This window comes from Dendrobates tinctorius, unplaced genomic scaffold (assembly GCF_039654945.1).
Source record: "Dendrobates tinctorius isolate UK_male_01 unplaced genomic scaffold, ASM3965494v1 ptg000135l, whole genome shotgun sequence".
Taxonomy (NCBI): Eukaryota; Metazoa; Chordata; class Amphibia; order Anura; family Dendrobatidae; genus Dendrobates; species Dendrobates tinctorius.
The window spans coordinates 2,883,422-3,001,196 of record NW_027361803.1 but is presented as its reverse complement, the minus strand read 5'-3'; the positions used below and the strand labels follow the sequence as shown (position 1 = coordinate 3,001,196).

General features: G+C 46.8%; 3 protein-coding genes across 12 annotated transcripts; all 3 read left to right on the top strand.

Annotated features, from left to right (window-relative positions):
• The first annotated feature begins 18,266 nt into the window (after positions 1-18,266).
• On the top strand, positions 18,267-37,278 carry POLI (DNA polymerase iota). 5 transcript variants are annotated; one of them, XM_073543866.1, is made up of 10 exons: positions 18,267-18,485; positions 18,851-18,961; positions 21,398-21,562; positions 21,715-21,861; positions 22,461-22,691; positions 32,801-32,979; positions 34,021-34,112; positions 34,769-34,902; positions 35,339-35,553; positions 36,529-37,278. In XM_073543866.1, the coding sequence occupies exons 1-10, from the start codon at positions 18,416-18,418 to the stop codon at positions 37,198-37,200; spliced, it is 2,016 nt and encodes a 671-aa protein (XP_073399967.1). In that variant the 5' UTR covers positions 18,267-18,415; the 3' UTR covers positions 37,201-37,278. The 5 variants fall into 5 exon arrangements, with proteins under 5 accessions (XP_073399967.1, XP_073399966.1, XP_073399969.1 ...); XM_073543865.1 differs by having other exon boundaries at positions 22,455-22,691; XM_073543868.1 differs by having other exon boundaries at positions 22,455-22,691; positions 36,536-36,691.
• An 8,009-nt stretch (positions 37,279-45,287) lies between these two features.
• Positions 45,288-66,981, top strand: STARD6 (StAR related lipid transfer domain containing 6). 3 transcript variants are annotated; one of them, XM_073543863.1, is made up of 8 exons: positions 45,288-45,410; positions 48,539-48,614; positions 48,742-48,832; positions 50,280-50,329; positions 50,874-51,000; positions 54,678-54,795; positions 60,900-60,993; positions 63,460-66,981. In XM_073543863.1, the coding sequence occupies exons 3-8, from the start codon at positions 48,743-48,745 to the stop codon at positions 63,605-63,607; spliced, it is 627 nt and encodes a 208-aa protein (XP_073399964.1). In that variant the 5' UTR covers positions 45,288-45,410; positions 48,539-48,614; position 48,742; the 3' UTR covers positions 63,608-66,981. The 3 variants fall into 3 exon arrangements, with proteins under 3 accessions (XP_073399964.1, XP_073399962.1, XP_073399963.1); XM_073543861.1 differs by having other exon boundaries at positions 48,739-48,832; XM_073543862.1 differs by having other exon boundaries at positions 45,294-45,410; positions 48,542-48,614; positions 48,739-48,832.
• Positions 66,982-78,927: 11,946 nt separating this feature from the next.
• On the top strand, positions 78,928-98,680 carry CUNH18orf54 (chromosome unknown C18orf54 homolog). Of its 4 annotated transcripts, none has more exons than XM_073543857.1 (8): positions 78,928-79,152; positions 80,149-80,411; positions 80,556-81,263; positions 81,368-81,512; positions 83,222-83,333; positions 89,002-89,133; positions 92,460-92,533; positions 97,748-97,969. In XM_073543857.1, exons 2-8 carry the CDS (start codon positions 80,171-80,173, stop codon positions 97,833-97,835), a joined length of 1,500 nt encoding a protein of 499 aa, XP_073399958.1. In that variant the 5' UTR covers positions 78,928-79,152; positions 80,149-80,170; the 3' UTR covers positions 97,836-97,969. The 4 variants fall into 4 exon arrangements, with proteins under 4 accessions (XP_073399958.1, XP_073399961.1, XP_073399960.1 ...); XM_073543859.1 differs by lacking the exon at positions 78,928-79,152 and adding an exon at positions 79,497-79,518 and having other exon boundaries at positions 97,748-98,680; XM_073543858.1 differs by lacking the exon at positions 78,928-79,152 and adding an exon at positions 79,811-79,949 and having other exon boundaries at positions 97,748-98,680.
• Positions 98,681-117,775: the final 19,095 nt, after the last annotated feature.

Here is a 117,775-nt window from a genome sequence, read left to right as displayed (position 1 = left end):
ACTCCAGCAATCAAGAATAAGAGAACTCTGGAGAAAAGACAGAAAATGAGGGATCCTTAGGATAAGCCATCAACGAGGGTGGGACATCTGTTACCCCCACAAGCCAGGATGCAGTCAGATGCTCCCCGCATACAGAGCCAGCTCCGCACACTCTTAGGTATTGAGGCCTCCCATTCACTTCAACAGTAGCAGAACCCTATGGATCGATCATCGGTACACGAGTCCTGACAACCCCTATACATTTGCAGGGAGCTGCATGAATTGGAATACATCCAGCGCCCCCTAGTGGCGGATTCGCATGGATTTTTTTTTATATATAATTTTATCTCTAGCTGTGTTTTTAGAAAAATGGATCTTCCTCCACCATAAAGAGGGTTTTGAAGATAAATCACCATCCTCATAGAACATCAGAAACATCAGCTATTAACCCTTCTAACACTCAAATACACAGACAGAGGAGGGTCTCTGTGCAAGGACAATATATGGCCCTTTTCAGCCCAAGAGGTCCTCATGAAGCACCATTCCGTTTGCTTTGGAGGTAGTAGTGACCCCCTTACCTCTTGGACCCCTGTAACTAAACAGGTTGCCCCAATGATATGTCCGCCCCTGGTCTAATCATTACTAAGGCCACAAGTCGTCCTTATGTTGGTGTTGGACTCATGGCACCGCACGTTTGCTTGATGTTCCCGGCACGGTGTTTCTGGTGACTTCACATCTATTCAGCGATTATCCCATTATTATTCCTAATCCTTGCAAGACATAACCTGTACATCATGGCTTCCCATGTGTAGCCGGCAGCTCCGAGTCCCGAGCCACAGGCATCTCCAGGAGCAGGACCAGACATGCCACCCGTACTTCTCATGTGGGATCCACTCCTCACACAAGAGAGGTGGCGAATGCTTCGATGTTGGCGTCTATTGCTCCACTGGTGTAAATGGCTCGGGTCATGGGGATCTGCAATTCTGCCATGAAGGTCACAGGATTCGAGGCAGCATCACTAGGTTGTCCGTACATATCAGAAGGACGTTCACCCCATCCACCATCTAATGTGTTTGAGGATGTTCGGACTCCTCCACAATGATAGATGTTGGCGAGAGAAGGATTAGACAGATTTCAAGACTCCCTATCCCAAACTTCTTCCATTTAAGGATTATGGAGGCCACTATGCTCTTAGGAACCTTGAGTACTGCAGAAATTCTTTTGTAACCTTGGCCTGATCTCTGCCTTGACACAATTCTGTCTCTGAGCTCCTTGGCCAGTTCCTTTGGTCTCATGATTCTCATTTGCTCTGACATGCACTGTGAGCAATGAAACAAAGAGTGAAAAATTTAAAGGGGTCTGAATACTTTCAGTACCCTCTGTACTTTGTATCAATGCTTCAATATCTCTGCTTGCTGTAATTAAAAAAACCTTCATAGTCACGGGTACGACACGTTCTTTCCATCACCTCTTGGCTGTGGCGTCACACAAGGCAGTAGACGCATTTACCATTCGGGAAAGTCTAAGAAAACTCTAAGGAAGTTGTCCGAGCCGCCGTCTCAGCTGTTACTTATCACTGAATTTTCCAAGGATTTCGAAAAATCTAAAGCGCCTAAATTTGAAATGACATAAAAGAAGGATTCAATGAGAAGCCGCCATATACAGTGCCAGCCCCATCACTGCCCGCTGTATATGACCTGACCTCTACTTTACAAAAAGTTTCTCAAAGTTAGAACTATTTTTAATTGACCATAAAGTCGGTACAATTGGCCGAAACCTTCGCTCGGAGAGGAGATATTCCGGATGTGCAGAGTCTGGAAAATTCTAATGATCTCATATAAAAAAAAAGAATCATCTCTGGGTTTATTGCAGGTGTCGTAAACGCTTAACCCTTTCTCTACCAGATACCAATATTCAGCTCCAATATCTTTCGCTTCTTCTACCTTTCTCTTTCTCTTCTCTAATGAGAATGTCGCTAGATCTTCCTTTGTAACCATTTTCTAGCAGTTCTCTGAATGCGGCGTTCTGTATAACCCCCTCCCACACCACTGATTGGCAGTTTTCTGTGAGCACTGTGCATAGGCAGAAAGCTGCCAATCAGTGAACAGACAGGAGGACCCCATGAGATAAGACACCTAGCCCTGCACTGATAATCTCCTGCTGATAAAATACTGATCTTCATGAAACATCAACAAGCAGTTCAGTAAGTGACACATCGCTGGAATCAGGGTCACTGTTCTCAGATTAGGTGGCAAAAACCTTGCACAAATTCCCATTGATTATGGACTGTTTGGTTTCCCATTGATCTCAGTGGTGACTATATAATATTGTATTTCGGAAGGGCAAAAGTGGTGGATGCACTTCCCAGGGCAGTGACAGTGAGTTTCAAACAATCCCTAGACATTTTTCCTGGGCACCAATTGGTCCCTGAAGCTGGCCATGTAAAGAGAAGGACTACAATCTGCGGAATTATCAATAATGATTGAATAGCATATTACTAGTATTTCCCCTCTGCAGGATCCATCTCTAATATTCTACTGGAGACCCGTTGCTATGATGTCTCCTATACACAGCACACAGACATGAGGGGCTCCTGTCTCCTGTCTTGATGTATCACGTGTTCAGAAGTAGAAGCAACATGGAGGACATTATACACCAGTATTGAGCAGTGTAGATGTGAATCCAGCACTGGTGTGAGAAACACTAGAAAGCTGCAGCATGAAGGACATTATATAGCAGTACTGAATAGTGTAATAATAATAATAATAATAATAATTTTATTTATATAACAAATTTTGAAGCATTTTACAATTAAGCGTGGACATGTACAGACAATAAACACAGTAACATATAGATCAGTTACAGGAGAAGTGAGGGACCTACTCACAAGCTTACAATCTATGATGTAAGTGTAGATGTGTAAATGTGAATCCAGCATTGGTGTGTGAAACACTAGGGAGCAACAGAACAACAGAGGACATTATACAGCAGTACTGAGCAGTATAGATGTGAATCCAACACTGGTGTGCCAAACACTAAAAAGCAGAAGGTTGAAGGACATTATACAGCAGTACTGAACAGTGTAGCTGGGAATCCAACTCAGAGGTGAGATAAACACTTAGTTTCATAGTTTTTAAGGTTGAAGGTGGACTGAAGTTCATCGAGTTCAGCCTATAGTTAAGCATGATAATCCAGAGGAAGGCAACACTATGGGACAGACACTAATAGCTCCATATTAGGGGAAAATTTTCTTCCCGACTCCACATACGGCACTCAGACTAGCTCGCTGGATCAAAGTCTCATCACACAATCTAGAGCCCATAACTTGTCATTTTATATTTTTCAAGAAAGGCATCCAGGCTTACTACAAAGTTGCATCTGTGTGTTACTTTCTCTCGCTTTCCGCTCCACCTCTCTACTCTGTTGACTGCAATCGACAACTGTAATGCGATCCCTCAGTGAGCTAACAGTCCATCTTGTCTTTTAGCAAGTTTTCTTCAGAGTAAATGAAGAAGTCCAGGAGGCGTGGAGAAGGCAAGGAAGTGGCTCATAAGTGGAGAAAGAAGCATAATTAATTAATACTGTACAGTTGTGTTTAATCGCTTTTAATATATGCAGAATTCGTTGAACCTACAGTACAGTGAACATTTAACCCTTTGAGTGTAGTATGCTTTCGTTCCAGCAGCCTATAAATGATATCTGATGATGATACGCACAGGATTGTTAATTATGTCCTGGAATTACAGCTTGGACGGGAGGTGAAATTTTGATTTTTTTTTTTTGTAATGACGCCACAGTATTCCCAGGGTGGTATAGGGGGCTATGTCCTGCATCTTTCCAACATTCCTCCTTTTAATAGTGATGTGATGGCAGCTCAGAAAGTCAAAGCGAGGAAACCCCACTGCTGTGGGGGTCTCCACCGGGAGAAGCCTGGCTCCGAATCCCGGCACACCCAACAGCCGATTGCAGATGGTATTGGCAGCCTTCATAGAGATGGTGTTTTCGGGTGGTGGGATCAGGGGTGAATCAGGGTGGGATCTAGTAGCTCGAAAACTTGTTGACATCTAAAAAAAAAAAGAAAAAAGTTTGAAAAGAAATGTAATCTAAGGGTTAAGTTGACTCCTTTTACTGGTGACAAGAGGGAAAGAGTTAACACCAAATTACCAAATCACATGCTCGCATTCTGTCACACTTCCCGTAAACCTTCCCTGCTCTTGACCGCCAGAACTATCTCTTTGGCCTCCAGCCCTCCATGACTCACTCTGCAGTTATGGAATATCACGCAAAACTTTTTTTTACACCTTTTATAAAAAAAAACAATTTCCCGTGGCTATAAAATCCTCTCGGCTCCGACCGAAGCAGGAAATGAAGAGTTAACTGTGTCGGAGTTTGCAGTTCTTTCCTATGGCACAACTTGTTCTGCCAGATCGGAGGTCAGGGCGGTGCGTCCTCGGCATTAGTCATGGCGGATGCCATTTCTTTTTTCTTTCTATGGCTGATACAGTGATTCTTCAAAAACTTTACACTGTGTGAGTGACTTAGCGCCCCCCACTGACAGAACAACCAGCACCCTCCTCCCCAGGGCGGCCCCTGCTATCTGGGGTCTCCATTGCAGGGGGGCTTCCGTACATGGTCGTATGGTGACTGTATGTGGTATATGTGTATATGGCAGCTTTGTCTGTGCATTATCTTCCTCTGTTACTTGGGACTGACAGGATATTATTTTAGAGCTGCCCACTCATGGGTGTGCCGTACGGATCAGGGTCAGAGAGTGGGCCGAAACTAAAAAGGTGGCACACAGATGGAGACTATGAGACTGATTCCAGGAAGTGAGGGCGGGGCTTTATCTTTCTACAGGAAGTGAGGGCGGGGCTTTATCTTTCTACAGGAAGTGAGGGCGGGGCTTTATCTTTCTACAGGAAGTGAGGGTGGGGCTTTATCTTTCTACAGGAAGTGAGGGTGGGGCTTTATCTTTCTACAGGAAGTGAGGGCGGGGCTTTATCTTTCTACAGGAAGTGAGGGCGGGGCTTTATCTTTCTACAGGAAATGAGGGCAGGGCTTTATCTTTCTACAGGAAGTGAGGGCGGGGCTTTATCTTTCTACAGGAAGTGAGGGTGGGGCTTTATCTTTCTACAGGAAGTGAGGGCGGGGCTTTATCTTGCCACAGGAAGTGAGGGTGGGGCTTTATCTTGTTACAGGAAGTGAGGGTGGGCTTTATCTTGCCACAGGAAGTGAGGGTGGGCTTTATCTTGCTACAGGAAGTGAGGGCGGGTCTTTTTAATTCTGCAGAAAGTGAGGGCGGAGCTTTTTCTCCCTATAGGAAGTGAGGGCGGGGCTTATTCTCCCTATAGGAAGTGAGGGCGGGTTTTGTTTCTTTCAGGTAGTGGGGACGGATCTTTGTCCCTCTGTTTCTGTTCTCCTGTCTTTCAAACAGCAGACAGACCTAACACAGCTCTCAGTTCAGGGCAGTGTCATGCCCACCGTGTCTGGTATACCGCATGACTCCTGGGGCAGTGTGCACGCGCACTGAACCGTCATACCCGCCATGTCTGTTATGCTGCAAGATCCCTGGAGCAGTGTGCACATGCACCTCGTGACTGTTGTGCTGCAAGATGCCTGGCGCAGTGTGCATGCGTACCTCACCTCATGGCTGCCTGCCGTTGCTGTGTGCGCGCCCGTCTCTGCTCTATCTGCTGTGATCGTCACTATGGTCCAGCAGAATCTGATCCAGCAATCCTTCCTATGGTCCTGGACTCCCTGATCATGTGACCCTCTCTATGTCCGGCGGTGTCTGATCCAGCAATCCTCTCAATGGTCCTGGAGGCCCTGATCATGTGACCCTCTCTATGGTCCAGCAGAATCTAATCTAGCTAGCCTCTCTATGATCCTGGAGGATCTGAACCGGAAGTCCTCTCCTGGTCCTGACTTGGAAATGCAGGTGCTAAAGCCCTATATCAGACCGCCCCTTCCTATGGTCGGGCCAGAGTATCGTGTTGCTTCCCTGCATGGCTGTTTGGTCTGCTTGGTTGTTCCCTGTATTCTGTGCCCCTGCACTCTGCCCTGTTGTGCCTCTCTGCACACGCTCTGTGCTTGTATTCTGCCTCTTGTCCCGTGCCATGTCTTGTGTTGTCTTTTATGCCATGTGTTGTCCTTGCTATGTTTTGCCTTGTAGTACTTCCTATGTTCCCTGCCTTTGCCTGTTTCGCCATGTCTTGCCTTTGGTATTCTTAGCCTTGTAGTACTTCCACGTTTTCTGTCTTTGTCTAGTTTTCCTTACTCTGTCTTCTGGTGCTCTTTTGCACATTCCTTGTCTAGTGTCAAGGTTCTGCCTTGACCCGGCTCTGGGCTTCGGCCTACGCTCCGCTGCTAGACTCTGTCCTATGGTGCTCTCTAGCACATTTCCTGGCTAGTCTCAAAGTTCTCCCTTGACCCGGCTCTGGGCTTCGGCCTACGCTCCGCTGCTAGCCCTTTACTCTCTGACCCCGCTCTGTGCTTCTGCCTACGTTCCACTCCTTGTTCTGTACCATGCCTAGCTTTTGCCTTGTTTCTTGCCTTGCCTTGATTCTTCACGTGCCCTTTGCACGTGCCCTGCCTTCCCTCGCCCACCAGTTTGTGCCTCAGCCGTGCTCGTGGCCAGTGACTAAGCTGTGTCCGCCTGTTGTGCTTCAGCCGTGCTCGCCTCAGTGTTGCCCGCCGGTCTGAGCCTCAGCCCAACCAGCTAGCCAGTGCCCCAGATGTGCTCTGTGCTTCCTTGCACCCACACTGACCCCGCACTGTGCTTTGCGTGCCCACTTAGCACGCACAGGCCCTAGCCTGCTCCTTGGCATACCTCCCCGTGCTTCTGTAAAAGTAGGTGCAGGTCTTGCCATGTACCCTATCGTGCTCTCTAGCACGCACAGGCCCTAGCCTATACCCTGTCGTGCCCTCTTGCACGCACAGGCCCTAGCTTGTACCCTGTCATGCCCTCTTGCACGCACAGGCCTTAGCCTGAACCCTGGTGTGCCTCCTAGCACGCGCAGACCCTTGCCTTAGCCTGAACCCTGGTGTGCCTCCTAGCACGCGCAGACCCTTGCCTTAGCCTGAACCCTGGCGTGTCTCCTAGCACGCATAGGCCCCTGACTTGAACCTGACCCTGGCGTGCCCCTCTGCACACGCAGGACTATGCCTTGAACCCTGACCATGGCGTGTCCCCTAAACACTTACCATGCCTACTGTGTTGAACCCTGCCTTGCACCTTGCCTTGGACCCTGCCGTGTCCCTAGCACGCACCCTGCCTTGCACCTTGCCTTGGACCCTGGTGTGCCCTAGCACGCACCCTGCCTTGAACCTGGAACTCTGCCTTGGACCTTGGCGTGTCTCCTAACATGCACCTTGCCTGAACCCTGGTTTGCCTGCCGGATGCCCGGAACCTGCCGATCACTGCCAGAGATCGTAAGCCTGACGACTGCGGCCTGATGTCCGGAGCTGATGTCCGCAGCCTGATGCCCTGATCCTGTCGATCGTTGCCAGCTGTCCGGAGTCCGATGCCATCGAGCTTTGCTTGTACCTAGGCGTGCCATCTAGCACGTACCATGCCATGGACCTTGGCGTGCCACGCACGCACCTTGCTGTGATTTCCTGCTATCACGTTTTGCACCTGTTGTTACCCTGAGTTCGCCTTAATGAAGATACCTTGAACCCACGCCTTGTCTTGTTTCCTGCACGCCCCATGTCGTCAGACACTCGTGTCTTCCTTGAGCTGGCCGCCTGGTTCCAGCAGTTGTGGTGGCTCACCCCCTTGGTCTTGGCCCTGACACTCCCTGTATAGGGGGTGGTTCCTCACAAGGTCAGCTCGCCCTCGGTGGGTGGGTGCCACGACCAAGAGGGTCCACTCTAAAGAAAATGACTCAGCGAAAGCTGACTTCGTCACACGCAGGCTAGGCAGTGGGCAAGAGTAGGAGCAGTGCATGCTGGGAAACGAGGTAAAATAAGTTGTAAGTCCCAGCAACTATATGCTGGCAGAATGCTAATAGAGGAACGCTCCAGTAAACCATAGCGGATTACAGAGTGTGATAATTGGGGCAGTTCCTGGACATATTAGACTGGTATGTTCACCAAAAACTGTTTTCCCTTATTGTGGAAGAGGAGGAGGGGAGACTATGCCTGTCCACAGGTTTTGTGACTTCCAAAAGAATAAGCGAATCTGCAGCCCGTCGAGGCGACATCTCTCACCCCATCGGAAACATCCACAGTAACATTTCTGCCACGGACTTGGAAAACTTGGGATCACTTAGTATAACCACCCCTCAGAATGGGAGCTTGGGGGAAATTCTGGGGACTTTTGGGTCGGTCTATATTCCCGGGGACAGGGGTTATGTGTCCCAAAATTTTTGGGGTGATCTGTTATTAAACATAGAAAAGGAGTTAAGTAAATAATTCCTAGTAATAGATGATTACACACCGGGATCAGGGCGGTGCCATGTAGGGGAGAATATCTGTGATGGAGACACGATTTGGATAATTGGGTTCCTGGGAATTATGGAACTCGTGTAGCAGGAAAATTCACTCCGAGAACACGATTAGTCACAAGAGGCAAGAGCAGACGTCTCCACACATGACAGCACTGTGGGGGTGGGAGCTCCACCCGAGACGCCGTCAACACTACACTCTGTGGTTGGTGTACAGTGATTGGGAGGCATGATTTCAGAATACACAGCCATTTGTATTATAACATACAGTATGTACTGGTATATACAGGAGGCTTTTCCCCCTCATTTGACAACATAATTCTATCTGCATGCTGTTACCACCAGGGGGCACTCCCTGCGTACAAATTTATACAGCCACCACTAGGGGGAGCTCACTACATATTTATGTAGACACCACTAGGGGGAGCTCACTACATATTAATATACACACCACTAGGGGGAGCTCACTACATATTTATGTAGACACCACTAGGGGGAGCTCACTACATATTTATATAGACACCACTGGGGGGAGCTCACTACATATTTGTATAGACACAACTAGGGGGAGCTCACTACATATTGATATAGAGACCACTAGGGGCTGCTCACTACATATTTATGTAGACACCAATAGGGGGAGCTCACTAGATATTTATGTAGACACCACTAGGGGGAGCTCACTACATATTTATATACACACCACTAGGGGGAGCTCACTACATATTTATGTAGACACCACTAGGGGGAGCTCACTACATATTTATATAGACACCACTGGGGGGAGCTCACTACATATTTGTATAGACACAACTAGGGGGAGGTCACTACATATTGATATAGAGACCACTAGGGGCTGCTCACTACATATTTATGTAGACACCAATAGGGGGAGCTCACTAGATATTTATGTAGACACCACTAGGGGGAGCTCACTACATATTTAGATAGACACCACTAGGGGGAGCTCACCACATATTTATATAGACACCACTAGGGGAAGCTTACTACATATTTATATAGACACCACCAGGGGGTGCTCACTACATATTTATGTAGACACCACTAGGGGGAGCTCACTACATTTTTATATAGACACTACTAGGGGATGCTCACTACATATTTATATAGACACCACTAGGGAGAGCTCACTACATATTTATATAGACACCACTATGGGGCACTCACTACATATTTATATAGACACCACTAGGGGGAGGTCACTACATATTTATATAGATACCACTAGGGGAGCTCACTACATATTTATATAGACACCACTTCGGGATGCTCACTACATATTTATATAGACATCACTAGGGGGAGCTCACTACATATTAATGTAGACCTCACTAGGGGGAGCTCACTATAGTTATATACACAGCACTAGGGGAAGCTCACTACATATTTATATAGACATCACTATGGGGTGCTCACTACATATGTATGTAGACCCCACTAGGGGGAGCTCACTATATAGTTATATACACAACACTAGGGGGAGCTCACTACATATTTATACAGACACCACTAGGGGATGCTCACAACAAATTTATATAGACACCACTAGGGGGCACTCACTATATATTTACATAGATACCACTAGGGGGAGCTCACCATATTTATATAGACACCACTAGGGGAAGCTCACTACATATTTGTATAGACACCACTAGGGGATGCTCACTACATATTTATATAGCCACCACTAGGGGATGCTCACTACATATTTATATAGACACCACAAGGGGGAGCTCACTACATATTTATATAGATACCACTAGGGGGAGCTCACTACATATTTATATAGATACCACTAGGGGGAGGTCACTACATATTTATATAGATACCACAAGGGGATGCTCACTGCATATTTATATAGACACCACTAGGGGATGCTCACTACATATTTATATAGACACCACTAGGGGGAGCTCACTACATATTTATATAGCTACCTCTAGGGGGAGCTCACTGCATATTTATATAGACACCACTAGGGGATGCTCACTACATATTTATATAGACACCACTAGGGGGAGCTCACTACATATTTATATAGATACCACTAGGGGGAGCTCACTACATATTTATATAGATACCACTAGGGGGTGCTCACTACATATTTATTTAGACACCACTACAGCGAGCTCACTACATATATATATATATATATATATATATATATACACCACTAGGGGATGCTCACTACATATTTATATAGACACCACTAGGGGGTGCTCACTACTTATTTATATAGATACCACTAGGGGGTGCTCAATACATATTTATATAGACACAACAAGGGGTAGGTCACTACATATTTATATAGATACCACTAGGGGGAGGTCACTGCATATTTATATAGATACCACTAGGGGGAGCTCACTACATATTTATATAGATACCACTAGGGGATGCTCACTACATATTTATATAGATACCACTGGGGGTGCTCACTACATATTTATATAGACACCACTAGGGCGAGCTCACTACATATTTATATAGACACCACAAGGGGGAGGTCACTACATATTTATATAGACACCACAAGGGGGAGGTCACTACATATTTATATAGATACCACAAGGGGGTGCTCACTACATATTTATATAGACACCACTAGGAGAAGCTCACTCCATGTTTATATAGATACCACTAGAGGGAGCTCACTACTTATTTATATAGACACCACTAGCGGGAGGTCACTACATATTTATATAGATACCACTAGGGGGAGCTCACTACATATTTATATAAATATCACTAGGGGATGCTCACTACATATTTATATAGACACCACAAGGGCGAGCTCACTACATATTTATATAGACACCACTAGGGGGAGCTCACTACATATTTGTGTAGACACCACTAGGGGGAGCTCACTATATAGTCATACACAGCACTAGGGGGAGCTCACTATATATTTATATAGACACCACTAGGGGGTGCTCACTACATATTTATATAGACACCACTAGGGGGAGCTCACTACATATTTATATAGACACCACTAGGGGGAGCTGACTACATATTTATATAGACACCACTAGGGGGAGGTCACTACATATTTATATAGACACCCCTAGGGGGAGCTCACTACATATTTATATAGGCACCCCTAGGGGGAGCTCACTACATATTTATATAGACACCACTAGGGGATACTCACTACATATTTATATAGACACCACTAGGGGGTGCTCATTACATATTTCTATAGATACCACTAGGGGGTTCTCACTACATATTTATATAGACACAACAAGGGGTAGGTCACTACATATTTATATAGATACCACTAGGGGGAGCTCAATACATATTTATATAGACACCACTAGGGAGAGCTCACTACATATTTATATAGACACCACTATGGGGCGCTCACTACATATTTATATAGACACCACTAGGGGATGCTCACTACATATTTATATAGACACCATTAGGGGGAGCTCACTACATATTTATATAGATACCACTAGGTGGAGCTCACTGCATATTTATATAGACACCACTAGGGCGAGCTCACTACATATTTATATAGACACCACTAGGGGGAAGTCACTACATATTTATATAGATACCACTAGGGGGAGCTCACTCCATGTTTATATAGAAACCACTAGGGGGAGCTCACTACTTATTTATATAGACACCACTAGGGGGGGGTCACTACATATTTATATATATACCACTAGGGGGAGATCACTACATATTTATATAAATATCACTAGGGGATGCTCACTACATATTTATATAAACACCACTAGGGCGAGCTCACTACATATTTATATAGACACCATTAGGGGGAGCTCACTACATATTTATATAGACACCACTAGGGGGAGCTCACTACATATTTATATAGACACTACTGGGGGAGGTCACTACATATTTATATAGACACCCCTAGGGGGAGCTCACTACATACTTATATAGACACCACTAGGGGGAGCTCACTACATATTTATGTAGACACCACTAGGGGGAGCTCACTATATAGTCACACACAGCACTAGGGGGAGCTCACTACATATTTATATAGACACCACTAGAGGATGCTCACTACATATTTATATAGACACCACTAGGGGGAGCTCAATACATATTTATATAGACACCACAAGGGGGAGCTCACTACATATTTATGTAGACACCACTAGGGGGAGCTCACTATATAGTTATACACAGCACTAGGGGGAGCTCACTGCATATTTATATAGACACCACTAGGGGGAGCTCACTACATATTTATGTAGACACCACTAGAGCGAGCTCACTGCATATTTATATAGACACCATTAGGAGGAGCTCACTACATATTTATGTAGACACTACTAGGGGGAGCTCACTACATATTTATATAGACACCACTAGGGGGAGCTCACTACATATTTATATAGACACCACTAGGGGGAGCTCACTACATATTTGTATAGACACCACTAGGGGGAGCTCACTACATATTTATATAGAGACCACTAGGGGGTGCTCACTACATATTTATATAGACACCACTAGGGGGAGCTCTATACATATTTATGTATACTCCACTAGGGGGAGCTCACTGTATAGTTATAGACACCACTAGGGGGAGCTCACTACATATTTGTATAGACACCACTAGGGGGAGCTCACTACATATTTATATAGAGACCACTAGGGGGTGCTCACTACATATTTATATAGACACCACTAGGGGGAGCTCTCTACATATTTATGTATACTCCACTAGGGGGAGCTCACTGTATAGTTATATACAGCACTAGGGTGAGCTCACTACATATTTATATACACACCAATAGGGGGTGCTCAATACATATTTATGTAGACACCACTAGGGGGAGCTGACTACATATTTATGTAGACACCACTAGCGGGAGCTCACTATATAGTTATATACACAGCACTAGGGGGAGCTCACTATATAGTTATATACACAGCACTAGGGGGAGCTCACTACATTTTTATATAGACACCACTAGGGGGAGCTCACTACATATTTATATAGACACCACTAGGGGGTGCTCACTACATATTAATGTAGACACCACTAGGGGGAGCTGACTACCTATTTATGTAGACACCATTAGCGGGAGCTCACTACATATTTATATAGACACTACTAGGGGGAGTTCACTATATATTTATATTGACACCAATAGAGGGAGCTCACTACATATTTATATAGACACCACTAGGGGGAGCTCACTACATATTTATATAGACACCACTAGGGGATGCTCACTACATATTTATATAGACACCACTAGGGGGAGGTCACTACATATTTATATAGATACCACTAGGGGGAGCTCACTACATATTTATATAGATACCACTAGGGGAAGCTCACTACATATTTATATAGACACCACTAGGGGATGCTCACTACATATTTATATAGACACCTCTAGGGGAGCTCACTACATATTTATATATATATATATATAGACACCACTAGGGGGAGTTCACTATATATTTATAAAGACACCAATAGAGGGAGCTCACTACATATATATATATATATATATATATATATAGACACCACTAGGGGGAGTTCACTATATATTTATATTGACACCACTAGGGGGAGCTCACTAAATATTTATATAGACACCACTAGGGGATGCTCACTACATATTTATATAGACACCACTAGGGGGAGGTCACTACATATTTATATAGATACCACTAGGGGGAGCTCACTACATATTTATATAGATACCACTAGGGGGAGCTCACTACATATTTATATAGACACCACTAGGGGGAGCTCACTACATATTTATATAGACACCACTAAGGGATGCTCACTACATATTTATATAGACACCACTAGGGGATGCTCACTACATATTTATATAGGCACCACTAGGGGAGGTCACTACATATTTATATAGATACCACTAGGGGGAGCTCACTACTTATTTATATAGATACCACTAGGGGGAGCTCACTACATATTTATATAGACACCACTAGGGGATGCTCACTACATATTTGTATAGACACCACTAAGGGGAGCTCACTACATATTTATATAGACACCACTAGGGGGAGCTCACTACATATATATATATATAGACACCACTAGGGGAGGTCACTACATATTTATATAGACACCACTAGGGGATGCTCACTACATATTTATATAGACATCACTAGGGGGAGCTCACTACATATTTATATAGACACCACTAGGGGATGCTCACTACATATTTATATAGACACCACTAGGGGAGGTCACTACATATTTATATAGATACCACTAGGGGGAGCTCACTCCATCTAATATATAAAGCTATGGGACTATGGGATGGAGGATATGTATGACGGGTATATGGGCACGGGACTATGAGATGAAGGATATGTATGACGGGTATATGGGCACGGGAATATGGGATGGCGGATATGTATGATGGGTATATGCGCACGGGACTATGGGATGGAGGATGTGTGATGGGTATATGGGCACTGGACTATGGGATGGTGGATATGTTTGATGGGTATATGGGCACAGGACTATGGGATGGCGGATATGTATGATGGGTATATGGGCACGGGCCTATGGGATGGAGGATGTGTGATGGGTATATGGGCACTGGACTATGGGATGGCGGATATGTATGACGGGTATATGGGCACTGGACTATGAGATGAAGGATGTATGATGGGTATATGGGCACGGAACTTTGGGATGGAGGATGTGTGATGGCCATATGGGCACTGGACAATGGGATGTCAAATATGTATGATGGGTATATGGGCACTGGACTACGGGATGGAGGATATGTATGACGGGTATATGGGCACGGGACTATGAGATGAAGGATGTATGATGGGTATATGGGCATGGGACTATGAGATGAAGAATGTATGATGGGTATATGGGCACTCGACTATGGGATGGCGAATATGTATGATGGGTATATGGGAACGGGACTATGGGATGGAGGATAGGTATGACGGGTATATGGGCACGGGACTATGAGATGAAGGATGTGTGATGGGCATATGGGCACTCGACTACGGGATGGCAAATATGTATGATGGGTATATGGGCACGGGACTATGGGATGGAGGATATGTATGATGGGTATGTGGGCACAGGACTATGAGATGAAGGATGTATGATGGGTATATGGGCACGGGACTATGGGATGGAGGATGTGTGATGGGCATATGGGCACTGGACTATGAGATGGAGGATATGTATAACGGGTATATGGGCACGGGCCTATGGGATGGAGGATATGTATAATGGGTATATGGGCACGGGACTATGGGATGGAGGATGTGTGATGGGCATATGGGCACTCGACTATAGGATGGAGGATATGTATGATGGGTATATGGGCACGGGACTATGGGATGGAGGATGTGTGATGGGTATATGGGCACGGGACTATAGGATGGAGGATATGTATGATGGTATATGGGCACGGGCCTATGGGATCGTGGATATGTATGATGGGTATATGGGCACGGGACTATGGGATGGAGGATAATTATAATTTGTTATAACCACAGTTAGTTACTATGCCCGAGCAGCGCCGGGCTCTTCAGCTAGTATTTATATAGATACCACTAGGGGGAGCTCATTACATATTAATATAGACACCACTAGGGGGAGTTCACTGCCTATTTATATAGACACCACTAGGGGGAGCTCACTACATATTTATATAGACACCACTAGGGGGAGGTCACTACATATTTATATAGATTCCACTAGGGGGAGCTCACTACATATTTATATAGACACCACTAGGGGGAGCTCACTACATATTTATATAGACACCACTAGGTGGAGGTCACTACATATTTATATAGACACCACTAGGGGGAGCTCACTACATATTTATATAGACACCACTAGGTGGAGGTCACTACATATTTATATAGATACCACTAGGGGGAGCTCACTACATATTTATATAGACACCACTAGGGGGAGCTCACTACATATTTATATAGATACCACTAGGGGGAGCTCATTATATATTTATATAGATACCACTAGAGGGAGCTCACTACATATTTATATAGACACCACTAGGGGGAGTTCACTACATATTTATATAGACACCACTAGGGGGCGCTTACTACATATTTGTATAGATACCACTAGGGGGAGCACACTACATATTTATATAGACACCAATCGGCGTGCTCACTACATATTTATATAGACACCACTAGGGGAAGCTCACTACATATTTGTATAGACACCACTAGGGGGTGCTCACTACATATTTATATAGACACCAATAGGGGGAGCTCACTGCATATTTATATAGACACCACTAGGGGGAGCTCACTACATATTTGTATAGACACCAATAGGGGGTGCTCACTACATATTTATGTAGACACCACTAGGAGGAGCTTTGGTGTCTGGTGATATCAATTTCTAATTATTTACCTCCTATAGCCACCTGAGAGCGCTGATGAGCCAGCGACTGAGAGGAAAGGCTGTGGTGTCCTCCATCTACAACATGGAGGAAGGTATTGGGTCCTAAGTGTAAATTATTGTATTCGGGTCTCATTTTCGGCCCCATTGCCCTCAATGTATAACATCCGGCCCCCTAGTGAATAACATTCAGCCACATTGCCTCCAGTGTATAACATCGGGCCCCCCCCAATGCCATGTGCGTTGACTAATCCGTGACAGATCGGCCGGTGGTGCAGAGCTCACTGATACCAGCGCGGTCCTGTAATAAGAGCCACCGGGGTAACCAGTCCATTCATGACATTTCTTCCTCCTAGATCTTCCCCATCACCTGTGAGTGATGTTATTGAGAAGTGGAAGGAACCGAAGCAACTCAGCCACGAAGTGGAGACCCCGTAATGTTTCATAGTGGGGTCACGGAGTGCTGATGATCATAGGGCAGAAAAGTCACCACCGCTCTGCTGACCCCATAACTGCAGAATCCAGTCCTCCTCTAGTATAACATCAGTACAAACACTGCGCCCCCTCCGGGAGCTTCATGGCCGAGCAGCTGCATGCAGCCGTAAATCACCAAGCACAATGCCCAGCGTCGGATGGAGTGGTATAAAGCCGCCATCACTGGACTCTGGAGGAGATGCGTTCTGTGCAGTGATGGATCACTCTTCTCTATCTGATGGCGGAGTCTGGGTTTGGTGATTCCTGGAGGACGTTACCCCCGGACTGCATTGTGCCCGCTGTACAGATGGTGGAGGGGGATAATGCTAGGGGCTGTTATCAGGGGGCGGCCTCGGCCTCTTAGACCCAGCGAAGTTACCAGTGACCCTTCTGAGGACTGCCGGCATCCAGCGCTCCTGTAATGGCATTATACGGGCAGCAGGGGGCGCACCGGCTCCATGGAGCAGTCATTATTACACGATCTCTTCGTCTATCCCAGCGGATTCTACAAGGGACAGCAATGAGCGCTGGAACAGAAGAAATGACACTTTTATCTCACCGAATGTAAAGAAAGAAAAGGCCGGCGCCACTGTCCGACAGAATATAAACGGTGACGCAGAACAGGTGAGAAAAGAACCAGAAGCGCTGTTGTGTTTTATTTTTGGGTCACTTCAGAAAAACAAAAAAATTAGTTATTGTTCTTGGAAGGAAGAGGAAAAATCTAAAGCAGAAAGTGGAACAGATGAGATAGAGGATGATAATAATAAAGTAATAAGAACAACAGTGATAATAAAAAAAAACAAAATAATAATAAAATCATACAAATAAATAATAATAATAATAAACAGATGACACTAATGATATTCTATGTGCAGAGCGCCATCTCCTGGTATAAGTCGGTACTGCAGTTAGCGCCATCACCTGGTATTAGCCAGCACTGCAGTTACAGCGCCCTCTGGTGGCTGTATGGTGAGTAGCAGGCGGAGGTGACGTGCGCCGCGGTGGTGCAGGCCTGTCCGGTGTCCGCTGCTCCCGCCGGTTTCCTCTCTTTCAGGCCCGGGATATTTGCCGCTTGCCTCCGCAGTGCAGGATGGAGTCACCGCGGGAAGAGGAGGAGGATGAGCCCGAGTGGCAGAGCCGGGAGGCGGCGGCGGGTGCAGGTAAGGGTAATTGGAGCCTGTGTCCGGCTGGTACAGCGCCCCCTGCTGCTCGCACAGGATTCTCGCTGGTTTCCCGGATGACGCGGGCACATTGCAGCAGAACCTCAGCTGTGAGGAGTCTTTCCTCTTCTCTGCGTGTGAATGAGGCAGACTCACCAATGCCGCACACTACAGTTAGGTGCTGTGGACTCTTTTCAGGGTTCTCAGCAGAGACGCGGCCTATACTAAGGAATCTGACTAGAAAGCTTATGACAAGTTGCAGGGAGTCACCGTCTCCTCACCTGCACCCTCCCTCGTTTAACCCTTAGTGGTGATGACGTGCTATAATCTCGGTATCTTGGATTGTGATTAGGCTTTTCTTGCAGCCCCCCGGTCCTCGGCTCCGGCCCCCCGGCTGATCGTGCACCTGGACATGGACTGCTTCTACGCTCAGGTAGAAATGATCCGGAACCCGGCGCTGAGGGAGAGGCCTCTGGGTAATTGTCAGTGATGTGCGACCGTACAGGGTAGTGACTGGCACCGTACGGGGGCCCCTCTGTGACTGGCACCGTACGGGGGCCCCTCTGTGACTGGCACCGTACGGGGGCCCCTCTGTGACTGGCACCGTACGGGGGCCCCTCTGTGACTGGCACCGTACGGGGGCCCCTCTGTGACTGGCACCGTACGGGGGCCCCTCTGTGACTGGCACCGTACGGGGGCCCCTCTGTGACTGGCACCGTACGGGGGCCCCTCTGTGACTGGCACCGTACGGGGGCCCCTCTGTGACTGGCACCGTACGGGGGGCCCCTCTGTGACTGGCACCGTACGGGGGGCCCCTCTGTGACTGGCACCGTACGGGGGGCCCCTCTGTGACTGGCACCGTACGGGGGGCCCCTCTGTGACTGGCACCGTACGGGGGGCCCCTCTGTGACTGGCACCGTACGGGGGGCCCCTCTGTGACTGGCACCGTACGGGGGCCCCTCTGTGACTGGCACCGTACGGGGGCCCCTCTGTGACTGGCACCGTACGGGGGCCCCTCTGTGACTGGCACCGTACGGGGGCCCCTCTGTGACTGGCACCGTACGGGGGGCCCCTCTGTGACTGGCACCGTACGGGGGGCCCCTCTGTGACTGGCACCGTACGGGGGGCCCCTCTGTGACTGGCACCGTACGGGGGGCCCCTCTGTGACTGGCACCGTACGGGGGGCCCCTCTGTGACTGGCACCGTACGGGGGGCCCCTCTGTGACTGGCACCGTACGGGGGGCCCCTCTGTGACTGGCACCGTACGGGGGGCCCCTCTGTGACTGGCACCGTACGGGGGCCCCTCTGTGACTGGCACCGTACGGGGGCCCCTCTGTGACTGGCACCGTACGGGGGCCCCTCTGTGACTGGCACCGTACGGGGGCCCCTCTGTGACTGGCACCGTACGGGGGGCCCCTCTGTGACTGGCACCGTACGGGGGGCCCCTCTGTGACTGGCACCGTACGGGGGGCCCCTCTGTGACTGGCACCGTACGGGGGGCCCCTCTGTGACTGGCGCCGTATGGGGGGCCCCCTGTGACTGGCGCCGTATGGGGGGCCCCCTGTGACTGGCGCCGTATGGGGGGCCCCCTGTGACTGGCGCTGTATGGGGGGCCCCCTGTGACTGGCGCTGTATGGGGGGCGCGCTGTGACTGGCGCTGTATGGGGGGCGCGCTGTGACTGGCGCTGTATGGGGGGCGCGCTGTGACTGGCGCTGTATGGGGGGCGCGCTGTGACTGGCGCTGTATGGGGGGCCCCCTGTGACTGGCGCTGTATGGGGGGCGCGCTGTGACTGGCGCTGTATGGGGGGCGCGCTGTGACTGGCGCTGTATGGGGGGCCCCCTGTGACTGGCGCTGTATGGGGGGCCCCCTGTGACTGGCGCTGTATGGGGGGCCCCCTGTGACTGGCGCTGTATGGGGGGCCCCCTGTGACTGGCGCTGTATGGGGGGCGCGCTGTGACTGGCGCTGTATGGGGGGCGCGCTGTGACTGGCGCTGTATGGGGGGCGCGCTGTGACTGGCGCTGTATGGGGGGCGCGCTGTGACTGGCACTATATGGGGGGCGCGCTGTGACTGGCACTGTATGGGGGGCCCCCTGTGACTGGCACTGTATGAGGGGCCCCCTGTGACTGGCGCTGTATGGGGGGCGCGCTGTGACTGGCACTGTATGAGGGGCCCTCTGTGACTGGCACTGTATGGGGGGCCCCCTGTGACTGGCACTGTATGAGGGGCCCCCTGTGACTGGCGCTGTATGGGGGGCGCGCTGTGACTGGCACTGTATGGGGGGCGCGCTGTGACTGGCACTGTATGGGGGGCGCGCTGTGACTGGCACTGTATGGGGGGCGCGCTGTGACTGGCACTGTATGGGGGGCCCCCTGTGACTGGCACTGTATGGGGGGCCCCCTGTGACTGGCACTGTATGGGGGGCCCCCTGTGATCCCTGTATGTCACTGACCTCTATAGATCCCGCGGATGTGGTGCCCTCTGCTCACTGGCAGCATCATCCGTGTTACCCATAAGGCTATGTGCACACGCTGCGGATTCACCTGCGGGTTTTTCCGCGCAGATCCGAAGGTAAAACCGCAGGTAAAGTGACCTGCGGTTTTCCTGCGGTTTAGTCTGCGGTTTCACACCTCTACTATGTTAAAGGTGTGAAACTGCTGCGGAATCCACACAAACAATTGACATGCTGCGGTTTGTAATGCCATAGGGTTTCATTGTACTGTACTTGGTCAGCGGAACTGCTGCGTTTCCTCAGGGCCAAAACCGCTGTGGAGACGCAGCAGAATCCGCAGCATGTGCACATAGCCTAACAATCAGCGGGTGATCTGGTGGCCCGTACCTCGGGGGGCGTCCAGGTTCCCTCACCGTTCCTCATCCTCATTAACCCTCTGACATCTGGTTTACGTTGCAGGCGTCCAGCAGAAAAACATCATCGTCACTTGTAACTACGTAGCCAGAGAATTCGGTGTCAGCAAATGTATGGCCATCCGAGAAGCGAAGGAGCGATGTCCGCAGCTGGTGCTGGTCAGCGGGGAGGACCTGACGCACTACAGGGAGATGTCCTACAGGGTCACCGGTGAGCGCAGGGTCGGGGGGGCACGGCACAGGGGTGGTGGAGCCCATCATACTTACTCCGGGTGCCAGCTATATAGTACAGCCGGCCGTCCCTCTGTGTCGGAGATGATGAACGCCGGATTCGGTAATGGACGGTCTTTGGTTTCCTGCCAGATCTGTTGGAGGAGTTCAGCCCGCAGGTGGAGCGGCTCGGCTTCGATGAGAACTTCATCGACATCACGGACCTGGTGGATAAGAGGCTGCGAGACCCCCAGGGGGACAGAGCGACGGAGGTGTCGGGTCACGTGTACGATGACCAAGGTGCGTAGAGCTTTAGGTCTTCTCAGTCTTATCCAAGTGAATGGGAGCTGTAATACCGGCCACAGCCACCACTAAACATGGGGCACTGTGCCTGGTGAAGAATGAAGGAGATGCAGCACGTGTTGTGGTGGGTGCCGGGTGTCAGATCCTTAGATCTGTCATTGATAATCCACCTTCAGGCAATTCTTTTTTCTTAATTGCATTTTAAAAGGTATTGGGTTTCATTAATCATTTTGCCCCGTTTGGCTTTCGCAGGTTTTGTTTTCCTACTTTCATATGATCCGGTCATGAATCAGCTGAGAGGAGCTCAGAAAAAGCCGAATTAAAAATGTGAGAAATCCCTTTACAGGCTGTTAGAACGAGCTCTCTGACGGATTCTCAGTTGACTCATTCCGCATCCAGCACAACACAAGAGGCTGCAGAACGCAAACGGTGCAACATTTTTAATAACATCCAATAGCAAAAATGAATTTTAGCCCCAAATGCACGTAGCTACATAAAAAATAGTCAGCGACCCCTTTTTTAAAATTCTGAAAAACACATTAAAAGGGATTTTTTTTTTTTGATTTTTTTTTTAATGAATTTATTCCTAGTTTTAGACCCCAGTGATTGGACTCACCGGCGTTATATCGTGGGCTCTCACGTGGCGGCCGACATCCGGGCGGCCGTGCACAGCAGGCTGGGGATGACGGGCTGTGCCGGGGTGGCGTCTAATAAACTGCTCTCCAAACTCGTCTCTGGGACTTTCAAGCCGAATCAACAAACCGTTCTCCTTCCCGAGAGCCGCGGCCATTTAATCAGCGGCCTCAATCACGTCCATAAGATTCCAGGTGAGTCCACTTATATTCTGCTGTCGATCTCTAGCAGGCCTGTAAGTCTTCCAATCCCGTTGGAGGGCCCCTTTAACCGATAGCGAGGTTCTGATGGGTCGCTTCTTGTCGCCACCATCATACCTGATCAAAGGTTCCCTATGGAGACTAAAGAATAAAGAAAAAGTTTTAAAAAATATATAAAAGTTTGACCCCATACTTTCCCCCCCATCCAAACATAAAACAGTGCAAATGATAAACATATTCGGTTTATTATTCCAATGTAATCCAGATAATACATTTCTCCACCGCCCTGGCGTTAACTCTCTACACTCCATCCATATCGGCCCCTCGTTCCTTTCCTCTCCTCTGTATAACACTCACGGTCTTTTCACCATTGCTAAATTGCAGAGATCCAGGCAGTCCCACCATTCAACATCAGAGACGCTCTCACAAATCACTTAACCATCTGCTCACTCTTTCTATCCTCCTTCTCCTAGCCGCAGGAGACATTGCTCCCAACCCTGGTCCCCCATGTTATAGAAAGTCAACCCCCCCAACTGCTACACTTAGAAACCCCTCTAATCTTATTAATATTCCCTGCATGCCTTCTGTCTCTCTTAATTGTGCCCTTTGGAATTCTCACTCAGTGTGTAACAAACTCTCCTTCATCCATGACTTTTTCCTTTCTAATTCTCTTAACCTCCTGGCTCTTACTGAAACCTGGATCCAGCAGTCAGACACTACCGCTGCTGCTGCTCTTTCATACGGGGGATTACACTTCTCTCATACCCCAAGATCAGACAATAGAGCTGGTGGAGGCGTTGGTCTGCTCCTATCACCAAAATGTACCTTTCAGGTTATCCCTCAACTACTCTCACTAGTCTTCCCTTCTTTTGAGGTCCATGCCGTCAGACTCTACACCCCCTTTTCCATGCGAGTGGCGGTGGTGTATCGTCCTCCCGGCCCCTCCCATCAGTTCCTGGATCATTTTGCCACTTGGCTTCCACATTTTCTCTCCTGTGACATCCCTACCCTCATCATGGGAGATTTCAACATCCCCATTGCTCTTCCCCTCTCCCCATCTGCTACTCACCTTTTATCTCTAACCTCCTCATTTGGCCTTTCGCAGCTTACTAATTCTCCAACGCATGAAGACGGAAACTCCCTCGACTTGGTCTTCTCTCGGCTTTGTGCAGTGGATGATTTTGCAAACTCCCCTCTCCCGCTCTCTGACCACAATCTTCTTTCATTTTCTATCAAGAACTGCCAGGCTGCTCAGGTCACCCCCACTGTCCAGACTTATAGAAACATACAGGCCATTAACACCCAGAAACTTATGAAGAACTTGCAGTCTTCATTGGCCCCCATCTCCTCCCTCTCATGTCCTGATTCTGCATTGAAGCATTACAATGAAACACTTCAAAGTGCCCTGGATGAATTTGCACCTCCTATAAATGGAACACCACAACACAGACGGCGACAACCCTGGCACACGGTGCAAACACGTTTCCTGCAGCGGTGCTCCAGGTGCGCCGAACATCTGTGGAGAAAATCCAATCTACCCGAAGATTTCATCCATTTTAAGTTTATGCATAGAACATACAACACTGCCCTTCACCTCTCCAAACAAACCTATTTCAACACCCTCATCACCTCACTGTCCGATAACCCTAAACGTCTCTTTGACACTTTTCATTCCCTGCTCAACCCAAGAGTACAGGCCCCAACCACGGAGCTCCGAGCCGACGATCTGGCCAATTACTTCAAAGAAAAAATTGACCAGATCCGACAGGAAACTATCTCCCAATCACCTCATACCGTGCACTGTCCTCCCTCCCCCACTGCATCTAGCTCACTCTCTGATTTTGAACCAGTCACAGAAGAAGTAGTAAGCAGGCTCCTTGCATCTTCTCGCCCAACTACTTGCACCAGTGACCCATTTCCGTCACATCTCCTCCAGTCCCTTTCCCAGTGCTGTCACCCCTCACCTAACTAAAATATTTAACCTCTCTCTCTCTTCTGGTATCTTTCCCTCCTCATTTAAGCATGCCATCATACATCCACTACTTAAAAAACCATCCCTCGACCAAAACTGTGCCGCGAACTATAGACCTGTCTCTAATCTTCCCTTCATCTCTAAACTCCTGGAACGCCTGGTCCACTCCCGTCTTATCCGCTATCTCTTTGATAACGCTCTTCTCGACCCTCTCCAATCCGGTTTCTGCTCTTTACACTCTACTGAAACTGCCCTCATTAAAGTCTCTAATGATCTGCTAACAGCTAAATCAAATGGTCATTACTCCATGCTAATTCTCTTGGATCTCTCTGCAGCATTCGACACTGTGGATCATCAGCTCCTCCTCAGTATGCTCCATTCCATTGGCCTCAAGGACACCGTTCTCTCCTGGTTCTCCTCCTATCTCTCCGACCGCTCCTTTACTGTATCTTTTGCTGGTTCCTCCTCCTCTCATCTTCCCCTTACTGTTGGGGTTCCTCAAGGATCAGTCCTAGGCACCCTCCTCTTCTCCTTGTACACTGCCCCTATTGGTCAAAAAATCAGTAGATTTGGTTTCCAGTACCATCTCTATGCTGATGACACCCAATTATACGCTTCTTCTCCTGACATCACGCCAGCCTTTCTAGAAAATACCGGCGATTGTCTAAACGCTGTGTCTAATATCATGTCCTCACTATATCTGAAACTAAACATGTGAAAGACTGAACTGGTGTTTCCTCCCTCTACTAATGTACTGTGATAAAACACTCCGGGATCGCCTTTGCTGGGGTCAAAGGTCACGTGCGTTCCGCATGAAACTCAGGCGCAGAGCTGGGATTCGGGTATAACTGACACTGGGTCAGGTTTACTAACGGTGAAAGCAATGCAAAAGGAAATAAAACATAAAACAAATCCTTGCCTGTCCGGCACTAACTAAACAATGGACAACCTAACTACCAACTGGCGGGCTTCTCCCGTCCAGCCAAACCACAGTTGCAGTGGGCACTGCTTTCACTCACGTGTGTCTCTCACACAGACAGGCTCTCTGTGTTCCCAGGCTGAGACACTCACACAACCACCTGGCATCCTTTTATATCCACCTCCCATTATTCATTAGCAAGCAGGTGCGATACTGACCAGACTAGGCCACATAGGAAAGGAATCTGGGCGAGATATACCTGCCCTCATCCACTATTCCCACATGATTCTCGCATATCCCCCCCCTCTGCTCAGACCACTCCGGTCGAGCAATGACACCCGCCAAACAGTGCACTCGGGACAGGGCATCTGCATTTCCCATCTGTACCCCTGGGCGGTGCTCCACCGTAAAAGTGTAGGCCTGCAGGGCAAGGAACCACCGGGTCACCCGGCTATTCCGTTCCTTGTTCAAGTGCATCCACTTGAGAGGGGCATGGTCAGTGATCAGCCTGAACTTTCGGCCCACCAGGTAATATTTGAGGGCCTCTAGAGCCCACTTAATGGCGAGGCACTCTTTTTCTACGACTGCATACCTTTGCTCGTGTTTATTCAGCTTCTTACTGAGATAGAGGACTGGGTGTTCCACTCCGTCCCTCACTTGTGAGAGTACGGCCCCGATACCGGTATCAGAGGCATCCGTTTGTACCACAAACTCGCTGCGGAAGTCCGGAGTCACCAGTACGGGCTGAGAGCAAAGTGCCCGTTTTAGGCCATGGAAGGCTTCTTCAGCCGCTAAACTCCATTTAATCATGACGGAGTCTTTCCCCTTTGTAAGATCCGTCAGGGGTGTAGCGATGGCTGCAAAATTGGGTATGAACCGGCGATAATAGCCGGCGATCCCCAGGAAGGCTTGCACCTGCTTCTTGTTGACAGGTTGTGGCCAGTCCTGAACCGCCTGAATCTTATCAACCTGGGGTTTAACAACACCCCTCCCAATTACATACCCCAAATACCGGGCTTCTTCTAGCCCGATGTGACATTTCTTGGGGTTCGCGGTTAGACCTGCCTCCCACAGGTCGTCAATCACAGCTTGTACTTTCTGGAGATGAGTCTCCCAGTCCAAGCTGTAAATGACAATGTCATCCAAATAGGCCGAAGCGTACTGCCTATGCGGCCTCAGGACTCGATCCATCAGTCTCTGGAAGGTCGCCGGTGCCCCGTGCAGTCCAAACGACATATACACATACTGAAATAGACCTTCTGGGGTAGCAAATGCCGTCTTTTCTCTGGCAGCCTCCGCCAGAGGGATCTGCCAATACCCCTTTGTTAGGTCTAGGGTCGTAATATACCGGGCTTTTCCTAACTGATCTATTAACTCGTCAACCCGGGGCATAGGGTAGGCATCAAACTTTGAGACCGCATTCAGTTTCCTGAAGTCATTGCAGAACCGGATGGTGCCGTCCGGTTTAGGAATTAGCACAATCGGGCTGGACCAAGCACTGTGCGATTCCTCAATGACACCTAACTCTAACATTGCCTTCACTTCTCGGGAAACGGCTTCACGGCGCGCTTCCGGTAGGGCTTTACGTGAACTGTGACACCAGGTTCCGTTACGATGTCATGTTTCATTAGCGTAGTCTGCCCGGGTTTTTCTGAGAAAAACTTTTGGTTGTGAAGTACAAACTGCCTGACCTCAGTCTTTTGCCGCTCCGAGAGAGTCTCTGCAACCCGTACCTCCGGTACGGTATGCGAGCAGACGGGACGGACCAGCTCCGCTGACAAGGCAGACCGATCCTTCCAGGGTTTTATCAGATTTACATGATAAATCTGTTCAGGTTTCCGTTTACCTGCCTGGTATACTTTGTAGTTTACTTCACCAACTCTTTCCTTAATCTCAAAGGGGCCCTGCCACTTTGCCAGGAACTTACTGTCCACCGTGGGGACCAGGATCAACACCCTATCTCCGGGTGCAAACGTACGGATCTTGGCGCCCCTATCATAGATTCTTTTTTGGGCTCCTTGAGCCTGTATCATGTGTTCTTTGACGATAGGCATAACAGCCGCAATACGGTCCTGCATTTGTGTGACGTGATCTATCACTGTTTTAAATGGAGTGACCTGACCCTCCCAGGTTTCTTTTGCAACGTCTAACAGTCCGCGAAGATGTCGGGCGTACAATAACTCGAAAGGCGAGAATCCCGTGGAAGACTGGGGCACTTCCCTGATGGCAAAAAGCAAATACGGAAGTAAATAGTCCCAGTTCTTCCCATCCTTGTCTATCGCCTTTCTCAGCATCTGCTTCAGAGTTTTATTGAACCGTTCGACCAACCCGTCTGTTTGAGGGTGATACACGGATGTGCGTAACGGTTCGATTTGTAACAATCGGCAGAGCTCCTTCATTACCCTGGACATAAAGGGGGTCCCCTGGTCGGTGAGTATCTGTTTTGGTATACCGACCCGACTAAACACATGCACCAGTTCCTTGGCAATCGTCTTGGTGGCCGTGTTACGCAAAGGGATGGCCTCCGGGTAACGAGTGTCATAATCCAAGATGACCAGGATATGTTGGTGTCCACGTGCAGACCGTGGAAGGGGCCCAACTAAATCCATCCCAATCCTCTCAAACGGGACTTCAATAATAGGTAGGGGTACCAAAGGGCTAAAGAACCGGGGCTTAGGTGCAGAGGCTTGGCAGTCAGGACAAGACTCACAATATACACGAATATCATGATGCATGCCTGGCCAAACAAAACAGTGTAATATCCTTTCGGTGGTTTTCTGGACTCCCAGGTGACCTCCCATCACATGTCCGTGGGCCAGGTCCAGCACCTGCTGCCGGTAGGGTTTTGGCACGACTAATAGTTGCACCGTACCTTCCCCCTTTTTCTCTATCTGATAGAGTAAATCATTCTCCAGAACCATGTAAGGATATGCCAGCCTAGAGCCAGGTTCTATGGGTACCCCATTTATCACTTTTACATTTGTCCTAGCCTGAGAAAGGGTAGGATCCTTTATTTGCTCGCTTTGGAAGTCATCTTTCTGAGCTTCTAAATCCGGCAAACGGGGAGGTGGACGGCTGTCGGCCTCCTCCTCTTCCCCGGTCTCCTCCGTATCACCCGCCATGACTGAAAACGGGAACTGCAGGTCATTTCCCGCAGACTCTTCCCCCGAGTCTTCCGGGGAGACCTCTTCCAGGGGTTCGGGACCCACACGCGCCCTGGGAGAAGAATCATGTACACTATTACCCGAGGGCATCAACTGATTCTCCCACAATTGCCAGAAGTGGGGAAAATCCCGGCCCAGGATAACATCATGCAATAACGCCGGGACGAGTCCCACTTTATGTTGCACAGACTCATAGGAAGTAGTAATGCATATGACCGTGGTGAGGTACGAACAGGTGTCTCCATGCACACACGTTACAGAAAATTTGTCTGATGGTCCAGTCAGGGCTGACACCAGACTGGCCTTCACCAGAGTCACCACACTTCCCGAGTCTAACGATGGCAAAAATGTGGTGGCATTAACAGTTAAATCACACAAATGTTTTTCCACATCCTTTTGACCGGCATTCACACTCACTACCCGTGCAACCATAGACATGCGGTTTTTAGCGTCTGTGACGTCGCACTGCATGGGTTCAGTAGTGACCGGACAGTTCGCAGCAATATGTCCCATCTCTTGGCAGCGGAAACACCTAACGGGCCCCTTGCTTAGACCATAGTTCGTTACTCTCGGCCTCGCATTGCGGGCAGTCCCGTTTTCCTCCCCCACTGTCTTAGGGATTTTTCCATCTCCCCTACTCCCTGGAACAGTCTTACCGGTTCCCCGTGGAGATGATGAAGAACGAGGTGGGGTAGCGTTGTCTCGGAGTCCTTCCGCCACGGAGTAACGTTCAACCAGGTCCACCAGTTGATCTGCCGTCGTAGGATTTCCATGGCTTACCCACTTCCTCAGGGCTGGCGGTAGAGCTCTCAGGTACTTGTCCATGACGACTCTCTGGATTATCTCTGGCGCTGTCAACACCTCGGGTTGTAGCCACTTCTTCGTCACGTGGATCAGGTCGAACATCTGTGACCGCTGTGGTTTATCCGGCTGATAAGTCCATTGATGCACTCTCTGTGCACGGACAGCGGTCGTCACTCCCAGCCGGGCCAAGATTTCGGCTTTCAATTTGTCAAAGTCCTGCGCAGCTTCAGGTTCCAAGTCATAATACGCCTTTTGGGCCTCACCAGAAAGAAACGGGGCAATCAGGCCGGCCCATCGTGCCTTCGGCCATTTTTCTCGCACCGCCGTCCGTTCAAACGTGGTCAGGTATGCCTCGACGTCATCTTCGGTCGTCATCTTCTGCCAGTACCGACTCACGTGAATCACTCTCGACTCGGCTTCCAGGTTAACCTCCTGTAGGCTTGCCAGGCGCTGCGCCACCTGCTGGAGAAGCGAACGATCGGTAGCTGTCATGTCCACCAACTCCTTCAGCTGGGCCATCATCACCCAATTAGCTTCTTGCTGGACGGCGGTGGACTGTACCAGCGCTTTCACCACGTCCTCCATGCTCATGCGTGCAACGTGATGCCCGCGTTCTCCACCACAATGTGGTAAAACACTCCGGGATCGCCTTTGCTGGGGTCAAAGGTCACGTGCGTTCAGCATGAAACTCAGGCGCAGAGCTGGGATTCGGGTATAACTGACACTGGGTCAGGTTTATTAATGGTGAAAGCAATGCAAAAGGAAATAAAACATAAAACAAATCCTTGCCTGTCCGGCACTAACTAAACAATGGACAACCTAACTACCAACTGGTGGGCTTCTCCCGTCCAGCCAAACCACAGTTGCAGTGGGCACTGCTCTCACTCACGTGTGTCTCTCACACAGACAGGCTCTCTGTGTTCCCAGGCTGAGACACTCACACAACCACCTGGCATCCTTTTATATCCACCTCCCATTATTCATTAGCAAGCAGGTGCGATACTGACCAGACTAGGCCACATAGGAAAGGAATCTGGGCGAGATATACCTGCCCTCATCCACTATTCCCACATGATTCTCACAGTACCTATACCCAACATTGCCATTTCCGTGTGTGGCTCCACTATTACTCCCCAGCAACAGGCCCGCTGTCTTGGGGTCATACTTGACTCCGAGCTTTCCTTTGCCCCCCACATTCGATCACTGGCTCGCTCTTGTCATCTGCACCTCAAAAACATTTCTAGAATTCGACCTTTTCTTACTTTTGACTCTGCAAAAACTCTTACTGTTTCTCTTATTCCTTCTCGTCTCGACTATTGTAACTCTCTTCTAATCGGTCTCCCTCTTACCAAACTCTCCCCTCTCCAATCCGTCCTGAATGCTGCAGCCAGGATCATATTTGTCACCAATCGTTACACCGACGCCTCTACCTTGTGCCAGTCATTATACTGGCTACCCATCCACTCCAGAATTCAGTATAAACGTATTACCCTCACCCACAAAGCCCTCCATGGCTCAGCACCACCCTACATCTCCTCCCTTGTTTCAGTATACCACCCTACCCGCGCCCTCCGTTCTGCTGATTTCCTGAGGTTAGCATCCTCAATAATCAGAACCTCCCACTCCCGTCTCCAAGACTATACACGTGCTGCGCCAATTCTTTGGAATGCACTTCCCAGGTCAATACGATTAGGCTGAGTTCACACATAGCGTTTTTTTCGCGTTTCCGCGGCGGTATTAACCGCGCGATTTTGCCGCGAAAACGCGAAAAATAAGCATCCCATGCATTCCTATGGGATTCCGCAATGCTGTGCTAATGCTGCGGTTTTTACCGCGGCGGAATCGCTTTGCGGTAAAAACCGCAGCATGCTCATTAATTTGCGGAATCGCGGCGATCCCGCACCCATAGGAATGCATTGTTCCGCTTACTTCCCGCATGTGGCTGTGCACAACATGCGGAAAGTAAGCAGAACAATTGCGGATGGTACCCACGGTCCGGAGGAGAGGAGACTGTCCTCCGGGCTTTGGGTACCATACCCCTGTAAAAAATAGAATTTAAAAATAAAAAATATTGTTATTCTCACCCTCCGACGTCCCGCGCAGTCTTTCCGCTTCTCTTCACGCTCCCGTTCCCAGTAGTCCTTTGCGAAAATGCCCGCGATGGCGTCCGTTCTCGCGGGATCGCGAAGTCTCGCGGTCATTCGCGCGACGTCATCGCGAATCACCGCGAGAACTGACGTCATCGCGGGCATTTTCGCAAAGGATTACTGGGAACGGATGCGCGGGACGTCGGAGGGTAAGAATAACACTATTTTTTATTTTTTTTTTTACATTTTATCTTTTACTACTGATGCTGCATAGGCGGCCTCAGTAGTAAAAAGTTGGTCACACTCGTCAAACACTATGTTTGACGAGTGTGACCAATCTGTCAGTCAGTTCTCCCAGCGATGCTACAGATCGCTTGGAGAACGCTAGCATTTTGCAAGCTAAATACGCTTGCAAAATGCTAGTTTTTCCGCGGGAAAATCGCGGGAATTTAAAATGCGATTTTCCCGCGGACTGGAATTCCGGAATTCTCGCGGTAATTTCCGTGAGAGTTCCGGTACGTGTGCACTTAGCCTAAGTCCCCAACCCCCACAATTTTAAGCGTGCCCTGAAAACACATTTATTCAGACTGGCCTATCGCCTCAACACATTAACCTAATCTATCCCTATGTGGCACAGCCAAAAGTTTTACCATAACCAGATTTCCCGCCTCATGTTCCCACATGCTTTATGCATCCATTAGCCCTCTGTGTCTGTACTGTTAAACACTTAACATTATGGCTGGTCCATACTATCAGGGCAACTGTCACCACCCACCTTTCGTGTCTACCTCTTTCCTCATAGACTGTAAGCTTGCGAGCAGGGCCCTCATTCCTCTTGGTATTTGTTATAATCTACTGTATGTGATTATTGTTATGCTGTAATGTCTATTGTCTGTACAAGTCCCCTCTGAAATGTAAAGCGCTGCGGAATATGTCGGCGCTATAGAAATAAAATTTATTATTATTATTCTCCGTTGTGACTGAGCGCTGTCGCCCTCTGGTGTTGGTTTTCAGTTACTACAACCAAAGTTGGGCAGCCGTTAAAATGCAGCAGGAAGCGCACTGATGTGTGATGTCATCTCTCATGATGAGTATTATTTTATTCTCCAGGTATGGTCATTGTGTTAGTTTAACACCATTATCTTCATTACATGCAGGAATCGGACATAAAACCACCCAGCGCCTGGAAGCTTTAGGATTAAGCAGCATCATTTCTCTGCAGTCTTGTCCGGTCGCAGTCCTGGAGAAGGAGTTGGGAGCCACACTTGCTCATCGTATCCAGGCGCTCAGCAGAGGAGAGGACAGTTCACCGGTCACATCATCTGGACCTCCGCAGGTAGAGCAATGTGTTGTCTCGATTGGCTGCATACAGTGTAGCCCCCCAATATGGTAATGTGAGGCTAAGTTCACATTTGCGTACCGGGGCTTTGCGGAGGGCTGCGTACTTCCTCCGTTAAGCCCCGCCTACTTCTGCATGCGTCCTGCGTACCTATCTTTAACATTGGGTATGCAGGACATGCGGATGCGTCGTTTTGACGTGCCCGCCGTCCGCATAAGAATGCAATATGTTGCATTTGGCTGCATGTCAAAACGATGCATGCGGACATTGGGGACACAGGCAGAATTTTGCGGAAGTAGGCAGGGCTTAACGGAGGAAGTACGCAGGCCTCTGCAAAGCCCCGGAAATCAAATGTGAAACCAGCCTAAGGGGTGTGTTACATACATAATCTGTTTGTGACTGAGTGGCATCTATTTTTATTCAAACCCTGTAATCTTGAGCCAGCAGCCCCCCCAAAATCCTGAGCCGTTGTCCCCCGCAGTCGTGAGCCGGCGTCCCCCCACCGCAGTCGTGAGCTGTTGTCCCCCGCAGTCATGAGCTGTTGTCCCCCCCCCGCAGTCGTGAGCTGTTGTCCCCCCCGCAGTCGTGAGCCGGCGTCCCCCCCCCCCCCCCCCCCCCCCCGCAGTCGTGAGCCGGCGTCCCCCCCCCCCCCCCCGCAGTCGTGAGCCAGCGTCCCCCCCCCCCGCAGTCGTGAGCCGGCGTCCCCCCCCCCCCCCGCAGTCGTGAGCCGGCGTCCCCCCCCGCAGTCGTGAGCCGGCGTCCCCCCCCCGCAGTCGTGAGCCGGCGTCCCCCCACCGCAGTCGTGAGCCGGCGTCCCCCCACCGCAGTCGTGAGCCGGCGTTCCCCCGCAATCCCGAGCCGGCGTCCCCCACAATCCTGTTACTAGAGTCAAACAAAAATGTTCCCAAGACCCGGATCCAGCGATCTCTTCTTTTTCGTTTTGTCCCGTTGTGCCTGTTTTGTGCTGCATCGTTGACGTCGCTCCATTTTATTTGCCAGTTTATAACTTCTGATCTCTTCCTTCTTCTTCGTTTTAAGTCCCTTAGTGAAGAAGATTCATTCAAGAAATGCTGCTCGGTCTCCGATGTGAAAACTAAACTGGAAGAACTGCTGCGACTCTTACTGCATCGGTGAGTGGATGCGTCAGTGACACCGTCTGCCGGTCACCAGGCTGAATTTACCCTGGCAATATGTCTGCCTCAGTTACAGGGGAAATAAGCAATATTAAAATATTTTAAAACCATGATATGCTCACACCGTTCTGCTAATGTCTGCCCCAGTAACAGGGAAAATTGACAATATTAAAAATGTATTTAAATATTTGTGTGCCCCCACCGTTCTGCAATATTAAAAATATATTTAAATGTTTATATGCGCCTACTGGTCTGCTAATGTGTCTGCCCCAGTTACAGGGGAAATTGGCAATATTAAAAATATATTTGAATGTTGATAGACTCCCACCGGTATTGTATGTGCAAAATAAATAAATAATGAAATTAATTAAAACAATATAAAAATATCAAGGGGGGAAAAAAAATGCTGACCCGCAACTTCTTACCCCGCCCCTGCCAAAAAAAGAAAAAAACATCATGTTTCACAATTAAAAAAGTAATTCTAATAGAAAAGGGAACAAAATTTCAGATTTTAAGATATTAAAAGTAAAAATCAGATAAATGTGAGTTGTTTTTTTTTGTTTTTTTTACATTTCCACCATTATTGTCAAAATAATAAGAAAATTAAACAAAAATTAGGAGCCCATCATTCTATTTAACCGTTTCCTTTCCAGACTGTCTGCAGACGGCAGGAGCGCCCACACCCTGCGACTGACCACTCGCCAGTTTGCGCCACCCAATAGATATTTCAACCGGGAAAGTCGCCAGTGTCCTATTCCAATGACCGTGGCCCAAAACATGAGCAGCGGTAAGAGACAGATCGCCATTAACCCTCTCATCACCAGGACATCTTTTTCCCCTTTTTTATGCTTTTATTTCTCCCTTCGTGTCTTCCAAGAGTCGCGGGGATAGATTTCTTGGTCACAGATAATTATTACCATTTGTGCAGAAATTTTTCCTAATTTTTCCATTTTTTTTTTTTTTCTGTTTTGTGTATACAGCTTAAATTCTGATTTATATGTCTTCATGGCAACAGACAACACTGTATGTAGCCTGACCATGCAGTCATGGGTTCCATTTTCTGCCAGCAAAAAGAAACAAGGAGACAATGCTCTGCATGGAAGCTGCATACACAAAACGGTTGGACTTTTCTAATTAAATCTGTCTCCATCATGGCTTCATTTTCTAACCCACTGATATCCCGCATGTAATTTGTGATATTGTAGTTGACTTCTCTTCTTTAGGATCGGACCATGCCGCTGTCATTCCCCCGCTGATGGAGCTGCTCATGAAACTCTTTGAGAAGATGATTGACGCCAAGTCCCCATTTCACCTCACTCTGCTGAACGTTTGCTTCTCCAATCTCAAGGCTTCTAGGTCCTCGATGTCCTCCAGATGCTCTATCGGATTTTACCTGACTCCGAAAAGGTCATTGATGGGAGACGATAGTGTCAGCCTGGTAAGATATGGACCGGTGACACAAGGGGGGCTGGCAGATCCTCTATGTACTGTACGGGATGCATCCTCTATATACTGTACGGGACACACCCTCTATATACTGCACCACACGGGACACATCCTCTATATACTACACCACACGGGACACATCCTCTATATACTACACCACACGGGACACATCCTCTATATACTGCACCGCACGGGACACATCCTCTATATACTGCACCGCACGGGACACATCCTCTATATACTACACCACACGGGACACATCCTCTATATACTACACCACACGGGACACATCCTCTATATACTACACCACACGGGACACATCCTCTATATACTACACCACACGGGACACATCCTCTATATACTACACCACACGGGACACATCCTCTATATACTGCTCCACACGGGACACATCCTCTATATACTACACCGCACAGGACACAGCCTCTATATACTGCACCGCACGGGAAACATCCTCTATATACTGCACCACACGGGACACATCCTCTATATACTGCACCACACGGGACACATCCTCTATATACTGCACCGCACGGGACACATCCTTTATATACTGCACCACACGGGACACACCCTCTATATACTGCACCACACGGGACACATCCTCTATATACTGCACCGCACGAGACACACCCTCTATATACTGCACCGCACGGGACACACCCTCTATATACTGCACCGCACGGGACACACCCTCTATATACTGCACCGCACGGGACACACCCTCTATATACTGCACCGCACGGGACACACCCTCTATATACTACACCGCACGGGACACATCCTCTATATACTGCTCCGCACGGGACACATCCTCTATATACTACACCGCACGGAACACATCCTCTATACACTACACCACACAGGAGAGCGGACAGATCCATCTTCACTAGTAACTTATTTTTTTTTGTTATGTGAACACATATATATATTTCTTTCATTGTGTCAGTCTCCAGGTCTTGGTACATCTGATCCTGTAGTTTGTGGAAAGCCAACTCCTTCTCCCTTTCCTGCGGCGATGGATGAATCTTCGCTGTCGTTATCTGAAGACATCGACATGGATGTGTTCAGTCAACTCCCTGAGGACATTAAGAAAGAGATTATCCAAAGTCCACGTACAAGAAGTATTCAGAGGAGCCGGTCAACGACGGCCCCCAGGGGGATACAACAGTTCTTTAATGGAAGAAATACGGGGAATCACCTTGTTCCTGCAGGAGACAAGGGGCCTTCTCCACGCACAGTGCTGTCCCTGCTGAAGAAGACTTTAGAAGAAGACTCTGAAGATACCAGCAGGGCTGCCGGCTCGGTCATGGCTGCTTCTCCTAGATGCGACTCTGATTGTCCCCACGGGTCAGATCTAGACGTTGGGTTTTCCTTGGATTGTACAGAACCTGGGGATGTCAGCGTCATGTCGCCGCTTCCTAAAACCATCGACGTGAATGTGTTTTCCCAGCTGCCGTCCGAGCTTCAGAAAGAACTTATGAGTGAGTGGAAGGAGCAAAAACTCACTCCCAAAATCCAGGTCAAGAAGTCTGGAGACAAAGGCAAGACCTCAAAAGGTCAAAGACCGGGCGCCGCGTCCCGACCCAACAACCTGCTGAAGTATTTCAAGCCGAGTTAGATATTATAACCTGTGTATAGCTGTAAATAATGTTTATATGGTGAGGAACAGTCGTTATAAAGGTTTCCATAGAAGAAGGCTGAGTTTCCAATTACTTTGATTTTATGGGGTTGGATTTTCAAGGGGAGATTTGTTCTTGGGTAACACCCAAAAATCATCAGAGTTCACAATGTATAGGGGTTAGCGCTGCGTATAGACCTGAGAATGTCCTGCTCCTCTTCTCAGGCCTAAATTCTGGATGACTTTGGCCACCACTAGGGGGAGCTCAGATCACAGGGACTTATTTATACTGAAAACTGATAGTCATTGTGCTCCCCCTAGTGGTGGTCTAAGAACTGCAATATAACTATTGCGGGGATGCACAACCTGAGGTCTGAGGGCCACATGTGCCCTGCAATGTTATTCCCTGTGGCCTCCAGCACCAATATATTTGGGAATTGTTTCTTTTCAGTTTTCCAAAGTGGACGTGATGGTTCCATGTGTATGTGACTCCATCTTAAAATGAGGGACGTATATAGTTTTCCATAACATTCAAAGTTTAAAATCAAGCTGCTTTTACTCTAGAGAGAGGCACGGAACATACAATGGCATGCAAAAGTATTCACCCCCTTGGCCTTTTTACCTATTTTTGTTACATTTCAACCTGTGGTTAAACATTTTTGTATTCCAATTTGTATATGATGCATCAGCACTGAATAGTCTAAGTTGGTGAAGTAGGAAAAATATAGGCATAAATTAACTTTATAGGATCAAATAGCTAAAAATTTGGCATGTGCATTCGTAGTCACTCCTTTAAGATGAAGCCCCTAAAAATTTCTAGCAAGCAATTCCCTTCATAAGTCACACTTTTAGTGACAGGACATTCCCCTGTGTGCAATCTAAGTGTCACATGTCTGTCAGTATATACACTTTACCTTCTCTGAAAGGACACAGAGCCTGCAACACCATTAACAAGAGGCTCCACTAACCAAACACCATGTAGACCAAGGAGATCTCCAAACACCACCATGAAGAACAAAGAGATCCCCCAACATCACCATGAAGACCAAGGAGATCTCCCAACATCACCATAAAGACCAAGGAGATCTCTCAACATCACCAAGGAGATCTCTCAACATCACCAAGGAGATCTCCCAACATCACCAAGGAGATCTCCCAACATCACCAAGGAGATCTCCCAACATCACCAAGGAGATCTCCCAACATCACCATGAAGACCAAGGAGATCTCCCAACATCACCATAAAGACCAAACAGCACCATGAAGACCAAGGAGATCTTCCAAACAAGTCAAGGACAAAGTTGTTGAGAAACCTGTTTCTGTCAGTGATTTGTGACTGAGACGGAGGTTCTTCTTCCAGCAAGACAATGACCTAAAGCATACTGCTAAAGCAACACTCGAGTGGTTTAAGAGGATGTTTTGGAGTGGCTTAGTCATGGCCCATAACTTAATCCAGTTGAGAATCTGATCAGACTTGAAGATTGCTGTTCACCAGAGGAAACCATCTAACTTGAAGGAGTTGGAGCAGTTTTGCCTTGAATGAGCAAATATCCCAGTGGCCAGATGTGGAAAGCTCATAGAGACTTATCCAAAGCGACTTGCCACTGTAATTTGGGGGGGTGGGGGGGGAATACTAATGTAATCGCATCCTTCATGTTTTAATCCATTCCAGCATTTTCCCAGAAATGTTCTTTTTCAAATCTTGTAATGAAGGGTTTGGTGGACCCTCGCTGTGGCTGAGCAGTTTGGTGCACCCTCCCATCTCCTGTCTCTATGGTCAGAAGCAGCAGCAACTTGGAAGGTATTATGTAACAGAACTGAACTGTGTAGCTGTGAATTCAGCTTCGGGTGAAAAAAAAAAAAAAAAGCACTGGAAAGCAGCAGTCTGTGTATTTCCCACTCTTCTCCAAAGACTTCAAAAGGCATCTGTAATCTGATACCTTATTGAGCCTGTCCGTCTACTCTTAAGCTGTATAGATTTTAACAGTCTCTTAGAAAGAGTGGTAAGTTCGGGATGGGGGGAGAAGTGGTTTAAAAGTGGAGAAAGAAAGAGATTTCTCTGATGAGATGCATTGCAAAGTTTATTATATTTGCTTGCACTATTAATTTGTGCACAATTTATTGAAAAGACAATAACCAAGTAATATTCCTTTGCCCAGCACACCTTTGATTATTGACTATTTGCAAGGATTCTGCTTGCATAGACAACAACATACTCTAAAGGACAAATGAGACATTGCATGATCCAAAATAACGGCGGTCCATCTAAGCTTTGTAGACACTTGCTCCATCATAACTAGTGACTTTCTGACCACTGGGATCTCTGCTTGTCCTGAGAATGGCTATGCTCTGGTCTGGGTAGAAAGGTGATATATACAGTACAGACCAAAAGTTTGGACACACCTCATTCAAAGCGTTTTCTTTATTTTCATGACTATGAAAATTGTAGATTCACTCTGAAGGCATCAAAACTATGAATTCACACATGTGGAATTATATAATTAACAAAAAAGTGTGAAACAACTGAAAATATGTCTTACATTCTAGGTTCTTAAAAGTAGCCACGTTTTGCTTTGATTACTGCTTTGCACACTCTTGGCATTCTCTTGATGAGCTTCAAGAGGTAGTCACTGGAAATGGTCTTCCAGCAGTCTTGAAGGAGTTCCCAGAGATGCTTAGCACTTGTTGGCCCTTTTGCCTTCACTCTGCGGTCCAGCTCACCCCAATCCATCTCGATTGGGTTCAGGTCTGGTGACTGTGGAGGCCAGGTCATCTGGCGTAGTACCCCATCACTCTCCTTCTTGGTCAAATAGCCCTTACACAGCCTGGAGGTGTGTTTGGGGTCATTGTCCTGTTGAAAAATAAATGATGGTCCAACTAAACGCAAACCGGATGGAATAGCATGCCGCTACAAGATGCTGTGGTAGCCATGCTGGTTCAGTATGTCTTCAATTTTGAATAAATCCCCAACAGTACCAGCAAAGCAACCCACACCATCACACCTCCTCCTCCATGCTTCACGGTGGGAACCAGGCATGTAGAGTCCATCCGTTCACCTTTTCTACGTCGCACAAAGACATGGTGGTTGGAACCAAAGATCTCAAATTTGGCCTCATCAGACCAAAGCACAGATTTCCACTGGTCTAATGTCCATTTCTTGTGTTCTTTAGCCCAAACAAGTCTCTTCCGCTTGTTGCCTGTCCTTAGCAGTGGTTTCCTAGCAGCTATTTTACCATGAAGGCCTGCTACACAAAGTCTCCTCTTAACAGTTGTTGTAGAGATGTGTCTGCTGCTAGGACTCTGTGTGGCATTGACCTGGTCTCTAATCTGAGCTGCTGTTAACCTGCGATTTCTGAGGCCGGTGACTCGGATGAACTTATCCTCCGCAGCAAAGGTGACTCTTGGTCTTCCTTTCCTGGGGTGGTCCTCATGTGAGCCAGTTTCTTTGTAGCGCTTGATGATTTTTGCCACTGCACTTGGGGACACTTTCAAAGTTCTCCCAATTTTTCAGACAGACTGACCTTCATTTCTTAAGGTAATGATGGCCGCTCGTTTTTCTTTACTCAGCTGCTTTTTTCTTAAATTCTAACAGTCTATTCTGTAGGACTATCAGCTGTGTATCCACCAGACTTCTGCACAACACAACTGATGGTCCCATCCCCATTTATAAGGCAAGAAATCCCACTTATTAAACCTGACAGGGCACACCTGTGAAGTGAAAACCATTTCCGGTGACTACCTCTTGAAGCTCATCAAGAGAACGCCAAGAGTGTGCAAAGCAGAAATCACAGCAAAAGGTGGCTACTTTGAAGAACCTAGAATATAAGACATATTTTCAGTTTTTTCACACTTTTTTGTTAATTATATAATTCCACATGTGGTAATTCATAGTTTTGATGCCTTCAGAGTGAATCTACAATTTTCATAGTCATGAAAATAAAGAAAACGCTTTGAATGAGAAGGTGTGTCCAAACTTTTGGTCTCTACTGTGTGTATGTATGTATATATATATATATATATATATATATATATATATATAATGTAAAAACCTTTAGTTAGTAACCATTATACTAATTAGTATTTCATAAATCAATAGTGCATGTGGAAATAAGAAATTTTGCAATATATCTTAGCTGACAAATAAGCTTCTTTCTCCTCCCGGATTGACCTTTCATTCTCAAAATTCTCAATTCATGGGAAAACCGATGTGTTGTCAGTGAATACAGACATTCCCATTACTGAAATAGAAGATGACAGTTGGTGCTCATAAAGTTCTATGGAGGAGGGAGGACACATTCTACTGCAAGTTCCATAGAACTTTATGAGCACCAACTGTCATGTCCTAACTCTCTAATGGGAAAGCTTGTATTCACTGAAAACACATTTTACCTGTAAATTGAGAATTCTGATCATGAAAGATCAATCCAGGAGGAGAAAGAAGCAGATTTCTCTTAAAAGATATATTACAAAGTTTCTAATTTGCATAGGCAGTATTGATTTATGAAATAAGAATATGTCACTGGGTTTTGCGGTTTAATCTCAGAGCAGAATAATATAGGGCAAGGGAGCCTGATTGCAGGGAGGTGTCACTTATTAGGCTGTGTGCTGTAGTTTCAATACAATCAGTGTTTTATCAGCAGGAGATGATCATTGCAGGACAAGGTTTCGCGTGCAGACCAGTCTAGCTAATCTGTGTATGACAGCTTGTGGATTTGCTCAGGAATATCCATATACAGTATATGGAATCTCTGGCCATATAATTATTCACTTTTTTGTACTTTATCCTTGTTATATGACTATCATATCTGTTAGGTTGGTTTCACACTTGCATTTTTTAAGCGCTGCGCCTCATGCGCTATCATGTGCATGCGCATTGCTCCTCTATCTTTAACACGGCGGGCACATGGTATAGCGCTTGTACGCGTAGATGTGCGTTTTCGTGCACTGCGTTTTTTCCAGGTGTGCTCCCAGGCGCGCCAGACGTAACATGTTGCATTTTTCTGTGCGCCCAACTGCTGCCAAAAAACGCATGCGCATGGAATGCGCAAGAAAACATTACAGTCTATGGGATCGCACGCGTGCGCTAGGACATGCGCACGCATACGTTTAATAACGCATGCATTTTTAGAATTAACATGGTGACAAACTGGTTAAATCGCATGCGCAAAAAAACAACTAATGCATACAAAACGCGTAATGCTTTTTTTTGTATGCGTTTGGAATGCGCATGAGGCGCAGCCCAAAAAAACGCAAGTGTGAAAGTAGCCTTAGTCACCCTTTTTGTAGTATAATATATTTCTGGTTACAAGTAAGCCAGGCAGCAGCACTCAGTGTCAAGCAGCAGCTGCAAAAGCAAAGAAGATTTTAGGGTGTATAAAAAGAGATAAAATCATAATCCCAATGTATAAATCACTTGTGAAGTCGCATCTTGAGTATGGCATCCAGTTGGAACTTTTGCTTAGAAAAATTACATTTTATTATATGTATCAATACAAGTGTGATCAATACAAAGGACGGGCACATGACTGATTCCTTCCACGGACCTTACAAAGGACCAACGGGCACTCATTACATGCAGAGGAAAGGTGATTCTAGCCGCTAAATAGGTAAGGGTTCTTTACAGTTCGAGCAGTAAGACTAGGAATGGGTTCTTTACAGTTAGAGCAGTCAGAATAGGAAACGGTTCTTTACAGTTAGAGCAGTCAGAATAGGAAAGGATTCTTTACAGTTAGAGCAGTAATACTAGGAAAGGGTTCTTTACAGTTAAAGCAGTAAGAATAGGAAAGGGTTCTTTACAGTTAGGCTGCATGCACACATTTCGTATTTATTCCACAATTAATCCGCAAGTGTGTATCAAAACAATGTTAACCTGCGGGAAAAAAAATTGATGTGCACATGCTGCAGAAAAAAACACGCAGAATCGCAGCGGGGTTTTTTCCGCAGCATGTCAATTCTTTTTGCGGATCTGCAGCGTTTCTGCACCCTTTGACTTGCATTGAGTCTGGCAAATCAGCAGCAAAACTGCAGCTGTAAAAATGATCTGCGGTTTTGCAGCAGATGTAACGCTGTGGACAGGGAAGTGTGTGGGCGATGATTGTGTGCGAGGGCGTCGCATGGATTAGGCGTGCAATAAAAATATGAAAACCGTGTTTTGTTTTATTTCATTAAAATACTTTATTCTTAATATGTGTGTGTTTTTTTAAACCCTTTCTTACTATAAGATTAATAATGGATAAGCGTCTTATTTATGCCTCTCCATTATTAACCAGGCTTAATGTCACCTTACACTAGCAAGGTGACATCAACCCCTTATTAACCCATATGCCACCGCTACACGGCAGTGGGAAGAGAGAGGCTAAGTGCTGGAATTGGCGCATCTTACAGAGCAGCCGTGGGCTGGGGTTTGCAGCCGGGAGGGGGGGCAGGGGTAATATCCATGGCCCCTTCCTAGGCTATGAATATCAACCCGCAGCTGTCTGCATAGCCTTTCTGGCTATTAATTATGGGGGGACCCCACGTCATTTTTTTTGGGAGGGGCCTCCTATTTTAATAGCCGTCCTTTCCTCAACCCTCAATCTGCTAAAATGCTTGTGCATGCCCTCATCATCTCCCGTCTCGACTACTGCAACATCCTTTTCTGTGGCCTCCCTGCTAACACCCTCGCACCTCTCCAGTCCATCCTTAAGTCTGCTGCGTGACTAATTCATCTCTCTCCTCGCTACTCCTCCGCTTCTCCCCTCTGCAAATCACTGGCTTCCATTCCCGCAGCGTATCCAGTTCAAATTACTAATACTGACCTACAAGGCCATCTATAAGGCTACTTTCAGATTTCCGTTTTGAAGAATCAGGCGCGATGCGGCGAAAAATGTAAAAACCGGATCCGGCGCCTGTTGCCACCAGATCCATCTTTTTTCCCATAGACTTACATTATCGCCGTATTGCGCATGATGGCCATGCGGCGTGTCCGGCTTTTGCCGGAAACGGCAAAAAATGCCTGTCCGGCGTCTGCAAAAAAACGTTCCATGCAACGTCTTTTTGACAGCGCCGGACCGCTTTTTTGCAGAGCGCATGCGCGAAGACTCTGTCTCCCTCTCCCGCACCGTATCCGGCAAAAACATGATCCGGTGGGCTGCGGCTTCTATCGGATCAGGTTTGACAACTTTTCGCCGCAGCCCGCCGGATTTAAAAATCTGAAGTCTGAAAGTAGCCTAACCTGTCTCCTCCATATATCTCTGAACTAATCTCCCGATATCTTCCCTCACATAATCTCTGGTCCTCCCAAGACCTCCTTCTCTCCTCCACACTTTTTCGCTCCTCACCCAACCGCCTCCAAGACTTCTCCCGAATAGCCCCTATTCTCTGGAATTCTTTGCCCCAACAAGTTTGACTATCAACCACATTTGGATCCTTCAGACGGAACCTGAAAACCCACCTCTTCAAGAAAGCCTACAGCCTGCAATGACCCCGCTACCTCCTTCTCTCACCACTACCGGTGATATCACCTCAACCAACACCGGAACTGCTGCAACCCCCAACCTACTGTCTCCTTCCCCACCATCCTGTAGAATGTAAGCCCGAAAGGGCAGGGTCCTCTCTCCCCTCTGTATCAGTCTGTCATTGTTAGTTTGTTTACTGTAAGTGATATCTGTAATTTGTATGTAACCCCTTCTCATGTACAGCACCATGGAACCAATGGTGCCATATAAATAAATAATAATAATGAAAAAAACGCATGAAAATCCGCATCAAAAATGCATCAAATCCACATCTGCGTTTTCTGCCAAGAGGTGCAGATTCTGTGCGGAAATTTCTGCAGGCAAATCTGCAACGTGTGCACATATCCTTACAGCAGTCAGACTGCGGAATATTCGACCACAAGATGTAGTAATGACAGATACTATATCAGCTTTTATAAAAAGGCCGGATGCTTGATATTAATAATCTAGAGATAGTGAACGTAGAAAGGTTGGACTCGATGGACCTGTTCCTTTTTTTTTTCCAGCCTATGTAATATTTATGCCCTTAAGCAACATGGCCGCCTCCAGCTTCATAGGTATGAGTCACATGACACAAGGTGGGAGGGGGTATGGCTTCTTCCAGCATTGCATTGGACACGTCTCTTGCAGGGTTATGTCACCGGTGGATAAGGGCAAGATCAAAGTACAGAGGGGAAGGAGGTGACTCTGATGCTGCAGCTTCCTGACACTGGGGTAAGACTTGTCCGGGTGCCAGGGAATTTCAGGCTGGCAAGATTGTGGCTCTTGTGTGTCAGCCGGCAGCGATCACCGCGTCCATTGTCGACTGGTCACCTGGTGCAGATCCTGGAATCATTGGACTCGTCCTTAGAGGAGACGTCCAAGATTCAGATGATTGTACCGAAGTCATTGACAGCAATTGTCGGCTCAGTCCTACAGAAAAATAATGTATGGGAAGCGCAGAAGTTTTATTATTTAATTTGGCATCCGATAATCCAGAGAGTTTCCTTATCCGGCATTTATCTGCAGATCTGCCCGATCCAAAACACTGAGCCGAGAGAAGCGATTGCAAGGTTTCTCCGATTAATGGGGTTTTCTAGCTTTAAGGATAGCACTGATTATCTGGTGACAGTGGTTCCGGTCAGGGGTCGGAGAGATCAGGCCATTATTCAAGGTGATATGGTGGAAGTGGGACAAATGGGCAAGTGGAAGGATGTGGGGGCCGAACTGAGGTGGTGAGACCACTGGATCAGAGCATCTGTATGTGGAAGGTTCTGTGGTGTCTTCCTGGTATACGGCAGGTCTTGTGGGGCCTTCTCGGTATACGGCAGGTCTTGTGGGGCCTTCTCGGTATACGGCAGGTCTTGTGGGGTCTTCCCGGTATACGGCAGGTCTTGTGGGGTCTTCTCGGTATATGTCAGGTCTGGTGGGGCCTTCCCGGTATATGTCAGGTCTTGTGGGGCCTTCTCTGTATACAGCAGGTATTGTGGGGTCTTCCCAATATACGACAGGTCTTGTGGGGCCATCTCGGTACACGGCAGGTCTTGTGGGGCCTTCTCGGTATACGGCAGGTCTTGTGGGGCCTTCTCGGTATACGGCAGGTCTTGTGGGGTCTTCCCGGTATACGGCAGGTCTTGTGGGGTCTTCTCGGTATATGTCAGGTCTGGTGGGGCCTTCCCGGTATATGTCAGGTCTTGTGGGGCCTTCTCTGTATACAGCAGGTCTTGTGGGGTCTTCCCAATATACGACAGGTCTTGTGGGGCCATCTCGGTACACGGCAGGTCTTGTGGGGCCTTCTCGGTATACGGCAGGTCTTGTGGGGTGTTTTGGCGCTGGCTGTGTCATAGTGCCCATGCTAACCTCAGTCCACATCCTAAAGACCCTACCATAAACAGATGAGCTTCAGAACTGAACTATGGAGCAATGGAAGAAGCTGGCCTGGTTTTAGGAATCATGTTTTATATCATAAGAAGTGTTGGGTGTGTATGCGGTCATTACTTGTCTGGGGAAGAGATGGCAGAAGCATTCACTATAGGAAGGAGGCGAGATGGTGGAGACAATGTGATGGGGCAATGTTCTGGGAAACCTCAGGGTCTGGCATCATGTGCCATGTACCACCTACCCAACAATGTGCACAGTGATGACTCTCTCCAAACTCCGATCCATGGAGGCCGGATACCACCGAACACCTCTGGAGTCCCGGGCCTCCATGGCTCAGAGTTGTTTAGGTGGCTTTAATGTTATGGCTGATACATCTTGATCTCTGATCTATGAGATGAACATTGGACTTTAAGCATTGGGGAGAGATTTATGCAGCTGCTGATATACCTGGTATTTATAGGTTTACTATCTCTGAATGTAAAGTGTGTGTCCTTCACTGAAGGCCAAGGGCAGGTACAGACAGGAGAGGCCACCTGGGCACTGATAGGAGAGGACACCTGGGCACCGACAGGAGAGGACAGCTGGGCAACGACAGGAGAGGACACCTGGGCACCAACAGGAGAGGACACCTGGGCACCAACAAGAGAGGGCCGCTGGGCAACGGCAGGAGAGGACACCTGGGCACCGACAGGAGGACATCTGGGCACCAACAGGAGAGGGCCGCTTGGCACCAACAGGAGAAGACACTTGGGTACCAAAAAGAGAGGGCCGCTGGGCAATGACAGGAGAGGACACCTGAGCACCGACAGGAGAGGGCTGCTGGGAACCGACAGAGGACCCCTGGCACTCAGAGTTTATGGGCCTATTAGGCTGTGTGCACACGCTGCTGATTTTGCTGCGGTTCCGCAGCGGTTTTGGCCGCTGCGGACCCGCAGCAGTTTTTGCTGCGGTGTACAGTACCATGATTCCCTATGGGAATCAAAAACCGCAGTGCAGACGGTGCGGAATTTTCCGCGCGGATTATCTGCGGTTTTCAATCCGCAGAAAGAATTGACATGTCAATTCTTTCTGCGGATTCTCCTGCGGTTTGCCATCTCCTCCATTGAGGAGATGAAAAACCGCAGGGCAAAACCGCAGAGCAATCCGCAGGTAAAACCGCAGGTCTTTTGACCTGAGGTTTCACCTGCGGATTTTACAAAATCCGCGCGGATGAATCCGCACCTAATCCGCAGCGTGTGCACACAGCCTTACAGTCCAATAGTTCATCACAATGCACCCTTAAGTAAATGTGTGACAGGAGCTCTGGAGGTGGCCTTCTTGGCTCTCGGGCTCCTGTCCAGCTACACAAGTTGCAAAGGTAGCAAGTCCACCTCTATTGACCACGAACACATGTAGAAAATGGTGTAAAAATGTAGCATCAGGCCTAATTCATCATTGGATTTGTGACTATTTTTTATTCACTGTTTCCTGCTTTAAGGCTGTTTTTGTTTTCTGCCAAATTCTTGTTTTACATTGCTCCCATTTTGAAGTTTTTTTGCTCTCCAGATATTTGCTGTCAATTCATTTTTTGCAACTTTTTTTAAAAAAAAAAATCTCTGAATTTTTAATGTTCTCCCGTCCTTCTCTGGAGTGATTTTTTTTTTCTTTGTATGAAAATTTTTTGCACAAGTCTTAGTCGCATGCTACATTTTAACCAATCCAGCAACTTTTCTTGCTCTAAAAAAGCTGAAAAAATTTTCATTATGTGCAAAATTGATGATCTCGCCATACGTAGAAGAAGTTGGAGCAAAAAAAAAACCCAACAGCGAATATCATAAGACTAAAAAGAAAAGTTACTTTTCGGAAAACTTTTTGTTTATACACAGAAAGGTCATTATTTACATAAAGCAAGAAAACCCCTTTAAGGTCGGTGACACAAATAATACTGTATGTGTGCTATAAAGAATCAAAACCTTAAGCTCCATACCTTTCTCTATTTTCAGCAGTGCACAGTGCAGTGATAAGATTCTGCCTGCAGGGGGAGCTGCTGAGGAGAGGACCAAGAAGTCTCAGGCCAAAGTAAGTGGTGCCTCCAATATATTATTGGATCGTTCCATCCCACTATTTACTTGTGATATCGCAGTGGGCAGAGTTATCTTATGTCCGGGGTCTACAATGATGTGATTATGTCATTGGTTTCCAGAAGGATGGACTACAAGAAGATTACCGATGACGTCTCCCAGAAGATTCAAGCATACAGTCAGGACACGACTGGATGGAAAGAGACCAAATCTGCGGTAACTAGAATTTACAGGATGTGGGCACGGAAACGTCATTTTTTTCTCTTTTGGTTTTCATTCTTTATCTTCCCTGACATTTTGATTTACCTCTCCTCGTCCCTTTCCCCCTCCATTACCTTTATGTTCACCCATTTGTCACTACCACATTTGCCTTTTTTTAAAACCTTTTCTCATTTTCCAGTCTCAGCCTTTGTTTCATGGTTTCCTTTCATTCTCCTCCCTTTCCCATCCTTCCATCATTTCTCTCCATTTATTTCCCTTCCATCCTGTTCTCCTTTCCTTTCTTTCCCATCCTTCCTCTCCAATTTTCCTTTCCATCCTCTCGTCCTTTCTATCCCATCTTTCCCCTCGTTTTCTTTCCTTTGCCTTCTTTTGTCCTTTCTTTCCCATTCTTCTGTCATTTCCTTCTTATTCTTTCAATATTCCTCTCCCTTCCTTACCAATCCTTGACTCATTTCCATTCCTTTTTGTCCTTCCCTTTCCCTTAACTTTACCATTTCCTTTCCTCCCTTCATTTTAAATTCCCAATTGTCCTCCATTTCTTTTTCAACGTTCTGCCACTCCCTTTCTTCCCTGTTCCTTGTTATTTCTTCCCTCCTCCCTTTCCCATCCTTCCATCATTTTTCTCCATTTCTTTCCCTTCCATCCTTTTCTCTTTTCCTTCCTCTCCCTTCTTCATTTCTATCCTTTTGTCATTTCTTTCCCATCTTTCTCTTCTTTTGTCCTTTCTTTCCCATCCTTGAGTCATTTCCTTCCTCTTCTTTCGAGATTCCCCTCCCTTCCTTAACAATCCTTCTCTCATTTCCTTTTTATTCTTCCCTTTAACATTATTTTACCATTTCCTTTCCTCCCTTCCTTTTAACTTCCTCCATTTCTTTCTCAACCTTCTGCCTCTTCCTTTCTTTCCTGTTCCTTCTGTTATCTCTCCCCTCCCTTCTTTCCCATCCTTTAGTCCTTTCCCTCGCCATCTTTCCCATATCCAATTCTCCTGCCATTTCCATTTCGCTATATATATTTCATACTTTTTCTTCTTTTAATTATTTACTTTTGTTTAACTTTTTCTAACCTTTTATCCTTTTCCTTTCCTTCGCTTTCCTTCAGTCATTTCTCTTGCCTTCCAAATTGGTTTGTCATTTCTTTAACTATCCCTTTGCTGTATCCATTTTTTTCTTTCCTTTCATTTTAAGCTTTGCTCTCTTCCCTTTACCATCCTTCCATCAGTTCCTTTGTTTCTTTCATTTCCATTTTTGTCCTTTTCCTTTTTACTTTCCCGTCCATCAAATACCGTGATTTCTTTATCCTTGTGTTATTTTCTCTTGCCGTTCTGTCTTTTCTCTTTCCACCCCTTCCCCTTTTTTATTTGTCCTTCCACTTTCTTCCTCTGTGCATTCTTTTGTCCTTTCCTTTCTTTCATAATAACATATAAATATTATGTCTCTTTCAGAAAAACATTACCGTCTCGTGGAAACCATCCAATGACTATTCGGGAAATATGTAAGTAGCAAAATGCAAAACTACAGAAGAACTGGAATCTCGTTCTACTAATCACATTTCCACATAGTTGTATTTGTGAAGAAAGAATGACTTCCAGAAAAAGCAAATTTTTCAATAGTTGTTGCATTGTTTCTAGAGTCCTGAAAAGCAGAAAAAAGGAAAAATGTTTCCATAAATGTGACAAGCACCAGTGCAATACCACAAACAGTCACCAGGTGGTGTAGAAACACAGATGTGTCTGTGCTTTGTCCCTTTAGGTAGACACTGGCCGGAGTGAGTCAGTCCATTCTGTGCAGATTGGTGGCTTGTAACTGAGTATTCCTTTAAGAGCAAAAATACAGATCACAATCCTCACCCTATACCTATATACCCAGGACAAGTGAAAATGGTTTGCTGCTGCCGTCTTTGGTACACAATACCTGGTGCAAATGTCCCCTCCCCGCTATGCCCCCCGAACACACAGTGATGTCACATAGATGATATGTAGATTTTTCAGTCTCTCTATATTAAATTATTTTGGGGGGTTTTTTCCTGTAAAACACAGATATCGCGGAGAAGCAATAATCGAAGAAACCCCAGAAAAAGTTATTCCTTTTATGTATCTTGCCAAATACCGATCAAAGTGGGACAAAACCCTGAAATCCTACACAATTGTAGAGGAGATCGATGAGGTATTTGCATTTTAAAATAGTCCTCATATTTAATTAATATTTTAAATCATTAAATATTTAAATTAATATTAATTACAATAATTGTTTAAATTTAACAAATAAACGTGTTAATATTTTCTTAAAGCTTAGAATATGCCTTTTTGCTGGTTTTTCAGAATACTTTGTTGTATGTGTACTGTAAGGATTGTACTCACTGAGGGGCGTCATGAGGAGGACAGGAGGCACGCTCCTTTCAAAGTCCATATGGGTTTATTTGCTTCATAACCCCGGAAGCACCAACAAAAAGGAAAACCACCTTTAGAGCGTTACCCTGACCTCACACAGGTCCAGGCAGGATTCTGTTCCCTCTGGCCTGTGCAACACTCAGGCTCGACCTGGAGCCACCTACACGGAAGACTTTTCCCTCTCTGCACACAGACCATGGAGGTCTCCACACCTTCAGTCACAGTCCATGTGCAAAACAACAGCCTCCATTATGTAGGCTGTAACCACACCCACAGGGGAGGTATATGGGTAGTCAGACCCACCCATCTCTCATAGCTACCCACAACCCGGACACAGGTGCACTAAACGACCTCTTAGTGCTCACGTGTACTAAAGTAAAATACTCCGGGTTGCATCACAGCCATCTCTGCGACACATAGCTCCCATCGATTATATGGCCATTAGCCTCCTTACATACCTCCCCCTCTGCCTAAAGCCGTGGGGCTTGGCACCTTCCATTACCATACCATCTGTCAAAATCGGGCCCTGTCAATGAACCCTTTTGAAACAATACCGCATCCGACTCAGTCACCTCCTCTGATAAAGTTGCCCCTTTGTCAGACAACCCCCACTCCCAGCAGTCAGTACGGTACGGCGATTCCCTTGTCCCCATACTTACTGTCTGGTCAGACTGTCACCACGTCCGCTACAGGGTCTCTTGCCTAGGCTACTCAGCACTTAGTTAGAAGAGTCACTACTTCTAACCCTTCGGTGTCCTTTTCCATCAGGCCACCTTCGGTTGTCTCTCTGTTGGTAATTTCTCCTACTGTCTTTATTAACCAGAGACCAGTCATTCCATTTAACTCTACTTTGTTTCAGCTTCAGATGGAGTATTTCCAATCTTTACAGAACCCTTTTGCCTCTCTATACCTTGAGTTGAAAGTGGTCGCCATTTTCTTTCCATTTCCTATAACTGTACCTTAATCTGCAGTCTTTCCCGTCTTAGCTGCTCTACCTCTCGTAGATACGTCCGCCGATATTCCAGAAGTATTTGGGTATTTTTAAGGCTCTCCATTGATCTGACAACGAGAAATGGAGCCATTGCATCTTCACCAGCTACCTGGGCTTCGGCGTCAGCCGGGATCCTCACACTCGCCACACCGGACACATTCACAATTTCTTGCATCGCTTGTCCAAGTCTCCCAATGACTTTCCTCACCAGACTTCTGGGCACTTGAACTATGTCCTCCACCAATTCCAACCGACTTTGAGTGTTCTTTTCATGCTCCAAACGTCGAGCAGATTTCTCTTTCCTCACCAGGATCATGCGTTTGGTGCGAAGACAGTGTAGGTGGTGCATGTCATTCTCAGGATAGCCACCCGCTTCACTGTGACTTCCCTAGTTGACAGGATAATCAACTGTTTAGTCTCTGGTGCCCAGTTCACACTACACACCTCCACCGCCTTTCTAAATCCTTCATGCACCACCTCATTGGCACAAGCTTCCCGCATGTCCTCGGGTACCTCTACTACGCACTTGAAGAGCGAAGTCTCATTCTCTTCATGGACGGACGGCTCCTGCTTTGCCTTGGACATTTCCATCAAGTCAACTGCCACGACCGGGTGACTGTCTTGTTCAACTCTTAGTGCAAACTCTCCCTGAGCTTTTACACTCTTCAAGACCCCTCGTCAAGATGGGCATTTGCAGCTCCGCCTTCTTACCACTCTGGCACTGCCGCTGTAAGTTTGCGACCACCATCTCCTCTTGTAGAAGTCCTCTTAATGCTTCTCTGAGCACATCCATTTCTTCCAAAATGGTCTGGTTCACAGTTTGACATGTTGACAGGTGACCTCTGAGCTCCGAGACTTCCTTCTCCAGCTCATCCACTCAGTGTTCAGCCACTTGCCTCAGGACCTTTTCTCGCTCGACAAAGTCTCTTACCGTCTCTTTAAGCATCTCCACTTCGTGATCCTGTTCCCTTTTGGCTAGCACGTGTTGCGCCATAAATTCTTTAATTATATTTTCAGATGGCGCAGTTTGACCACCCACTCTCTCATTATACAGCAGTAGTGAGCAGTGTAGCTGTGAATATATCTCTGTGGTGAGGAGCACTAGAAAGCAGCAGCATGAAGGACATTATTCAGCAATACTGAGCAGAGTAGCTGTAAACTTGGCACCTGTCTGAGATAAACACTTACTGAAAAGCAGCAACATTGCCTGTGTCTGTCTTTCACTCTACTTCCCATCACCATAGACTTCTACAGTCAGCTGTAATCTAACCACTCAGTGAGCCGATATAGTCTGTCTTCCCTCTGAATATCGTATTTTTGCGGCTTTTTCATTGTGAATAATTAGTTCAAGATGCAGGGGGGAAAAAAAAGAAGTGGCTCGAAAGTGGAGAAAATTGTAAAATATCTTCATCAGAGAAGTTTGCTAAGTTTTATATTCACTTTGTTGGAAGCATTCTAACTCCAATTTTAAAGTATCTGAGATTCAGTTTACGAGCAGTGAGGATCAAAAATTACACAGGAGTGTGATTTCCAAAATTCTCCAAAGAAAATCTAAAGTGTATGTTTATTTATACCTTTCATGAATATAGACATACCGTGCATATATCTGATGTTTCTTACATGATACCAAATAGTAGAATACGTAGCTGTAGAATAAGTAAAGACACTCCCTGCATCTATCCAGCTTAGGCCGGTTTCACATTAGCGCTTTTTAAGCGCACGCACGGCCGGGGGTAGCTCCGCCCCCGAGCCGGCTCTCTGCCCGGCGTGCCCGCCCCTTGCTTGTAGCGCCGCCTCCTAGTGGACAGCGGCGCCTGCGATCGGCGCACCCTATCTTTAGCAGGCCGCAGGCGCAGGCCGTGCGCTAGTTGCGCTTTGACCTGCGCTGCGCACTTTTCGGATTTTGGCGCGCACGGCGCACCGTCAAAAGTGCGCAGCGCAGGTCAAAGCGCAACTAGCGCACGGCCTGCGCACGATCTGCGCACCCTATGCTAAAGATAGGGTGCGCCGATCGCAGGCGCCGCTGTCCACTAGGAGGCGGCGCTACAAGCAAGGGGCGGGCACGCCGGGCAGAGAGCCGGCTCGGGGGCGGAGCTACCCCCGGCCGTGCGTGCGCTTAAAAAGCGCTAATGTGAAACCGGCCTAAGTCACATCCATCAGTAAGTTTTCTAAAAAATTACTGCATTACTTAACATTGTGACAATCTTAGGTCCAACATTTTGAGCTGATAGATATATTATTAGAGCAGCTGCTGCTCCATTTTTCTGTTCCATAAGCCCATATCAAATGCAAACATAACATTTTATCATTAATTCTATCTTCTATCTGCAGGGGACCATCACTAGAGGGAGCTCACGGCATACATTAACTCAACAGGGTCACAGTATACAGCAGGTCCCTAAGCTCCCCCTAGTGGTGGTAGAGGTGGAATCTTTTTCAACTTATTCCTTCTTTTTCCAAAGGACACAGTCATCTGTCACTGCATCACACACAGTTTTGGGAAAGGGATCATCTCACCAAGAGAATTTGTGGATTTAATTCATGTCAGGCGGTACGATGCCGGCGTGATCACCACTAATTGTAAGTATCACTTCGTCTTTTATGTACTTACTAGATGGTAGCCCGATTCTAACGCATCGGGTATTCTAGAATATGTATGTAGTTTATTTATGAAGTTTTAGTAATAATACAATAATGCACCCCCCAATCCTGATATGCATGGTACCCCTCCCCCCCCTATCCTGGTATGCATGGTCCCCTCACCCCCCTATCCTGGTATGCATAGTCCCCTCACCCTCCAATCCTGGAATGCATGGTCCTCTCACCCCCCAATCCTGGTAAGCATAGTCCCCTCACCCTCCAATCCTGGAATGCATGGTCCCCTCACCCTCCAATCCTGGAATGCATGGTCCCCTCACCCCCCAATCCTGGTATGCATGGTTCCCTCACCCCCCCTTTCCTGGCATGAATGGTCCCGTCACCCCCTTTTCCTGGCATGCATGGTCCCCTCACGCCCCAATCCTGATATGCATGGTCCCCTCACCCCCCAATCCTGATATGCATGGTACCTCTTACCCCCCCAATCCTGGTAAGCATGGTCCCCTCACCTCCCTTTTCTGGTAGGCATGGTCCCCTCACACCCCTCTCCTGGTGTGCATGGTCCCCCTCACCCCCTTTTCCTGGTGTGCATGGTCCCCCTCACCTCCCTTTCCTGGTGTGCATGGTCCCCCTCACCCCCCTCTCCTGGTGTGCATGGTCCCCCTCACCCCCTTTTCCTGGTATGCATGGTCCCCCTAACCCCCTTTTCCTGGTGTGCATGGTCCCCCTCACCTCCCTTTCCTGGTGTGCATGGTCCCCCTCACCTCCCTTTCCTGGTGTGCATGGTCCCCCTCACCTCCCTTTCCTGGTGTGCATGGTCCCCCTCACCCCCTTTTCCTGGTGTGCATGGTCCCCCTCACCCCCTTTTCCTGGTGTGCATGGTCCCCCTCACCTCCCTTTCCTGGTGTGCATGGTCCCCCTCACCTCCCTTTCCTGGTGTGCATGGTCCCCCTCACCTCCCTCTCCTGGTGTGCATGGTCCCCCTCACCTCCCTCTCCTGGTATGCATGGTCCCCCTCACCCCCCTCTCCTGGTATGCATGGTCCCCCTCACCCCCCTTTTCTGGTATGCATGGTCACCCTTACCCCCCTATCCTGTATGCATGGTCACCCTCACTCCCCTTTCCTGGTATGCATGGTCACCCTCACCCCCCTTTCCTGGTATGCATGGTCACCCTCACCCCCTATCCTGGTATGCATGGTCACCCTCACCCCTCTATCCTGGTATGCATGGTCACCCTCACCCCCCTATCCTGGTATGCATGGTCACCCTCACCCCCCTATCCTGGTATGCATGGTCACCCTCACTCCCCTTTCCTGGTATGCATGGTCACCCTCACCCCCCTTTCCTGGTATGCATGGTCACCCTCACCCCCCTATCCTGGTATGCATGGTCCCCCTCACCCCCCTATCCTGGTATGCATGGTCCCCTCATCCCCCCCTTTGCTGGTATGCATGGTCCCCCTCCCCCCTTTGCTGGTATGCATGGTCCCCCTCCCCCCCTTTGCTGGTATGCATGGTCCTCCTCATCCCCCTTTCCTGGTATGCATGGTCACCCTCACCCCCCCCTATCCTGGTATGCATGGTCCCCCTCACCCCCCTATCCTGGTATGCATGGTCCCCCTCGCCCCCCTATCCTGGTATGCATGGTCCCCTCATCCCCCCTTTGCTGGTATGCATGGTCCCCCTCCCCCCCTTTGCTGGTATGCATGGTCCCCCTCCCCCCTTTGCTGGTATGCATGGTCCCCCTCCCCCTTTGCTGGTATGCATGATCCTCCTCATCCCCCTTTCCTGGTATGCATGGTCACCCTCACCCCCCCTATCCTGGTATGCATGGTCCCCCTCACCCCCCTATCCTGGTATGCATGGTCCCCCTCACCCCCTTTGCTGGTATGCATGGTCCCCCTCCCCCCCTTTGCTGGTATGCATGGTCGCCTCATCCCCCCTTTGCTGGTATGCATGGTCCCCCTCACCCCCTTTTCCTGGTATGCATGGTCCCCCTCACCCCCCTCTCCTGGTGTGCATGGTCCCCCTCACCCCCTTTTCCTGGTATGCATGGTCCCCCTCACCTCCCTTTCCTGGTATGCATGGTCCCCCTCACCCCCCATCCTGGTATGCATGGTCAACCTCAACCCCTATCCTGGTATGCATGGTCACCCTCACCCCCCTATCCTGGTATGCATGGTCACCCTCACTCCCCTTTCCTGGTATGCATGGTCACCCTCACCCCCCTTTCCTGGTATGCATGGTCACCCTCACCCCCCTATCCTGGTATGCATGGTCCCCCTCACCCCCTTTGCTGGTATGCATGGTCCCCCTCCCCCCCTTTGCTGGTATGCATGGTCCTCCTCATCCCCCTTTCCTGGTATGCATGGTCACCCTCACCCCCCCCTATCCTGGTATGCATGGTCCCCCTCACCCCCCTATCCTGGTATGCATGGTCCCCCTCACCCCCCTATCCTGGTATGCATGGTCCCCTCATCCCCCCTTTGCTGGTATGCATGGTCCCCCTCCCCCCCTTTGCTGGTATGCATGGTCCCCCTCCCCCCTTTGCTGGTATGCATGGTCCCCCTCCCCCTTTGCTGGTATGCATGATCCTCCTCATCCCCCTTTCCTGGTATGCATGGTCACCCTCACCCCCCCTATCCTGGTATGCATGGTCCCCCTCACCCCCCTATCCTGGTATGCATGGTCCCCCTCACCCCCTTTGCTGGTATGCATGGTCCCCCTCACCCCCTTTGCTGGTATGCATGGTCGCCTCATCCCCCCTTTGCTGGTATGCATGGTCCCCCTCACCCCCTTTTCCTGGTATGCATGGTCCCCCTCACCCCCCTCTCCTGGTGTGCATGGTCCCCCTCACCCCCTTTTCCTGGTATGCATGGTCCCCCTCACCTCCCTTTCCTGGTATGCATGGTCCCCCTCACCCCCCATCCTGGTATGCATGGTCAACCTCAACCCCTATCCTGGTATGCATGGTCACCCTCACCCCCCTATCCTGGTATGCATGGTCAACCTCAACCCCTATCCTGGTATGCATGGTCACCCTCACCCCCCTTTCCTGGTATGCATGGTCCCCCTCACCCCCCTCTCCTGGTATGCATGGTCCCCCTCACCCCCTTTTCCTGGTATGCATGGTCCCCCTCACCTCCCTTTCCTGGTATGCATGGTCCCCCTCACCCCCTTTTCCTGGTATGCATGGTCCCCCTCACCTCCCTTTCCTGGTGTGCATGGTCCCCCTCACCCCCCTTTCCTGGTATGCATGGTCCCCCTCACCCCCCCTATCCTGGTATGCATGGTCACCCTCACCCCCCTATCCTGGTATGCATGGTCACCCTCACCCCAATTTCCTGGTATGCATGGTCCCCCTCACCCCCCCATCCTGGTATGCATGGTCCCCCTCCCCCCCTTTGCTGGTATGCATGGTCGCCTCATCCCCCCCTTTGCTGGTATGCATGGTCCCCCTCCCCCCTTTGCTGGTATGCATGGTCCTCCTCATCCCCCTTTACTGTTTTGCATGGTCCTCACCCCCCTTTGCTGGTATGCATGGTCCCCCTCACCCCCCCTTTCCTAGTATGCATGGTCTCTGTTAAAATAAAAAATAGTTATATACTCACCTTCCGACGGCCCGCGATCTCCACTCGCGAGAGTGACGTCATCTCCGGTCTAAGGCGCAATGCATTAATGGGAGCGCGAGGCCGGGCGCATGGAGTGGAGATCGCGGGCCGTCGGAAGGTGAGTATAACCTTTTTTTTATTTTAATTCTTTTTTTTTTTACAGAGCGCTGCGCCCGACCGCTTGCCATTACAAACCGCTGTGCCTGTCGCTGATTGGTCGCGACCAATCAGCGCTGCGGGATTTCAGTTACAGACAGACACGATAAGATGATTATATATAGATTATGTGACTAGGGGGAGTGACAATTTTTTTTCTTTTTTAATTTTTATTTTTACTAAGTTTTGCCAAACAGTGAAAAAAAATCTTTGGGGCGAAAAGAGGGGTTTACTACTTTACAATTTATCTTCTGAGATCTGGTATCCCAGCTTGAACTGTAGGGGAAATCAGCTGGGTCTAGCTTATGTTGGGTCTAGCCTGTGTACCGGGACTCCAGTGATCACGAGATCAGTGACCACCAAAATCAAGTAGTCTTTAGTTTCCTGTGTGAATGATCTCTGTGAATGTTTTTTTTTTTAAAAAACTCCCCTCTTGTCTAAATATTTATCAAAAGTAACCTAGTAAATAGGTATGGTCAAATCCGAACAGTGAAGTTCAGGGTCCATATCGAACACCCCAAAACATCAGGTGTTTCCCATGCTGTCATCTACAAGACAGCACGAGAAATACTGGGCTCTGTTGGGCGGTAATATTATTACCATCAGTCAGAGAGGTGACCAGCGGTAGAAAGTTTAGCGCCAGACACAGGTGTCGGCTGATGAGAGAGTACTACTCCCATAAACCTACGCCTGCTGCTGCTAATAACAACAGCAGGCGCCGCTGATGGGAGTATTCATGCTCCTGCGCTATAAATAAATGTACAAAATGACGTGGGATCTTTTCTATTTTTTAAAACCAGCATGGCAAAACTGACAGCTGCGGGCTGAAACCCTCGGCTGTCAGCTTTATCATGGCTGGTTATCAAGAATAGAGAGATCCCCATGTCATTTTTTAAAATTTAAAAAAACAGCGTGGATCCTCCCATTTTTGACAACCATCCAAACTAAAGCAGATAGTTGGGGGTTGGTATTCTCAGGCTGGTAAGGGGCCATGGATATTAACCCCCCAAGCCTAAAAATAGCAGCCCGCAGCTGCCCAGAAAAGGCACATCTATTAGATGCGCCAATTCTGGCGCGTTCCCTGGCTCTTCCCATTTGCCCTGTGGTAGGGGGCAAGTAGGGTAATATTTGTGGGGTTGATTTCACCTTTCTATTGTCGGGTGACATCAAGCCCCAAGCTTAGTAATGGATAGGAATCTATAAGACACCTATCCATTACTAATCCTACAGTTATATTGTAAATGAAGACACATACAGAATACAGTCTTTTATTTAGAATAAAAATACACAAAGTTTTACTTTTTTATTTAAAAATGACAAATACAGTTATACTCACCTAATGCCCATTGCATTGAAGCCATCATCTCCTGTAAAAAAAACAAATAAAAAAATAACTATATCCCTCACCTGTCCAACGACGTTCTGTCCCACGCTGTAATTCATGTCTGGGGGATAAACAGTTTTCAACCTGGTCGGTGCCAAAATGAGACCGTCCAGGCAGAGAACCCTGAGAAGTGAGCTGTGAGCGCAGCATCAGTGACCAGCGGTGACATCATCGAGGTTACCATGGGTCATTAAGGCTGAGTTACCAGCCGGGTTGAACTAGCTCAGAAAGTTCACAGTGAGTAATTTCTTACGGTGAACTCACTGAGCTGAGCGCTGCCCCATGAGGCTTTTTCTGACTGTGGTAGCGGTGATCTCACTGAGGTCACCGCAGTTCATCAGCACTGCTCACAGTGAAGCGAGCTGGGAATGCAACTTCAATGACCTGCAGTAACCTTGAAGATGTCACCCCTAGTCACTGATGCTGCACTAGCGTCAGTAAGCGTAGGCTAATGGGAGTAGTAGTCGTCCCACCAGCTGATGCCTGTAACCAGAGGTAAACTTTTTACCGCCGGTCACAGTTGCTGGCTCACGCTGTCATCTGACAGCATGAGAACCGCAGCTCTCTGACAGGCATTAATCATCTAACCGCTGATCAGAGCCAGTGTTTGCCGCACTGTCATGCAGATGTTAGCGTGGCAAACCATGGATGTTCAGGCCCCCCCCCATTCATCTGAATGGGGTTCGGATACTGTTCTGATACCTGAATCAAACTTTAACTGTTCGGTCGAACCCAAGGTCCTGAACATCCAGGGGTTCATCCATCACTACCAGTAAAGAAAGAGAGAAGGGGAGGGAGATGCAGTTTCCTTCATTAAAGCAGTCTTTACAGCAGTAACTTGATATTGGGAAGAGTCACAGTCAGAAAAAAACCTAGTGAATGTCATGCACAGTGTCTTATCACTTATATGTATGTATAATTTTACTGTTTGTAGCTATCAGCTTGGAGTATGACAAATGCCCTGTAACTAGCTCCCATGTCCGTGGCTTCAATAATCCATGTGGATACGTTTGTACACCATTACCTGAGTAAGTACATGAGTAATATGAATACTCAGATTATAGTGGTTATTGTTGGCACTTGCATCGGCCTTACCTGTCCAATACCAGCCCTGGGAGATTACGGGGGTTTTAAAGGACCTAAAAAGTCTACAGTGACTGTGTGACTGCAAACTGACCACGTATCCAGCCTATATTACTGGGAGAGACACCCAGAGACCTCACATCCAGCCTATATTACTGGGCAGAAACATCCAGACCTCTCATCCAGCCTATATTACTGGGAGAGACACAGAGATCTCACATCCAGCCTATATTACCGGGAGACACACACACAGCTCACATCCAGCCTATATTACTGGAAAAAAAGAGGATGAATGAACTCATGGAGATCAACATCCAACACTGCGGAGACACCATCACGTTTCTCAACGCAGTGATTCTAGAGCAATGCCCCCATCCCTTATGGGAAATATGTAAAATATGCAAAACACAAGCCGTGGAGACACCATCACGTTTCTCAACGCAAGCGATGACCAGCCAGGTCTTTCCCCGGGAAGGAACAACCACGGGAAGGGCAGTCTCCAATGAAGGAAACCACCTATGCCAAAACATGGTATCCATCCACAGACAGCTGTTTCGGGGTATTGCCCCTCATCAGTGTGGAGTGGGAAACTGGCCAGTAGGAGCAATGCCTAGTAGAAGACTGTGAAAAATGAGGATGAATGAACTCATGGAGATCAACATCCAACACTGCGGAGACACCATCACATGTTTCTCAACGCAGTGATTCTAGAGCACTGCCCCCATCCCTTATGGGAAATATGTAAAAACATGCAATATATTACTGGAAGACACACAAACAGCTCACTTTCAGCCTATATTACTGGGAGAGACACACAGACCTCACATCCAGCCTATATTACTAGGAAACCCACGCAGATCTCACATCCAGCCTATATTACTGGGAGAGACACACACAGCTCACATCCAGCCTATATTACTGAGAGAGACCGCCAGACCTCACATCCAGCCTATATTACCGGGATAGACACACACAGCTCACATCCAGCGTATATTACTGGGAGAGAAATACCAACCTCACATCCAGCCTCTATTACTGTGAAAGACACAAAGGTCACATCCATAAAGTGATAACTATAAGAACCTGGCACTCAACTTCAATGCAAACAGAGGAATATATTATTTAGTCCCCAATGGGTAGTACAGCAAACGTTTCGGTCAGCATTGACCTTCATCAGTTACGCATACGAGTGCTGAGAAGATTCCTAGAGAGAATCATGATGTAGGGACATAGGGATGTCAGCAAATATGAAAGTAATATGTGTTGCGTAGTATAGGGGCTAAGCCTATAGTAGAGAGTCTTGAGTCAAAGAGGTGAGGATCAGAACACCTAAGACGCGGTGTCCACCGCTTGTCCTCTTTCACCTCCAGCCTATATTACTGGGAGAGACACCCAGACCTCACATCCAGCCTATATTACTGGAAGAGACACACAGAGCTCACATCCAGACTATATTACTGAGAGAGACAACCAGACCTCACATCCAGCCTATTACTGGGAGAGACACCCAGACCTCACACCCAGCCTATATTACTGGAGAAATAAACACAGACCTCACATCCAGCCTATATTACTGGGAGACACACAGCTTCCATTCAGCCTATATTACTGGGAGAGACACACACAGCTCCCATTCAGCCTATATTACTGGGAGAGACACACAGACCTCACATCCAGCCTATATTACTGGGAGAGACACACAGACCTCACATCCAGCCTATATTACTGGGAGAGACACACAGGCCTCACATCCAACCTGTATTACTGGGAGAGACACACAGACCTCACATCCAGCCTATATTACTGCATACAATATGTGAAAAGCAATTTTTTCATGTCAAATGTGTCCACAGCCTTTAAGTTGAGCTCTTCCTTAAGGTCAATTCAGAAGGGTAACTTGAAGCTCCTTCACTATATCTGTAGCATAGATCCAGGCCTAGGGCACCAGGCTGAATGAAGAAAGTCTTTGTAGTCTCATCTTCCTTTTGACACCACTAGTGAACAATCTGTTGGCAATTACTAATTAGGACCATGGGGGGGGGGGACACATTGATCAGGGGGTTTGTAAATACCTAGAAACCACCATTAAGGTCACTCAGGACGGGTCGAGTTGCATGATAAACTTCTTTCTGCTGCCACTAGGGGGAGCTCACTGCACATGGTTAATTATAAAGGGTTGAATGAGCTCCTATGCAGTGAGCTCCCCCTAGTGGTGACTGTAGGCAGAATGTTTTCATGTATCAGTGTAACTGGATTAAGGAAGCAGGAGATTTGGTGCTTTGTGTCAGAACAGCTTTATAATCCCCATAAAGAATCTTCTAACTCTTTAACATTTCTTTCTCTAATGTGAAACCTCCTGATGCACGTGGATGTCTTGCTATAGAGTTTTATGACTCATTTCTTTCCTTTAGGAACCCTGCACATTGCACACTGGGGGTGTACATTCAGCCGGAGTTGGGTGGTCTACTGCCGCGATCTTTGGTGGAGTCGGCTATACCCAGCAATGTTGTCAGCCTCATCACCGATGTTCGGGAAGGCCTCAAGACCCTTTTACCATAACGTCAGTGTTATTATAGGATGGAAACTGTCGCTTCTACTTTTAATACCCAGTAATTTGGCTTATGCCACTCGCCTGTTCCCTTCTGCATCAGCAAACCCAACCCCGAACCTCTAGATATTCACCACTTCATACCAAGTGACATGGAAACCTGTTGTACTGATTTATTAAAATAGTATTTTGTAATTAAAGACAATTTCCAATATAAAGCCCCTTTCCTGTGCATTAATGATGTGAAATCTGTTTCTGAATATCTTATTTCCAGCCTGAGATATGAAGACTTGAAGTTTCAGGTCTAAGGCCTGAGGCTGCACCACTGAGACGCTCTGACACTACGTCTTCTTTCAGGTGCTGTGGTCAGGGAACACTTAGCGTGATCCAGTCCCAAATACACCGGTGTTCTTGCTACATGTAGCAGTCATCAAAAAGGGAAGTAATGTAGATATCAGAACTGGAAGACATTGCCTCTCAGTAGTGCAGCCTCAAGCTCAGGGCCTGTGACTTCAATCCATTATATCTCAGCGCAGGAAGAAGATATTAAGAAGAGATTTTCACATTTCTATTGTACAAGAAGAGGTTTTTTTTGTTATACGTTTTATTTTCTTACATTCATAAACAAAACCTGATCGTTGGTTACTCGTCTGGAATTGAGGGCGTTGGTCAGTGTTGTTTATATAGATGGTGGGCCCTTCTGAGATCACAGTGGGTGAGCCGACACAGCAGGACAGGAATGGGCCAACAGCAAAGAGGTGCAGAGGTAGGAGCTTCTCGCTCTTTCTTTCTGACCCTAGTGCTGTCTGTATATAGCACAGTCTGCCATCTGCTGGCGATAGGGCAGTACTTCCCCTGTAATCACCATCTTTCACCAGCAGATGGCAGACCGTGTAATGTGCAACAACCGAAAGGAGCAGAACTACAAGGAGGTGACATTAGAAGGCGCAGCAGACAGTGTCAGACATGAGAAGTTTAGATACAGCAACTCAGCAGATGGTATCACCGATGAAAGGCCTCAGGATCACATCTGGTGGACTAAATACACAGCATCCTATGCGCACACAATAGGGTTAGATACAGCAGCTCAGACAGCTTCACATATCTGGATTAGATACCCTCTGCAGAGTTGTGTATCACACCGCTGGATTAGATACACGGCTCAGCAGACAGTGTCACAAATGAGAAGCGTAAACACCTGGCTCAGTAGAGGCGTAACGATTGGTGGTCACAGAGGATAATACTGGGAGCGGGCCGCCTACTCCAGCTTCACCTGGATATACGTCCTCGGGTGCACATCTAGCTGAAGTGTATTGCATCGTAGGGACTCTCCGGCTCCCTGCACAGCTATACACGCTGCCAGGCCAATCAGTGTGCCACATGACTGTGACCACATCGCATGCTCACCAATGCCAGCTACTGCCACCGGATACAGAAGAGGAAAACGCGCGTCAAGGGACCGGAGGAAGGAGAGTACAATTTTTTTTATTTTTATTTAATGTAGAGTCATAACGTGGAACATATATACCAGAGAGGGGCCCAAGATGGACTAACATGCAGTCATGGCCGAAAGTGTTGACATGTTGGCACCCTTGAAATTGTTCTGGAAAATGAAGTATTTCTCGCAGAAAATTATTGCACTTACACATGTTTTGTTATACACGCTTTCTATAACCATCCACAAGCTTCTTACACCTCTCAGCTGGGATTTCGGACCACTCTTCTTTTGCAAACTGCTCCCGGTCTCTCATATGTGAAGGCGCCTTCTCCCAGCAGCAATTGTAAGATCTCCCCACAGGTGATCAATGGGATTTAGATCCGGACTCATTTCTGCCACTTCAGAACTCTCCATAGCTTTGGTTCCATCCGTTTCTGGGGGGCTGCTTGAACTACACTGCTCAAAAAAAGAAAGGGAACACTTAAACAACAGAATATAACTCCAAGTAGATCAAACTTCTGTGAAATCAAACTGTCCACTTAGGAAGCAACACTGATTGACAATCAATTTCACTTGCTGTTGTGCAAATGGAAAAGACAACAGATGGAAATTATTGGCAATTATCAAGACACCCTCAATAAAGGAGTGGTTCTGCAGGTGGGGACCACAGACCACATCTCAGTACCAATGCTTTCTAGCTGATATTTTGGTCACTTTTGAATGTTGGTTGTGCTTTCACACTCGTAGCATGAGACGGACTCTACAACCCACACAAGTGGCTCAGGTAGTGTAGCTCATCCAGGATGGCACATCAATGCGAGCTGTGGCAAGGTGGTTTGCTGTGTCTGTCAGCATAGTGTCCAGAAGCTGGAAGCGCTACCAGGAGACAGGCCAGTACACCAGGAGAGGTGGAGGGGGCCGTAGGAGGGCAACAACCCAGCAGCAGGACCGCTACCTCTGCCTTTGTGAAAGGAGGAGCACTACCAGAGCCCTGCAAAATGACCTCCAGCAGGCCACAAATGTGCATTTATCTGCACAAACTGTTATAAACCGACTCCATGAGGATGGTCTGAGGGCCCGACGTCCACAGATGGGGGTTGTGCTCACAGCCCAACACCGTGCAGGACGCTTGGCATTTGCCACACACCAGGATTGGCAAATTCGCCACTGGTGCCCTGTGCTCTTCACAGATGAAAGCAGGTTCACACTGAGCACACGTGACAGAGTCTGGAGACGCTGTGGAGAGCGATCTGCTGCCTGCAACATCCTTCAGCATGACCGGTTTTGGCAGTGGGTCAGTAATGGTGTGGAGTGGCATTTCTTTGGAGGGCCGCACAGCCCTCCATGTGCTCGTCAGAGGTAGCCTGACTGCCATTAGGTACCAAGATGAGATCCTTAGACCCCTTGAGAGACCATATGCTGGTGCAGTTGGCCCTGGGTTCCTCCTAATGCAGGACAATGCCAGACCTCATGTGGCTGGAGTGTGTCAGCAGTTCCTGCAAGATGAAGGCATTGAAACTATGGACTGGCCCGCCCGTTCCCCAGACCTGAATCCGATTGAGCACATCTGGGACATCATGTCTCGCTCCATCCACCAACGTCACGCTGCACCACAGACTGTCCAGGAGTTGGCGGATGCTTTAATCCAGGTCTGGGAGTAGATCTCTCAGGAGAACATCCGCTGCCTTATCAGGAGCATGCCCAGGCATTGTAGGGAGGCCACACACACACACACACACTACTGAGCATCATTTCCTTGTCTTAAGACATTTCCACTGAAGTTGGATCAGCCTGTAATTTGGTTTTGTCACTTTCATTTTGAGTATCATTCCAAATCCAGACCTCCATGGGATATTATTTTAATTTTTCAATGATCATTTTTATGTTTTATTGTTCTCAACGCATTCCACTATGTAATGAATAAAGATTTGCAACTGGAATATTTAATTCAGTGATATCTATGATGTGTTGTTTTAGTGTTCCCTTTATTTTTTTGAGCAGTGTATGTTTGGGGTCATTCTTCTGCTGGAAGACCCATGATCTAGGACACAAACCCAGATTTCAGGCACTGGGCACTACATTGTGACCCAAAATCCTTTGGTATTCTTCAGATCTCATGATGCCTTGCACACAGTCAAGACCCCCAGTGCCAGAGGTAGCAAAACCAACCCAAAACATCTTTGAACCTCCAGCATATTTGACTGTAGGTACTGTGTTCTTTTCTTTGTAGGCTTCAGAATGATGTGCTTTACCAAAAAGCTCTATCTTGGTCTCATCTGTCCACATGACGCTATGGAGATTAGCCACAGAGCCATGGGTTGTAAACTTCTTGATTATGTTGTGTGCCATCGAAAAAGGAACATCAAAATCTCTGGAAATGGACTTGTAACCTTGAGATTGTTGATACTGTTCGCCAACTTTGGTTCTCAAGTCTTCAGACAGTTCTCTTCTCCTTTCCATTCTCCATGCTTAGTGTTACACACAATACAAAGATTGAGTCAACTTCTCCCCTTTTTATCTGGTTTCAGGTGTGATTTTGATATTGCCCACACTTGTTACTTGCCAAAAGTGCATTTGAACGAGCATCACATGCTTGAAACAAAGTTGTTTACTGACAATTTTTAAAGTGCCAACAATTTTGTCCCACCCATTTTTGGCATCTTGTGTAAAATTACTGTATTTTTCGGACTATAAGATGCACTTTTTTCCCTCAAAAAATGTGGATGAAAATTGGGGTGGTGCGTCTTATAATCTAGATGTACCTTTCTGGCTGTGGATGGGGAGGTGGGGGAGCGGCAGCGGCAGAGCAATGGGTCACAGGAGGCAGGAGTCGGCAGCTGCGGCTAACTCCCGTGCCCATGGTTTAAGAAAAATGAATATTCACTGCATTCCACGCCCATCGGAGTGGAGAGAAGTGAATATTAATTTCTCTGTAAAGGGAACCTGTCACCGATTTTGGTTGCTATAAGATGCGGCTGCTGCCTTTCAGGGCTTATGTACAGCATGCTATAATGCTGTAGATAAGCCCCCGATCTGACCTGCAAGATAAGAAAAAAAACGGATTACTTACCGGTAATACTCTTTTGTAGAGTCCACGACAGCACCCACTGAGAGAGGGGATCCGCCCCAGGAACAGGAAACCTACAGAGAGATAAATGGGGCGGTCCCCCTCGCTCCCTCATTTTGGGTTACAGAGAACCAAGATGAACCGCCATACGTTTTAGTCAATTTGATAGTTAACCAGTTGACACTTATCTATTACTTGCTATACACACTAAAAGATCCCTTATCTTTGTTTTTTTTTTTTTTGTCCCACCACCAAGGAGAGCCACGTGTGAGTTTCTAAATTAAGGGAGGGAAGTGAACGGGTGCTGTCGTGGACTCTACAAAAGAGTATTACCGGTAAGTAATCCGTTTTTTTTCTCTTCGCCACGACAGCACCCACTGAGAGACTTTCAGACATAGTCACTTGGGAGGGTACACCGTGCTAAGGACCGCTCTAACGAAGGCTAAGTCGTCCAAGAAGGTTAATTCTAGTTTCTAGTGGTTATAAAAACGTAGATGGAGAAGACCAAGTTGCAGCCTTACTTATTAGCTCTATTGGAACGCCTGCTTTCTCTGCCCAGGGGGATGATATGGCTCAAGTAGAATGCGCTTTTACTCCCTGTGGAAGGTCTTCTCCCTTTGCCAAATATGCCATCGTGATTGCATCTCTGATCCACCTGGACAGTGTGCTTCTCGTAACTCTGGACCCCTTCTTGTTACCCTGGAAGGAAATAAAGAGAGACCTACTCTGCCTCCAGGGACTGGTTCTATCTATGTAGGTCAGGACTGCTCTTCTGACATCTAGTGTGTGAAATTTAACTTCTTCTGGTGTCACTGGGTTCACATAGGAGGGAAGGCAGACTTCTTGGGCTCTATGAAATCTAGTAGCACGCTTTGGAAGATATGACGGGTCTTTTTTTAATACCAGTTTGTCATGACTTACTGACAGGAATGGGGGATCTACCGATAGTGCCTGGAGATCACCTACCCTTCTCGCCGAGACTAGAGCTACCAATAGAGCAGTTTTAAATGAAAGGTGTTTTAATGATGCTAGGTGCATAGGTTTGAATGGGGCCTGAGTTAAGGCATCTAAGACCAAGTTGAGGTCCCACGCAGGCACCTGGGGGATGTGGACTGGAGTCGCCATCTGACAAGCTGAAATAAATCGAGTTACCCATCTATTGCCTGCCACATTATGGTTATATAAGGCTCCTAGAGCCGATACATGAACTTTTAGGGTATTAACCGAGAGTTTTAACTCACGGCCCCTCTGCAGGAATTCTAGAATGGCTCTAATGGGCACCTCACTGGAAAGCTTTGTGGTGTGAAAGGTTAAAAATTTCTTCCATATTTTACATAAATTTTTGCTGTTGACTCCTTTCTACTCTCTAGTAGCGTGTTAATAAGATTATTTGAAAACCCTCTTAATCTTAATAGCCGCCTTTCAAATTCCATGCCGCTAGGTGCAAGGATTTGACTCGGGGATGGTGGCAGGGTCCCTGGGAAAGAAGGTCCCGATGTAGAGGGAAAATACATGGGTCGGTTATCGACATCGCTCTCAACCATGAAAACCACGGCCTCTTGGGCCAAAAAGGGGCTATCAGAATTACTCTCACCCCTTCTTCCCTTATCTTCCTGACTACTGTCGGTAGCAATATCATTGGAGGGAAGGCGTAGGCCTGTCGAAATGTCCAGGGTATCTGCAGGGCATCGAGGACGTCTGGACTGTCCTCCCTGTACAGTGAAGCGAACTTTTCTATGCGTCTGTTGGCTCTTGTCGCGAACAGATCTATATCTGGTTTGCCCCATTTGGCAGTTATCATTTTGAAGATGTGTCGGCTGAGAACCCACTCTCCCTGGTGTAAAGTTTGGCGACTGATATAGTCTGCTCTGGAATTGTCTATTCCTCTGATGTGGGTGGCGAATAAGGAGTGGAGATGTATTTCGGCCTTTCTTGTTTCGAGTTCGGACCACCGACCCTGCACCATGTTTTCTCCTAAATGGGCTCCCCATCCCGAGGGGCTAGCGTCCGTGGTAACCACTCTAGAGGGGAAAATCCACCATGGAACGCCTCCTGTTAGGTTGTTAGGGTTTAACCACCACCTTAAAGAGCTAATTACCTCTGGTGACAGGGATATTCTCCCATTCAACCGCCCCTGTAGCCTCTCTGTCTCACGTAAAATGGCCCACTGCTATTTTCTGGAATGGAATTGGGCCCATTGTACCGCTGGAATGCATGATATTAGGGACCCTAATAAGGACATGCCTTCTCGCAAGGTTATCGAGTTCTTATCATATGCCATCCGTACTTTGCTAATTAAGGTTCGTGTTTTTGTTTCTGGTAAAAAACATTTCTCACTTACAGAGTCTACTTGAAGGCCCAGGAACTTCTGACAGGTTACCGGTTGCAGTTTGGACCTTTCCCAGTTGACCAGCCAGCCTAGTGTCTGCAGGGATGAGATTATATTAGCTACTCTTCCTTCGCATTAGGACACCGAATTTCCCACTATAAGCAGGTCGTCCAAGTACGGGACTATTAAAGTGTCCTCTAGCCTTAAGTACGACATCACCTCTAGCATCAGCTTGGTAAAAACGCGGGGTGACATGGATAACCCGAACAGAGGGAGCGAGGGGGACCGCCCCATTTATCTCTCTGTAGGTTTCCTGTTCCTGGAGCGGATCCCCTCACTCAGTGGGTGCTGTCGTGGCAAAGAGAAAATAAGTTTTATTATACTCAGCCAGCTTGGACTGGTGATTACATCCCCCCTCACTGGGAACGCCTCATTAACTCGTACCTAGAAGGGAAGCCTTTCCGGCGACTGTTTGCCCTCGGTGCAGTTCACTCCAGTTCAATTCACTCCAGGGGTCTGCACTGCGGCTATAAGCAAATATCTCCTAGCCGTTATCAGGGACGTAACGCGACGACTGCGATTGGCCCGTGCGGGAGGGCGGCCCGTCGACGATAGCGCCTAGTGCAGCTGAAGGACATTACAGCACAGAGATTCTCCGGCCAACTGCACTGCAAACCGGATAACGGAAGACGGTCAGCTGAACCTGGTGCGATGGCCGGCACAGTTAAGACAACGACGGGCCACAGAAAAGGAAACCGCACGACATAGGAGAGGAGGACGGTAAGAAGAATCAATTCATTGGGGAGCTTAGATACACGGCTCAGCTGGTAGTATCAGCCATGAGAAGCTTAGATACACGGCTCAGCAGACAGTGTCACCCATGAGATGCTTAGATACACGGCTCAGCAGAGAGTGTCACCCATGAGCAGGGCTACCACTAGGAATTTCGGGGTCCCATAATGGTAAAATTTTCGGGCCCCTTGAGACTCCGCCCAGGCTCCACACCAGCCCCGCCTCCACCCCTCAAACTGTCCACAGTCCCACCGCTCTCTCTTGGAAAAACTCCACTTCTCACCAATCACACATTAAGGCTGGTTTCACATTCGCGCTTTTTAAGCGCACGCACGGCCGGGGGTAGCTCCGCCCCCGAGCCGGCTCTCTGCCCGGCGTGCCCGCCCCTTCCTTATAGCGCCGCCTCCTAGCGCACAGCGGCGCCTGCGATCGGCGCACCCTATCTTTAGCATAGGGTGCGCAGATCGTGCGCAGGCCGTGCGCTAGTTGCGCTTTGACCTGCGCTGCGCACTGTTGACGGTGCGCCGTGCGCGCCAAAATCAAACTTCGGATTTTGGCGCGCACGGCGCACCGTCAAAAGTGCGCAGCGCAGGTCAAAGCGCAACTAGCGCACGGCCTGCGCACGATCTGCGCACCCTATGCTAAAGATAGGGTGCGCCGATCGCAGGCGCCGCTGTGCGCTAGGAGGCGGCGCTACAAGGAAGGGGCGGGCACGCCGGGCAGAGAGCCGGCTCGGGGGTGGAGCTACCCCCGGCCGTGCGTGCGCTTAAAAAGCGCGAATGTGAAACCAGCCTAACAGTTCCCATCACCAGATCACACATATAGCCTGCAGCTTTTGCTTTGGCCAAAAGACTTTTTAAGCCGCCACCATAACACGGTAGACCCTTTTGGCCGAGCCCTACTCTACTGTAACCTATTAAATATTTGTTAAAATATGTGATACACTTTAGGTATATTTTTATTTATTTTTCAATTTTTAAAATGACCAATAATATCACATACAAGGGACAAATACCACCGCAACATGACCAGACACCATATTACCACCACATAGTGACCTATAATATCACATACAAGGAACAAATACCACCGCACCATGACCAGACCACATATTACCACCACAGTGACAGAATACTACAATACTGATCATTAATAAAAAAAAACATAATACTATCACCATAAGTGCCATTATACACAGAAGATCTGTACTTAGTATGCAAGGTCTGTGTACAGGTAATACAGTGATCAATGACATTATACACAGGACCTCTGTATATAGTATACAGTGTATAGTGTCCGTGTACAGGTCACACACTGACTCACCAGTGATGTCTCTAGGTGAAGTCCTTCATCTTTGCTTTTCATCTTTCATCTAGCACAGACCGCCATCACTTCTTCCAGCCAGGGCTTGACTGCAGGAAATAACACAGTTATCTAGAGCTCCACTTGCAGAACACATTGCTTAATTTTTTCCTCAACTTCTACAATACACCAGATGAAGAAAAAAAGGCGACAGTGTCGCTCAGCACAATAACAGGACCTTCCCCCCCATTTAAAACAGTATTCTCAAAAAATAAATACATCACTGCAGTAATAATATCCCTTAATTAGCCCCTATGGTAATAATATCCCCTATCCTGACCCCCGTGTGTCTCATTCCTGGCTCCAGCCATATGTTCTCCCATCCCGCCCTCATGAGTATTCATTCTGCTCCCATATGATCTCCATCGTATCCATCCTGCCCCATCTGTCTACATTGTATCCATCCTGCCCTCCCGGGTCTCAAATTCTGCCCCCTCCTGTGTCTCACATTCTGCCCCCGTGTCCATTCTGCCCCCTCCTGTGTCTCACATTCTGCCCCCGTGTCCATTCTGCCCCCTCCTGTGTCTCACATTCTGCCCCCTCCTGTGTCTCACATTCTGCCCCCGTGTCCATTCTGCCCCCTCCTGTGTCTCACATTCTGCCCCCGTGTCCATTCTGCCCCCTCCTGTGTCTCACATTCTGCCCCTGTGTCCATTCTGCCCCCTCCTGTGTCTCACATTCTGCCCCGTGTCCATTCTGCCCCCTCCTGTGTCTCACATTCTGCCCCGTGTCCATTCTGCCCCCGTGTCCATTCTGCCCCCCGTGTCCATTCTGCCCCCGTGTCCATTCTGCCCCCTCCTGTGTCTCACTGTCACATTCTGCCCCCGTGTCTTGCATTTTGCCCCGGGCCCCCCGGATCGCCGCTTTCAATAAAAAAAAAAGTTCCTCTTACCTGACCGCGCTCCTGTGGTGAAGCTCCCTCCACGCAGCTGAAGCGTGCACTCGCCGGCGAATGACAATGGCGTTAGACGCCGACAACATGCGTGCTGCGGCTGACGTCAGCTGCCAGCCTCCGATTGGCTGGCGGCTGTTAACTTTTGATGTGCTGGCCCGGGCCCACACATCGATAACGTTGAACTGCCGCAGCACCGCTAAGGGCCCATTTTAGCCTGCCGTTAGGTGCCCGGTGAGCAGATGAGACAGGGCCCGATGCAGACCCCCTCTGCCCACCGGGCCTCATACGCCAGTCAGGGCAGTAAATCCCTGATGGCAGCACTGCCCATGAGGAGCTAAGAAACACTGCTCAGCAGACAGTATCAGCCATGAAAAGCTTAGATACACAGCTCAGCAGTCAGTATCAGCCATGAGCTTAGATACATGGCTCAGCAGACAGTATCACCCATGAGGAGCTTAGGCTAATTTCACATTAGCATTTTTTTGCGCTTCGTGCGCAATAGAAACGCATGCAAAAAAAAGCATCATGCGTTTTGCATGCGTTTGCGGTTTTTAGGCGTATGCATTTTAACCAGTTTCTAGCCATGTTAACTCTTAAAACGCACACGTGCGCATGGACATGCGCGCGCCTGCGTTCCAATAGACTGTAATGTGTTATTCTGTCGCATTCCGTGCGCATGCGTTTTTTTTACGCTGTTGGACGGACCCAAAAATGCAACAGGGTGCGTCGGGCACGCCTAGGCGCACTACTAAAAAACGTATGTGCACAAAAACGTGTGCAAACGCTAGACCATGCGCCCGCCATGTTAAACATAGGGGTGTATGCGCATGGCCGCGCACGATGCGCGGCGCTAAAAAACGCTAATGTGAAACCAGCCTTAGATACACGGCTCAGCAGTCAGCATCACCCATGAGATGCTTAGATACATGGCTCAGCAGACAATATCACCCATGAGGAGCTTAGATACACGGCTCAGCAGACAATATCACCCATGAGGAGCTTAGATACACGGCTCAGCAGACAATATCACCCATGTGGAGCTTAGGCTGGTTTCACATTAGCGTTTTTTAGCGTAGCGCATCGTGGTCTAGCATTTGCACGCGTTCTATGCTTTTTCGTGCGCATGCGTTTTTTTTGTAGTGTGCGCCTAGGTGCGCCAGACGCAACCTGTTGCATTTTTGGGTCCGTCCAACAGCGTAAAAAAAAGCTTGCACACGGAATGCGCCAAAATAACACATTACAGTCTATGGGAATGCAGGCGTGCGCATGCCTGCATTTAAAAACGCATGCGTTTTAAGAGTTAGCATGGCAAGAAACTGGTTAAAACGCATGCGCCTAAAAAATGCAATCGCATGATGTGTTTTTTGCATGCATTACCATTGCGCATGAAGAGCAGCATTAAAAAAATTCTAATGTGAAACTAGCCTTAGATACATGGTTTAGCAGACAGTATCACCCATGAGCTTAGATACACGGCTCAGCAGTCAGTATCACCCATGAGACGCTTATATACACGGTTCAGCATACAGTATCACCCATGAGAAGCTTAGATACATGGCTCAGCAGACATCACCCATGAGAAGCTTAGATACACGGCTCAGCAGACCGTATCACCCGTGAGACACTTAGATACACGGCTCAGCAGACAGCATCACCCGTGAGACGCTTAGATACACTGTTCAGCAGACAGCATCACCCATGAGAAGCTTAGATACACGGCTCAGCAGACAGCGTCACCCATGAGAAGCTTAGATACACGGCTCAGCAGACAGCATCACCCATGAGAAGCTTAGATACACGGCTCAGCAGACTGTATCATCCGTGAGACGCTTAGATACACGGTTCAGCAGACAGCATCACCCATGAGAAGCTTAGATACATGGTTTAACAGACAGTATCACCCATGAGAAGCTTAGATACACGGCTCAGCAGACAGTATCACCCACGAGAAGCTTAGATACACGGCTCAGCAGACAGCATCACCCTTGAGAAGCTTAGATACACGATTCAGCAGACAGTATCACCCATGAGAAGTTTAGATACACGGCTCAGCAGACAGTATCACCCATGAGAAGTTTAGATACACGGCTCAGCAGTCTGTGTCACCCATGAGAAGCTTAGATACACGGCTCAGCAGTCAGCATCACCTATGAGAAGTTTAGATACACGGCTCAGCAGTCAGCATCACCCATGAGAAGCTTAGATACACGGCTCAGCAGACAGTATCACCCATGAGAAGTTTAGATACACGGCTCAGCAGACAGTATCACCCATGAGAAGCTTAGATACACGCTCAGCAGACAGCATCACCCATGAGAAGCTTAGATACACAGCTCAGCAGTCAGTATCAGCCATGAGCTTAGATACATGGCTCAGCAGTCAGCATCACCCATGAGATGCTTAGATACATGGCTCAGCAGACAATATCACCCATGAGGAGCTTAGATACACGGCTCAGCAGTCAGCATCACCCATGAGAAGCTTAGATACACGGCTCAGCAGACAGTATCACCCATGAGAAGTTTAGATACACGGCTCAGCAGACAGTATCACCCATGAGAAGCTTAGATACACGCTCAGCAGACAGCATCACCCATGAGAAGCTTAGATACACAGCTCAGCAGTCAGTATCAGCCATGAGCTTAGATACATGGCTCAGCAGTCAGCATCACCCATGAGATGCTTAGATACATGGCTCAGCAGACAATATCACCCATGAGGAGCTTAGGCTGGTTTCACATTAGCGTTTTTTAGCGTAGCGCATCGTGGTCTAGCATTTGCACGCGTTCTATGCTTTTTCGTGCGCATGCGGTTTTTTTGTACTGTGCGCCTAGGTGCGCCAGACGCAACCTGTTGCATTTTTGGGTCCGTCCAACAGCGTAAAAAAAAGCTTGCACACGGAATGCGCCAAAATAACACATTACAGTCTATGGGAATGCAGGCGTGCGCATGCCTGCATTTAAAAACGCATGGGTTTTAAGAGTTAACATGGCAAGAAACTGGTTAAAACGCGTGCGCCTAAAAAATGCAATCGCATGATGTGTTTTTTGCATGCATTACCATTGCGCATGAAGAGCAGCATTAAAAAAATTCTAATGTGAAACTAGCCTTAGATACATGGTTTAGCAGACAGTATCACCCATGAGAAGCTTAGATACACGGCTCAGCAGACAGCATCACCCATGAGTTTAGATACACGGCTCAGCAGAGTATCACCCATGAGAAGCTTAGATACATGGCTCAGCAGACAGCATCACCCATGAGAAGCTTAGATACACGGCTCAGCAGACTATCATCCGTGAGACGCTTAGATACACGGCTCAGCAGACTATCATCCGTGAGACGCTTAGATACACGGTTCAGCAGACAGCATCACCCATGAGAAGTTTAGATACACGGCTCAGCAGACAGTATCACCCATGAGAAGTTTAGATACACGGCTCAGCAGTCAGCATCACCCATGAGAAGTTTAGATACACGGCTCAGCAGACAGTATCACCCATGAGAAGTTTAGATACACGGCTCAGCAGACAGTATCACCCATGAGAAGTTTAGATACACGGCTCAGCAGACAGTATCACCCATGAGAAGTTTAGATACACGGCTCAGCAGACAGTATCACCCATGAGAAGTTTAGATACACGGCTCAGCAGACAGTATCACCCATGAGAAGTTTAGATACACGGCTCAGCAGTCAGCATCACCCATGAGAAGCTTAGATACACGGCTCAGCAGACAGTATCACCCATGAGAAGTTTAGATACACGGCTCAGCAGACAGTATCACCCATGAGAAGTTTAGATACACGGCTCAGCAGTCAGCATCACCCATGAGAAGCTTAGATACACGGCTCAGCAGTCAGCATCACCCATGAGAAGCTTAGATACACGGCTCAGCAGACAGAATCACCCATGAGAAGATTAGATACACGGCTCAGCAGTCTGTGTCACCCATGAGGAGCTTAGATACGCAGGACAGCAGACTATCACCCATGAGAAGCTTAGATACACGGCTCAGCAGTCAGCATCACCCATGAGAAGCTTAGATACACGGCTCAGCAGACAGTATCACTCATGAGACGCTTAGATACACGGCTCAGCAGACAGAATCACCCATGAGATTAGATACACGGCTCAGCAGACAGTATCACTCATGAGACGCTTAGATACGCGGCTCAGCAGACAGTATCACTCATGAGACTCTTAGATACAAGGCTCAGCATACAGTATCACCCATGAGACGCTTAGATACACGGCTCAGCAGACAGTATCACTCATGAGCTTAGATACACGGCTCAGCAGACAGTATCACCCATGAGAAGCTTAGATACACGGCTCAGCAGACAGTATCACCCATGTGAAGCTTAGATACACGAAGGCTGAGCTTTGGCTGGCGCACACACCGCTCCAACAGGCTGACCTCCACCACCGAGCTCACTCTGTCTGTCACTGTGAGGCTAAGTGCACACGTACCGGAACTCTCGCGGAAATTACCGCGAGAATTCCGGAATTCCAGTCCGCGGGAAAATCGCATTTTAAATTCCCGCGATTTTCCCGCGGAAAAACTAGCATTTTGCAAGCGTATTTAGCTTGCAAAATGCTAGCGTTTTCCAAGCAATCTGTAGCATCGCTGGGAGAACTGATTGACAGATTGGTCACACTCGTCAAACATAGTGTTTGACGAGTGTGACCAACTTTTTACTACTGAGGCCGCCTATGCAGCATCAGTAGTAAAATCTAGAATGTAAAAAAAAAAAAAAATGGTGTTATTCTTACCCTCCGACGTCCCGCGCATCCGTTCCCAGTAATCCTTTGCGAAAATGCCCGCGATGACGTCAGTTCTCGCGGTAATTCGCGATGACGTCGCGCGAATGACCGCGAGACTTCACGATCCCGCGAGAACGGACGCCATCGCGGGCATTTTCGCAAAGGATTACTGGGAACGGGAGCGTGGAGAGAGGCGGGAAGGCTGCGCGGGACGCCGGAGGGTGAGAATAACAATATTTTTTATTTTAAATTCTATTTTTTACAGGGATATGGTACCCAAAGCCCGGAGGACAGTCTCCTCTCCTCCGGACTGTGGGAACCATCCGCAATTGTTCTGCTTACTTTTCGCATGGTGTGCACAGCCACGTGCGGGAAGTAAGCAGAACAATGCATTCCTATGGGTGCGGGATTGCCGCGATTCCGCAAATTAATGAGCATGCTGCGGTTTTTACCGCGAAGCGATTCCGCTGCGGTAAAAACCGCAGCATTAGTACAGCATTGCGGAATCCCACAGGAATGCATGGGATGCTTATTTTTCGCGGCAAAATCGCGCGGTTAAAACCGCCGCGGAAACGCGAAAAAAACGCCACGTGTGAACTCAGCCTGAGTGTGCGCTGTGCGGGGCCGGGCAGTGTGCAGTCAGTGCACAAAACTGGCACTCAATTCTCTTGTATCCCTCCGCCACGCAGTCGTAGCCGGGACTAACATGCGGAGGAGTATCGCGTTGCCGGGGTGTGCTGCGCCGGCTGCAGCCTGAAGTTGTGAGGTGTCAGTTGAAGCTGGAGGCGCCGCTGTGTGTGATTCTGGTTTAGTGCGGGCGGCGGAGGATGGAGCTGCTGTGCGGGAGAGCGGGACAGACGAGCGGCGGCTGACAGCTCCGCGCTGACTAAGGGCCACATTATCCCAGGTACCGAGGCCCCGGCTGTAACTGACGGCAAACTGGAGGAACTTTCAGAAGCGTTATCAGCTCTACTCTTCTCTGATAGGCTGGTTTGTCCCTGCAGGCGTATCTGATTGGTTTACAGCCTTTCTGCCGTGGATCTTTGATTCTCATTGGTGCTTGTGTGTGTGCTCCTTGATTGGCTTAGTACTTGTTTGTGCGTTGTCATTGGCTGACTGCCATAGTTTCGTGCCCTGTGATTGGTCTTCAGTTCACAGCTGAGATTCTCTCATTGTTAAAGGGCTTTTCCATAAAGACTTTGTATTTCCAGCAGTTCGATCATCCTTCATTCTCTCCAGAGTCCAGACACACATCCTGCAGGAAATCCAGAAAGTAAATCATTTGTGAGATTCTCTAGCTCTGTCTGTTTTATACATTCTCATTGCGGAGTTCAGTCAATACACGCACAAAAATGCATTTAAAGAGTGAAATAAAACATTTAGTTTTTTTCAATTTCACCTCTCCATTGTGGAGATATTAGCAACCAGAGTATTTGGCACCTAAATAGTTAATTTTAAAAAGTCCCAAGTGGGCGTTACCAGAGAGATTTCACTGGGGGGGGCATGCAGTTCTTCTCCTCTATGGCGCTGACCAATCATGAGCAGGCAGCAACACACTGGGAGAAAAAGAACACGCCCCCACAGCTGATGCCCTACCAGGATTGCACCTCTTATATGCTGGATGTGTAACGCAGCTGTCGCCTGCTCTGTGCAGTTCCTGAGCCCTAGACAAATGCGAGCCCCCGATCAGTTTGTCTTTGCAGGGTGCGTGGAAGCTCAGGCAAACATGGGGAGAACATACAGTAGGAGTCTGACCTCTGGAAACCCTACTGACCCCATCGACAGCACTGGGGTAGTGAATGAGGGGGCTCCTGGATGGAGGGGCATGGCCGTCCCCCAGAGATGTGGGCGTTGGGCACTTCCCCAGTTTTCTGACATCTATCCTTATTTTTCCGTATGACAGGCACTGACATGTCCTTGGAGAAATGGCCGGATCCAGCTCTCCTGACTCGTCCATCTCCATTTCCTCGCTCCTGGCCAGCTGTAGCTTGGGGAGTAACAACCGTAGTGACACCGCCCGACCCGCAGTCTCCATACAGTACAAGGACCGGCTGTACGACTCTGCGTCCAGAGCCCTGGAGGACTACATCATGGACTACGAGGCGGCCAGCACCGGAAGGATCACCATCCGCCCGACCTCAACACTCCCAACTCCGACCAGGAGAGGTACGTAAGGCTGCGACGGCGCGGGATGCATCGGAGAACGTACCGGATGGCGGCATTGCCCAGTATTCCCAGTCTGCTCACCAGTCATACTGGGAACACGTGATGCGTCATTCAGGAATACTAAATATATATTTTTTTCTGCAGCACATCCCTCAGTTCGGCACACACGGTCCCTGACGCGGAGCGGATACGTGGCTCGCGATCCCGACCTGCTCAGCCTGACCACGGACGACCTCCTTGAGTTCCCACCCGACGGGTCGCTGCCCTTTTCTCAAGCATCCCAAGATCGTAAACGTAGAAAAAACCTGAAAAAACAACTCGGATTCTCTCCTCACCTGACGGCTCTGGCTTCTCCGTTAACCCCTTTGTCTCTCAGAGCAATGGACGTCTCGGCTCTGGATCTTCGAGACCTCAGACTCCTCCGCTCTCAGGACCTACGAAGGCGGAAAGAAAAAAGCCATCCGGAGCGAGAAACGGAGCGAGAAAACGGCTCCGGACTTTACAATATTGCGAACCCTCAGCTCTATAAGAGCTACCCACGTTGGTTAACCAGCCACAGGTCTGAGCTGGGGGTGTCGGGGATCACCAGTATACCGGACGTTAAGTATCCACTCTGGATACAGGACCACGGACTCCTAGGCGATGTGGATGGTCACTGGATTAAGCACAGAGATGGGCCCATTACTAATCTTCTCAACTACCCCTCTGACGCGCCATCGCAACGTTCACAAATGCCACGTTATGACCAGCGCGGTGACATAATGGTTAATTCCAGCATTTTCACGGAAAGGGTAAAGTCTTCTGCCCCGTGTGATATGGATATAATGCAGCATTTCCATACGCCGGCGAAAAGTAAGCATCACCCCGCCGCTCTTCATGGCAGCAGACGTTTCCTCCTTCCTGCCGCGCTTTTCTGGTCAAACTTTTTCATAATTTGTTTTATTCCTTCACTATAGGTCATCCCGAGGCAATATCGGAACAGACAGGGGGCGCCGCCGTGCACACGGACTTGTCCCAGAAGCCTCCACATCATAACCAAAGTCCCCGAACCGAAGAGGTCCTGGAGGCCGAGCGGTCCTGGGAGAGAGTCCCCTATTCCTAGTAAGATATTCCCACCATCACGTCTAATGTTGTGTTGGTACTGCGCCCGCATCCGGCAACATGGTCTTATTTAAAGGGTCATTTTTATGGTTGTCACCGAGGTCGGATTTTTGCCAAGCCAATATAACAGGCCGCGGGAGTGGAGCAGAGGCCGGAAATAAAAGCCGAGTGCTGTACTTGACATCGACAGTCCTATAGACAATGCGTGGAGTGGGAGCACTCATACCCGACCACCTCTTCAGTCCGATGGGGGCGTTTTAGAGGGATCGGGGAACACTCCCAACAATGGAACCTCAACAGATTTTATAATAATGAGGGATAACCCTTTAATTTACTTCTCAGTTGTCCCCCCCAAGGGTCTGCAGAGTCCACCTTCCATGGAGTAACCTCGAACCTTTGGTGCATGTTAATTGGGGAGAGTGAAACAAGCTGCAGCCAGAAACTTGGGGTATGTTCACACAATGTATTTTTTTTTTATGCATTTTTTGAGCAAATTTGCACTAAAAAAAAGTCAGAAAAATTGCTGGGAAAAACTTTTTGTTAAAGTCCTCCTATTCGGTTGTATTGTAAAACAACTCATAGTTTATATATTCAGATTTTTGAGCATTTTTTTTAACCCCTTCAAGTTTCCAAAAGCCCCAATGGGTTAAATGAAACTCTTTAATAGAAGGCTAAAATAAAATGCACCGAAGTTGCCTTGAGTTTCTTTTTTAACCTTTTTTTTTTTTTTTTTTTTTTTTTTAAGGCTCTTCACCTTAAAAATGCTTTGATTTCATTCATTAATTGCTTAATACACTTTTAAAAGAAAACTTTTTTAGGAGGGGGGAGAATTTCCCCCATCCACTTCCCCCCAAAAAATAACCAAAAAACTTGCGAAAATGGTATAAAGGAAAAAAGAAAAGTTTGAAAAAAACTCCTTAAAATGTTAACAAAAACATTTTGGGGAAAAATAAATCCGCGTTTTGTGAAGTGCCTTTCTGTTTGAAGGCCTTGTGTTTGCCCGCCAGAGAAACGTCATGTGAACATACCCTTACTCTGGTTGAAATCCGGCTTGTTCATCCATCAGTGTACGCGCCAATGTGCGTTTTCCCAGCAAAAGTCTGAAGTTTACACTTGTTGGCTCCACTGATCTCTGCTTTTCCCAGCAGAATTAGCAGCACAATGCTTTTTTTTTTTTTTGCGGCTGATTTTCTAACACCGTACGGACGAAGGTCTGCCAGGAAATTTGCCATAGCAAGTGAACGGGGTTTCTGCAATCCTGCTCACATGCTGCGGAAACGTTTCGCCCATACACAGACAGTGGGGATTCCTGCTTTTCTGTACATGTCCGGTAGCCGTAGCAGCAACATAGGGGACACTATACAAAAGTACTGAGCACAGTGTAGCAGTGAATTCAGTACTGAGAAAGATAAAATACTCAATGGTTGCCCTATTCCATATTGCTAGTCCAACGAGATTGTTTGGTTATTTTGCCATACAAAAGTATATTAACAGCGTTAAATTTATAGGGTAAATAATTCTATATTTTGATTGGACAGCAAACAGTATGGGGGATATAATATGCCAAAATACTGAGCAGTGTAGCTGTGAATCCAAGCACTGAAAGAGATAAAACACTTAATAGGTTTTTTTTTTTTTTTAATATTCGCTTGTACTATTGATTTATGGGAATTTTCGTAAAGCAGTGACCATTTTATTATCATTGTCAGCAAGTCTCCTGTCCATGTCCTGTGTGAAGACGAGGAAAATAAATGGCCCAAAGCTTTAAAATCAAATCTTGTGGAGGATTTCCTTAAAAACTGTGTCCAGCAGGAGAACACGGTAAGTTTCATCTTGTGGTGCTCCCTTTTTTTTTTTTTTTCTTTTTCCCTGTACTTATTCCTCCTAAATTTCTCAGTAATAAGTCTTGCAGTTTGTTCTGGTGTTTAGCTCTTCTGACTGTCCGGAGGAGGCAATTGGATGTTATCTTATCTCGGCTTACAAGCATTGTCACCGAGGTTTGACAAACTACTTCCAGTCAACTCTTAAGGCCCCGTCACACATAGCGACTCACCAGCGATCCCGACAACGATATCAACTTGTCAGGATCGCTGGTGAGTCGCTACATGATCGCTGGTGAGCTGTCAGACAGGCAGCTTCACCAGCGATCAGCACCAGCGACGCCAAGCGCTCGTGTCGCTGTGTACCTTAGTTACCAGCGTGCTGATGCAGGGAGCTGGTAACCAAGGTAAACAGCGGGTTTCTAAGTGCCGCGTGGCACTTAGAAACCCGCTGTTTACCTTGGTTACCAGCCCCTGCATCAGCGCGCTGGTAACTAAGATACACAGAGGGTTTCTAAGCGCCGCACGCTGCTTAGAAACCCGCTGTTTACCTTAGTTACAAGCTGCTGATCGCTGGTCTCCTGCCTGCCACACGCAGCGATGCGTGCTGGCTAGAGGGAGACCAGCGACCAAAAAAAATGTCTAGAGCTTTCAAGAACGATCAGCGATCCCCGGCAGGGGGGCCGGTCACTGATAGATGTCACACACCGCGATCTCGCTGGTGAGATTGCTGTTGCGTTACAAAACTTGTGACTCAGCAGCGATCTCGCTAGCGAGATCGCTGTGTGTGACGGGGGCTTTAAGGCACCCATTCACATTAGATAAAATTCAGCTGATCCCGTCCATATTAGCTGGATCAGCCGACCATCTAGTGTGTATGGAGGGGTCTCTTGACTCTCCCCAGACATATGGTGTTAGGGTCCCGTTACACTTAGCGACGCTCCAGCGATCCCGACAACGATACGACCTGGTAAGGATCGCTGGTACGTCGCTACATGGTCGCTAGTAAGCTGTCAAACAGGCAGATCTCTTCAGCGACGATCTGGCGATCCATATAACGACCACAGCGGTCGTTAGTACCTTGTCACACAGCAGCTATTCTGACAACTCCCGCCTGCGTCCCTGAGTTCTGCGTCGCCAACGAGGTCGCTCGTCGGCATCAAACACACTGATGCACGCTGGCCAGCGGGACGCCAACCATCAAAAAATTGCCTAGGACATTCGGGGACGATTAGCGACATCCAGCGGGGGGCCGGTTGCCGCTATGTGTCACACGTAGCGAGATCACTGCTGAGGTCGCTGTTGCGTCACAGAATCTGTGACGTTTCAGTGACGATCTTGTTATATCAGACGGGGCATTAAGGTTAATAGAAAGATTCGGCCTGTTGACTTTCAGTGGCTGACCCTTTGGTTCTCCGGGAGATAAACCACTGATAGAGGAGTCTGCCGAAGGCATTTATGCCCTAAGTACTTTTCTAATTTGCTTTATTTTATTATTCCCCACATTTTTCCCTATCCTGTTATTCCCGAAATGTATTTTTTTTATTATTTTTTTTTTTTTTAAGTTCTATGATATTTTGTTTGTTTGAGAGGAGTACGAAATGGGACCTAACTTCCCATGCCTGGACCATGACGTCACAGGAGGCTGGGGCTGCACTTGCTTCCCTGCAGTCTTTATCACCCCTCGGAGAACAGGATGTCATAAGGAGCCGGTTCTACAGTCACTTACTACAGTTTCTTTTGTCACTGCCCCCTGAAAATGTCCTGAGTCCTGGGTGTTAATAGAGCCTGTAGGAGAAGTGACCGAGGCGCCAACACTCTGCTTCAGCCCCCATGGGCCACATCTTCTTATTGAGAAAGGAGACTCTCTTCGGGGGGCAGTGATAGATGCAGGGAGAGAGACACCAGCACCCGCCCACAGATTATATCACCTCTCTCAAAACAACTAGTCATCAGAGGGTTGTGAGGCTGTCACTCACATTTCTTCTATCGCTGCCCCCTCAATGTGGTTCTGTTCCATGAGGGCGGAGAAGTGAGTGCAGCCCCAGCCTCCTATGATATCCTGTTTGAGAGTCCTCTCTAGTGAATTGTCACAGGAAGTAAAGTAAAAAAAAAAATCATCTAGGAAACAACATTATAAGGAGAAGTGTGAGGAATTTTATAATAAAGCAAATAACATAAGTGCCTTGGGTGTAATAATATATATTTATAAAGCGCATTTTAGGTATCAGACGAAACCTTTAAGCCTCAATATATATTAGACTAATGTCTGCGGAATCCACGGATATCAATGGTTTGAGCCTACAGTCTCTCTGTTAGCACCATGCCAGAGTTCTGGTCTGGCGTGTCTCTCCACTAAACCGTTCTGCGGTCATTTCTTCCCTTCCCCATGCTCTGCGTGCTTCCAGCCGGTCCTCTAGCCATGTTCTTGGGGCATGCGCGCGTGCACTCCCACCCTCTTAAAGGATCAGCACGTGGATTTACTATTTCCTCCCCATCCAATAGCTGTGGGGCATTAGGTATATATTGCTTCCTCCCCACTGGGGAGGTGCCTGAGCAACCTTCCTGTAAGTTGTGTAAGGTCGCATACAAGTACAAGTCCCGTTTGCTGCACTCTGATGCAAATCCTGCCTGCTGCACTCTAATGCAAATTCTGACTGCTGCTCTCTAGTGCAAATCCTATTTGCTGCACTCTGACACAAACTCTGTCTGCTGCACTCGGATACGAACTTGGTCAGCTGCACTCTCATGCAAGCTCTGCCTGCTGCTCCATCCAGCCTGTCCTTCTGGTTCCAGCTGCTGCGCGACCGTTGGTCTGTCCTGTAGTGCCACCTGGTGTTCATCGGGAGCCAAGTCTAACCTCACCATCAGAGGCTCTAGTGAACAGTCAGATGATCGCTTAGTTATGCCCCTCCAGGCTCTCCGCGGTCCGTGGCACAGTGGTTCCATAAACCACAATCATGACACGCTCAGATATCAGCCGATGCCAGATGTCATGACCACTCTGTCCATTGGCAGATACGGCCTTGGGGGGAGGTTCCTGCTGCAGCCAGTTACTCATTTTTTATTTTTCCCAAAGTTTGGCTCTATTCACCAAAAATGTCAAATCTTCTAAGGGCCAGAAGTGACACTACCCATATCCATGAGATGTGATATTCCTGCTCCGACCCCTTGTTTGGGACCTCCACCAAATATCCAGCCCCTCTCTCTGTTGGTCGTTGCTCAGCCAAGTGTTTTATATACAACCTGCTTTCGTGAGTGGGATCCATGTAATGCTGCATTTCCCCTGTGGTGGCGCTGCAGTGGAATTACAAACTTGTCGTCTGCTTACTTTACATTGCACAGTTGATCTGAGGGGGACCTATAGAATCGTAGAGTTGGAAGGGACCTCCTAGGCCATCTGGTCTAACCCCCTGCTCAAAGCAGGATTCGCTAAATCATCCCAGTCTGATGTCTGTCCAGCCTCTGTTTGAAGACTTCCATTGAAAGAGAACTCACCACTTCTCGTGGCAGCCTGTTCCACTCATTGATCACTCTAACTGTCAAAAAGTTTTTTCTAATATCTAATCTGTGTCTCCTCCCATTCAGTTTCATCCCATTGCTTCTAGTCTTTCCTTGTGCAAATGAGAATAAAGTTGATCCTTCTACAATGTGACAGCCCTTTAGATATTTGTAGACAGCTATTAGTCTCCTCTCAGTCTTCTCTTTTGCAAACTAAACATTCCCAAATCCTGCAACCTTTCCTCATAAGACAGGGTTTGCAGACCGGTCACCATTCTGATCGCTCTTTGCTGAACTTGCTCCAGTTTGTTGATGTATTTTTTTTTTAAATGTGGCGCCCAAATCTGGAAACAATATTCCAGATGAGCTCTGACCAAAGAGGAGTAGAGGGCAATAATGACTTCACGTGATCTAGACTGTATGCTTCTGTTAATACATCCTAGAATTGCATTTGCCTTTTTTGCTGCTGCATCACACTGTTGACTCATATTCAGTCTGTGATCTATTAGTATACCCAAGTCTTTTTCACATGTGCTGTTGCTTAGCCCTATTCCTCCCATTCTGTATATGCTTTTTTCATTTTTATTGCCCAGATGTAGTACTTTGCATTTTTCCCTGTTAAAAACCATTCTGTTAGTTGCTGCCCACTGCTCCAGTTTATATCTTTTTGAATCCTCTCTCTCTCTTCTCTAGTATTAGCTATCCCTCCTAGCGTCATCAGCAAATTTAATCAGTTTACCCTCAATTCCTTCATCTAAATCGTTGATAAATATGTTGAACAATACAGGGCTCAGGACAGAGCCCTGTGGTACTCCACTTGAGACATTCTTCCAACTGGATGTGCAGCCATTTACGACCACTCTTTGGGTCCGATCACTAAGCCAGTTTTGAATCCACCTAACAGTTGTCTTGTCCATTCCATACTTAGTCATTTTTTCAATAAGGATTGTATGAGATACTTTGTCAAATGCTTTGCTGAAGTCAAGATATACTATATCTACAGCATTTCCTTGATCCACCCAATCAGTGATTCCGTCATAGAAGGAAATTAAGTTAGTCTGACATGACTTATTAGTTACAAACCCATGCTGACTCTGTTTAATCACTTCATTCTTATCCAGGTACTGACATACATGTTGTTTAATAATTTGTTCAAAGATCTTTCCTGGTATAGAAGTCAGACTCACCGGCCTATAGTGGCCTGGGTCCACCTTCTTCCCCTTTTTGAAGATAGGAACAACATTTGCTCTTCTCCAGTCTTTTGGGACTTCTCCTGTTCTCTAAGAATTTTCAAAGATTATGGAGAGGGGTTCAAAAATTTCTTCTGCTGTCTCCTTCAGTACTCTGGGGTGTAATTCATCTGGACCTGGAGACTTGAATTCATTTAGGTTAGCTAAGTGTTTCCTCACTATCTTCCTGTTTATAGATATCCTGGATTCTTCTATTCCCTTAATAGGACAGTGAAGAACAGTTGATGTTACATTTCCTTTCTGAGAGAAAACAGATGCAAAATAGGAATTTAAAAGTTCAGCATTCTCAACATCCTGTCTTACCATTTCATCAGTTTCATCCTGTAAAAATCCTATAGCATCTTTGACTTTTCTTTTACTTTTGACATATCCCCAAAATCCTTTATTGCTTTTGACATCTCTTGCAAGCCTCAATTCAATGTCAGCTTTAGATAATCTGATTTTTGCCCTGCAGGTTCTGCAGACAGCATTATATTCTTCTTTAGATATGCCTCCCTCTTTCCAGTTTATAAACATTTCTTTCTTCCTTTTTAGCATGTGCTTAAGTTCTGTGCTCATCCATCCTGGTATCCTAAAATGCTTCCTATTCTTCCTTCTTTTTGGAATTGTTAAATTGTGCTTTGAGAATTTCATTTTTCAAGATTTCCCATCCTTCCTGGACATTTTTGTCTTTAAGGATATCCAGCCATTGGATCCCTCCAATTCTCTTTCTGAATCCCTTAAAATCTGCCTTTCTGAAATCTAACCTTGACGTCTGAGTCTTCACAGGTCTTCCTCCTCTAGTTATCCAAAATTCTAAAATAGAATTATTTCTGGGGGACCCTTCTATTAAAAAGTTATTGTCAAATGCCGACACAAAACCTGTGTGAAAGCTTTCTATATCTCCTAAGTGAAGACTATTTTTCTTTTATCTTCCAGACCAATCCTTTTTCCGGAGGGAATCACCACGGCCCGGTGGAGGCTCTGAAGCACATGCTCTTTAATCTGCAAGCCTTCCAGCAAAATATTAGCCAGGAAAGCGGCTCCGAGCATCTGCAGGAGATCCAGAAAGTGAGCGTCAGTCTCATTGTCTGCAGGAGAGTCCCTGTCACCGGCCCCATTGTGACCTGTGGTGCAAAGCTGGCCATGAACATGAGGGAACAGTCAGCGAAACCATTGTTCAGCAGAAAGATATTACTTCTCACTCCACCCCTTCCCCACCCATACACATGAGTGCTTAGATCGGCCGAGTGTCCACGTGTTCTCAACAGTGAGGGAGAAGTATGGCTGAGTTCACACGTGGCGTTTTTTTCGCGTTTCCGCCGAAGGTTTTAACCACACGATTTTGCCCCGAAAACGCGAAAAATAAGCATCCCATGCATTCCTGTGGGATTCCGCAATGCTGTGCTAATGCTGCGGTTTTTACCGCGGCGGAATCGCTTCGCGGTAAAAAAAACGCAGCATGCTCATTAATTTCGCGGAATCGCGGCGATCCCGCACCCATAGGAATGCATTGTTCTGCTTACTTTCCACATGTGGCTGTGCCCACCATGCGAAAAGTAAGCAGAACATTTGCGGATGGTACCCACGGTCCGGAGGAGAGGAGACTGTCCTCCGGGCTTTGGGTACCATATCCCTGTGAAAAATAGAATTAAAATAAAAAATATTGTTATTCTCACCTTCCGACGTCCCGCGCAGCCTTCCCGCCTCTCTCCATGCTCCCGGTCCCAGTAAGCCTTTGCGAGCGATGACGTCCGTTCTCGCGGGATCGCGAAGTCTCGTGGTCATTCGCGCGACGTTGTGATCCCGCGAGAACGGACGTCATCGCGGTAATTCTCGCAAAGGATTACCGGGAGCGTGGAGAGAGGCGGGAAGGCTGCGCGGGACGTTGGAAGGTGAGAATAACAATATATTTTTTTTTTTTTATTCTTATTATTTTTTACATTCTATCTTTTACTATTGATGCCGCATAGGCGGCTTCAATAGTAAAAAGTTGGTCACACTCGTCAAACATAGTGTTTGACGAGTGTGACCAACCTGTCAATCAGTTCTCCAAGAGATGCTCCCGATCGCTTGGAAAACGCTAGCAATTCTGCAAGCTAATTACACTTGCAAAATGCTAGTTTTTCCGCGGGAAAATCACGGGAATTTAAAATGCGATTTTCCCGCAGAATGGAATTCCGGAATTCTCGCGGTAATTTCCGCAAGAGTTCCGTTACGTGTGAACCCAGTCTAAGACTCCTCTATCTTCCCTAAAATCTCTATCCTCTCCCCCACAACATCATCTGTTGTGGGAAGAGTCAGGAGACCCCCATATATATCAGATGTTCAGCTACTCCCACTAACATTAGCGGCTTCTGACGACTTTCTTTTTTAATCTTTTAACCCCGTTCCGACATTGGACGTAATAGTACACCGATGTAGGACTCCCCTTGTTCAGCGCCGGAGCCCGCACCTTTTCAGACACATGACAGCTGATACGTGCCCGCAACAACCGCGGGTGGAATCGCGATCCACCCGCGGCTGTTAACTAGTTAAATTCCGCTGTCAATTTCTGACAGCGGCATTTAATTCGCGCTTACCGGAAGTGTGTTGCTAACTTCGTCCAGTGATTGCGGGTCACCGATGGGTTCACATGACCGATGAAGCAGAGCTCTATGTTTGTCATAGCCGGATTGCTGTGAATGCGGCCCAGTGGTCGGAGGTCATAGCAAGTGAGCATTTCTGCTACATACAGGTGATCTGATTATTGCCTCTATGTAGTAGATCCGATCGGATTATGACAGCTTGTAGTCTCCCATGGAGACTATTGATGCATGCAAAAAGTAAAAAAAAATAAAAGTCCAAATCACCCCCCTTTTGCCCCATTCAAAACTAAACAATAAAAAAAATCTAATATACACATATTCGGTATCTCCACATTCAGAATCGCTTGATCTTTCAATCTAAAAAAAAATTAACCCGATCGCTAAACGGCGTAATGAGAAAAAAATTTAATATGTCAGAATTACTTTTTTTTTTTGTCGTCACTACATTGCATTAAAATGCCATAACGGGCAATCAAAAGATTGTATCTACACCAAAATGATATCATTAAAAGTGTCAGCTCGCCACGCAAAAAATAAGCCGTCACCCAACCCGAGATCACAAAAAATGGAGACGCTACGGGTCTTGGAAACGACATCATTGTTTTTTTCTAACAAATTTTGGATTTTTTTTCACCACTTAAATAAAAAAGAACCTATATATATGTTTGGCGTCTGTGAACTGGTAATGACCTGGAGAATCATAATGGCAGGGCAGTTTTAGCATTTAGTGAACTCGGTAAAAAAACAAACAAACTGTAGAATTGCACTTTTTGGCAATTTCACCGCACTTGGAATTTTTTTTTCCAGTTTAACAGTATACAATAATTTAAAACCAATGGTGTCGTTCAAAGTACAGCTCGTCCCGCAAAAAAACAAGCCCTCAAATGGCCATATTGACCAAAAAATAAAGAAGTAATGTCTCTGGGAAGAAAAGGAGCAAAAAACGAAAATGGAAATACCTCTGGGTGTAAAGGGGTTAATGACCAGACGTAATTAAATTTATTGATGATTTATTTTCCACTGTAACTGGGGCATCCATAGAATCTTTAGTTGCAGGGGAAAAACCAGCCCATTACAGTGACATAAGTCATTGGCATAGCAAATCTGCTCCATTCTGCTATACGAGAACAGACAAGGCTGTAATATGATCGCTAGGTCCACCTGAAGCTTCATCAGTCATGGCGCTCACTGAGTGCTGTGTAGCCGACAAAATAGAAAACCGAAGCGGGAATAAACCGCTTCTGTATTCTCCCAAGGGTCCTTGACTGTCAGACTTCGGACCTGCTTCTCCTGTTTTCTGCAGCAGGCGCTTTAACCATGCGTCATAAATTTACTACGGTGAGGGGGTTAAAGCCTAAGGCCACAAGTCGTAAATTTTTTGCACTTGGTCATGATGGGATTAATGGACGTGGGTTCTTTAAAGGGTTCTAAATAGTTGAAATATACAATGGTCATCCAGTCCTGTCGATGGTCATTCGAAGGGCTCAGGCAGACGTCCGTGAAATTCTGTCCAAGCATGAACCGGACTGCCCCGGGGGGTCTCCCAACCCGAGCTCAACAGCTTCATAGACTTCTAGGAGGACGTTGAGATCTCGTCAGGAGACCCTGGAGCGGACCGAGTGTCACTGACGTCTGAAGCAGGCCTTAATCTAATAATGAGGAGCTCATTAATGGATCGTTGGCGTTCTTGTCACCGATCGGAATGAGGAAATAGACCTGACGTTATCTCGCACAATTGACCCAAGCAGGTTTATGGCCGCAAGTTATTAATGTCTTTATTAACTTTTTTTTTTTCTTCTATTTAACTAGATTTCTACAGAAGTAGAATCTGAAATCCACAAGGTGGACCAAGAGATATTTCCAGTCAATAAGTCCTTACAGAAGTAAGTTCCTGGTCTCTCGGAGTACTAGACTCATAATTTTGGAGACCGATTTCATTTTTGCACTTTTCCTTTTTTTTTTTTTTTCCCTCTTCTTCCAGGAGCCATATGTTTGTTGTTTTTTTTTGTTTGTTTGTTTTTTTTTTTATCCTTCTGTTGCTCCACCCACATGTAGGCGTTATTTTTGCAGGACAAGTTGTAGTCTTGATTGACTCCTTTCATCTTCCCATATAATGTACTGGAAAAGAGGAAAATTCCGAGTGGTGGAAAAAAAACACAATTCTGACACCTTTTTTTTTTTTTTTTAAAGTTTTGTTTTTACTGTATTCATTGTGTGGTAAAAATTGCTCTTTAGGTCAGAATGAGTACGGCGATGTTTTCGTACAGATATATACAGTCATGGCCAAAAGTGTTTGCACCCTTGAAGTTGTTCCAGAAAACAAAGTACCGTATTTTTCGGACCATAAGATGCACTTTTTTTTTCCTCCAAATTTGGGGTGCGTCTTATGGTCTAAATCTAACATGTGGGGAGGGGGCAGCGGCGGAGTGGGATCGCACTCGCAGGAGGCAGGAAAATGTCGCCACTGCAGGAATCCGACGCTGGGGAGAACCACGTGGTCCCGATGCTTAAAGTGAAGGAATATTCATTAGCCGCTTCCCCGCCCATCAGCAGCGGCTGGGGAGATCGTGTGTCCGGTGGAGGAGGGGGTAGGAGCAGGGTGCCACAGGAGGGATCGCATACCTGACTATGCCGAGTGCTCCCGTATAGGACCTGTGGTGGGGTCATGAAGAAGGTGGGCTGGAGCATCACATGACCGCACAGAGCCCTCCCTCTTCATTATATCGTCAGGTCCTGCAGACACCGTACTAGAATCTGCAAGGTTCCTCTTACAGGACCTGTGGAGAGGCGATAAGAGGGAGGGCTCTGTGCAATCATGTCATGCTCCAGCTCTTCGTCACCTCACCACAGCATGGCTGGCTGCCTGCGTGACCTGCACTGCCTGTACAAGTAAGAATTAATTAAAAGGTTAGTAATTACAACACATAAAAAAGCACTCTGCCACTCTTGTGGTGAACTATAACTCCCAACATGCCATAGGATCTGCAGGACATGCTGGGAGGTAGAGTTCTCCAATGGGATCTTAAAGCAGCACTCCAGTGTTATTTTTCAGTGCTGGAGTGGTGCTTTAAATATAAGCCCTGTGCCCCCATTCTTATAATCACCCTCCAGCGTCTTCGTATAGTACTTTACAGACACCACACTGGTCCCGCAGCACCATCATAATAGCATTTTATTATATATAACACCACATATAATAGTATGCTATTTATGTTATTAAATAGTTTACCACATTTTTTGCTGCAAATATTTTTTTCCCTATTTTCCACCTGTAAAAACTGGGTGCGTCTTACAGTCCCAAAAATACGGTATTTCTCCCAGAAAATTATTGCAGTTACACATATTTTGTTACACACAAAGGTAATAATCATATGTATATTAGAACAGCACAAAAAAAAACTAAGAAAAAAAGGCAAATTGGATATAATTTCATAAAAAAAAGAAACCTCCAAAAATGGGTCGGACAAATTGTTAGCACTTTTCCAAAATTGTGGGTAAACAACTTTGTTTCATTCATGTGATGCTCTTTCAGACTCAACTGTGGCAAGTAACTATGGCAATATGGAAATCTGTTTTGAATGAGTCACCGAGGAGGAAAAACAAGCTAAGCCACAGAAAACCAGAGAGGTTGGTAACTAAGCGGATTGCAGACCCCTGATCCTATCCACACAACTAGCAGTAGCCGTGGAGCGTACCTGCGATGATCCTAGACGCCTCGTCACAGCCGGAGAACTAAATAAGCCTAAAGCAAGAAAAGGGGAAATCTAAACTGCCCCAGAGCAGACCCCAAAGCAATAGACAGCCCCCAAACGTATTGTCGGTGAGACAAGTTTGAAAACACAAACACAGATAGAAAATTGGCTGAGCAAACGATGGGGCCCAAACTAACTAGAAAGGATAGGAAAGATGCTGTCTGCAATCACGCACAAAAACCCTGCCAAAAAATGTCCAACACTTTCTGATAACAAAAACCCTGAAGTCGCTAGACTTCAATTCCCTATATCAGCACTCAGAGACATAAGAATGGAAATTCAGCACAGCCCCAGCAGGGGCTGGCTGACCACAAAAACTGAGTAAACCAGACAAATCTCATGTGAAAAAATAGCAGAGCAAACTTAGCTCGAGAAAGCAGGAACAGAACTGGAAACCAGAACCTCAGGGCAGGAAATCACCAGCACAAAATTAGGGAGTCGGCTGTCTTAAATCCAGTCAGAGACTCCTGATGTCCAATCACAGTCCTCCTCCTCCTCAGGTGGCAGGTCTCTGCCATTTAGATCAGCTTCATTACCTACTGTCACCACCAGAGGGAGCCTGGATGGAGAACTCACACCTCCTCTGTCAACACAGCCAGCTCCACCACCCTCACTAGAAGCCAGAGTTAAACCAGAAAATGAATTCACAACAGAAATCACACCTAAAAACTCAATCTTTGCATTGTGTGTCTGTGTGCGCCACACTAAGTATGGAGAACAGAAAGAGAAGAGAATGGTTTGAGGACTTGAGAACCAAAATTGTTGAACAACATCAACAATCTCAAGTCCATTTCCAGAGATCTTGATGTTCCTTTGTCCACTGTGCACAACATAATTAAGACGTTTAAAGCCCATGGCAGTGTAGCTAATCTGGATGTAGACTGCAGAGAAAAATTGATGAACAGTTACAACACAGGATAGTCCGTGTGGTGGATAAGCAGCCCCAATCAAGTTCCAAATAAATTCAAGCTGTCCTGCAGGCTCGGAGAGTATCTTTGTCAGCGCAAATTATCCCTTGATATTTGAATGAAATGAAACGCTATGGCAGGAGACTCAGTAGGACCTCACTGCTGATACAGATATATAAAAAGCTAGACGGCAGTTTGCCAAAATGTACGTGAGTAAGCCAAAATCCTTCTGGGAAAACGTGGACAGATGAGACCAAGATAGAGCTTTTTGATAAAGCACATCATTTTACAGTTTACCGCAAATGGAATGAGGCATACAAAGAAAAGAACACAGTACCTACAGTCAGATATGGTGGAGGTTCAAAGATATTTGGGGGTTGTTTTGCTGCATCTGGCTCTAGGCGCCGTGACTTTGTGCAAGGAAGGAATGGAAACAAAGCACTAGAGCTTTCTGAAGTAGCAGCAATGAGTCCGGATCTAAATCCCATTGATCACCGGTGGAGAGAACTTAAAATTGCTGTTGGGAGTAGGCGCCTTCACATATGAGAGAGCTGGAGCAGTTTGCAAAAGAATAGTGGCCTAAAAGTCCAATTGAGACGTGTAAGAAGCTTGTGGATGGTTATAGGGAGCGACTGATTGCAATTATTTATTCTAAATATTATTTATCTGTTCGAATACACACAAAGGAAATAAACACATGTTCTTACAATATCTGGGAGAAATAATTCATTTTTTGGCACAATTTCAAGGGTGCCAGCATTATCGGCCATGACTGTAGAATATGAATATATATATATATATATATATATATATATATATATATATATATATATACACTCACTGGCCACTTTATTAGGTACACCTGTCCAACTGTGTGTTAAGACTTAATTTCTAATCAGCCAATCACATGGCGGCAACTCAGTGCATTTAGGCATGTAGACATGGTCAAGACAATCTCCTGCAGTTCAAACCGAGCATCAGTATGGGGAAGAAAGGTGATTTGAGTGCCTTTGAACGTGGCATGATTGTTGGTGCCAGAAGGGCTGGTCTGAGAATTTCAGAAACTGCTGATCTACTGGGATTTTCACGCACAACCATCTCTAGGGTTTACAGAGAATGGTCCGAAAAAGAAAAAAAATCCAGTGAGCGGCAGTTCTGTGGCCGGAAATGCCATGTTGATGCCAGAGGTCAGAGGAGAATGGGCAGACTGGTTCGAGCTGATAGAAAGGCAACAGTGACTCAAATTGCCACCCGTTACAACCAAGGTAGGCAGAAGAGCATCTCTGAACGCACAGTGCGTCGAACTTTGAGGCAGATGGGCTACAGCAGCAGAAGACCACACTGGGTACCACTCCTCTCAGCTAAGAACAGGAAACTGAGGCTACAATTTGCACAAGCTCATCGAAATTGGACAGTAGAAGATTGGAAAAACGTTGCCTGGTCTGATGAGTCTCGATTTCTGCTGCGACATTCGGATGGAAGGGTCAGAATTTGGCGTAAACAACATGAAAGCATGGATCCATCCTGCCTTGTATCAACGGTTCAGGCTGGTGGTGGTGGTGTCATGGTGTGGGGAATTTTTTCTGGGCACTCTTTGGGCCCCTTGGTACCAATTGAGCATCGTTGCAACGCCACAGCCTACCTGAGTATTGTTGCTGACCATGTCCATCCCTTTATGACCACAATGTACCCAACATCTGATGGCTACTTTCAGCAGGATAATGCGCCATGTCATAAAGCTCGAATCATCTCAGATTGGTTTCTTGAACATGACAATGAGTTTACTGTACTCAAATGGCCTCCTCAGTCACCAGATCTCAATCCAATAGAGCATCTTTGGGATGTGGTGGAACGGGAGATTCGCATCAGGGATGTGCAGCCGACAAATCTGCGCCAACTGTGTGATGCCATCATGTCAATATGGTCCAAAATCTCTGAGGAATGCTTCCAGCACCTTGTTGAATCTCTGCCACGAAGAATTGAGGCAGTTCTGAAGGCAAAAGGGGGTCCAACCCCTTACTAGCATGGTGTACCTAATAAAGTGGCCAGTGAGTGTGTGTGTATATATATATATATATATATATATATATATATATATATATAATTTTTCTTTTAAAGATTTTTTTTAGTTTAAAGGAGTTTTTATGATATATGACAACATATAGATAGGTGTGAGTGACAGCTGGGACCCCACTGAACTTTAGGCGGAGGCTTACTCCACCACCTGCTCCATTCATTCTCCATGAGACTGCCAGAGTAAACAGTGTATGTATATATTTTGGTCCCCCTGGGGGACTTCATGCTTACTTTTACGATTTGCAAAAGCATTGCAGTATATAATAAAAATAAGGATCTCCTGTGCACCCCCGTGGGTCCGGTTACTTTCAGGTTTTTGCCTAGGACCCTAATGTCTCCTGTGTTGCCCTCTCCCCTCCAGGGCTCTGCACCATTTGTCCCGGCTCAAGGAGCTCGTAGGAGACTGTAACCCGAAGAAGGAAGACGATCAGCAGGGATGGCGGACGTAGCGGAGCACCAGTGTTACTTTATACCTCTAACCATTATTTTATTATTTCACGCTTCATATATTTATTATTACAATTTTTTTTTTTTTGCAAATGTGCTTACAGAAATACATACTGGTTCTATTTGTGTGTTGTAATTGGTCTCGCGCCTTTTTTTTTTTTTTTTTGGATGAACAAAATATCACTTTTTAAGAAAAGTAGTTTTCTGACAAAATGGAAAACAGTGACACCCGTCAGCTTTAATGTGAAAGGGGATGTTTCATCTTAAATGGCTAAAATTACAATCGACTTTGCAAAATATCTCCAATAGGAAATGTAGTATACTGTAGTTCTTCTGATTCACTATGTCGCTTACCCCTTGTGCAGTAGCTTAGGAATCCATGGTTATGACCACTTAAATAGTGACAGCTAGTTGCTAGTGGTGGCAACCATGGATACAAAGCTACTGCAATGCCCTGCACATGGGGTAAGCGACATAGTGAATCAGAAGAACTATACTACATTTCTAATTGGAGGCGTTTGGTAGGAATATTACACCTTCTACATATTGGGATAGGATTGTGGATATAGGAATACCTCTTTTAAGTTACTGGTCATCACTATAGTCTCTCAGAGGTGGCTGGTCTTCTAGGCAAGGAGAACAGGGCTTACAAGCTCTTATGTATAGAGCTTGTATGGGCTGATCGGCATCTGCCGGACCATTGTATCTGTATAGGCTGTGAATAAAGCAGCTCAGTCACACGGGGACCATTGTTCTCCCGACCACGACCAGCGGGGGGGGGGTCTCTGAAGGCAGACCCCCAACGATCATACATTTATCACTGTCATTTCTTCTCTGCTGTCTGCACTTATTGAGACAGATAGGTTGCAACATGTAGACTGTCTAACTACAGCCTCTTATGTAGAGATGTCATCATGTTCCTGCCTACTGTCAAGGCTGAAATAGCGCTTAGTAGAGGGCTCGGGTTCATATTGCGTCAGGAAGCTGAGATCTAGGCTGCTGTAGGCACGTTCTGCTTTTTTCATGTGCCTGAAGGATACAAAGTGATCCTGCCTGCTGGGACAATTTGTGGCAAGAGGTGCGCGCCTCTGTGTCTGTACACCACAACCTGGAATGTAAGCGAGGGATAAAATCATAGATTTCATATCATTTACAATAATTTCTAGTAAATTTGTCCATCCGTAGCTGTCTGTCTCTACCAAAGACACAACCGTTTGTAAAAAAAAAAAAAAAAAAGTGTTGGAGCCAGTATAAAAAAATGCAAAAAGAAAAAAAAAACAACCTGCAAAATCTTGAGCTTTTTTTTTTTCTTAAAATTATAGCTAGTGGCCGCGAATACAATTAAAAGAAGAACCTGTGGATTGGGGGGGATGAGAATTCTGCACCTTTCACATCCATCAACATTGAAATTGCAACAGCAATACTTTGTGAAATAATGGAAATCGCAGGGTGGAGACATGTTAGTTTATCTGTAAATGATGAAAAAATGAAAACAACCATTTCAAAACCTCTGGATTTATTGAGTATAGAGTATGAGCCACATGCAGAAATCCCGGCACTTACAGCCTCGGCTCCCATCACTGAGGTTATCAATGGTCGTCTGAGGAAGGTTCTGCCGCTGAATGTACTTGGGCAAATCATCAAGATCCGCTGCTGGCAGCTCCTATGTAATCACCAACCAATGACATCCCAGATATGCTAGATAGGAGACAAGTGTGAAGACGCTGCAGCCATGGGAGCAGGTTTAGGACACGCAGGCTTCTCACAGTAACATGAGCAACGTGCGGCCTGGGGTTGTCTTGAAAAACTTCTCCTGGGACAAATTTGCTTTGCCTCATCAAGACCTCTTCATGCGTTGCCATGTGGTCTACAGGCCAATCCCTGGCTATTATTGTGATCAAGCGCCCCCTCTTCCCTAGGTGGGGGAGGAGAACAGACGGAGGGCTTAGGAGATAAGGGAAGGGTGGAGGTCCTGGCATCTTCGCCATCTGAAGTATCCTGGGGAGCAGGGCGAGCTATGGCGCCCCCTAGTGACAGGGAAGAAGCCCCGGGTCACCTGACAGCTGTTTCGTGACACTTCCATTGCCGTCTTGCAGTGCACTGATAGCATTTGAAAGCGGTAGTGAAAGGTCAAAGGACACTTGTAGCCGGACATCTGGCTCAGCCATCTGGATGTGATTACACAGGAGCTGCCAGCAGTGGATCTTGATGATTTTCCCCAAGTACATTCAGCGGCAGACGAGCATTGAAGCTAATGAAGCTTGTTCATTGACTTTGAAAAATCCTTTCATAATATGATCCTTTTCAAAAGTTTACAATGAATCTGTGCCTCATTGACAGCACCTCAAAGGTGTAATCTGTTGCTGCAGGATATCCACCCTCCTACTTGGGTTGGTCATTCGCAATCCCTACTTCCACTGAATCGCTGCCTATGGCTCTACAGGCACAAATACACTTATTATAATAATGGACTGTTTGTCCGCAAAAGTCACAAAGAGTAAAAAACCCGCTGAGAGAGAAAAAGTGAAAATTTAATAATGAACTATTTCACACTGGTGAAATATGCCTGAGAAAAGACACCGCACAAATACAGAATATCGTCTGTGGTATCAGATGGATACACATAAGAGATGTCACTATTCACGAGAGAAAAACAGCTCAGGAAAAAGAAGACGGAAAACCGAAGCATTGGAATCTCATGCTTGATAACACCATTAATGATTTAGACTCAGAAAATCTGAGCGATGTAAAAATGATTTTAAGTAGAAATATATATACATCAATGTACAGAGACGAAATCGAAGATTAAGGCAGGATTAATGGTTAATCAATAGATGAAAAAAATCAATTCAAGTGTGAGGAAAGGGAATGTGTCGAGAAGCATAAAAGTATCAACAGATGTTAAAATGCAAAAAAAAACACATATAATGAGTAAGTAATCAGAAGGTTAAAGACGGGTATAAAGACACAACTAATGAAACCCCAAGGAGTGGATAAATGTGATCGTACGTCATAATACCTAAGCAAGCAGACTAGCACCATGGAGGGAATTACTGACAAGGGAGGGTTCCCCTCACTTGCCCATTCCCTTCCCACCACCTTTCTTTTTTCTTTTGATATTAACTTTTTAAAAATATAAAAGTGAATATATACTCGAGTATAAGCCGAGATTTTCAGCCCATTTTTTTTTAGGATGAAAGTGCCCCTCTCGGCTAATACTCGAGCCATTGTCCCAGGGGGTAGGCAGGGGAGGGGGAGTGCAGGAGCCGGTGGCTGTCCGATCATACCCCCTCCTGGTGCGGTCTTTGCACCTCCTTGCTTCTCCGATAGTCTCCGGCGCCCCAGCTCTTTCTGTGTTCAGCGGTCACATGGTGCCGCTTATTAAAGTAATGAATATGCACGTATATTCATTACTTTAATGAGTGGTACCATGTGACCGCTGAACACTGGAAGGAGCTGCCAGCCATCGGAGAAGCAAGAAGTGCAGAGACCGCGCCAGGAGGGAGTGATTATGACAGAGAGGACTGGCGGAGCCATTCGATATTCACCTGTCCCCGTTCCACCGCCGCTTGCTGCTCTGTCTTCTGCGTCCTCTGGCTGTGACGTTCAGGTCAGAGGGCGCAATGACATGGTTAGTGAGCACCCTCTGCCTGAGACGGAAGACACGGCGGTGGAACGGGGACAGGTGAATATCGCAGGTGCCTCCAACCTTTATGGAGCAGCATATGGGGTATATATATCTATGGAGCATCTTATGGGGCCATCAACCTTTATGGAGCAGCATATGGTGCATATTATTCTATGGAACATCATTAACCTTTTATGCAGCATTATATGGGGCATATTTTTTGTATGGCGCATCTTATGGGGCCATCATGAACTGTATGGAGCATTATATGGGGCTCCTGATTCAATATGGATATTCAAAAACATTTAACCTACTGATGTCTCAATTAATTTTACTTTTATTGGTATCTATTTTTATTTTTGAAATTTAGCAGTAGCTGCTGCATTTCCTACCCTAGGCTTATAATTGAGTCAATACGTTTTCTGAGTTTTTTGTGGCAAAATTAGGGGCCTCAGCTTACACTCGGGTCGGCTTATACTTGAGTATATACGGTATGTGTGTGTGTGTATGTGTGAAATATCAAAATAATTAATTTATAAAGAAGCACAAAAAATTGCTAATTGTGACATTTCTGACACCAAAAACGATAGAACCAACGTGGAGTTCTAAACCCTGAAAGAGGGGGGTGAAAAAAATATATATTTTAAAAATATATTGAAATACAAACATATTCTTATTTTTTATAGAAACCGGTGAAGAGCAATTCCTCGTTTAGACCTCTTGGTAATAAACTGTCTAAGTTGAATATCCATCTAGACTCCCGTTTTAAGCAACTCGTCAGTGCAACGACCACCCCTTATAGTTGACTCTATTTTGTCTACTACCATAATGCGCAAGTGTCTTGGAGAACCATACGGTGAACCAAAAAGGGGTTAGCTGGTGCAGTAATAGGTTTCCCCAATGCCTTATCCTTGCGTGCACACATAATGTTGGATTTGTCGGCAAAGTTCCTGGCCCGTTTGTCCCACATAAATTTTTGGACAGCTATGAATATAAACAACATTCCTTGTTCGAAAGTTTGAATAAAATTGCATGTAGACATGTCCTAGAAAGGCTGATGGAACCGTCCTGTCAGGAGCAATATATGGGCAGATGGTGCACCCTCCACAACGGTATGTGCCAATAAGTTTTGTGCCTTTGCCCAAAGTCTGTGTTGGATGTTTATAGTAGTTAGAACACAGGGAATCCTTTATATTTCTTGCTCTCTTAGAATGTTTATCGGTAAACGGTGCCAATTTTGGTTAACTGAGTAGTATGTTCCAATTTTTTCATAAGATCCTGTAAATGTAAATTTATGTGGGCCAAAAGGGCCAGGAACTTCGCCAACATCATGTTTCCAACATTATGTGTGCACACAAGGATAAGGCATTGGGGAAACCAGTTACTGCATCAGCTAACCCCTTTTTGGTTCCAAGACACTTGCGCATAGTGGTAGCAGACAAAATTGAGTCAACTATAAGGGGTGGTCGTTGCACTGATGAGCTGCTTAGAAGGGAGTCTAGATGGATATTCAACCTAGACAGTTTATTACCAAGAGGTCTAAATGAGGAATTGCTCTTCACCGGTTTCTATATAAAATAAGAATATGTTTGTATTTCAGTATATTTTTAATATACCGTATATTTTTTCTTTATTCTTTTCTTTTTTTTCACCCCCCTCTTTCAGGGTTTGGAACTCCATATTGCTTCTTTCGCTTTGGCGTCATAAATGTCACTATTATATCATCAATTAGCAATTTTTTGTGCTTCTTTCTTATAAATTAATTGCTTTGATATTTCACACATATGTATATATATATATATTCACTGATATATTAAAAAAATAATATCAAAAGAAAAAAAGAAAAGGTGGCGGGAAGGAAAGGGGGAAGTGAGGGGAAACCTCCCTTGTCAGTAATTCCCTCCATTTTGCTAGTTTGCTTGTTTATCAGATATGATCACATTTATCCACTCCTTGGGGTTTCATTAGTTGTTTCTTTATACCGGTCTTTAACCTTCTGATTACTTACTCATTAAATGTGTTTTTTTTGCATTTTAACATCTGTTGATACTTTTATGCTTCTCGACACATTCCATTTCCTCACGCTTGAATTGATTTTTTCATCTATCGATTAACCATTAATCCTGCCTTAATCTTCGATTTCGTCTCTGTACATCCATGTATGTAAATTTCTGCTTGAAATTATTTTTACATCTCTCAGATTTTCTGAGTCTAAATCATTAATGGTGTTATCAAGCATGAGATTCCAGTGCTTCGGCTTTCCGTCTTCTTTTTTTCTGAGCTGCTTATTCTCGTGAATAGTGACATCCGTCATACGTGTATCCATCTGATACCACAGACAATATACTGTATTTGTGCGGTATCTTTTCTCAGGCACATTTCACCAGTGTGAAATAGTTCATTATTACATTTTCACTTTTTCTATCTCAGCGGGTTTTTCACTCTTTGTGACTTCTGCGGACAAACAGTCCATTATTATAATAAGTTTTGTAGTTGTGCCTGTAGAGCCACAAACTGCCTGCTTGGGTAATATAATTTTTCCGTATTGCGAGCTATGGTGAGGGCTAAGGTCTCTGCTGTTATAATTGAATCCACACATTGTTACCGGATCCCTTACTGAGAGAATGTGCACTTTTGCTAAACCAGGGGGAGTGTGCACAATCCCTCAGAGGGGAGGAGGTGCCAGAGAAGTTGTTGTTTTTAAAGGGAATCTGTCAACTCATTTTTGGCCTATAAGCTGCAGCCACCGCCATCAGGGGCTTATCTACAGCATTCTGTAATGCTGTAGATAAGCCCCCGATGTAACCTGAAAGAGAAGAAAAACGAGTTAGATTATACTCACCCCGGGGTCCGGTCCGATGGGTGTCGACATCAAGTCCGGCGCCTCCCATCTTCCAGCGATGACGTCCTCCTGCAGTGTGCAGGCGCCGGGAAAGGTCAGAGAGGTTCGGTGCCTGTGCACTGCAGTACTTTACTCTGCCCTCAACAGGACAAAGCAGTGCACCTGCGCCGGAGCCGCGGCAGAAGTAAGAAGGAGGATGCCATCGCGTGAAGATGGGAGGTACCGGACCGGACCGCGGTCCCTTTAAGGAAGAAGCTTCACGGAGGTCCTGGATGACGATAAATACAGTTTGCTCTGCAAGGACAGCTGCACAAAGCAGGGTACCCGTCATTAGAGCGCAGAGACTTCTGAAGTCTGTGGTAAACTGTGAGAAAAGTGCTTTTGCCCGGGAACTCAGCAACTGCATGTAATCAGGGACATGTTGTAAGAAGAAGTAAGTGTTCTGACAGGATTCATGTTGCCTGCTCGCTGGAAGGGATCACGGATCCAGTAACAGTTTACCTAGGACCCCTGGGGATCCAAATATTCATTTACCAGAGGTATAACTAGCAGCAGGAAGACTACACAACCTTACAGCAGAGAAACTGAACCATCACTGTGCAAGTCTGACCAAAACCCTGTATGTGAATTGCATGGAAGCTAATGGAACTGTTCACGGAACTTCAGTAAAAGGTACAACCTGAAGAGCAGAAAGTCACCATACTTAGGAGTCAGCTCAGTGGTGCAGCCAAAAGAGAAGTATTGATAAAAAGACTGTAAAAGACATTTGTGTTAAACTCAGAGATACCTTTGATACCCGTTCTGACTCAGAAATAAGGATGCAATTTTTTAGTTGCAGACAGAAAGCACAAGACACTATTAGAGACAATGCACTTAATCTGCATGAGTTACTGCGGGCCATCAAGCGGCGAACTGGCCCGCCCAGACACTGGACAAGGGGGTCCCGAGTCCTCGGTGGGCCCCTGTGATGGATATAGAGGGAACCTGCCGGTAACCATGGTCCCGGACACTGGACAAGTGGGTCCCGAGTCCTCGGTGGGCCCCTGTGATGGATATAGAGGGAACCTGCCGGTAACCATGGTCCCGGACACTGGACAAGTGGGTCCCGAGTCCTCGGTGGGCCCCTGTGATGGATATAGAGGGAACCCGCCGGTAACCATGGTCCTTCTAACCAAAGACGTATTAAAGGCCACCGCGGTCTAAGCTTGCAGTGCATATCTTTGTCATGTTAGCCACCAGAAACAGCACTGTCTGCTATGCCCTACACCCTGACATTAGTGTGCGAAGCATAGCAGTGACATTTCAAGGCAGCCAGCATCACGAAGTTATGAAGTTAAAGGCTGCCGGTCAATCAAAGGCCGCGTGCTCAGTGCACGGCCTCTGATAAGCCAGCGGCCATTAAGCATCACTGTTCTGTTTCGCACACGAACGTCAGTGCACGACCTCTGATGGGTCGACGGCAATGTTAAAGACCCTGCCGAAATGAAGCTGCAAGAAGACGCTGCCAGAGGGAGCGCTGGAAAGTGAGATTTTTTTATGTATATATATATGAATGGGCTTGGTAGTGAGTTGATATTGGGACCTATAATATGGGGGTGATACGTAATGGCATATGATGGGGGGAGTGTGATGATAAATAAGGGCCCATAATGGGGATTGAGGGTGATACATAAAGACCCATGATGGGGGGAGGGGACTGATGCATAGGGGCCCATGATGGGTGGAGATGGAGCACATAAAGGCCCAGGATGGGGGGTGGGGATTAGAGATGAGCGAATATTTCAATGTTCAATTTGGCTCACGATCGCCGAATTTGCAATATTTGCTGATTTAAAGGGAATCTGTCACCTATTTTTTGACCTATAAGATGCGGCCACCGCCATCAGGGGCTCATGTATAGCATTCTGTAATGCTGTAGATAAGCCCCCGATGTAACCTGAAAGATAAGAAAAACGAGTTAGATTATACTCACCCGGGCGTCCGGTCCAATGGGTGTTGCTGTCGGTCCAGCGCCTCCCATCTTGTAGCAATGACGTCGTCCTTCTTACTTCTGCGGTGGCTCCTGCACAGGCGCGCTTACTCTGCTCTGTTGAGGGCAGAGTAAATTACTGCAGTGCGCAGGACCACTCTGACCTTTCCCGGCGCCTGCGCACTGCAGTACTTTACTCTGCTCTCAACAGAGCAGAGTAAGCGCGCCTGTGCAGGAGCCGAGGCAAAAGTAAGAAGGAGTACGACATCGATAGAAGATGGGAGGCGCTGGACCGGACTGCGACACCCACCGCACCCACCCCCGCCCCGTGGTGAGTATAATCTAACTTGTTTTTCTTATCTTTCGGATTACATAGGGGGCTTATCTACAGCATTACAGAATTCTGTAGATAAGCCCCTGATGGCGGTTGCCGCAGCTCACAGCCCAAAAATGATGTGACAGATTCCCTCTAATCGTTGATTAAATCGCCGAATATAGCCGAACATACACAGCACAAAAGTTGGCTATTCCTAAACTGCGTGACAGAGTAGGAAACACCGGCATAGCGCTTCTGATCAGCGGTGAAATCATCCCCGCCAGTCAGAGAGCTGTCAGACAACAGCGTGAGCGCTCAGCTGTGATAGGAGTATTCATCAGCCGCTCCTACACTGTAAATAAATAGTTAAAAAACCTGCGTGGGTTCCCCTGTATTTTTTATAACCAGCCAGGCAAAACTCACAGCTGGGGCTGCAACCCTCAGCTGTCAGCTTCAGCAAGGTTGGTTATCAAGAATAGAGGGGTCCCCACGCCTTATTTTTAATTATTTAAATAAATAATTTAAAAAAACAGCATGGGGTCCCACCCATTTTAGACAGCCAGCCTTGCTAAAGCAGACAGCTGGGGTCTGGTATTCTCAGGCTGGTAAGGGGCAATGAATATTGGCCCCCCAGCCTAAAAATAACAGCTCGCAACTGGCCAGAAAAGGCACATCTATTAGATGCGCCAATCCTGGAGCTTTGCCCGGCTCTTCCCACTTGCCCTGTAGCGGTGGCAAGTGGGGTTCATATTTGTGGGGTTGATGCCACTTTTGTATTGTCAGGTGACCTCAAGCCCATGGATAAGTAATGGAGAAGCGTATATAAGACACCTATCCATTACTAATCCTATAGTTGTATGGCAAATAAAGACACAGCCAGAATAAAGTCCTTTATTAGAAATAAGAATAAACACAGTTTTCCATTTTATTTAATAATAGCAAACACAGTTATACTCTCCTGTAATAAAACTAAAATAAAAAAGATAACAATATACCATACCTGTCTGTCGTTCTATCCCACGCCGTAATCCATGTCTGGCGGATTAATAGTTTTCAACCTGGACGGTGCCAAGATTCGACTATCCAGGATGAGAACCACTGGGGAATGAACTGCTGCGAGTGAGCCTTAGTGAACAGCGGTGACGTCATCGAGGTTACGTCCTGTCATTGAGGCTGCGTTCCCAGCCGGGCTGAACTGCTGTGACCTCGGTGAGATCCTCGCTAACACCATGGGAAAAAGTCACTGGGTTCACCGCAGTTCAAGCACAGTGGCTCCACAGCAGGTCACCAACAGAATTTCTCACCGTGATCTGCAGTGAAGTCACTGAGCTTGAACTGTAGTGACGTCATCAGTGACTTTTACCCCTGGTGCTGAGGTATGATTTATGTATCCAAATAGTGCATGACCCCCTCTTTCCTTGTCCCAAAATTTGTTTCAGATGAAACTGGTCAGACTAGGGCAAAAAAAGTTGGAGTTTCGTCCGAAACCCGACCCCAATGCAAGTCAATGGGGAAAAAAAGTCTGCATTGAGTGGATGAATGTCATCCGCTCAATGCCAACTTTTTTCCCCATTGACTTGCATTGGGGTCGGGTTTCGGACGAAACTCCAACTTTTTTTTGCCCTAGTCTGACCAGTTTCATCTGAAACAAATTTTGTTTCATGAAACCCGATCTGACCAAAGTCGCTCAACTCTACTATTTAGTTCACCTCTCATCACACCCAATTAACCTGTTTACACATGCGTCACCTCTGCACTTTGCACTGTTACCAGACAAATATTTGTATGCATACTGTCTGTAATGCTTCGTCTTCCATATATACTTTTTCTGATACAGTTTAATCAGAAGTTTACATGAGCCAGATTTGTGCAAATCCACAATTCTCTTCCTGATATCTTGGCTGATTTCTTGAGATTTTACCCATGATGCTAAACAAAGAAGCAGTGTGTTTCAGGTGTGCATTAAAATACATTCACAGGTGTGTCTCTAAATAACTCAGATGTCCCATGGATTCCAGTATCATCTGTATGCTGACGACACTCAGATCTACCTCTCTGGCCCAGATGTCACCTCTCTGCTGTCCAGAATCACGGAGTGTCTATCAGACATATCCTCCTTCTTCTCCTCTCGCTTCCTCAAACTCAATGTGGACAAATCTGATCTCATCATCTTTCCTCCATCTCACAGATCTTCATTACCTGACCTATCTATCACAATTACTGACATCACGCTTTTCCCTGTACAGGAGTAACCCTTGACTCTGCCCTGTCCTTCAAACAGCACATCCAAGCTCTCTCCACCTCCTGTCACCTCCAGCTCAAAAATATTTCCACAATCTGTCCTTTCCTCAACCCTCGATCTACTACAATGCTTGTGCATGCCCTCATCATCTCCCGCCTTGACTACTGCAACATCCTCCTCTGTGGTCTCCCTGCTAACACCCTCGCACCTCCCCAGTCCATCCTTAAGTCTGCTGCCTGACTAATTCATCTCTCTCCTCGCTACTCCTCCGCTTCTCCCTTCTGCAAATCTCTTCACTGGCTCCCATTCCCTCAGCGTATCCAATTCAAATTACTAATACTGGCCTTCAAGGCCATCTATAACATGTCTCCTCCATATATCTCTGAACTAATCTGCCAATATCTTCCCTCACGTAATCTACAGTCCTTCCAAGACCTCCTTCTCTCCTCCACACATATTCGCTCCTCACACAACCGCCTCCAAGACTTCTCCCGAATATCCCCCATCCTCTGGAATTCTTTGCCCCAACACGTCAAACACGTCCAACTATCAACCACATTTGGATCCTTCAGACGGAACCTGAAAACCCATCTCTTCAGGAAAGCCTACAGCCTGCAAAGACCCCGCTGCCTCCTCACCACTACCAGAGCTACCGCCTCATCATCACTGGAGCTGCTGCAACCCCCCAACCTACTGTCTCCTTCCCCACCATCCTGTAGCATGTAAGCCCGAAAGGGCAGGGTCCTCTCTCCCCTCTGTATCAGTCTGTCATTGTTAGTTTGTTTACTGTAAGTGATATCTGTAATTTGTATGTAACCCCAATGGTGCTATATAAATAAATAATAATAATACTAATGTTGCCAAAAAACTTCCAAACACACGACATCATCATATGGGCAGTCCAGAATTGTTTAAAGGCATAGTAATATTAGTGTATGTAAACTTTTGACTTTGCAGAAAGTAATAAAAATACCTTAAAACATTTTCTCTCTCATTATTCTGGCATTTGGCAAATATTAATAACTATGGTAATACTAATTGACCTTAAATGAAAAGGTTTATTCTGATTTCATGTCAGATATTGAGAAAAACATGATGTAGATGTGTCTTATTATATAGTGTATGGAAACTTCTGGTTCCAACTGTACATGTTGTATCCTATTTAACATGCACTATCACTTTATTTGCATAGTCTTCACTCTATGATGGATGTATACACATTTTGCAATGCCAACCATATATATGTTTCAGATATATGTTGTACCTCTCTTGCCATGTACCGTCACTTTATTTGCTTAGTTTGTGATTTTCACCGTTCGTTTACATACCCATTATATGTTTGTCTTGATTGCCTATGTTCAAGGACGATTGCTCAATATGTAATTAATCATGTCATTATATTCATTGTCTTTTACACATAATCGTGTTTCCTCACTAGTCAGACCCTGTGGATAATGGTCAGTTACTATGGGATCCTATGACGCTATATATTTCATCCTTTATGAACTTCTCACCAACCAGTGGTGCGCATGCGGGCCCACTCACTCTTCCCTCTGTCAGGTCTCCATGGTGGCATCGCGCTCTCTTGGTCCAGCATCTGCTCATGTTGGGCTTGTGGAAGTGTGGCTTCTGGTCACGTGATCGGGATGTCCTCATGACGCTTCGATGGGTGTGGGCGATGGGCGGGCAGTGGGAGTCATCATGCGCCAATCAACACTGGCGGTACATACCCTTCATATGAACCATTGTGTTTTATTAAACTCAATTGGCCATATGGATATATACAATGATGCTGTCCTCAAAGGCTAGTCACTCCCCCCAGAAGAAGGCTTGGAAGCGAAACGTGCGTAGGGGCACCTGGCACTACACTATACCCTGCTAAATGACTGTTCACTATTTTGATGCGTTACCCTTAGTCTATGACATGTTGAATGGTTTATACCTTACCCCTGGATCTACAATTTTAAAAGCATGTTTTTAAAGATATTGCAATAAAGATGAAGTTTTAACGTCTATTAACGTCTATTCAACCATCTGATTTGGATGTTTGTTGCTGGAACTTTTTTGTTTGTATGCCTTACTCTCAGTATATGGATTATACCATATATTATTCATCTGCCACAATGACCATTGTGCACACTTTGTATTTGCATTTATGTTAGTTTAATGTCTTTATTATTTAAACATTTATGACCAATTTGTCATCTATCATGTGGTGCCACTTTATGGTTGATTTTATGATCACTTGTTTTTAATGTTAATTAAATAAATATAATTTTTTTTACCCATTTACTTTTTCACTTTTCATTATTTACGGTGACCCACACCCTTTTCTCTTGATGATTTATGCTAATTTGGTGTAGAACCATACCTTTCAGTCCTTCACATTTTCTTTAATTTTGTATTCATATGTGATGCTAAACTATGGTATAAAAGTTAATGTGAGCCCTCTATGCCTGATGCAGTCTTTGCATTGGGTAATATCTGTGCTTTGGCAATCGCACAATTCGAACCACAAACTGATTGAATTCACAGTGTCCAGAAAATTTCCTAAAATTCAACACAAATATGATTTGCATCAAATCGATTCTTTCATCTCTAATACTCACTACTGGGTAATAGGTAAACCCCACAAGATCTGCTGTATACCAGGAGCAACCCACCAAGGGGACCCAATGCAACCGGTAAAAAAACTTCAACACATTATTATTATTAACACATTGTTAAAACAGTTTCACGTGCATCTGTAGTCAATAACATAGAATATCGAAATATCAACGCGTTTCTGGTGCCCTCTGCACCCTTACTCATGATGTTATCTTGTGATATTTTATTCTACATACTACAGATGCACGTGGAAATGTTTTGACAATGTATTAATAAAGTTGAAGAATTTTTTTTATCTATTGAGCTGGATCCTCTTTCTACTCATTTTGATTGATTGCTTTCTTTTTTTGGCATCGACATTTGTCCTGTGCTCTTGAAAGATCAAAGTATAGGAGTAACCCCGGCACACTAATAACATGAAAGTAAAGTCTTCTCAACGACAGTCTTTAATTGTTGTGATTTTATTGATTGTGAAAAAAAGGGTGGTGTTACAATCCAAAAAAGGGTGGTGTTACAATCCAACGTTTCAGCTCTACTTCTCGAGCTTTCATCAGGGATATGACTAGATCCTTGGTTTTGAGGTGTGTGTATAAGTAGTATAGGTTTGCCTTTGTAATCCAGCTGCTGGAACGGTACCTATAGTAACCACGATGTGTAGGGTCAGCACGTGACTCCCGTCCTTGTGTCCTAAATCTAGTCAGGTGTGGAGGAGGCCGGAAGATCAAGCACACTGGGAACACCCCACAAGACCTACGGCATACTGAGAACACCCCACAAGTCCTGCGGCATACTGAGAACACCCCGCAAGATCTGCGGCATACTGAGAACACCCCACAAGATCTGCGGCATACTGAGAACACCCCACAAAACTTGCGGCATACTGAGAACACCCCGCAAGATCTGCGGCATACTGAGAACACCCCACAAGATCTGCGGCATACTGAGAACACCCCACAAAACTTGCGGCATACTGAGAACACCCCACAAGACCTGCGGCATACTGAGAATGTGGTGCCCCTGGGAGTAGAGAGTTGTCATTGTAACAGGAGTGACAGTTGTAGGAGGAGTCAGAAGGAGTCAGGAGGAGAAGATAGTTGGTGGAAGGGACTGAAGGAGTGAGGAGCTCGTCCCAGGACTGGAGAGTAAAGTGGAGTGAAGAAGGGTCCTAGGGGCATGGGAAGTGAGGAATCCACCAGTGGCGCCCAAATCCACACCTACTGTAGTCGGGTGGAGGGACCAGGTCGCAGTAGGGAACTGGCCCCAGACTAGTGGAGAGACTGTAGGACTCAGTTAGAAAACCAGAGGCTGAAGTTTCTGTATGTGCAACGGCCAAATCCACACACACATTTGCTGAAAAGGCAGCCACATAGGGTCAAAGGGACCAGGAGATCGTTGCCTGACAGGATCCGAGGCTGCTGGTTTGGGACACTGTGTGTGAGGTGCAGGGTAGGAGAGGCGGCAGACACCGCAGTAAGATGACCAGAGAAGGAAGGGGTTTTGGAGAAGTGTACCACAAATTACTCGAGAGCTGGCTTGACCACCGACCTGGAGGACACAGCACCCCAGCTGGGGATTGTAACTTGAAAGCCTGTGAGTAAAAGTGTGAAGACTGCACCCTGCTGAGTCCTCAGATTTATTTACTGTGTCATCTGCCCTGCACTACAATCATTACCATCATCTACTCCCTTGTATCTGCCCTGGGGCCTAGCTCTACCCGTGGAGAGCTGTAACATCTTTGTTGCATCACCAACCGCTCCAGTGGATCTGAATCGCAGCGTCGTCCATCTTCTTTTTACCGAACACCACGGGTGACGTCACGTTAAATCCACTATAAACTTTCCCATCTTTATTCCCCAAAATGTTCTTTATTTCCATAGCACACCCAGGGCCACGAACCGGGTCACTGCTGCCGTGACATCCCCTGAAGAACTGACCAGCCCGGACCGAGTACCTCACTGCAGTAGCGGGCACTGCAAGAACGCCCCACAAAACCTGTGGCATGTTGAGAACACCCCACAAAACCTGTGGCACGCTGTGAACACCCCACAAGACCTGCAGCATACTGAGAACACTCCACAAGTCCTGCTGCATTCTGAGAACACCCCATGAGATAAGAAAAATACCAAGGACACCTCACAAGACCTGCTGTATACCAGGAACACCCCACAAGACCTGCTTTATATTGAGAACACCTGACATGACCTTAAAATAACAGAAACACCCCACAAGACCTGTCGTATATGGGGAACACCCCACGAGATAGGAAAATACCAGGAACACCCCACAAGACCTGCTGTACATTGGGAACACCTTGCATGACCTTAAAAGTACCAGAAACTCCACCTGAAACCGAAAAAATACCAGGAATGCTCCACAAGACCTGCTGTATACCAGGAACACACCACATGACCTGACATATATCAGGAACACGCCACAAGACTTGCTGTGTCTATAGAACACCCCACATCACCTTAAAAATACTGGATAACAAAACACTGTCACTTCCAAACAGAAACCTAGTGTGTACAGGTGTGAACTAAGAGTAGCCATCTGTATACATAACAAATAAAGTAGCACTTTTTTAGCGCTAAAACATGTAAACATGAAATATAATAAATCTGAATTGCATTACTGCTCTAGATAATAAGAAAAAATGGAGATGCTTATCACATAATTTGACCCATAAATGCAGGTTTCAGCCTAGGAGAGGATTCACATTAGTTAGGTTTCCAGCAATTGGAGATCGCCTTGTCGTTGGCTGCTGGGCATGTATGAATTGGTCAAATTATGCACTAAGCATCTCCATTTTTCCTATTTTCTAGAGCAGTAATGCAATTAAAATTTCATATATTTCATGTTTACATGCTATAGCGGTATAGAGTGTTTCTTAAAAATACTGGAAACACCCCACAAGATCTGCAATACACTGGGAACACCCCATGAGAAATAAAAAATACCAAGAATAACCAACAAGACCTGCTGAATTCTGGAAATATTTCTCAAGACCTGAAAAATACAGAGAATATCCCACAAGACCTGCCGTATACTGAGAACATACAACATGAGCTGTCGTATTCTGGGAAACCCCACAAGATGTGTCCTATAACAGGAACACCCCATAAGATGTGTCCTATACCAGGAACACCCCACAAGATGTGTCCTATCCCAGTGTAAGGGGTGGAATGATACTATTCCCTTGCTCTCTCTCTCTTAATGTTCTTAATGTTTTTATAATAATCTGGTAGTACTGCTACATGTCGTAATGTATTATCACCCCGAATCAATGGTATTGCCACACTGTTATATGTGTTACCATTTGCTCTAAATATGTTGTGTTTCATTGTATAATGCTATGTTTTAGTGAGGGAAAGTGTAGTGCACCCTTTGGACACTAGAGGGGGTACTTTATAATATAGAGCTCTTAGTAGGATACGGTTAAATATAGGAAGGGCTTCCGGGTGTTAAGGTTAGGTTAGAAGAAAGAGGTTCAGACAGGGCCAGGGTGCCCAAAGTGTCCACATGGGCTATAAGCCCAACATGGTTCAGCAGCCACGCAACGTTGAGTAGCAACAGTCCAAGTTATCCACGGCTATTGGACATCAGTACAGTGAGCCAAGACAATAACAAGGATGTGGCGACTCGTAGCCCGGGCGGACACTATTAGGGAAGGAGTCAGACGGAGTGAGGAACAGAAGGATGCTGAAGCTTCACAGGGAGCCGTACAGAAGGGTCGGATGCTTTTCCAGAGGCAACTAAACCAGGTGGCGGATGATTTCAAGTTTGGGACCAAACAGGCAGAAGGAATTGTCATTATGGCGAGTTTAGGCCAGGAAGAAGCTGGGAAGCAGTCTAAGACGGTCCGGTCCAGATACGTGCCATATAGAAGTGTCAGCAAAGTAGGGAAAGCCGTGGAAGCAAGTAAAGACGGATGTGTTATCAATGATGTGCCAACTGTGGATATATTGTGTGAAGTTGTCAGTAAAGAAACAGTTCAAGTTACCATGGACTGTGTCTCAGTTACTGGGAGTCACCTTGGAGAGGGGCCATCGCCGCTTGGTAAGTGCCCAGGGGGACCCGAACCTGGAGACGCAGGTACACCGTACAGTGGATTGTATTTTTCTGTGAGGGACGGCGGGGACACTGATGTTTAGTGTCTCTGGCCACGACTATAGTCCTGGGTGATCCTAACACAAGGAACAATCCCCATGATGTGTCCTATACCAGGAACATCCCACAAGATGTGTCTTATAACGGGAACACCCCACAAGATGTGCCCTATACCAGGAACACCCCACAAGATGTGTCCTATACCAGGAATGCCCCACAAGATGTGTCCTATACCAGGAACACCCCACAAGATGTGTCCTATACCAGGAGCACTACTGTTGTGAGTTCATTTTCTGGTCCACCAGTTGTGAGTTCTCCTTCCAGGCTCCCTCTGGTGGTAACTGGAGGTAGTGAGGCTGATTTAATCAGTAGAGATCTGCCACCTGATAATGAGGATGACGATTGGACCTCAGGAATCTCAGACTGGTTTTAAGACAGCCGACGCCCTAGTCTGGTGCTGGTATTTCCTTCTGGCTTTTTAGGTCCTGGTTTTCAGCTCTGTTCCAGTCATTTCAAGCAAAGTTTTTCTGCTAATGTTCACACTTGATTTTATTGGTCTATTCAGTTTTTTGTGTGGTCAGCCAGCCCCGGCTGGGGCTGTGCTGAATTTCCACTCTTATTTATCTGTATTTGCTAATTTGCTTTTTTGTCCCTTATTAGATTGGCCTCTTTTTGCTCTGTCTCAGAATATTTCAGAGTGCTGATATAGTTGGAGAAGTCTAGTGACTTCAGGGTTAATTTTACTATCAGAAAAGTTGGACATTATTTTTGTAGGGTTTTTGGCAGATTGCAGACAGTGTCTTTCCTTTCCTATCCTTTCTAGTTAGTTTGGGCCCCATCATTTGCTCAGCCTATTTTCCTGTCTGTGTTTGTGCTTTCATCTTGTTTCACCGTCAATATGTGAGAGGGGGCTGTCTTTCCTTTGGGGTCTGCTCTGGGGAAGTTAGCTTTCCCCTTTTCTTGCTTCAGGCTTATTTAATCCTCCGGCTGTGACGAAGCATCTAGGACCATCGTAGGTACGCTCCACGGCTGCTGCTAGTTGTGGTTAGGATCAGGGATCTGCAATCTGCATAGCTACCAACCTCTCTGGTTTTCTATGACTTATCTTGTTTAGTCTTTTCCTCCTCGGTGACCCATTCATAATAGAATCACCAGCCATACAGCAGATTCTAGGGTACTCAAAAGCAGGAAAAAGTTGTTAAAAAAAAGAAAAAAAAAGTGTAAGAATTTTTTTTTTTCTGCGGCCGTAGGAGGATTTTTTTTTTCCTAATGGAGATTAAGCAATTGTCTGATCGTGTGGAGCAACTTGCTGCTGAAGTACAGGGAATTTCCACTTACCTCATTCAGTCACATGCTGCTGAACCTAAGATTCCTACTCCTGATGTGTTTTCTGGGGATCGGTCTAAATTTCTGAATTTTAAGAATAATTGTAAATTATTTCTTGCTTTGAATCCTAACTCATCGGGGAGCTCTGTGCAGCAGGTTAAAATTGTCATCTCCTTGCTGCGCGGCGATCCCCATGATTGGGCTTTTTCTCTGACACCTGCAAATCCTGTTCTGACTAATGTGGATGCATTTTTTCAGGTCTTGGGGTTGTTGTATGATGAACCTACTGATGTTGATCAAGCTGAGAGAACCCTGTTGGCTTTAAACCAGGGTCAGGATTCTGCAGAGTTATACTGTCAAAAATTCCAAAAGTGGGTGGTCCTTACTACATGGAATGATAGTGCTTTGGCAGCTCTCTTTCGGAAGGGTTTATCAGAGACTGTAAAAGATGTTATGGTGGGATTTCCTGTTCCCTCTGGTCTGGATGATTCTATGTCATTAGCCATTCAAGTTGATCGGCGTTTACGTGAACGTAAGACTACGCGGGAGGCACTGCCACCTTTTGAACAAACGTCTGAACCTATGCAATGTGATGGGGTTTTGTCTAGGGCGCAACGTCAGGAGTTTAGAAGGCGTAATAAGCTGTGTTTTTTCTGTGGAGACGCCTCTCATACTATTTCTGTCTGCCCTAAATGAGAGAAACGTTTTGCACACACATTTGCTGTGGGCAGTGTACAACGTAAGTTCCTTTTGGCAATTACTCTGATCTGCTCCTTATCCACATTTTCCACAAAGGCTTTTGTGGATTCAGGAGCAGCGTTGAATCTGATGGATTTGGACTTTGCTAAATGTTGTAGTTTTTCCATGATGCCTCAGCAGACTCCTATTCCTTTGAGGGGTATTGA

What these genes read in the sequence shown, in the direction of transcription:
- POLI (XM_073543865.1), top strand. Translation starts at nt 18,416, where the DNA reads ATGGAGTCACCGCGGGAAGAGGAGGAGGATGAGCCCGAGTGGCAGAGC. An exon ending in GCTGAGGGAGAGGCCTCTGG is followed by an intron (nt 18,962 to 21,397) that starts GTAATTGTCAGT and finishes TTTACGTTGCAG; the next exon opens with GCGTCCAGCAGAAAAACATC. An exon ending in GAGACGATAGTGTCAGCCTG is followed by an intron (nt 35,554 to 36,528) that starts GTAAGATATGGA and finishes TCATTGTGTCAG; the next exon opens with TCTCCAGGTCTTGGTACATC.
- STARD6 (XM_073543863.1), top strand. Translation starts at nt 48,743, where the DNA reads ATGGACTACAAGAAGATTACCGATGACGTCTCCCAGAAGATTCAAGCA. An exon ending in GGAAAGAGACCAAATCTGCG is followed by an intron (nt 48,833 to 50,279) that starts GTAACTAGAATT and finishes TGTCTCTTTCAG; the next exon opens with AAAAACATTACCGTCTCGTG. An exon ending in AATGACTATTCGGGAAATAT is followed by an intron (nt 50,330 to 50,873) that starts GTAAGTAGCAAA and finishes TGTAAAACACAG; the next exon opens with ATATCGCGGAGAAGCAATAA.
- CUNH18orf54 (XM_073543859.1), top strand. Translation starts at nt 80,171, where the DNA reads ATGGCCGGATCCAGCTCTCCTGACTCGTCCATCTCCATTTCCTCGCTC. An exon ending in CCCAACTCCGACCAGGAGAG is followed by an intron (nt 80,412 to 80,555) that starts GTACGTAAGGCT and finishes TTTTTTCTGCAG; the next exon opens with CACATCCCTCAGTTCGGCAC. An exon ending in GAGAGAGTCCCCTATTCCTA is followed by an intron (nt 81,513 to 83,221) that starts GTAAGATATTCC and finishes TATCATTGTCAG; the next exon opens with CAAGTCTCCTGTCCATGTCC.